Here is a 121,833-nt window from a genome sequence, read left to right as displayed (position 1 = left end):
AGTTACAGCCTATTTTCCAGAAAGGTACTGAGACTTGATCTGACAACATCAAATTCATGGTTTCCCTGAGTATTTTGTTCCCGTGGTTAATCATCCTCTTAATTTAGAGCTTGCATCTTAATTTTTTCATACTACAATGCCTTTAGATTAACAATACATTTTTAGATTAACAATAGATTTTTCTCTTACAGATAAAGAATCACATAATACTCTATCTCTGATAAGGGCTGTATACCTCAGGTTACCTCTCAAGTGCCTGTTCTGCATGTATTCAGGATACATAAGTGCTTTTTAGTTGTGTAAGCATCTATTAGAAAGACAAAGTGACAGTATGTGGTAGTCACACATATATCCATCTCTCTCCCTGGATACATTTTGTAGACTAAGCACAACTACAGACTTATATTCAACACAGATTTTCTTAAACTCTATGCTTACATAAAGGAAACTCTCCTTTTTAATAGCTTTAAAACAGGTTTTGATGCTTAGCAATAATTTTCATTTACTTTTGAAGATGAAAACTTAAAATGTCACTGTGTAGGAGTTTCTGTTGCAGAAGTCTTCTTTTGAGCTAGCCAAAATGAAGAAATAATTTCTTCTCTTAAAAGCACAGTGACACTTAAAGGCTAATTGTAGCAGTCCTGCCTGGCTGTATTCCAGTCAATAGTGAACTGCAAGTCATGCAGGTGTGCTTTAACTACCTTTTAAACGGTGGCTTAAATACTGCTAGCAGAATATCTGTGGTGATACCAAGCTAAGCATAGGTAGCAAATTCTGCTTAAAACCTGGGGTAAATACTCTAGTACTTAACCCATGTGGATCTCTCTAGTTTTATAACTATACTGCTAAATGTTTCATTTAAAGTGGCTCTGTATGCAGTATACAAACCCCAGTTATTTTATGTCAACTTCCCTGGACTGTTTTTTGCAGCTTAACTATATTCATCCTTGCTTTCTGCCTTCTTGCCTCAAAGGCTTATGCAACTATGGCAAATGTGTAGGTGTATGTCTGCCTTTACTGCCTCACAGCTCAGGGCTTATTAGCCTATTTCAGGCAGTTTTGGTAGGGTGAAGATACAAATTTTATGTGAATAAATAGCTAGAGGAAAGAGCCTATAGTGCTTTCTAGATGCTTCCTGATTTAAAGAATTTTGTAATGTGAGCTCAGCCATTTTTAATACAGCACAGAATTCAGGCTAGGCACATCCCATACAAACCCAGAGTTAATAACTCTTGAAAAAGTTTTGGCTTGAGCTTAACATCTATAAGACACTGGTCTATGAAAAAAACACTTCATTAGTTCCATCCATCCCAAGATGTCATGATTTTCAAAGAGATTTCTAATTACTGTAAAATCAGCATTAGAGGAAAAGTGTCAAGAAATACTTTTCTATGAGACAAAATATTTTGCAGCACATTTGTTTGCCAACAAATCTACAATATCTCTTCTTTCCCATGCCATACATTAGTTGATTTAATAATTTTAAGAATTTTACTATAGTGCAAAGACTTGAATAATTACAATGACCTTCATAAAACTATTACCATTAAACTGAATGGATTCAGCTGGTGAGTATCCATTTGTGGGAACTACAAAAAGGGAGTATTTTTTCCTCTTTGTTGCTTCTGTCAGATTTATCTCTTACTCCATCAATTATTCCTTTCTTCTGATTCTCATGGTCATTCAAACCATTACTAGAAGCAAAAAGAGCTAAGGAGAAAACAGAATTGGTGGCTTCTCCTCATGTATACTCAACTTACTTATGCCTTTTTGAGCTGGTCATATATGCACAGAATTAAAGCAAGAGGCATTGTCAGTAATAATCAAAATCAGTAACTGCTAGAGTATGAGAAAACACAAACAGAAAACTGATCAGTATTTTATGTAAAATATTCACCTTCAAAGCTCAGGACCTTTTCCTTTGTGGGGGAGAAAAAAAGTTAGGAAGCATGAGATATAATTCCAGGAAATTTAATGTAAAGAAACTACCAATTAGTTACATAGGTAAGTATAAGGTAACCTTCCAGTTCAGCTTCTGGAGGGTCACACCAAGCTGTTGGGAAGCATGCTGCCAGGGTATGCTAGACTTACCACTACATCACAAAGTAACACATCTCTTTTTATCAAGCATTTTGACACGGTGTTTGGTCCCTGCAACCAGCCCATGAAGTAACAGGGTTACATCAAGACTTCAGCTGCATTAAAAATACTAGTAGCATAGTAATGTTGCTTGTGAAAACACCAAATATAGAAGGTCAAAATGGAACAAAAATATCAATTTAAACTTTTATCTTACAGCCTGTTAGCTGCCCTCTGGGACTTGACCTCTCCTTTCTGCACGCCCGGGCTCAGCAGTCTTGCTTGCTGATGCTCTGCAGCCTCGCCTGTGACTATCATTTTGTGTCCGGGCCAGCACATGTATTTTAGCCCAAACTCCCTCCTTACCTACGCTATTTGCCACAGCTTAGAATAAACCCAGAGGGTCTCCCAGGGAATTTACGGTTAGATCGTGACTATCATTTGTTTTCTTCGAGTATCGCTGCGCAGCACCGCGAAGCGCACCCGCTGACAGCCCCCAGCCGGGCTCTCTTCACCTGGGGCTCGGCCGGGGCGAGCAGCTGCTCCTGCGCCTCTGCCCCGCCCCGCCGAGCCGAGCCAGCACCACGCAGCGGCCACACCCTCAAGCCCACACCCACCAGCACACTCTCGCCGCCATGTTGGCGCAAGCGGCTCTCAGCTACCACCCAGCGCCCTCCCCCGCTGCCGCGGCGGGGCGGTGCCGGCCGCCTCTACTTCCGAAGTGGCGGCGGGCGGTAGGTGGTGGCAGCAGCAGCGGGCTGGCGCTGTCTGTGGGGAGGGAAGGGGGCGGGCAGGCAGGCGGGCGGTGAAACTGCGCGCTGGCGGTGCAGTGATGGCCTTCGGGCCTGGGCTGCAGCCGGGGTCAGACGGCAATAGAGAGCAGCCCCACGGGGTGCTGTCGCGGCGGCAGGGGCTTGGTCCGAGGGAGCCTGGTGGCTTGGCAGGCCTGCAGGCTGCTGGGGAGTTTGAGGTCTGCGTGGAGAGCTTTGGTATCTAGAGAGTTAGGCGAGCAGGGAAAGCAATTCTTCTAGTACAGCACCTTACAAGAGGGCAGGGAGTAATTACACAGGTTAGGAGCGGATTTATTTTCACTCTTCGCTCATGAATCCAGCTTTTTTTTTCTTCCTATCTAAAAGCACGAGCAGTATGCTTCCTGGGCTTCCTTTACTCAATGATGCAGGCCTCCTCTGCAGCAGGAGTTATAATCTTGTTTCATCTTTAGAAATAAGAGATGTTAACTCTGATTTACAAATATTTACCTCAACGAATACTTAGTTTCTTTAGTTGCTTCTTTTGGATAGCCTAAATCTGTGTCATTTTTCTTCTCATTTGAAAATAGAAGATGCACTTCAAGTAGCTGACTGGAAGTATGCTCCCTTGTGGAGACTCAGGTTAAGTGCCATTTGTTATCTGTCGTAGAGAAAACCTGTGCTTCAGATTGATGTGTTTCAAGAGGTTTTAAGCTTTAAGTTGTCCACAGTATCAGTTTAACAAGGACACAAACAGTTAATTTGCAGTTTTACTTGCATTTTGCAGTAATACAGTAAACAAGCACCAAGTTCATCTAGTTGTCCTCAGTTAGTTTGAGGATAATTTAAAAGTTACAAAGAAATATTTGTAGAAGAAAAAAAGTTTATGGGGACCTTGTTTTGCAAAGCTTGCAAAAAATCATGCTTATGTTCCGTAAAGAACACTTAAAGTTTGACTAATTCATCCTCATCTAGTAGCATGTTGTCTACTTAATTTTCACTAAACTGGTCTTGTTAAAGCACAAATTATTAAAATAGAGTTCCAACCAAGAGTCAATATTGGACTATCACTGGTAGAAACCATTTTGCTGCAGGCTCAGGGCTTCCTATAGATCTAGGAGTGGATGTTGACTTAATAATTGGCAGATTGATATAAGCATGTCAAGGAAACGAGCATATTTTCATGTCTATTTAGAGCTCAGTGATAGCTTTTTAAACTTCTGTGCTTTAACTGTTAAACATTAACTTCTCTTCTGAGAAGTGAATGCTGTTGGTAATTGTTTCTGAAAGTGAAATCAAATATCTCCAAATCAATACATACCAGCTTCTGAAAGAATTGATATCCTGTCCAAGTAGTTAAGACTTGTATTGACTATTCAGACTCTCAGTTGTTCCTCTCTGCAGTAATTTATAGATCCTGACAAACTAGGTGGAATAGAGGAGATGCTATTGAGCGTAACATGGTTGGCCTGATTTTTTTAGGATATGGAAAGCAAGGGGGCTACCAGTGACCTCAAAGTCAAGTTGGAAGCGTAACACCTTAATTACTGAAATATGAAATGGTATAGAAATTTAGCTTGCATCCCACTCTCTGGATCTGAGAAGTATTAGAAGGCTTTCTAGGACTTTCCCATCCTAGGGAGCCTGCTTAGGCAGGGGGGTTGGACCCGATGACCTCTCGAGGTCCCTTCCAAGCCCTACAGTTCTAAGATTCTATGATTCTGCTTTTATTTTGCAGTCTTTATATTGAGGCTTTTGAAGTTCTATGCTCTTTGGTGGTAGTAATGTTTTTCAAGCCCTTTGCTGCCGTCATCCTTCTACTTTGTTCCGTAATCACATACTCCTCTCTGTTTTCCTGCAAAATCCTCAACTCCTGCAGTAAGTATCCTTGGTTTTTAAAGCCTCAGAGCCAGCCTCTTTCAAGTGTACTTAGTATTACCAGTTTGTTGATCTCATCTATATGTTACTATTACTGGCCTCAAATAGCTGCTGATTCATTGAGTACATGGTCCTTTAACCTTTAAGGTTCCTTTTACTACCATATTACTGACAGAGTACTCCATCAAAGTGGTCGGACTGCTGTTGTGGGATCCCTCAACTGATGCTTTGTACAAAAGCCAAATACTTTGATGAGTATTTCTTACCAGTTCCAACACAACAACTGGTCTTCTAAATATGACTTGAGGAAATGGGCTTTAAAGTCTCCAGAATGGTGTAAGTGTTAGCTCTTCAGAGTAATACAGGAAACAGCAGAATTAGTTCTGTTTGACAAAGCTTAATAAAATCATGTGGAAAGTTCCATTAAGATCTCATGGTTATGAGAAGCAGCCTCACATGTATGTAGAGCCACCTGTTTACTAGAGATGAAAGGTAGCTCCAGTCTGATAGTTAAGACTCTGTGGTGGTTCAGCCCCAAGCACTATGCTACTCATTCACTCCCTGAGGAGAAACAAGACAAGAGCCTCTGTAGATTAGACCAAGGACTGTGAAAGGAGAACACAAACAGCCCTTGGCAGCTTTCACTTACACCCAGTGATAACACAGAGTACTGCACTAAGGTGAGGACTGTCCTGGAGGATCCCAGGATTACCTCTCCTCAACCAGCCAGTTTTATAGGGAAGTGATGTCAGGTGACGTGGAAACAGCCTGGGCTAACTCAGCTCACCTGGGCTGGCTGCTTTGGGAGGTAAATTCTAGCCTGTCTGGAATCAGGACAGACTTCCAGAATTAGTATTAGGTTGCTTTTCTTCATTCTGGTGTTTTATCTTGGTTTGCCTAATGCTAAGTATTATTTCTCTGATTTCTTAACCACTTCTGGGAACTAGGCTGGAAAACTAATGCAACTTATGAGTAGGTAGAGTTTGAAAAACAAGCTCTGGCTGTAGTAGAAACTTGATTTTTTGTAAAGTCTTTCCTCTGACGGAGATAATGTGTGATAGAAAGATAAAAAGCACTGAACAGAACTGTTGTCCCTTAATTCTTTTATTAGAAGCTAGGTCAAGCTGTCAAAGTCATTCTTTTAGACCACAAAAAGACCCCCCCTTTTGTTTTTTTCCTATTCTGTGTGTGTCATGGGCTTGGCAAGGAATTGAAAGCAAAGTTCTCACCTGTGCTTATGTAAAGGCACATAGCTATAAGCATATAGCTATAATTGTTTATCTTAATTTTTAACTGGCTGGCTGGGTTAGGCAGGAGCAGAAACAAATGGTATGTCTTACTTGCTATAGAAAAAGTAAGCTGGTACTGTAATTGCTTCGGGCAGCAGGCAGTTACCTCAATTTCAGCTGTAAACTGTTGTATTTCTTTAGGGATTCTTTAAAAGGGAACTTGCAACTCTCCAACATGCTTTCCCTGTGATACACCTACTAAAACAAGAGGGAAAAAATCTTCAAGCCTAAAAGTCTCTTACAATACTCTGTTGTTTTGCTGTCAGGGCAAAAGTACTTTGAAAACAGTACTGCCGTAAGTTTGATTCTAAAGGGCAGAAGATAAGACAATTGCTTGTCTTTTCTCAAACAAGAAAAATGAATTAGCCTGTTGCATTCTTTTGTTCACAGAGATTTGAAGCCCTGTGTTGTCAGGGCAGGAAAATCTTGACGTGGGGAAAAACACCATGAGGCTTTTCTATACTTCGCTTTCTCTTACGATGATTTGCTGGCTAGCTGAAGCTACTCTTTCAAAAACAGATGCAAAGAAAGGTGCCACAAAAAAGCTGGAAGAGAAGGTAAGAGAAAGAACTGAAATGCTTATCTAATGTGCAGTGAACTAATTGAACTTTGGTAAAGGTATTCTTGTTCTGTCAGAGCAGTTATAAACAACCATGTATTTCTGTTAAAGCTTATTCTCACAAGGCTACCTTAAACTGACCTTTCCTTCAGCTTTTATGAGTGTCGGAAATGGTTCAGTCCTTAAACAAATATGATGTATGCTTCTAGCACTTTATTGTCCATGCAAGCTGCAGAAGCAGGAAGTTTTTGTCCCTTGCATAACCAAAGGAGACATACTTCCTTCCATCCCTTTGGACACAGGGGGGTGAGGAGCAGTGGTCTGGGCCAAGACCACCAAGTCCATTACAGATGGAAGGGAAGGTGTTCTCAGTCTTGTCAGTGTGAAAGCTGTATCCCAGTGAAAGAGTCTGAAGAGTCTTCTGACCATCAGTTTCTTTGCAGGCAGAAATAGTTGAGAGTCCTGTAGCAATCTGAACAAACAGAGGAAACGTACTGGAGTCTGTCTTGATTTGCTGAACATATGCTTGTTTCCTGCCTGTTTTCTTTCAAACTGCAGGAAAGTACAACTGTGCAAGAGAAAGGGTGGGTAGGGAGAGGAAGTGTGTTTGCCAATGCACATACCAAGTATATGTATTTAGTATTGCTAAGCATGTTGGGTAAAAAAGTAGACGTGTTTGAAGTACTCTCCTTAAACTAGAAGAACCGTTAATCCTTCATTATGCAGCTACATCTCATTGTTAGTATTGCTTGCTTGCTCAGTGTCTATCAGGAAGAAAATCTAGTCTGTGAGTAGTGAGGATGGTACAATGTTAAGACAGGCCTTATCCCCCAAGTCCTTAAGCTGAATCAGTACATGGTTTCTTTGCGCTCACCATGCGCACTTAGGATTTCTTATTCTGTTTCTGTCTGCTAAAACTATTTCTGCTGTTCTAGTTGAAGCAGATCTTCCTTAAAGAAGGGTGTTCAGAACCTCCAGTAACCACAGTGCAACATACCAGAGAGCATTGACTGACTAGAGGGCACAGCACCATCAGCTGTAGTGAATTAAGTTCTGTAATCTTGTTGCTTTTTGTTTATATGCTTTTTGCCTTGCAAACAAAGTAAGTTTATTGATGATGACAATTTCTGAGTGTTTTACTGTTTCAATTTTAAATCAAACTGCTCTGTATCATTTAGGAGTGCTCAGAGTTTGATGATGTCATTTTTATTTATTTTTTCCCCTTCTTTTGAATATGTTGCTGTTGAAAGTGGCTGCCTCATACAGCTGGTTCTGAAAACTCTTCTCTCTCCCCAGACACTGCATTCTGATAAAAGTGTGCAGGACCGGGGTCTGGTAGTTGTGGATCCAAAAGCAAAGGATATTATCCTGGAACACAGAAGTTATTGCTCCAAGAAGACAAAGGAAAGACACTTCTTGGGAGATGTTCTGGGATATATTACTCCAGTAAGTTAATAAAATTGAACGAATATGCAGCAGACTGTACTAATCTAATATCTTGAATTTCTGATTTAAAAGTATTTTTATAATAAAGGGAACCTCTAGTCAAATACCCAGAGGTTTGAAAGCTGGCCTGGGATTCAGGTGGTCTCAAGCCATTGTTCTCTCCTCCATCTCTTGAGGATGTCTAGGTGACAATGTTTTTTCTTCTCACTGCTAAAACAGAGGTGATAGTATTCTCTTGTCCTTGATGAGATGTGAAATTGTAATAGAATTGGACCAGGAGGGCTACTAAGCGTTCTCATACCGTGCAGCTATCCATCTGACCCTTCTAAATAAACAGTAACAATTTTATATTGCTGTCAAACTGATCTCTTTTGCTATCTAGTCTTACTACTACTCAGAGCATCCTTTCTTGACTAATAAATATTTCTTTGTTTTGCTTGAGGATGATTTTTATTTGTTTCAGTCATATGCTGCTCAGAAGGGAAGTAGGTATCCTGCAAATTTTCATGTTCTTCAAGTTCTCTTGAACATAAATGCAATCTGTAAATTCAAAACTGTGGTGGAGTTTGCATGCAAATTCCTGTAGTTAGGTGAACCTGCACAGTCTGAAGATGGCCTTTCATGTAACTGTCAGTTTCCTGAGTACTTTTTTGTTAAATAAAAATAAGGTCAGAGAAAGTTTCCCCAAACTAACAAATGGGAATGAGGAAATTATTGTGTTTGTGTTAAAGAATTCGTATTGATCAAAAGTAAAGTAAACTCTGTCTTCCTTTTAAGCCTCTCACTCTTTTTTTCCTCCTTTTGCAAGTGGAACAACCATGGGTACGACATTGCTAAAATATTTGGGAACAAATTTACACTAATCTCACCAGTCTGGCTACAAGTGAAAAGGAGAGCAAAGGAAAGGTTCCAGTTCACTGGGCTCCATGATGCTGATAAAGGTGTTACTTTCTTTTGCTTGATTACTAGTCTTCTTGTAGATTGGGTAGATTTGGCAATACACATGTGTGTTTTTCTGCTCTGCCTCATGGTAAAGTATTTTCGTCTGTTACATTTCTTTTGGGAGTTTTTCTTCAGAGCGAACTCCTTTCTGTCCCCACCTGCTTCCACACCTGTACATAGTTTATATGTCCAAAGAGTAAGTAGAAAGATTAGCTCTTCCACCTGCCTGCCTACAAAGTCCCTGTTCAAAAGAGGAAGGGACAAAGAATCTGTACAGGCGGAAATAGTGTTCAGTGTTTGCACTGTGCAGTTGCTTACCTGTTGTGGGGTTCCACACCCCCCCCCCTCCCCGCCCCCTCCAAAAGAAAAACAACCCACTTGGGTGAAGTTATTTTGGGAATGGAAGATGAAATTTATCAGGAGGATTTTTTCCTGCACTGTCAAGAAACTGGCAAGCTCAGATTTGAGCTAGTATGTTATTAAATAACAGCTAAGTAGTTTATGGGTTTGAACTTGACTGAAATACTTGTTTGTGGAATCTCATTTGAAATGGCTATAACTCTTACTGTGTTGGTTCCTACTAACAAATTCATCCTAGTGCAGTGAATCCTAAGAGGAGTGGATGGGACACATGAAAATACCATCTTAGTGGGGGAGGAAATCCTCCCAGGTGATGCTTGATGACTGCAGAAATACTGTCCTGAGTAGGCAGTAACATAGCTTCCATTATGAGGCAGAACTGTAAGCAGAGAGTGGTTGGGTAGGGACTATTGTAAGATTGTAGTTAATGCTGTGGTGGAGGTGAATAGCTTCAAATTTGTGCATCAGAGCATGTTTTGTCTGTGTTGGTTATGAATTAGCAGTCTGTGGCAGGAGGACCAATATAATGAAAGTATGCTATGTTATTAGAAGAATGCTTGAAAATGTTGTCACTGTCAACATAATCTATATTTTAACAATTGTTATCTTATTTGATACTGTTTGACAGGCTGGATGAAAGATGTCAGAAAAACTTCCAAAAACATCAAAATTGGTGAGCCTGTTTTGTGTGTGTTTGTTGTTTTTTTTTTTTCTCTGCTACAAGTTAAAGAAAATGATAAGGCTTTGTTCCAGGTGTATATGGGAGGAAGGGAGACTTTCTTAGCATAGTTGTATGAAGGAAGAAACTTGAGAAGAAAAATAAAATCAGTCACCATACATAGCTAAGTAACTGAAGTGTTGATCCCTTTGGTGCCCTAATATTTGGCTTTGATTTATTATCTCTGGTTAAGCCCTGGGTCACAGGGCCATCTCTGGAGGGGGTACTTTGCATATAGCACTACATGCTTATGTGAGTGAGCAATTTTCAAACTTGTTGCTCAGTGGTCCTGCTGAGTTAAAAAGAAAAAATCTAAATCTGAGTCAGTCACAATTTTCTGCATGATAGTATAAAAGTCATCCTTTGGCTATTCTCCCCTTGAAGCGCAACTTGGAACTGTAAGATATACCACAGTTTTAGTCTTTAGGGAAAATGGCAAATACTGCTATAGAGATGATAACTGTGCTAGACTTCTTAAACTTGTCTATAGCAAGAGTTCTGTGGAATTGTGAAACACTTCTTGATTCAGAAGCTAGTATTAAACTTCAAATGCATCAGAAAAATGGAATGTTCAGATGTTTTAAATTGATTCAGCTGCAAGACGATAAACCTTTGAAATCTCTAGATTTTTCTAAAATACTCTTTTACATCCTTGCTAGTCAGAAAGGACTTACATATAGCTCTGTATGAGGAGTTGGCTTTTCCAGTGTGCATGATTGTTTTCCTGATGCTTGTCTGACTATGTTTTTAATTTTTTAAATATGTTGTTAGAAAAAGTTACGTTGGCTTAAGTGACTGTGATTTCCAAAATAAAAATCTGTCACAGGGTCTTGAGTAGAAGAGTGAAGTAATACAGGGCTATGTACAAAAGAGTAAATTAGAATTTGAGGTGAACTTTTCTATCACGTTCTTGTGGTACAAGAGGTGCACAGCTATCAGAAAGATTGCTATTTCATGTTGGTGGTCTTTTAAGGCTCTACTTGGTCCTAAGTAGTAGTTAAATTAAGATAGTTAATCAAGTGAAGGTATATTTTCTTAAAGCTTGCATTAGTGCTGACCTTTAAATGAGATGAATAATCTTCTATAGTGTTAATTTATCTGTGCTGCTAAAGTTGTTCAGAGGAAAAGAGCAATGATCTCAGTCATGGGGTGTGTTGTTTAGTGGTATCTCTGCTTGTATCTGCTGTATTCTGTTTATGCAGAAAAATTCCAGTATGGATAATAAATTTTCACTACTGATTGACGACTTTGCTTGATAGTGCCTCGAATTTTGTTTGATGGCTGGAGTTACCAGGACTTTGAGAGTGTTTTTGGCAGTGAGGATGAGATAGAGGAGCTTTCCAAGAACATGGTTCTGCTAGCCAAGGTAAAAAGCTTTCGTTAATGCTTATGAAATAGTCTGAGGTGATATTTGATTTCTTTTGTAATGGGTATTTTTTTCATTTCCAATGTTTTTATAGTCTACAAAATGACATTCTGATCAAAACAATAGAGTTGGGATTCATAAGTGTGTCATGTGTTCAATTCCAGTCAGTACGAAGTATAACAATACTTGAGTGCAGTTAGACCGAAGTTAGTCTGATCAACATAGCCTTGTTAAGTTACCATTGCTGCTGACTCTTGCCTGCTATAAGTTATGATTGATAAAACCTGTGCCAAACAGCTGACAGACTGTTACTGAGGATGTAGTGAATACCTGAAACTTTTCATGCAGGTTGCCTAGTAAGCAGATGCTTTCTCTTTAACTTCTATTAAAAAAGGGTCAGAGGTGTGAGTGCTGCTTTTCTGTGCACACAGGCTCAGTGTGCTAGAGCTAATGAGCCACCTCTAATACCAAGAGTAACTCACTGGTTATCTGTTACTGTGCAGTTTTGCTCAGGTCTGATAAACTACTGTCCTTAAAATGGTAAGAGGCTAGGGAGAGGAGAAGACTTCCTGTAAGGTATAGCTGTTTGCAAACGTTTTCTGGGCAGCCCTTTAACCAATGGCTTTATAGCTATGTATGTATAGGACTAGACAAACTGCACCCAAAAGACATTCACCTTTAGTGGTTATTTCAGAATTTTTTCTCACTTGTGATGTGTTGAAAAGAAATCTTAATGTGCTCAAAAAGATAATAGGTAAACGGAAAAGTTTCTTAGAATTTGTAACTGATACATCGATTTAGGGCCTCAGTAACAGTTTACCTCTTAAGGAAAGTGTATTCAAGTACAACAGTATCCTTGATCATACTGTATATAACTTATCACAAATTATATGAATTGCAGATGTTTAGAGTGGTGTCCTTGCCAAATAAGCATTTATATCTTTAGACATGAGTTCACAAGATTTTTCCCCAATATACACATTAATGTTTGTCAAATGGTTTGCTTAACAACTGTCTTTCATTAATGGTTGAATTTTCCCAATCTGATACTGGTTTATTGTGTAAGAGCAGATAGTCACGGATAACTAATTTTGTTAAATAATTTGTGCTTCGTCATGAAATGCTGCCTTACAGATGAAGCTGGTAGACAAATACAAAGCATGTTCGATCTGTAGCAATACAAGAAAATCTACAGTAATTGTGTGCTTTGAAACTGTACCATCATCTCTGATGTAAGCCTAATGAATAAGCATGATGATTAACTGTATATTGTTGATTCCATTTTTATTTAGAATGAAAATTTTGATGGTTTTGTAATTGAGGTTTGGAGTCAGCTGGGAAATCAAAAGCGAAAGTGAGTATAAGTCTGTGATGCAATTCCTAAAAATTGGCTTCTTTGAAGCATCTTGTTACTTTATCCATGTTGATCTGAATTTGTCATTGTAAATAAATGCACTTCATTCTATGACAACTAAATATTGTTCCACTTATCTTAGAATCAAGTAAAAGAGTCTACTCTCCATGAGATTAAAGATTATTACATAATCTTCCTAGTAGGTCTAGTGGACCACATTAACCTTTCATACTTGAGTTCTGCAAGATGTTACCATTGTGCAAGGGTGACAGGGGTATCTCATATGCATGCTTACTCAGATGCTGGCCCTGGCCTTGACTATAACATTGACTTGGGTTACTAGGTGAAGCTTGGACTCGTTGATGCTTTCAGGACCACCAAATTTGAGTTAAGAGACCTTCCAAACATTTGTGTAGAGATCTTCTAGACATGCTGAAACTAAAACCAAAATCCCCAACCTGAAGCAAATCTAGGAAGAAACTAGCTTCTTGTTCTTGCAAGTGCAGTGCATTTTAAACTTCGGAGTAGTAGCTCCACTATGCAGTTTCATTGTGTTGGAATTTGTTGTAGTTGCTAAAACTAAAAGGTTTATCCCTATTAAGCTGTTTCCTGGTGTGTTCTAATCCATTTTCCTGGAGCTAAACTGCAACGGCTGTCAACATCTTGTACGCAGTCAAGGTAATGCAAGCTCCAAACTGCTGCTTCAGGAGGAAAAGGCAGAATGTGTGGTTAAGTGAATGATTCAGTGAAGTAATCTGAAGATTAGGTGTTAGTGCCCTCAGGAAATTTGGGAATCCATTCCCTAAAGCACTATATTCCTACTAGCTATCTGTTGTCTAAGATGTCTGGAGGGAAAACAGCTTAAAAGAAGTCTCCACAGAATGCAGACTTCATTATGGAAGATTTTCACCTTTCCAAAATGGTTACTTCAGGTTATTCTGCTTAGGGCAAACGTTACTGGCTTAAAGTATGCAATAGTTATTTCTGGAACTGAGAGTGCTATTAAGAGTCCTACCTTTTCCCTATAAAATCAACACCTAAACAAAGAATTGAAACTGCACAATCTCTGCAGCCTTGTCAGTGGCTTCACCACTTGCCCTGAAACAAATAATCCTTAAGATAGATGCTTTTGGTCATAATTAGGTAATTTTTCTGGTTGTTTCTAAAAGCCAATTTCTATACTGAGCTCTGAACCCATTGCAATGTCTTAAGACAGCCAGCAAGGTGATGTGAGCAATTGGTATCTGCCATCCAGAAGTCAGGTGTAGTGATCGGTTTATCTACTGTGCTTACTATATTTCAGTGAAGTTGATCTTTTTCCTGTTATACCACACTTACTGAAGACCAATTTAAGCACACTAGCACTGAAGTGCTGTATTGCAAATGACATGCATGAAGAAAGCATACTTTTTCTTGTTAGCTCCAGGATGACTTGTGGCATGGTAACTTTTAGGCTGGAGAACACTGCAAGAAGATCTGATCAATGCTTATAAATATCTAAAGGGTGGACGTCTAGAGGAAGGGGCTAGACTCTTCTGAGTTGTGCCCAGTGACAGAAAAAGGGACAGTGGGCGCAAACTGGAACACAGGAAGTTATCTCAACATGAGAATGTGTTTTCTCTGAGGGTGACAAAGCACTGGAACAGGCTGCTCTGAGCTTGTGGCATTTCCTTCTCTGGAAACAGTCAAGACCCACCTGCACACAATCCTGTGCAATATGCTCTAGGTGAACCTGCAGGGGAGTTGGACTAGATCTCCAGAGATCCCTTCCAACCCCTACCATCCTGTGAATCTGTGTAAAAAACCAACCAATCAAAAAAAACACAAAACAAACTTCATGCTTTGCCAGGAGTAGTGCTGGTTCAAAACAGGGTCACTTATCTCACAAGGTGGAACAAGGACTGTCTGTACTACAGGAGGTATCTAGCTTTCGTACCTGAATGTTATTTAGGTGAAATAGAGAATCACCACTTCTATATTCATTATCTTTTATTGATAGACAGAAGTAGAAAGTATTTTTCCATAACCAGAGAAGGAAAGGGTTGTTCCCAGAAGTAGCATGGTAACTGCCTCCTTTGCTCCAAGTCAGTCATGTTTGATTGTACATGGCCACCAGAGAACAAGACTCCAGAATTATTCTAACTAAATATGTGAAAGACGATACTTGGCAGAATAACATGAATAGAAACAAACTTTATAAAGTGCATTATTTTCCTCCTCTTCTAGATCACTTTAACTGCTTCATTGTAAACTCATCTGTGGTGGATTTTTCCTCCCTTTATTGTGACTCCCCTAGAAATGGTTGGGGTCCTTAAGTTGCAAAATATCTTGTGTTGGGCTTGCCTACTCAGACAGACATTCTGAATAGAACTAATCTAGGTAGCAAGCTGAAGTTAGAATTGTGTGTGAAATAAACAGTGTTTTGTGAAAGGAGAACACATAATTACACTAAAATTTTTGAGATTAAGTCTCACTTGGTCTAAAACCTGATGGCTTGGGTATCTAATCACAGAGTCACAGAATTGTAGGGGTTGGAAGGAACCTCAAGAGATCATCGGATCCAACCCCTCTGCCAGAGCAGGCTCCCTAGCACATATTGCCCCAGGAGTTTTCCCCATCAATGTTTCCTGGTGTGAACAGGTACTGTGAACAGATCTTAAGGAGTAGAATTGAGTGAACTTACCACCTTGGCAAGCCGGTATGTTTTTTTGCACAGTTAGTGCTGTTGCTTTGGGATCTGTTAATTTCCTTTTGAATAGCAGGGCAGAGTTATTTCTGATAAATGGGTAAGAATGAATGGTCTTTGCTTCTCTGCTGGGAAGGAATTGGCGCGGCCCATGACCTCTTTTGCCCACGTAGTGGCAGCATTGTAACAGGATTCATACCTGGTCTTCTTTGCCAGTTTACGTCTTTCGAAGTGACAGACACCAGTAGTAAAGTATGTCCTTAACCTTGAAAAGGTGGGGGTTACTTGTCACGGACGTGTCAATACAGGGATGACCCCTAATCCTTTGGAGATGTGAAATGTTCGTAGAACAGCAATTGTGTATGCTCCATCTAAAATATCTCTTAAGTTAGGTACATAGTGTAGGCTTTCTGATTCAGATCCTTCAAGGTCAGGTTTTTTCTCAAAAATAGTTTAACCTACTTCTAGGTACAGGAACAAAAGATCATAATTATTCTCCTAAGAACAGATAGTCTGCCTTCAAATTACTTTCAAGGTTGCCTGATTAATACAAGGATATCTCTCTAGCTGATACAATTTATTCCTGTTTAGTGAGTGTTTTGGTTTAAAAACAATTTAATAATCAGAGGTGGTGGTTTCTGTTTATTTGTTTCTGAAATACAAGGAATAGTCACACATAAGGAGTTAGCAACAGGTTATTGAGGCAAAACACAGGTGCATGAAAATATCTGCAGATGCCAGCATGCTTTATGAAATGACAGAGCGGTGGTGTGCATCTAAATAAAAAAGATTTTACTCAGAATCGTTATGATCTTTGTTTTTCAAAACCTAAAGTAAAGGGATATCTAGCTAGTAAATTAAGAGATTGAGTGCCTTTTTATTTTCTAGTGCATTCTTTTGTGTATCTGTGCTGAGGGGAAAGCTGTGGAAATGATTCCTCTTGTTTTTTAGATAATGTTCTGGAAAAGACCCCTGATCCTATCCAGTGCATTACCGGAGTGGTGTAAGAACAGTTAATGCAGCACACATTTCTTTACCTGACTTAAAATGGTTAGAGAGTGGGAATTGCTTGTGGAACAGAGTTTTAGCTACAAAATCAACATCCACTCTCTAAAGACAATGTGAAGCAATAATTTTTAGCAGAGTGCACCAGTATTTCTTTGAGGTAGGTGAGTCTGAAGAAGACTCTGAAAACTACAAATTAATGTTCTTACACCCTAATAAAGTGGGTTATGATTTATATACCATTAGATGTAAAAAAATGGCATTAGGGTCTTATTGAGATGCCAAAATACCACCTGTCCTGTGTAAAGAACCTGAATTTTCTTAATATGTGTGGGTGGAACTAAGTTTTAAGGGATTTATACTCACCTCACATGTTCAGGCTCCTGTACATCTCTTATATAGAAACTTCATAGTACTCTATAGTACTGGTACCTACTTCTTTCTGGAGTAGAACTATTGATTTACAAATCACAGAAAGGTCAGATTTAAAAGGAGATGGAAGATCTGACTGATGCTCTGCTGACATCTTCCTCTCGTGCTGACAACCACTGCACAGTGAAAAACTATTCAGCTTCCAATCTTTTATTCTAATGAATAGGAAATTAATGTCCTAACAAAAGCCTAAATCAGCCAAGATACCTTGTGCAGGTTTGGTGGTTCTTACAGGTTAAATCTGCTTCTTAATTATACGTATCTAAAACTTTTTTACTGATTTGGCAATACAATATTCCAAGTTACTCATCCTGTAGTATTTGTGCTTAGAAATCTACGTGGTAGAAGAGAACTGAGCAAGCAAAGGTTCTTTAGTTAACAGCTTGACAGGACAATGTATCTATTGCTCATTTCGCTTGTGGGTTTGGGTATTGACTTTTTTTTTCCAAGAGACCCGGGTTATGTTGTGAAAAAGGCATTAATGTAGCCATCAGAATCACAGCATACATAAAAATGCACACATTATTCTGATCAGAGTGGCATTAGCTGACAGATGGCACTGCCATCACACAGAATCAATCTGAAAAATTTTTTTTTGTCATCACATGCTGCAGGCACTTGGTATCATACAGAAGATGACCTTCAGACATCTTATTAATGTTACTAGGAGTATAGGAGCAAAAAGCCAGTCTGGCAGTTCTAGCCTTCATGTTAGCACCTGAAAAATTAATCTATTAATCAAAGATTTACCATAATTCACTTGAGTTTCTTGGTATTAACTGGGCAGTGAAATGGCACAAAAGGGCAATTTCTTCTCAGTGTAGACAGCTTTATTCTGTCCAATTTTCTTGATAAGGCATAAATTTTAGAGATTACTGACTACCAACTTGTGCAAAAAAAAATGGCTGACGTTAGGAAGTTGCAGAGGGTCATGTAACTGGAGAAAAGGATGTAGCAGCCTTAAGTGCCTTCTGCAGTGTCTTTCAAATACACCTGCAGCTCTCTCTTGTGCACTGAAGTGAACTGTATTACAGAGTGTCCCAAACACAATAGGCCAACAAAGCTGGAAAAAGAGAGTTCTGAAAAAATAAACTTCCCTCAAAGTCTAGGTAATAAACATATGCAGCCCTCCACATTTATAGGGGTCAAGAGGCGTTGGAATCATGAACACTTGGAAAATTGACCTACCAAGTGGTAGTGATAATAGAAGGCCCAAAATAGCAGGAATTAAGTAGACCTTAATTAGCTCAAGATAGTCTTAAAGCTGCCAATGTTTTAGTAGCTACTCTGAAGTTAAATTTGACAATGGTGAAGTGTCTGATAAATATTTAATGAAGCCTTTTCAGGAAGACTATTTCTATTCCTACTTTCCTATACCTCATTATAATGTTTAAAATGTCAGTAGCTTTTCTTTCAAAATTACCAGTGGTAATTTTGGAGAATAGCATGTTTAAAAACACTGGAAAGCGCTGTTGGGATAAAGCAAAGTTTTAATTTATAGCACACAGTAAATGAGGATTTTTGCTATTGCTTTTCGGGAGACAGAGGAAGAGTGCATGTTTGATTTACATAATCTGCCTTGTCTGACAAGTGGAAGTGAGCCTAAGTTAAACCTTCATGAATTAATCCTGTCTGATTTGCTAGAAAGTTTTCAGCACCCAGAGACCTAGCTTGACAGGTTAGTGAGTAGATACTAACCTGGGTTTCTTGAGAAAAAAATCTGCTGTTGTCCAGTTACCCCTTTTTTTCAACTATTAGCTGAAGTTAATTGGTTTTTAGCCAAGATTATATTGCTTGAATTTGGTGGCAGGAGGAGAGGAAGTGCCTGTTTTGCTGGAGTCTGTTTTCAGTCAATCTTGTCTGCTAGCTACAAAATCAGCAAGCCAAACTACTCCTGCCCATTTATCAGGCCACAAATCTTTGTCCTTTGTTTACAGTTGTAGGTTGTGGTTCTATGCTATATGCCTTTTTAGTCTTAAAATATTACTGTGTTTGTACAGCCACTGTTTCTGTGGGTAAGTCAGTGCTTTTTTGTCTATGTTTTTCCCTCTGCTGGTTAACTCCTAGTGTCTGACATTGTTGAGGAAGGGGAAAACCTTGAATTTAATATTGTCCTGATTTTTTTTCCCTCTGCATCTGGTTCCAAGTAATCACAGCTGCTTTTCTTATGCTTCAAAACATTGCTATCTGGATAGCAAAATTTTAGGAGTTGAGGCAGGTACCTGAAGATGCAGAGTGTGAGTGAGGGTGTTAGCCTTGTTTCTAAATTAAAAAGACGCTATCTTGGTCTGCAGCTGTTAGGTTCTTCTGTCCTATTATGGCCCTCTTCTATCTCCTCACCTTCTGAATAATTGAATTCAAAGTCAGAAAATGTTTTGCATGGTCTCAAAGTTCCTACAGCTAACAAAGGCAGCCAGGCAGAGAGATCTGTGATGATGAACATTATAGAATACTCTCAACATCAGAGGAATTGATTCTTTGGTCAAATTTATCTTGCGTATAGTATCTCTGACATCTGGTAAAGGGTGTACTTATACTGCAGTTAAGGCATAATTAGTTGAAAAGGTCACTTAGCTGGAAGACAAATCAGTGGGAAAGAAGGCTTAACTAGTTTTAATATGGTTTTTGATAAAATTGTGATGTGGGAGCCATGATATGTATGTTGGAGTCAATACATGTCTACTTAGTTTAGTATTTTAATTTTTAACACATTCATGTGGACAAGGATTCTCCTTTGCTATAATTGATTTGTCTGAATAGTGACATTCGAAATGTGGAATGTGTATGATAAGAAAACAGGAGGGATAGCTGTTACTTTCCCAAAGCAGGAGTGGTAGCAGTATGTGTGGCAGACAGACAAGAAGCTGATTCCTGTAATCTCATGTCTTCCCTTGGGAAGAGAAATACAGGTGGCAGTTTGACGGTTCATTGTCAAGAGCTGTTCAGCACAGCCAGCTCTCAAGCTGTAAGCATAAAATACTGATGGTATTGGGAAAGTGATAAAACTGGCTTGCTTTGTTTGCTAGGATTTTTAGAGTAATGGCTTTTGTAGCATCCTTAGGAAGTTTTCACCAGGCATCAAAGCATCTCAGGGAAAATGAAAATATTTGGTTAATTTTGGCTAGTGACTACATTGCAAGTCAAACATCATTACTGTGATGGATAATTATATTGGAAGATCAGTGATTTCTCTAGGATGATACTGCCTTGAAGGGCATGACAGTATGAAAAGTTCTTTCTAAGAGTTCAGGTCTAATCCAGTTTAAGTGGAGCAAACAGTTTGGATCATCACTTTTGTATATCCTGCCTTGCCTTCTTTAGCTCTTTCAGCCTACTGGAATGGGTCATGAAGTTGCTTTCTACTCAGTTCAGGTTTAAGCATAGTTCTGAACAGATCTAGAATTCTGTCTTTGTCATCCAACTGCCTTTGTGGATCCACCAAGTCAGTGGGTAAATATGAAAGTGGAATGTGTTCTGAAAAAATCAATGGTTTGAGGCACACAGAAGGGCCAGATTTATAGAGCAAATTGAAGGTAATATTGGACTCCTGTTAAGATAACTATCTATTATGCTTTTTTGTATCTGCAGTCTCTCTGAAGGATTTTCTATTAACGTCATCCTTCAAATCAGCAAGACTAAAAGCAGTTTGTGAGAATTTGGGAGTTCATTTGTACTATTGAAATGCTTTGAGTAGGGATATAAGAATCAGCTTTTTGTGAAAATCTTTAAGTGATTCATATGGAAGGTGATGCTTAAAGGTACAACATAGGCAAGCAACTCTGTAGCTATACAGTAATGTATTCAGAAACAAAAGGATTATTTATGCAGAAAAAACCCAGAAATATTTTTAAATACACACCTCTGAAATATCCCTTGAAGATTTCATGTCTTGCTGTGAAAGCATCTTTACACTCAGACCTCAGGTGTAGTATTACAGTGGTAACTTGAATCTGTTCAACAGCTAATTCTTCCAGAGCAGTGTTTGGTGGTTCTATTGATTTTAATTATTTTTATTGAATGTGACCTCAAGAAGTGACCTGCTCTGATAAGATGCAGTGGCTTTACATGCTAACAATACACAGCTAGATTAAAATAGAACTAGGAAACATTTTAGCCCAAAGGTGATGACCAGTTCCAATAAAATTAAGGCTGTCTCCAGCTATTCAGTGCTCTTAGTCTCGGAAGAGGGCTAACCAGTTTTCCTAATAATGTTTTTTTTTTTTTTCTGCTGTGGTCTCTTACTGTAAACTGTATTTGGCTATCTTGCCAGCTGTATCTTTTCAATTATTTCTACTGTTACTTGTTAACTTGCTCTTGACAGTATATAGCACCAGTTTTACTGCCTTTTCCTTTAACAATATATTTATATTTCAGGGATTTGATTCACTTGCTTGTTCATCTTTCTGAAGCTCTGCACGAAGCACAACTTAAGCTCATATTGGTTATCCCTCCTGCAGTTGCAGCAGGGTGAGTATTACTATTTAGTTGGCAGGTTCCAGATGAGAAATATGTTCTTGTCTGATACACAATCAAGTCAAAGCTTTGTTTATAGCTATGCAGCTGAAATGTGTAAGAAATTATTTGAATTCAGTTAGTAGTCTTGTCTTTGTGTATGTTGCACAGAATGGGCTCAATAACTATGTACATTCATATACCGCGTAACTTCTGATGTCAGAATAACTTGCAGAGGGATGTCCCGTTGTGGTTTTAACCCAAAATGTCTGGGAAGAACTTCCAGGAGAACAAAAGCAGAAACAGTTGTGGAGCTTAATGATTTGTTACTAAGGAGTAAAAAAGGTGTCATAAAGGTAGCATATAAAAGAACTTTCTGAGCCTCTGGGAACAGTTTCAGCTATGATAGATAGTAGTTATTCTTCAAGTAACAAAGCCAAAGCTACAGGAAGGAATTTTTTCTATAATAAGGCTGTGTGGGTTTTTAAAATTATTTTGACTTCATAGTTCATATGTACAGGAAATGAATTTAGTATAAGGGTAATATTTAGAATTGTTAATGATTTGGTTTGTTTGTGCAATGACTTGAATCTACCAGAAGTACCAGTTTATATGCTCTTTTGGCTCAACAGCAGTAAGCAGTTCTTATGTTTTGGTGTTTATAATGAAAAGATACTTACTTCCTAAGATTGTATTTTCTTAAAATGTGTAAAATGAGAATGTAATTTCACTACCTGCAGAGTGAATTTGAATCCTCTTTTAAGTTTTTACATTTTTAGGAAAAGATTCTACACTGTTTTTATGTGATAGATAGTAAAAGTGAAAAATCACTGGTTTACTATATTTGTAGTCTCTTTTTTTCTGGAAAGAAAATGGCACTTCAGTATTTTGGTATTTCAGGGAGATTGTGCCTACTCCTTTAGGGTTTTGTGTGATCAAATAGTGATTAGATCCATGTGAGAGTGAGCAGATAGAACTGAAGACAAGGCTAGAAGATGATTCAGAATACCATTGGAGTGATGCAACTACATTACTGTAATTTCAAATTGAAATGTGAGCTATGCCAAAAAGACTGAGAAAATGGAGTACTTGAGCAGGTTTGCAAATGTCTCTTCTGTGGCTGGACTTTTCTCTGCAATGGTCTCAAGTTTTTGTTGAGTTTTGTGGAGAGGTCCAATAGCATATGGAGCGGGGGGAAGCATTTCTGCCTACAGATATCTGTGTAGAGCTTAAATGCTGCCTGTTGAAAAGATATAGTGTCTGCACTATAACTGTGATCTCACCTCTTCTGCACATTAGTGATGTGAACCCATTCAAACCAATTCCCAAATAAAGGATATATATTTTCTACCATCTTGAGACTGTAAGCTGAGAATAGTATCTACATGTAACTTTGTTCTTTGATAGCTGCATGAAATCTGATTGCAGCTTATTTTTTATAAAGCTATGTACTTCTCTTGCTTGAAATTTTCCTCTATTGCATAATAGAACTGTTTTATATCCTTAAAATTAAGTATTAGTTTAATGCAAACATTCTTTTGCTTCTGTGTGCGGCTGGATAATCAATTTTGATCAGCAGAGAGGGAGAAGCAATGTGGTGAAGACTATGGCAGAAGCAAACAAAATAAATTCCACCTAAGTTGGTAAAGTAGGTCAGTTGTGTAAAATAATACCTTGTGCAGAGCCCCTTTTCTTTAGGGACTGAAGGGCTCTGACAGCCTAGCTGTGTTTTCAGGAGATTCCTTCCCGTCATTCAAGCCTGTCTATTTCTACCCCTGTTCTGGTGCTTTGTGTCATGCTTTGTGAAACACTTTCTTCATAGAAAAGTCTTACTTGCTAGTGTGTTATGGTATTAGAAGAGGAGATCTGTGTCTTGGGATGACACTAGATTTATGCTGTTGTTTCTTTCCCTAGACATTGTGAAGCTTGTTTCCTTTTCCTCCCTGTGATCTGTATTTTCCATGCTCTTATTAGAATACATACCATATAATCCTGAGTTTGGCCTGCTGCTACACTCTGCAATGCACAAAAAGGAATGCACTGTATAAATGGGGTCAATAATTTATTGTTCATCTGCTTTATGTTTTAATGGTATGATAGTCCAAATTATCTTGGTAATTGTCTTATCTTGAAAGGCCTCATTAATAATACAGCTACAATTGCTATGCAGAGCTTTCCCACTTTCTGCCCATTTTATGTAGAATTATGCTCAGCCTTCCACTGTTCCTGTGGGTCCTGAGGTTGACAATATTCCTTGAGTAGAAGAATAAGTATGGTGAGGGCTTTCTCAAGAGTGATGTGATATCATGCTGGAAGCTTCTTCAGCCTTGGGTTTTGAAAACTGTTTCACTTGTTTTCTTCTCAGTCTCCTTCCTCTTTATTGCCTCTTAGCTGAAACTTAGTTTGTGCAAACTATTTGGGTCCATCAGACCTTTTCTGTATGTGGTGTTACCAGAACTGGAGGCAGTAGGCACTTGACAACCATGCAATTATTTGAAAGCAAGTTCAGGCTATAGGATGGAGAAGACTTTAGAAAGGTGGAAATTTTTAATCAGCACTGTATCTCAGTATGAGGCATCATATCTATTGTAAGTAATCAGAGCTATAGGGCAGGTATGATGTCATGGACATCTTCACGTGTCTGTGGAGAGCCACTTTTGTGTCTGGTAATATTTGAGTCTTAGGAAGCCAGCTTGCTGGCTCAAGACAAATTCAAGTCATCCAGATTTATTTGCTTCAGAATATAATGCTTAGGCACATCTTCTGACACATGGATGGCTTTGCTGGTAAAACTTCCTTCTATAGGGAAGGTTCTAGGAACTGAACCATGCTTTTAGTTATTGCCCTCTGAAATGCTAGCATGGCTCCCAGTAAACCCAAGAGTTACATGTCTTGTATTAACTCATATCACCACAGAGCAAGAGCTACAATCCTTCTTTACAAATAAAGGCACGATAACTAAGTCCTTAAAAATCTATTCCTGGCTTATGAGAACCTCTGCAACATTCACAGACCATTAACGCTCTGAATTTTTTGAGATTTCCAAAATTGTGGGTTGGTATGCTTTGGTGTCACATGGATGTTCAGTGGTGGTAACATTTGAGATTCTGGTGCTTTGGGTGTCCAAAAAGGAGAAATTACTAGGTCTTCTCTCCTGTCTGTTATTTATTCTGATCTTTAGTGCTGGCCTCTTACGATCTACATTTCCTCCCAATTTGATAGTTCCTTTTTAAAGCAATTTCCTGTTGCTATTAATTGTAGTCTGTTACAGATAAACCAAAGAACATCAGTTTAAAGCATTTTAGAAAAATATTTTATCAGTCGCTTAATCACACAGACGCTTTTTAAAATGCAAATGCATGCTCTGCTAGAATTTCAGTAGTTGCTGTAAACACTGTTCATATTAAACTGCATTTCATCCTTCTGGTGGTAGGGAGAAAGAGGAGAATAGTACAAACCTTAAAATTCCAGTTCATCGTGGTGCCTGTTGACATTACCAGATCCAGCCTCAAAGCTGGAGAGACCTAAACCTGGTTTATTTATATACAGTCACATGGGGCTCTGCAGTCTAGTTTTTTTTTAAATCCTGAAATAAGAGTTGAAGCCGCTATAAACCCTCTGGATTCTTAAACACGTTTTGCCTTGATCAGACTTTGCTTTTTTATGGTAACTGTATCTTTCAGGACCGTTTCTTTCTCCACACTGAGGTTCGGACTTTGAATTGTCATTATCTGTCCAATTGCTGTCCTGTGAGTTGAAAGGATAGTGGTTCATCTTTCCAAAACCTTTCTGAGCTGGGATTTAGATACACCCTGGGAAGAACTGTATCTAAACCGCAATTTTTAACCTGAAATATGTATCACATGCCTGTCCCTAAATGGCCTTATCTGTTGAGGCGTAGTGAAGTATTCCTGTTTTCTACAGGTGTAACTTCCCACAGCTAGCTTATCTGAACAAATCTGAAAGTTTCATTCCTTTAAACATAGCGTTTTGTTTCTTTATGCACTCATAAAGTTTCTGGGATTTATTCATTGACCTGTATTGCCCAGGAGAACACATTAGTCTCATTATTTTCAGTCAGTATTGTTTTACAAGCTTGTGCCTTCCATGTGTTTTTTCTGTTAACTAGAAAAAAACATTCTAATTTCTTGAGTATATAGGTAGCTGAAAGTATGCTGAACAGGTTATGGAAACATCCTAAAACGTTCACAATTTCCATGCATGCTTTAGTGTTTTAGAAGCATGTTGGATTAATGGCATCAATAAGCCAAATCCTGAAATTTTCTTTCTGCCTTGCTTGACTTTTTAAACAGTAGCTATTCTTGAATTTTTTTGATTTATAGGATAACAAGGATTCAAGTGCAAAGTGCTTTATATTGTGTGTTAAATATCTTCTGTTATCAAATTCTTTGTATCTTGAAACTCACTTTGGGTTTTAACACTAACACATGGTTGAAAGTGTGTTTTAATGCATCATACAGTCTTTTTTTGTTTGGAATTGCTGTAGACTGTTAATCAAAAATACAGCAAAAGGCATGGAAATAAATGCCATCAAGTATCAAATAATATTTTAGAGTTCAACAGCTGGCAAAAGACTGATAAAGGAGCCATGAGCTGTATGTGGAATACCCTAAACAGCTGGGATTCTAGGAGCTGAAACATTCTTCCTTTTGTGTTATACCCCGATTAAATTTTAAAGAGAGAATATAGTTAAATGTAAGCAGTTGGAAATTGCAACATTGCACATGAGATCAAGTACATGATGTAGGAAGGAAACATATTGGATTATCTGTTTAATTTCTCAAATTCAGCTTTTGTAACCAAAAACTGGGGGAGACCGAATCCTCTAGCTGGAGCTAGTTTTTATAAGTAAAGGATCTGGTAAAGCCTTTGGTTTTTAGTTTGCTTGTAAAATCTTATGAGCTAAAAGAAATATTCACTCAAAAATCAATTTTTCAGACTTTTTAAACTCCAGACATTTTATATAGTCCTCTACAGCATTTTTTAATGTATCTGTATACAACACTGTCTGGAGACAGTTGCACTGGCATAATCAAGGGTAGGAATTGTGTGGAGGCTGATTGGGTGGTAAGAATGTCACTAGCAAGAGAATGCATGTAGATCTGCCATGGCAGCAAACACAGACTGAGATAGTATAGAGTATTTCCATCAACCTGATGTCTAGGAACTGCTTAGTTTTCCTGCAAACAGGAGTGATTTGCAAGAGAGAGGAACAGTAGGAGTGAAAGCTACACTCTAAAAAGAGTGTTATACTGAGGAGACTTGTGGTTGCCCGTGTCTGACGGGAGGTGCTAGGTTTGCAGTGTTAATGTAAATGGTTGCTAGAGCAGATGGCTTCCTGAATGCTTCCAGCCTGTCTTTCAACAGATTGTCTCAAAACGTTAGTGTTGCTGCTTTTAACGTGTATGGATATGGATGTATGTATAAACTACATGGCAATGGCTAGCCAGGTATAATCTGCCCATTGGTGATGGTAGGTAATTGCATTTGTGCTGACTAGCCTGTGCTTGATGGAATTCCTGGCTTAAATATGTGCATTTTAGTGATTATTGTACTCCAGAAGTTATACTGGTGAAAGCTGAGTGGATGTTTTTATGCTGCTATCACAAGCCTTCAGAATAGGATAGCTGTTCTGGAGTGAGCTACCTTTACGCCTAAATATGCTATTGGAGAAAAAAACAGCAAATGGGACTTGAAACTTGCTTGCTCCTGTTCTCTTAAGTCTGTAAATCACAGGGATTGAGTTGGTTATTTTATTTGTTTCTCTATATTTATAGACTTTACAGTGTGTTAAGGGTGCTTTCCAAAGGCGAAGAGAGGCTTTGAATTTGCAAGGTCCTGCATGTGGGTCAGTGCCAGCCCAAGCACTAATTGCTGCAGAGCTGGGTGGAGAATGGATTTAGTGCAGCCCTGAGAAGGGCTTGAGGGTATTGGTAGTTGAAGAGCTGGACACGGGTGGCAGTCTGCACTCACAGCCCAGACAGCCTGCTGTACTGTGGGCTGCATCAAAAGAAGCATGGCCAGCAGGATCAAGGGAGGTGATTCTGCCCCTCTGCTCTGCTCTTGAGACTCCACCTCGAGTACTACATCCAGCTCTGGAGTCCTTGGCACAGGCAAGGCCTGGACCTGTTGGAGCAGGTTCAAAGCAGGGCCACAAATGTGATCGGAGGGAGGGAGCACCTTTCCTTTGAATTCAGGCTGAGACAGTTGAGCTTGTTTATCCTGGAAAAGAGACCTTGTTGCGATCTTTCAATATTGAAGAGGAAGCTGGAGGTGGGACTGTTTACAAGGGAAGGTAGTGATAGCACAAGGGGTAATGGCTTTAAAATGAAAGATGGTAGATTTATAGTAGATATAAGGAGGACATTCTTACCCATGAGGGTGGTGACACACTGGAACCCAAAGAGGTTGTGGATGCCCCTTCTTTGGTGTTATTCCAGGCCAGGTTGGATGGGGCTTTGGGCAGCCTGGGTTAGTGGAGGGTGTCCCTGCCTATGGCAGGGGAGTTGGAACTGGATGATCCTTTAAATCTTTTCCAACATAAACCATTCTATGATTCTTTCTTGTCTGCAAGTAAATTGAATTTAATCTGTCTAGATTATTACATATATTGTCCAGGTTCAGCAGCTACTTTGTCTGTGGTGTTTCCCAGTTACTGTGAATAAAACAATAAGGGGAAATTTTTAGGTTTATTTAGATGAGCTGTCCTTGGAAAGAACATCAGTAATATTCCTGTTTCTTGCTGTCCTCAGAAAGAGCAAAGGAAAAAATCTCTGAGGAGCTGTAGATAGGATGTTACCTTCACAGGGATTCTGCAGCTAGCCATGATTACATAACCATTTCATTTCTGGCATTTGTAGCTTGTTACAGACATTAGTCATATGATGTAACTCAGCTTGGTATATGCTAAGTCAGTAAAAGCCATTAGCTTTGCCAAACATAGTGTTAAATAATGCCATATTTATAGACAGGTTTTTGGCTGTCACTTTTTGTGGACTTTTATTGTCCCCTGGAGTATAATCCTTTGGACAAAGTGGTAAGAAAAATGGCATTGACAGTGTCACTTCATAGTACAACGCTCTGCTCTTTACTTGCATTCTGATAGTTGAAATCTGCACAGAGCAGTTTGTCTGGTATGATGGATGTCCTTCTAAAACACCTGTCTTTAGGTTCTAAGATGGTAGCCATTCCGTCAATAGCAGATGATTCTTTATGTCTTGCAGTTGTGTGGAATCTTTAAGTGAGAAAAAGTAAAATCTCAAGTCAACAAGTGAAATATCTTCACTTATTTGGCATGCCATTGAGAACTTTTTGGAGGTCTTTTTTAAGGACTATTTAAGATAGTAAGAGCTTATTTTGTCATACCTTGAGTATATGATGAAGCCACAAAAAGCACTGATTACTTCCTCAGTGCTAAGAGTTTTAGAATTACAGATGAAAAGCTTGCTGCATTTCTGGAAAAAAAAATCTGCTTAAAGCCTCTAGAACTTTGGTGGTTTGTGAATATCAGTCCCAATTAAAATGCATGGAAGAGAGTTTTAATAATAGATTGTTTAAATTGGTTAAGAAGCCCCAGGTAACACAAGGCAGCTTTATGCTTAGTAGTTTTTTCAAGTCTACCATGATAATACTATATTTACATAAGACCTTTGTCCTTGATTTAAATAATACGATGTACAGCAGCCGCTGTTCTTACCTATGTCGTAATAACATGCTTGACCAGTATGTTTTCATTTAATCTTATGGAACGTGGTGTTTGGGATTATTAGCAAGAATGAAGCACATGGTAAACAAATCATTGGACCTATCACTGTCCTCACTAAGTTATCAAAAATACTAGTACTGGTAAAGTGCATACATTTTAGCTAGAATAAATTGTTGTCATTGGGACAGTTTCTGAATCCATCAATTGAAGTAGTATTGAAATTAAAAACAGGCATGGTTGTCTCCAGTAAAAGGTGCACTTAACCTCAAAGTTTCACATCTGGCAAAAGGACTGGAAAGCATTATGAAGTTTTGTTCCTTGTCTCTTAAAAAAAAAAAATAAATAAAAATGCCCAAAGCTCTTGGTGTGAATCTGATGGAAATTCCAGCTTTCTTAAAAGCCCACTCTGCAGATATGAGGCTCAGTAATCTTTACTTAAGACTAATACTATTTTATTAATACAAAATACTGTTTTAGAAGGGAGAAGTAAAACATAGAAAGGCATGGAAACTTTCTGGACAGACCTGTCTTGGAGGAGGATCAGGCAATTTCAGAAAAGACTGAGGCAACAGTGCTTGGATATGTAGGGAAAGAGACACGTTTCATTCTGAGACAACTGCAAGGACCTTTCAGTGTGACAAAAGGTAGTTATTCTCAGTGCTAGGCAGGTCTCATGGAAAACTGAATCTGGAGTACTATGTCAGAGGATGTAAAAAAATGAGCATGTTTAGAGGAAAGCAAAAAAAATGGCTAGAAGTATAGCTAATGTCTCCTTTGAGGAAAATTTGAACAACTGTATTTAGTATATTGAAAAGAGAACAGCGTCAGGAGACATAGTAAGCCTTCAAGCATGTCAACAGGGGCTGTATAAATGACAGTGATACGTTGGTCTTATCTTTTTCTCCCAAGTTGATGTTAAAAATACTTAGTTCATCATAAAGAATTCTCAGAGTGATCACTAGAAAAAGAATCATGTTGGATAGCAGAACACTGTAGAAACACCTAGGAAAAATTCTTCATGTGCATTTGGAACTTGATGATACGCATTTGGGTAGCAGATGATGCACAGCTGTGGGAGGAGCAGCACCTTTATTTTTTTGGGGTAGCAGAATTAATACTCTTTAAATACCTGATTGTCAGGAAGACTACAAGAAAGCAGAGCTGAGCCAGTGGGAGAAGAAAAGGAGTATGGTCTCTTGTAAAAAAAAAAAAAAAAAAAAACAACTCTTGAGGTAGACCTCAGGAACAAAGCAAGCATTCACAAATACACCTTTCCCTGTTTCTTGAAGAGCTGTGGGCAGGTCCTTTTGTAAGGGGTACACCTAGGACTCAAACTGGTCTTACTCTTTTTTTTTTAATAGATATTTTGAGGGCTTTCTTTGTTAAGCCTTCCTACTAAAATTTGGAATAAGTTAGAAATCAAGACAATTTTTTTTCTTTTAAGCTGTGAATAAAAAAGGTTGGGTGGGGAAGACACAGCAAAGAAATTGAGCTGAAGATGCATGTCTGGTATTGGAATTCTGTTCTTAAACTGAGACTATAGGCTTGCTTTTATCCTCAGTGAATTTAAATGACAGGTAAACATTTCCAAAATAATGTCTAAAACATTGAAGCAGCTCATACAGTTAAATTTATAACCTGATGTGGATTTTCATGGGTGTCCTGGTTTCAGCCTAGAGTTGTTTTTCTTTCTGGCAGCTTCTAGTGGTTTTGGATTTAGTATGAGAATAATGTTGATAACACGCTAATATTTCAGTTGGTGCTAATCAGTAAAGAACTACTCAGCTCCTCATGGTGGACTGACAATGAGAAGGTGGGAGATGCCTGAGAAGCTGGGTTCTGATGCAGCCAGGAGAGCTGACCTAAACTGGCCAATGGGATATTCCATACCATGTGATATCGCTCTCATTATATAACTAGGGTTAGCAGGGATGCTGTTCAGCTCAAGAACTGGCTGGACGTTGGTTCCAGCTGGTGAGCAGTTGTGCTGTACATAATTCGTATGTTCTGCTGTTGTTGTCTTTTTCTGTCCTATTAAATTGGTTTTCCTCTTTTCTTTGCAATTATCTCCCCCATCCCATTGGGAGGGAAGTAAACAGATGATAGTGTGGTTTTGTTAGCTGCCTGAGTTGTCTAAAACTGAGAAATAATGCCTATGACAAAGCATTTTCTGTTTTTTCTTTGCTCTGAAAAGTTTGCTGCATCTGTATGTGAAGCACAGCATCGCAAAGTGTGTTTCTCCTTGCCATCCATTCTTAGCTAAGTGCAGTTACGTCCCAACCATAATTTTTAACTGCTCTCTTAACTGTGGCAGAACTCTTATTTGATTGGAAAAAAGAAAAGTTAAGTTGAAAGTCATAGTACTTCTTACATTTCAAATGGTCTGCAGATTTGGGTTATACTGAGGTTAAGTGTTCTTGACACTACTTTTTTTTTAAAAAGTTGAGAAGTTGCTAGCAGAAGGTATTTTTGGTTTATGTTTGCATTATGAGGCAAGGGACTTTGAGGAAAAACTGAAAATATCTCAAGAGTTATTAGTGCATCACTCCTTTTAGAGTAGGGAGTTTATAAAGCCTTGACAGTGGCTTACTTTGATTCAACAATTTTCCACTTTTACCCTCAAGGTTTGGGTTTTTTTATGCTATTAAAGAGAATGCATTTTCTGTTCAAATGACATTGAGTACTCTTTTGAAAATCTTCATTATAGTGTATTCATTGTGCTTGGAGCTGGATCTGATGACATTTCTGAACAAGGTCAGGAGGAATGTTCCGCACTGGTTTTGCTTTGGTTTTGTAGTAGTGACAGTGGAGGGTAGACAAGACTGATTCTAAATTACTGTAGTTTTGTCATGAAAAGACTAGCTGACTTGTTTGGTAACTTTGAAAAAGCATTCTTCATTCATTGAACAGTAAGGTTTGGTAACATGAGATGTGAATATATGTAGTTAATCTACATTTTTTTTTTTTTTTTTTTAGGAGATTCCAGGAGAGAGGGTTGGGGCTGGGGCAGTGTAGTGTATGCTAATGCTTTCTTTGGGAAGGAAGACAAGATACCTTGTTAAAAACAGTTGTTTTGGTGGAGTAAATGTGAGGAGATTTTTTTTTTCTAGATGAGGTGGGAAGCTTTTTTTTAAGTGTCACTGCTGTGTATGAAGAAATAACTATGTAACAGGTTTTTCTACCTGTAGACCACTAGTTGGCTGTTCAGAATAGGTGGATGTTTCTTTGTAGTTTTCAGTTGCTGTGGGAATCTGCTGTCTCTTAGACTTTGCTCTAAGTTTTATGGATCAAGAACCCCCTTTGTGTTAAGGGAAATCCTATTGTTTTGTATGCTTTCAGCAGGGTATGTAATAATAGATTTGGGTGACAGACACCCAACACCAGTGTTTTAGAAGTGATATTTTTTTAAATGTTCTTACTAAAGTTCAAGTTACTACTACCTTTGTTCTGCTAAGCTTAGTGCAATCTGTGAAGATAAATACAAGAAAATGGTCAAATAATATACATTTCCTCTCTGAACTTTAAACAAACGCCAGCTAACTGAATTAATGGAAGTGACTTGCTAAGCAGATGGAACCAGAGGTAGCTGAAAGGCAGGATTTGCGGTTTGTGCCAAAACATCACCGAATCACAGAACGTTAGGAGTTGGAAGGGACCTTGAAAGATCGTGTAGTCCAACCCCCCTGCCAGAGCAGGATTGCCTAGACTAAATCACACAGGAATGCATCCAGGTGGGTTTTGAATGTCTCCAGAGAAGGAGACTGCACAACCTCTCTGGGCAGTCTGTTCCAGTGCTCTGTCACTCTCACAGTGAAAAACTTTCTCCTTATACTCACATGAAATTTCCTTGCTTCAGCTTGCACCCCTTGCCCTTTGTCCTATCACTGTCCATCACTGAGAAGAGCCTGGCTCCATCCTTCTGACTCACCCATTACATATTTATAAATATTAATAAGGTCACCCCTCAGTCTCCTCTTCTCCCAGCTAAAGAGGCCCAGCTCCCTCAGCCTCTCCTCGTAAGGAAGGTGTTCCACTCCCTTAATCATCTCAGTGGCCCCACACTGGAATTTTTCAAGGAGTTCTATGTCCTTGAACTGAGGGGGCCCAGAACTGGTCACAATATTCCAAGTGTGGTCTCACCAGGACAGAGTAGAGGGGGAGAAGGACCTCTCTTGACCTGCTAACATCCTGCAAAACTGAAGTTTTTGATTCTCAGGTTCTTCAGCTTAATCTGTTGTAAGGCTGTGTTAATACATGTTTTTCAGAGTTTGCAAAATGTTTCTCTTCTATGCAACAGTCTTGTTGGTGACTTGTTACATGCTAGTGAAACACCTGCAGTTAAATCTGTTGTTGAGATTGTCTTTAATTTTTCACTTTTTTAGGTTCTAGTCTTTGAAAAGAGCATATTAAAGCAACTGCAGTCTTTGCAAACAATCCATACCAAATTTGTCTGTCTTTATCGGCTTCTGGAGATACACAGCAGTCCTGTGCAGCTGCTTTCATTTGAAAGCTGCAGGAACCCAAACCGCTTTGCTCTCTTCAAATATTTGAACATAATGTATGCTCTTCATTCAAAATACAGTAAGCACCTCTAACTTCTGGTGCTCGTGTTTGAATGTAAGAGTAAAAGAAAAAATAATTTAAAGCCTCTCTCCCTGTTAAAGCTTCTGTAAGTACATACTGTCAGTATTTTCCACCTTTAAACTTTTCCAAAATTAAGATTTTTAGCTACTCAGTTCTTTACGCTTGCTGCAGAAACATTGCAGACATGTAGGACTGTCTTAATTAGCTTCAGCTTGTTCTTTCCAGAACTGTTGTTCAATGAAAATTACAAGACTATGCAGTCTTCATTACTGCTATCCATTAGCAGTGGATATTAGTTTTGCTACCCTGCCCCTTGGGACAGATTGGCAATTAGGCAGACAACTTGTCCCTCCTTTTACTTTGCACTGGTGTTCTCTTGTCCTCCTTTCCTGCAGATATATATGCATGCTTGCCTGAAAAGTAGAAGTACAGGATGGAAAATTGCTTATTGCTCTCATAGTTGCCCAGCTCAATGGATGCTACAATTGACTGGTGTTTTGCCTATGCAATAACAAGAACAGGTGTTTAGTCTCTTAGAAGTTGAATACAAACAGATACTTGTAATTATTAAGGTACTCTGCTTTTTTGCAGCAGGAGTCTATCATCTTTAGAAGTTACTGCAGATTGGATTGCCTTGCCCATAACTGTTTGTATACAGAATGATATGGTTGTGGGTTCACTATTCCAGTAAACGCACTGTTTTCATTAGATGCTTTTCTAGCAAGTAGTAATTCTGATGCAGAATATGCAAGTAAACAGTGTAATTTTTATGATAATGGATAGTAAACAAATTCAATTAAATTATAAACAGCTTCTAAGATCTGTCTCTTTTGGCGTGAAATAGGAACCGTCACTTTCTTTTAACGTCATTCTCAGGCAGGACTTATGCCAGCCAGAATGTAGAGCCTTGAAATTTTGGTAAGTAAATAATTCTAGGAACCAATAAAGCAGCAGACCAATTGTTTGTTTCAGGTGGAGTTTTAAAGTATCAGACTATGTGAAGTAGCAGCATACTAGAAAAAAAACTTAGTGGAATAGTCTTTATTACCAAAGCCTACACTTAATGTTATGAAAGGCTAAAATGTTTGTGAGAATTCTGGACACAATAATCTTATTTTGTTGGAATCAGTAATATGTTCCTGCACTTTTCTGATCTTTCTTCATGTCAGTTTTGTATTTTTTATTTTTCCTCCCAATTTGACAAATGAGGTAACATAAAGACAAGCAATTCTAAAAATGATCCATGTGTATTTATTATAGAGTTATGTATTATATACACAAAGTATGCTCTCCCATAGTTGCTGTTGCTCATAAAGAAATTTGATGCTGGAAGACAGTCTTTTTGGGCAAGCAGTATACAGAAAATGGGAGTTTGGAAGGAAAATCTGAAAACTATAACTATGCATGGTCCTGTATTTGTTGTGCCTAGTTAACAAAACACATTGCCTTCCATCATTCCTCTAGTCATCCATCTTCCTGTGAGTATCCTAAAAAAAATCCAAAAAAAAACCCCCTCAAAAAACCCACACTGCCAGGAATATGGAGAGTACAGTTACATATAAATAGATTCTGAAATTGGGCTCTGTGCACAAAATTCAGCACTCAAGAAAGCATAGAAATGACTCTTGAATGGGCTGTCTAGGCTAACTGGCACAACAGTTTCATTGCATATTAAGAACCTGTAAAATATGTGTGATTTGGATCACAAGATATAGCTTGATATGTGAGTTTATATTGAGGGGAGGAGAAAACTGGGTAGGAAATTACTATCAACTACTACTAAGTAACAGTTATTGGAGAAAGTTTAATAACCTTTTCAAATTATAGTAATATTTTGAATCATGTTTCGAGCCATGCTGTTGGGCTCATGGGTTTTCTTTTTTCCCTTAAACTATAGGTCTGTCAGTCACATGTATTTTTAAATTGAATTCTGTTAGCTACAGTAAATCTGGATGCTTGTTAACAGCTCTAAAGTACATCTGTTTCCCTCGCTGATGACTTAACTGTTTTTTCCTGCTGTTTGTCGGGCTGCCAGCTCAGAACAGCACGGCTCTGACTGCATCCACAAATGCATTTCGCATAGGTTCAGAAAGGACTTGAGAGGAGGAAATCTGTTCTTAAAAGTGGCACTTCTAAGATTAAGCCGCATTAAGGCAAAGGTACATGTGCTGAAGCAGGTGTACATATCACTTTTTGAAATCCCACTAGTGAGAATTACCAAAATAATCTGTAGGTCAACTAATGAGAGACAAGAAAGTGGAATGTATTCCTCACCATTTCTGGTGTATGTAGCTCTACTAATTCTCTGACAGCTGCTGTAGAGCAATTACTGCATAAGTTTCAGTAGGAAGTTGGAAAAAAAAAGGAACAGGATGACAATTTTAATCTTTGCAAGGAGGTATTAAACCTACATTTGGTGTGGTAGAGTTTTTAAATTAGGCTCATATGCTCCGGGTTACAAGCTTGTTTTGCGTGGCGATGGACTATTGGAGTGTAGCTTGCCTGGGCATTAAGCCCTGGCATGAAAGGCACTAGAATGGTTTGGAAATTAAGAGAACCAAATGGTGAGACAGGGGATGTTCATTTAAGCATAGTGTTGCTTAAATGACTCCTCTGAAGAGGCTGAAGCAACAGAAAAGAACCAGAGGAGAGCGGTTAATCTCCCCAAAAATGGAAATAGGAAATACAATGACAAGTATCAAAAGAAACATTTTTCTTCTTTGGTATTCAGATTATCTGTTTTTGTCAAACAGATGACTTTCCTATGTTGACTTAAGCGTTTCAGATAAAAATTTTAAGTTATTTGTAAAATACAATGCAACTGGTGCAGACTGTTCTGCCAGTATGCCTCAATTCTGAGGACAGCAGTTTTCAGGCTCACTTGTCCCTAGGTGTCAGCTGGGATTTAATGCTTTCTTTTCAGGACATATAATTGCTGGCATGTTTTTCCTTCTTGACTTCTGTTACTCGTTTAAACCAGATGGGCCACAGGTAATTAGTTTGGCTTTATGAAAACTGTATAGGCTACTCCATGACAGGAACAGATACCATGTTTCTGCCTATTTGAAGAGCAAGCAACAGCTGGGATGGGATCTGTATATTAAGGAAGAGTGCCAGCCCTCGATGTTCTGCAAAAATTTCATTTGGTACTTAAATACCACTTTTTTTCCTGATGAAAATACAGCAAGGTTTTACTCGTCAGCCTGTTATTTACAGACCCCTAGTGATATGAAGCACTCATATTGTGTGAAATAGCCACTCCCAGCTCTGTTGTATAGCAAATCTGTAACACTTGGTTACAATTTTCTTGTTTGTCAAGCTGTCTAGGTTTTATAGCTGTTTTTTAAATGTTTATCCTAAGCTAATCAGAGAATTTGTTAAAGACATTCTTGCCATTAACAAAAATTTCATGTGGTAATGCTAATAAAATCAAGAAAAGTCAGGTTTATGTTTTTAGGATGCACTTGGTAATTTTTTACTTTAAAATTGTGATCTCTGTAGATAACTGGCAGATTTCATGCTGTTTGGATGCCTCTGAATTTTACCATCCCTTTAATGAAATAAGTACCACAGCCAAAGATAGCACACAGGTAGGGTTGCAGGTTTTTATTTCTGAGTAGTAGAGTATTAGAAGGTGCATTATCCTATGTGAATTTTGATAGAAGTTTATCTAAAAAGGCTTTACAATATACCAATGAATGAATGTTACTACAGTGTTCCCAGAGTACCTGAACCATTAGAAGGTTCTCTCTAATGTCTAGCCCAGGAATGCGGAAATAATTATCTTGGGATATTCAGGCTGTTCCAACTCATTAGAAATGAACTGCTAAATTGCCATGCTTCCATTAAAACCCCTCTTTTTCCATTTGCTTGCTCTTTTATAACTCGTGTCCCTTGGGGTGAGGTTTCTGTGACTTACTAACAATAAAGGAGTCTTTCCTATTACATGGAAAAAATGTGAAGTGGAGATACTAAGATGATGGGTGTTAGTTGGAAAGAGAAAGAATTCCCTGTTTGTGTCTCGGCCTCCAACCATTCCCAGATTCACACACTAAAAATCTTGAGGTGTTCTAAGAGCCAGATGCAAAGCTGCTACTGTAAGAGTGTATATGACCAGTGGTGACTCCACTGGTTTCATGGAATTAGCTTTCAGTTTGATTTCTATTTTAAAAGGAATGTGATTTTCAGATGGACTGTGGTATAATAAAAAAAAAATTATGCTAGCTTTGGATGTGTGTTGTTTGTTTCTTCCACAACCGACTGACTTCAACACTGGCTCAATGGGCTAACACATTTGGCTTTGCAATGTACAGTCCCTGATTTGCGGTTTGTAGGCTACAAAATCAGATACTGTGTTTAAGCTCTGATTTTACTGAGATTTGGATCATATTGCATGCAACTTGCAACTTTTCGTCCTTAGTAATGAAACAGAGAAGAATGCTGTTTAAAAAAGCTTGTGAACATATTTGAATACTAAACATGTGAATTTTCCAAAATGCTTAGTGAGTAACATATCCCTGTAAAAGCCTTGATACATTCATTGTCTGCACGTATGTGCTCACTGAGGGAGAGAGGTCAGAGATGGAGATCATGCTGTGCTTTTTTAAAATCTGCATTCAACTGTGTGGAATTCAGGCCCCCCACTATGTATTAAATCTGTTTTCATCTGTCTGTGAATCTCTCCTTTTTGGTTAATCATTCAGTATGGTCACGTTCTTTTTTTGACAGCGTGGATTAGATCTGCAATTATTGTTGATGGCTTTGAACAGTGATATGGCATCAAGGTCCTGTTGTTTACTTGACTGCTTCATCTAATACTATTGCAGACAGAGCTTAATTCTATTTTTAGCACATCTGAGGAAACAAGGTGTCTAAGCTCTGTCTCTTCTGATGTCACCTCTCCATGAAGGATTTCTAGCATTTGACCAGTTTCAAACAAAAATTGATGTAGACATAGAGTTTTAATATTCAGGTCCCTGCCACTTCATGAAAATAGGCAGCTGAACAGCCAAGATCACCCATCTCTTTCCCAAGACAAAGAAAAGGGAGGGCGTTGTAAAGTGAACATCTGTAAGACACCAGAGAATCAACTTGCAAAACATCCATGGAATACAGGATCCATATAGAACTGTTTTCTGAATTCTCATAGCAGATAATGACTTCAGGGAGCGATCATCCTTGTGGAGTTGGAGAACCTAAAAGGTGATAGGTTTGTTGCAAAATGCCAAGAGGATTTAACCTGGAAAGAAAATTTTTAAAATAATTTCAGGTTTTAACTTGTTTATGCATTTGACTACTTCATTATCAGTGCCTCTATGATGCACAGGATAGAGCTTTTAGCTCTTGTATTTCTTGTAGAGGAGACCGGATGCAGGAAGAAACATTGAATTTGAGTGATTGTGCATTAACTGAATTCAGTGGTCTGTGTTCATAAAATGCAATAGCATTATACTTTAGTGCAGCTAACTGCAAGGAGCTATGAAAACCAGTAATATCTGATGGTGAAGAAAGATGGGAGAACGGAAGATTTGCAAACCATTGCTTTATAGAGAAAACAGAATTATACACAACAAGAAAATTAAGTCATTACCAAGAAGATGAGTTCTGAAATAGATATATACAGGAAAACAGAAAATCAATCAGTTTTCCATTATGAAGGGCTATTGAAAGACGTGAGGATACAGAAAACCGTTCTTTTAAAAGTGAAGGAGAAGGTGAGGTAACCAAACAAGAATGCAATTTGAACTTGCAGGGAACAGCAGTCAGTTACAAGATCTTTTTTTTCTTATTTCATTTGGAGAGTAATCATAGTGAGACAAGAAGTAATTGAGAATGTAGATTCATTCGAAAGTAAACAAAAGTGGCTTGCACGGTTGAAGTATTTTTTCCAGTCTTTCATATTGAAAGACTACAAAGTCAGAACCCTATAGAAATACTTATCTGTAAAGCACTCGTAGGAATTTTGATAGGTATGACTGTAAGCTATTTGGAAGACTCGGGTAATAGATATTCTAGGGTATGAAACAAGCTCCTCTGCACTTATTTCAGACTTGGAAGGACAGAACATTAAAAATGGACTGTGAAATTCTAAGTTGCATATACAGAAATACCAAGGACACTAGGTGATTTCTTCTTTGAAGTATGTGACATCCCTGTAATAGTTTCTGTATATACATAGAGCAGCATGTCATCAGAAAATACTGACAAATTCTTGGCAATATGCACAGACAAGACATACACTCTTAGGGGAGCGTTTGTTTCTCTCTTGTTCATCTGTGTTTAGCAAAAATTTTGGTCAGGAGCCTACAACTGGCAACAACTTAGCTCTCAAAGTAAAGGAGCTTGGTCAAGTAAAAAAATGACAGAGATAAGAATAGGAAGAAATTAATACTGGGCCATCTAAACAAGGTTTTAAGTGGGAAAGTTATTATTTTGTCCAAGAAAATGCATCTCTTAAAAGCATGTGGTGGAAGCTTCATCACCTCTCAAGGAAAGGGGCTGGTCTAAAGCAAAAGTATTAATGTACCTGAGAGAAAGTAGTTCTCTCTATAAGAAAAGAATCGTGTCACTTAGAAATATTTTTGTGTCTTGGGCATAATGCTCAAAAATTAGAGCGTTTTTTTTGTCTCAGTAACTCAGTGGTTCCCTACAAAGGGACAGGAAAGATTTTCAATTGGAAGGGGCCTACAATGATCATCCTGTGCCACTGCCTGATCAGTTCAGGCCTAACCTGAAAGCATATTATGGGTGTTGTCCAAACATCTTTTAAATGCTGACAGGCATGGGGCATCAGCCACCTCTCTGGGAAGGCAGTTCTACTGTTTGCCCACCCTCTTTGTAAAGAAACACTTCCTAAATGTCCACTCTTAACCTCCCTTGCCACAGCTATGAACCATTCGTGTGTGTCCTACCACTGGATAGCAGCGAGAAGAGCTCAGCACCTCCCTACCCACATCCCTCTGTAGAAAGCCAGGAGGTCACTCTTCAAACTCCATTTCACCAAATAGAGGGAAAGCTGAAGTTTGTAGCTATTCCTCAAAGACACTCCTTCCAAGCTTTGTTGCCCTCCTAGACACATTCAAGGACCTTCACCTCCTTTCTAAATTGTGGGGTCCCTAACTGCACATTTTATTCAAGTAAGGCCACACCGGCACTGAATACAGCAGGATAATTCCCTGTTTTGGCTGGCTGATTATTCTATGTTTGATGCACCCTCAGATGCAGTTCGCCCTCCTGGCTGCCAGGACACACGGCTGACTCATACTGAGCTGCAGTCAACCAGTCCAAGCACCTGGGATAATGTCCGAAAGGTGTTATGATTACATCTAGAACTCAGCTGAAAGGAATGATTTGTTGTATAGCTAGTATCAGAGGTGGTTTCTTACTGCAGTTAAAGCGCCATAAACTTCACCTCAGTAGTGAGTTTCTCCTCATGGAGTAACTTTTACAGACCATATAGATGCAAATTTGGCTGAGATTAGATGGCTGTTTTCAAACCTGAATAGTTGAGGTTTTTGCTAGTGTTTAATAAGTTTCAGAGTTAACTATGTTGATCAGTGATACAAGAATCACATAAAAATACTAGTGTGTTTGACCAGAATGTTAAGGAAACTGAATGACATTTACTTAAGGTATTGAGATAGAAAAATACAAATGTAAATACCATATGAAGTGTCTGGCTCTTAGAACTGCAATAAAAAGGATTTAGTATTAGCTAATATAAAAAATACCCTTTTCTCCTTAAATTTAATTCTTGAATCCAAGTTGTTTCATATTTATACTGCATGTTGCATAATTTCAGTGTATTTTTTGACTATTAGGAACAGGTTTCTTTAAGCAGCAGATTTCTCTTGTATTTGATGTTCAATCTTACTCTCCTAATGAGTACATTTGTTAGATTTCAAACAAGATGTAATTTTTGAACTGTGCCTTATGGCAGTTCAGAGGTCAGGGTTTATTCCATGCAAAGAGACTTTTCACATATATTAAATCACTTGCTTTTCAGTTATTCATGTTTATACACCTGACTTCCATTACTTCACATTTGTGACTTTGATAGCAAGCAGATAAAATCACCAAGGTACTAGTCATCTGACAATGTAAGAACAAGCTGTCTTTAGTATGTATATTGTACAGCACTGAGAAATGAAAATGAAGTTTCTGTCACATCCCTGAATATTTTTGGAAGTGGCTTAAAAGAATGACAGGCTTTTGGCTTAGATGTGGAAACTCTAACGGTCATGGACTTTGTGTATTGTATGCCTTCTCTTGACTTTGTGCTGGTTTTCTCAGCAGTGTGATGAGTGGAACATATGTGCCCTTGAGTTAAGTTTATGATTAATATCAGAATGTTTGGGAAACCTCAAATGGGAAGTATAATAGCTGTTGAAAAATACATAGATTTTATCCTTGAGTGCTGGTTTCCTTGAGTTGGAACAATTCTCGAGGCATGAATTAAATGTCTCATTTTTGCTCCAGTGGACAGTTTTGTGAAGTGCTTGACTAGAGAAGAATTGACTGGTGTTGCACATTGAGCTGGTGTGCAGCACTTTTCTGTTTAACAGCAGTGGTGACTTTATATTATCCATGAATCAGCAGAGTTGCTACTGGGTTTGCTCCGGTTGGAAATCTAGGACCATGCTCCTCAGAGGACATTACTTTGTAGCTGAAGTAGTTTGGTCGCAAGCTTACCTTGGAAAAAATAATGACATTTTAATGTCTTAATTATCCATTTCAACGTGTCTTTTGGAGGGTTAGGTTTTGGGTTGGTTTGTTTTGGTGGTGGGTTTTTTTCCCCTTAATTTTCTTTGACAGTTTGTATGAAAAATGCATGTAAAGGGCAAGTTACATATACAATTTTCATTAAGGTACTACCCAGCTTAATCTGTAAAGCAATCCAGCTTGCCTTAATATTTAATACATGTTATAATTACTTCTTATGCTTTTCCTTCATGAGTAATAAAGATCAATTTACTGAAAATGTGTTTTCCTGGAGTTTGAGTTGGGGAATTGCTTTGCCTGCAGACATCCAAGTTGCCATAACAGTGTTTCAAAGATGGGTTTAATTTTCTTTATTCTTCTAGAGTGACTGTGGTTTGCAATTGCAGCGAGTGACAAGCAACTAACTATGCAGAAAACTGAGGTCCAGCCATAGGTTCCAGAAATGAAGCTTTGTCTTAATTTGTTAAAACCCCAGACAAAAAGAATGGGATTTCTCCTTAATGTGACAAGCATATAGGTGATTTTGGAAACTTACAACTTCCAGAACATTACTGTACTTCATACAAATTACAGCTACATAATCTTCTGTGTGTTTGGTCAAGTTCATTGGCCTGACTTGCAAATATAACTCATGCTTTGCTCCCTTATAAAACGACAGGCATGTTAAATGATACATTCCACCCCACTTGGTAACCTGTACTCTGTTAACCTCTTTCCTAATGTAATGGAACAGAAAGTATCATTCTAAACTGCTAAATGAATGCTGTTATGCTCTGGTGATCCAATCAGCACGTACTGTTGGATGGAGAATTTGCACACTGATCCAAAAGTGATAAGGGTCAAAAAAAGTGATTTCTCAGTTTATTAGTTGCATCTGTCACTGAGCATCTTTTTTGGTTTTTACATTTAGGATGGAACATGAGTGGTTTTAACATGCATCTTGTCTAGTCAGGGGTTGCTTACTATCATCTAGATCGAGTAGTGGTTTCTGATATTACTGAGAAGGTCCGGATTCTTCAGTCTTTCTGTTCTCTAGAGGAATCTTGTACAGTCTTCTGAGTCTACTTCTTGAATGGTGGAGTCGTACCACAGAATCTGTAGCTGTTAAACAACCTTTTTTTTTTTTTCTCCTTTTCTTTTATAACGTTCAGCTATGAACCGTGTTCTCTCAGGCAATTCAGGACAATATGCTATTACTTTATGTGTCTGTCTCATCTTAATGTGCTTCAGAGCCCTCTGGCTGAGAACACAGTTCTCCTGGCAGCAGCTTCTCCTCTTTAGTTCAGTTCCATCTTTGCAATGTGATTAAGGCTTCCTTATGTTCCCTGCTGTGCTATGTTTGCTGCTAGTTTGAAGTTACAAATTCTCTTTGAAATAGATTCAGTGTTTTCAGGAAACTTGTGTGCATTAATTGTTTCTGAATTGAATAATTGGCAGAAGTCAATAATCTCTATGAGCCCCAAACCATCAAGAATATGCTCCATCACCCATGAAACGAAGGTAGATACTTAACCTAGTACTAGATTTTTGTAAATCATAGAATCGTAGGGGTTGGAAGGGACCTCGAGAGATCATCGGGTCCAACCCCCCTGCCAAAGCAGCTCCCTAGGACATATCACTCAGATAGGCGTCCAGACGGGTCTTGAATATCTCCAGAGATGGAGACTCCATCACCTCCCTGGGCAGCCTGTCCCAGTGCTCTGTCGCCCTCACTGTGAAAAAGTTCTTGAAGAATAAGCAAAAAAATGGGGAAGTAACAGTTGTGTATTTCATACAAAGATATGTTGAAGGCATAATTAGACTTTTGTCTAGGGAAGGTCATAGGATGGATTTCTTCTTTCTCTCCAAAAGAAGAAAGGAATGGACATATTTTTGTAAAGAAGAGACTGTATGTTAGTGTACAATCTTATGCTAAAAGCGTGCAGTATTATTTGCCTTCTGCTTTTTAGGATGTTTTGGAAGGGAATGGAAACAATAAAGTTTTTTACCTGTGAGAGTCTTAAGTACAGTACAAGTTGAAATTATAATTTCTTTGGAGATTAATAAAAAAAAATACCCTGGTTTATGTTTTTTATATCAACAGCTGCAGCATTTATTTAAGTATGGCTTAGATAACTTTTTATAAATATCAAAACCAGCCTGATAGGCCAAGCAATTGAAGGTTTTGTAAAAACTTTTAGAGTTCAGTTGATTGCTAGCTCAGGAAATTTGATTAGTTTGTAACCCTTATAATCACTGTTGGAGCCATGCTGGAAATGCTCATTTGGCAGCTATGCTGTGGAAGTCTGATTCTTCTCACTGGCAGTCAATAGCCCTGCCTTTTTTTTCCCCCTCTTAGGCATTTATTTTATGAATGGCACTGAAATATCTTTTTTTGCCACTCAGAATGAACATGTTTCTTACCTGATCAAATGCTATCAAACACAAAGGAGAGAATATGATGGATTATTGTGGTAATTTATCTCTTCCTGTTGTTTTTGTTTTCCTTTGTTTTAAAAGGACTAACCAGCCAGGAATGTTCACAAAGAAAGAATTTGATCAGTTGGCCTCAGCAATAGACAGCTTCAGTCTCATGACATACGACTATTCAACACCCCAACGGTAAGAGTCCATCTGTCATCATAAAAAGATTGCCGAAGGAACTGATTTCCAGATAAGTGACTATTAAATCTGCAGTATTAGCTCATTTTTTTAGCAAAGTGGATAGTGTTTTAACTCTATTATATAATAAAATTTTGGATTAGTAATTAAGCATTTTTTGAACAATAGCAGTAACTCAGGACATTGTTTATCAGCAGTGTAGATTTGGCACCCAGATATTGTGAAAGACTCTGTACTAAAGCTGAAAAATTATCCTTTTACTTGTACTGTCACGCATTTTTTTCCTAGGCTGGGTTCTTTTGCTTTCAGAGATCTAGTATGGTTTTGCAGAATAGGTACACAAGTAATCTAGTACATATGGTGGAAAAAAATCAGCCTTAAAACACAATTGACAGTCGTTTGCTTCATCCTGAGGCAGCAAACCGCCTTTTGGCTGTACTCCTAAGTTTAAACTAAGCAGACATGCTTAAGCATGTTCTTTCCATTCACCCACTAGCCCCTCCCTTGTACTGATACAGCTGCTTGAGCAGCAGCTCATCAGATCAGGGAGCTGATCTGGCTGAAAAAGAACACAAAATCCCACTCTTGTACATGAATATTCATTTCCAGATACTTAATATATTTAACTGTATGAAAGTGGAACACTAATGTAGTTGAGAGGTCCTTAAACTTTACAGACTTTGTTACTGTTTTTCAAAAGCATGGTTCATTTCCCCTCCGAATTGCAGGTAAGTATATGGTTTTGGAATTCCCATGAAATTTCTGTATATCTTGCTTCAAGGTGGCTGTCCAGTGTTAATGTTTGTATAAACTGACAGATTTAGAAATGCCATCACTTTTGTGTTTTACATCACTAAAATCTTTGTCACCTGTAGTGACATCTATAGTCACCTGTATTTTGATAATGTCTAGACAGGTGTAAGAGAAAGGAACCTTTGCCTCTTCTGAAAAGAGTGTATATACATCTTTCCTGTGCTTCTCCAGGCCTGTCTCTACATCTTCAAGTGTAAAGACCTCGGGGAGAACAAACAATGTGTACTGAAGGTAGAACAGGTGTTTGTTACTCTCCTGGAATATGCAGCATAGATGTATCTAATTTAGCTTTCCTCTCGGTAAATCTGAAGTCTCTGAACATGAGGTGCTAAGGGCTTTTGTACAGGCTGTAAAAACCCATCTGGAACCATGAATGGATTTTGAAATACTGTGCTCTAAGTTGTTTCTCTTGTGTGTGTGGAAGCTACACCATGCTTTATGCCATGTTACACGGGTTCTGTTAAGGTAAAGTCATGTCTTTATGCTATTGCTGGCACTTTAAGTTACTTAGATCTGACATGGAGCTGCTAATCTTTTTTACTTGGGAGGAGGAGGGAAGCATTCTTTAGTTAACATACCCATTGTATTTGAGTTTTAATACCTTTAGTCTAAGAAGGGATTTGATAAAAGTAGTTCAAATCTTTTTTCTTGAATTTGCTTTGTTTGGTCTGAGTATATGAGATGCGGTATAGTGCATATATTTTCTCACAATGTTTTTGCCTTTAAATGTGAACACAATTTCCAGCAATATTTCTGTACTGTACTAGTATATTGAGTTTTAATGCACAAGTATCCCAAAGGCTTTGAAGCAGATAATTAGTAGGGAGTAGAAGTTGATATTTGTCAAACTAGAATATGTTTTTCCTTATCCTTGAGATAAAGCCTGTCCTCGTCCCTGATGAGATAGGAATGGAATGAGCATGTTGTCCTCATAATGTATGTATATGACAATTCAGTTACCCTGTATATTAAGGTTCTACTCTTAATGTAGCCTTTTGTTAGAGAATTGCCTTAAGTTTTATCCGTTGTTGAAACCTGAAGTTCTTGCTAGTCAGTAATTTTAATTCCTTCTGTAACTAAATGGTGGATTTTGTCCCAGTATGTTGTGCAAATTTACAGTAAAAACATTGAGGATTCTATTGGAGAAGGCTGAGAATGAATGTGTCCTGTTGCTGACAACCTGTTTGATTTTTGCAAACTTGACAGACCTGGTCCAAATTCCCCTCTTCCCTGGGTACGAGCCTGTGTTCAAGTACTGGATCCTGATTCAAAATGGAGGAATAAAATACTTCTAGGGCTGAATTTCTATGGCATGGACTATTCTGCTTTGGGAGCTGGTGGGGAGCCAATCCTTGGTAGCAGGTAAGACTTCTCTGTATAGTAAGTACTAACATGTGATACATTCATAGGTACAGCAAAAGTAGTACATCTGCACATGAAATAGTAGCTGAACAGTAGGACAGGTAACCTCTCTTCCCTGTAGAGAAGTGCAGGTAGATGGCACAGTTACCTTGTTAGGACTTCTATGGAAAAGCAGTTTGTGTAATTCTCTCTCTCTCCTCTATCCATGGTTTTACACACAGTTTGCGATCTTTACGTTAAAATGCCCTGCAGTATTCTGTTGCACTCTGAATCATTTTGGGGGTTCATGTAGTTGACCTAAAGATTGTTTCCTTGGCTCCTGAAGTTGCTAACCTTTACTTAGAAATTTGGTAATGTTTCTAAACAGCAGTATGCCACCAAGTTTCTTCTGAGTGTGGGGGGGAAACTGCAGTAAACTCACCTGGAGACAAAAATCTTTAACAAGATAAAGGTAAGTATTCCAAAGCCAGTCAGAAATGTTACATTGACTCTCAGAGGAAAATGGTTGTTTTAGTTTTGGATAATAAGCACCTACAATAACAGTGAGCTTTGTAGAAATGCAATCAGGGTATAGTACATCAAGCCAAGAGAAGCAGCAAGAAAACCATGGGTAAATTTGGCAGAAAAATCAGATGCATTCAGAAACTCATTATTAATTTATAAAATAGAACCAAGCTGAGTGGAAACAATCCTAAAGCAATAGAGGTGACTTCTTGCCTTCACAGGTTGCTAAGCTTGTTATATGAGGGTATTTCAATGTAGTAACATTGCTTGTTAGGCACTGAGATGTTATCCGAGGTTGATTGTGTGATGTAAGGGCTTGATTTTTTTTTTTTTATATCCATGCTGTCAGTTGTGCACACACTTTGTCATCATGGCACTTGCTTCTGCTGTCTTCCTGCTTCACCTTGGCTGTTTGCAGGGGTATAATACTGTAGACAGTTTTCTTCCAGTGTTGAGTTGTGCCTGTGTCTGGCTGAATAACAGATAATGACTATGGAGTGGGGAAAATAAAGCCATTGCTTGCAGTGAAGGGCAAATAGTGAGTATATCAGAACAGCTTCTGTAAAGTTAGTTGTTGCTGTTAGACAGGAAAAAACACGAAATGGTTAAAATATGGCTGTTTTACAAGCCTAATTATACAACAACTAATGTAGCTTCACTGTAACATTTACAGTTCCTTTTGCTGGCAGGAGTATTGCACTGTCTAGCAGAATAAAAGGATCTTGTTTGGGTTTTTTTCTGAGCTGCAACTTCTGGAATGAAGTTTCCACTTGAAAACATGCTGCACACAAGAACGGCATCAACTTTAATTTTTCATGGTTTCTTCTGGACCATATTATAGTATTAATTCATATTGCTTTTTAATTAATGATAAAAATATCCTAGCAAGGAGCTGTGTTTGATTAACTGTACTGAAGTAGGCTATGTTTACTTGTATGTAGGGCACTGAAGCTCAGTATGGGAGGATATATTTTATACAGAGAATGGTCCTGTTAACATATTTTTTCATTAGCAGACCATGATACTGTAACTTTTCAGATGTCTACCAGGAACAAGATTCTGGACAAAATTTTTAAGAAACTTTGAGTTTATACATAAACCACCTTAATTTTCACTTTACTGCATTACCTACTGATCATTGGTCAGTGGTCAAGTTTATTTTTCCAGAAATGTAGTTTTGAGCATGCACAGTTACATATTAGTCTTTGCTGTATGGCATGTGTATTTATGTAATAGTAAAATAGATTCAAGTTAAAGCAGCTTCAAAATAGGCCAGTCTTCCGATATTAAAAAAAAAACTTAACAACAAAAAACTCAGGGGAAAAAGAAAAGTTGTTAGTGTAAGATAAGCTTTCTGCCATTTAATTGCTAAGAGGCTGTTTGTAAGGAAGTCCTAGTTTTGTAGTGTCTATGAGTCTTTGAAAACTATCCCTCTCATATCCAATTGAATACCACAGTGGTCATAGCTTGTGCAGAGGTGGTCCTCCCCTCTTCCTCCAAAAATGCTTCCCTCTTATTCCGTCAATACTAGAGGTACATCAGGATTTTTCTTTCACTAGTAACACGGGTTACTAGAGTAGGCTGATCCCATTCCTTCTCATTCTTGTTATGTGCCTCAGGCTGCATTAAAAGGCTGCTCAGAAGCTGTGTCCAGTGTAGAAGTGGCTGGCTTGATTATTTATTTTTCTCAGCTTGGCTCCTTAGTGAATTTGAGCTCCCTGTTTCTGGTGATGGTAATGCATTGTTAGTCAGCTGTACAAAAAAAAAAAAAAAAATTGAAGTTTTGAGTCACCCTCCAAATGTAGTGACGGTGACGTTAAGCGAAAGTACTGGTATTGAAATTAATTCAGTCATCTAAGTGCAGTATGATGGGCATCAACTTTTTTCATTGCAGGCTTCTCTTCAGATTTTTTTACATCTGAAATTTACTGCATGTACAGATTTCCAGTGCTCCCTAGCATGCTGTAAGGTACATGTTTTTATCTTGTAGGACGTTAATCAGCATCTGATCATCTTTAGTAAGAGAGCAGAACAGTAAGCTTCGGTGGCAAACTATATTCTCGAGGTGTTTGATGTAAATGTAGTATGCACTTAAACTGATGGTTAGTATAGTTTATACATAGAATTACACAGAGTGCATAAACCTTTGCTAGTCTCATATTTGTTGTTTTTTGTCATAATGAAAGGAGGCTTTGAATGTGGGCACACTTCATTCATGGAGTATTTTTTCAGACCAAAGGCTCTTAGAATTTCTTTCAATGGAATTCCTATTTGCATAAAATACTATCTGAAAGTGTTTTTTAATTGCAGAATGTAATCTAAAGGTGGAAGTTCTTGGTTGCTATTCTGCTGAAAAGATACAAAACCTTCCCATTTAGCACATTTTTCCTTCATACACACTGTAAGAGGTAATATGTATGTGTGTATGTACTTGGGCATTCATACATATATATCACGAATAAATTAAATAAAAAGAGTTTTTCTTTTACAGCACAATGTAGTTTGTTGGTGTTGTTACAGTAGGAACTACGGTTTATTTACAGCAACAATGTATTCATCTTGCAGGTTGGTCACAAGTATTACTTGTTAATACAATGAGTCAATCTCAAACTTCACAGCACATTGCAGTGCTTTAATCACGGAGTACCGTTGTTCTTTAGCTGTAGGGAATCTTCATTCCTGTGTTTATTTAGTTCTGACATAATTTGTGTGAAACGCTAAGCCTGAAATAAAGGTGGTGTCCCTGTGATTCCCCAAATCACCTATGGTGCTTCTGGCAATGTTTTCTGCCCTCTGGCTATCAAGAACTGGGTGTTTAAGCTGCTCAGATGCAGTCATTAAAACCTACTACTGTATTAAACTCTGTCAGAATATAACCATCTGGTGTTGCTGACTTGCTGCTCTAATGATCACTTTGTTCTAGCATGTCCTTCATTGATACCGCAACCTGATGGTATTTCTTCTTCACCTCAAAAGTCTTTGTCTTTGGGTAAATAATTCTTCAGTATACCCTGGAGCTTAAGAAATTATTTAGTCTTCCTGTAGAATCTTTACATTTGAGTCCTCCTTGAGACCAGCAAGCCCCTCAAATTCATAAGCTTCTTACTTCCAATGTTCCAGTGTTCCAATTTTTTCGCCACTAGCTATCTGCTCTTCAGATTCTCTCTTAATCATTGGGACATTATATTTCAGTTGCAATAATACCCATTGTTTTCTCTTGCCTTCTCATGGGAGTTTGGACAGGAGTGCTGTAGTGTTTTCCATTCCATGCCATCTAAAGGCTGTAGCCTTTATGACCTGGACCAAAACTTTATTTCTAGCTGTGAATTAAAAGTGATATAAATCAAAGGCTATCATGTGGCAATGGTGCCGCTTATATTTAATAAATCAGCCTTCTTTATTGAGCACATTCCTAAGTTTAATGTGTTAAAAGACATTTTGTCTTTCTTTGTGTGATGCTGAAAGAGGTAAGATACATCTCTGATGTTCCTTGTGGCTGTATATAACTTTTGAATATATTCTGCATCCAAGCTGCTTTTGTTGAAATGGCTAAGTGAATAACTCCATTGTTGTGAGACAATGCTGTGTGTGCTTACCTTTTATTTAAAGGAATATGAATAGGGATTTTTATGTTAATTTTTGAACACTTAAAAAGATTGATATAATAAATTGCCAGTTGAAGCAAGAGAGAAACTAATTTGACAATGCATTGTGCTATTCAGAGATAGAAAATAAGATGACTTGCAAGCTATGTGAGGATGTAGATAGAGTTCTACTGAGAATTTTATTGGCTGCTTGCCATTCTGTAAATAGCAGGTAATAAAATGTGGTACTTAGAAGCAGGGGTGAGCTTTTCCCTTGAATTACCAGGGCAGTCTTTATTAGCAGCAGTTTAAGAAGATTTGGGCCAACTGTGTCTCATGATTTTGGCTTGCAGAAGGTAGAAAAAAACTTGTGCAAGGAAGGGTTTTACTTTTCAAGCTTCAAAGCTTTTGAAACATTCCTCTTTGTGCTGTGAGTCTCCTGGGATTTTCGCTGCTTCCCAGAACAGTAGGGTTGGGTCTCCTGACGACTCATGTATGTTACATTAGAGAGATACTAATATTTCAAATAAGCTGATGGACTAATTGAGTGTAGGACTGAACATCCACTTGAACTGTTGTCCACCTCTCCACTTCACTAGGGAAACTGTTAAGCTGCTCTTAAAGTGCCCTGCTGTGTAAGATGGTAAAATCATGGCAGTGGTAGGGGGAAGTTACAATTTGGCCTGAAATTGGAAAGAAGTTCTATCTATAGTATAGATATCTAAATAATTTAAGAATGTTTTTATTCAGTTAAATTCCCTCTGCATATTCTGTTGTGTGTGATTTCCATGGTATCTGTCCCTCCTTTAGGAACTGAAGCTGAGCATGACCCGTTAGATGGAAGTGACAGACCGGTTAGTTCATATAAAGTAGGTATCTTACACAGTAAAATTATTAGCATGTTTCAGCGTGTCCAAATTGTAAATAGGGCATTAAATGCAAAGCTATTATTATTATTAGCTTAATATAAAATACATTTCTTAATTCATTTGAAATGAGGGAAAGGTGGCTTGTGTTCACTAGGCAAGTGATTGGTTCTGAGATTCCATTGTACAATGGCATACAGGCTATAGATGAGTGCATGATATCAGTGCATCTGTTCACAAAAATAGTTGTGACATACATTTAAAATGGCATATTGCTGTGAAATGTACTCTCCTCTGTCCCTCAGGATCTTTATTTTAATAGTAAATTTGCTACAGGCAATATTTAGGCAGCCAAATGTTGACAAAATAATAATGATACAACTATTTACTGTCTCATACTCTAACCATTGGAAGTTAGCATGATGGAATTGGGGGTAAAATACTTCTGTGGTTTAAAACAAAGGGAACAGACAGAAACCTTTACTGTAAATTACATTTACTGGTGTTCATAGACTTGCATGTGGGTGTCTGCACCCAAAGAAACTCACTGGTTTGTAAAACTTATTTGGGTTTGAGATCACTAGGGATGGACCTAAAACTGCTTCTATCCCTGACTGAATGAATATCTTCAAATACATAAGGATTAACAGACAACAGTAGATCTGTATCCAGATTCCTCTGCTGTCAATCCCTTAGGTCCCATTGTCCTATCCTCTCTCATGCTCAATGCTGAAAGGATAATGATTAATTTTTGCCCAGTGGTGCCTGCCCCCTACAAGATACTGTGTTCAGGCCATTGCAAATCAGTTGGGTATGTGTGAAAATGGCTTCCTGAAAAGGCTTAGTGTCATCATATCAGTTAGCCTAGAGCTGGCTAATTGTGCTGTGCTGACTTGTTGGGTTGAGTGCAGCATAAATTCCTGTGTAAGCTTCTGGTTCAGAAGGCATGAAGTCTTCCTCTTTGAGCCAGAAGACAGCACCCTGGATGAAGTTTATCAGTCACCCTGGGACCTAGCCACCACTGACAGGGTTGCATGGGCTGAAGTGTTGGCTCCAAGGAGCTGGATATTTATCTCTTACTTGCAACCTGGGAGAATTTTTTACCTTTTCATGAGAAAATACATCCTAAAGTAGATTTGTTTGTGGTTTGCTTTCATTATTCTGGTGTTCCCTTCTGCCACTTCCCCCTCCCCTGACTCTTTATGTAGTAAGTTGCTTCCCCTATTGGTTTTGATGCGATGGACCACTTTTTTTTGTTTGGTGTGTCCAATGACTGAAAAATTTGGATGGCTTGAAAAATAATGGAATATATATTTCTGAATACAGATACCGTAAGACAGGGCTTGTTTATCTTGCAACTTGAATAGAGCCAGACTCTGATTGTCTATTCTCTTTACTGGAAAATTGACAGTAATGAGATCATTTGTATTTTGTTGAAGGAGGGACATTGTTTGATGTATAGTGTACACTTGGTTTTTTTAGCAGACAGGCTTTCTTTTAAGTCTTAAAAGACAGCAGCTTGGAGTTTTTTCTAATCTTGCAATGATTTTGCAATCCTCATTCCCTAATTTTAACATTAGTCCATTCAATGAATGGAATTGCTGTGATTGTTGGAGAAGCTGTCAGAATTAAAACCAAGATATGCCTTTTTTTACAGGCTTGTTAAAATTAATCTGAATATCAGCAGCACATATTTTAAAGTTGGAATGAACTTCCGTGGTAACACAAATATAATTTCAGTTGGTTGAATTTATAAGAAGACAATTATATACTCCTTTATTTGCTAAAGAGCACCACTTTCAAATCTTATTTAGTAAACTCTGACACTTAGGATAAATCCTGATAAAGCACGGTTTTGTGCACTCTTTTTTTTCTCCCTTTTTTCTGCCTGATCTGCTAAAGCAGTTTCTTTGTTACTTGTCTGTGTGCATGCTGTGAGGCAGCCTGGCACAAAGTGGTGCTGGAGACCCAGTGCTTACTACAATGACTCTTGGGGGCTTTTTTCTTTCCGATGTCTCTAGTCTGGTCCTATGGACTAAAACGCATTAGCAGTTGCAGTGCCTCTTCTGCTCATTTCATCCAAAATTCCTCTCCGTTTCATGCACTCTTGAGGCTGCCTCATGATGCAGACCAAAGTATGGTGTTAGTTTTTCTTGTAAAAGCTCAATCCTGATGTGAACTAGAAGCTTGGTGTAGGCAGACTCATACAATCTAAGTGCCTCCTTTCATTTGGCCACAATGCTTTTAAACAATACAATTGAAAAAAGGTTGCACTACATGATTACTCTTTGCATGATTACTCTTTGCATAAGGCAGCGGAAAACAGTTCTGTAAAAATAAAAAAACTTTTCTCAAGGCTGGTTTTGTGCAAAGTTGTTTGAGAGGGCATAAATAAATGTGTGTATTACAGTTCTATTAAAAACTAGCAATCGCAGCAACGAAGTATGCAGAGGGGTCTTACTCCTCATAGAAGGACTTAATGACCAAGTCAAGAACCAGGAGAGAAATATGTAAGACTTAGAAATAGTCTTGAAGCCTTGAAATTATGCTTAAAGAAAATAGTAATGGAGCGTAGAGCTATAGTCTTTGAAGTAATGGAAGTACAAGTATGTTCCAGAACATTAACAGCTTTTGATTTGTGCAAACAGCTTGTTTACACTTAGAGTTATATGGCAGGTGATTGAATGAGGTTTCTGCTGATAACATTCAGTAAAGCTAAAAGGTCCAGTAAGTTTTTTCTTTACATTTTTATGAGTTATTTCAGTATAATATTAACAGTAGCAAGGGAAGTGGGATGGGGGTGGGGGTGTATTAGTTCATGCCTATTTTAGGAAAATGGATCTAGAAATTTTGAGTAATAAGTTTTAGGTAAAAGTTTTTGGATTTTGTGCTCTAAAAATAGCAGACTTGAATGTTACTGGACTATAGTGCTGTTTATGGCAAAAATGGAAATCAAGGCAGACTCTGATATTTAATCTATGAAATTCTATGAAAAATATATGAAAGCTATTATAAATGAGTCATGAATGGAATATACAACTTTATACCCAAAATATATCTCTGTATCCTCTTCTGACAGTTTTATTTGTGTCATTTCCATGTTGAATTCAATTGTTGTTTTTGTAACCCTATTTTAGAAAGAATCTGTCTTGGAAAAAACCCTAAAAAGCTCTCCAAATAATGCATCTTTGTAAAACTTTTGCAGGTAGCTTCTGCCTTTTATTATTTACCTGCCCTTAACATTGGAGATGGGAAGGAAAATTCCTCTAGAATGATTTCATTAAAAGTTCAAGGTAGCTGTTTTGCCAGGCTTAGAGCAGGTGCACATACTTCCCTGTTTGTGAGTGAGGATGTTGCTCAGCCAAGAGGATTAAAATGGAGTCTGAGTTCTGGGACTCAGTTCTGTGGGGTTGGTGATAGTCCCACTGCCAAACTCAAATATACAGTTGAGATGTAGAGTGCAGATGGTGTTTACAACCTTGAATATAGAATTATATACTACAATAGTTAAAACCCAGAGGAGCTCATCTTATCAGTTTCTGTGTATTTAACAAAATTTAGAGACATCAGTGTTTCAAAAGATATTTTTTCCCTGTTTGAACGACAGCAAAATTTCCCTCAGTCCTGGGCTTTGACTATATATTTTTTTTAATATCTTCTTAAGGTGCTTCTAGCTGAGTAGTTATGGGTTAGAGGTCTGTACTTAATATGCTGATGGCTTGGATCTATAAACCTGGAAAGGTAAAAGTCAATGAAGCTGTCACTTTCCATACTTTGGTACTGCTGTGCATTAGTTTTAATGGATTTAGACAGTTACTTTTCACTGGATTCTACTTTTTATAGTAACAAGGCACTAAAGAGCTTGAGAAAACTCAGTATAGAAGGGGAATATATTTTAATATTGACAGTGCAAATGAAAAATTATGATTGTTTTTGGGAAGAATAACCTATAGAACATTTTAGCATTTGTGGATTATGAGCATATAGAGAGAAATCAATGAGACATTCATCCTTAGTGAGACCGCTGTGTACTAAACCTAGGAAAGTGATATGATCAAGGCAAACTGACATTGGTGAACCCTCATTACCCAGTTAATACATAATGAAAACTTAGAATCACAGAATCATAGAATGGACCTTAAAAATCATATAGTTTCAACCCCCATGCCATGGGCAGGGACACCCTCCACTAGCCCAAAGCCCCACCCAACCTGGCCTTGAATAGTGCCAGGGAGGGAGGATCCACAGCTTCTCTGGGCAACCTGTTCCAGTGCCTCACCATCCTCACAGAGAAGAATTTCTTCCTTATATCTAATTTAAATCTACCTTCTTCTAGTTTAAGCCCATTGCCCCTTGTCCTATCCCTGACAAAGAGTCCCTCTCCATCTTTCCTATAGGCCAACTTGAGGCACTGAAAGGCTGCTTTAAGGTCTTCCCTGGAGCCTTCTCAAGGCTGAACAAGCCCAACTGTCTCAGCCTGTCTTCACAGGAGAGGTGCTTCAGCCCTCTGATCATCTTTGTAGCCCTTCTCTGGACACACCCCAGCAAGTCCATGCCTGTCTTGTCCTGAGAAGCCCAAAGCTGGACGCAGTACTCCAGGTGGGGGTTATCACAAGAGCAGAGTAGCGAGGCAGAATGACCTCCCTTGACCTGTTGGCATTATATGAAGTCCTCCTCCTCAGGGCTGCTCTCAATCCATTCATCCCCCAGCCTTGTTTGACACTGGGTATTGTCCTGAGCCAGGTGCAGGACCTTGCACTTGGCCTTGTTGAAATTCATGCAGTTCTCACAGACCTGTCAGGGTCCCTTCCAGTGGGTTAAACATACCACACGGCCTCGTGTTGTCAGCAAACTTGCTGAGGGTGCTTTAGATGTCACTGTCTGTGTCTCTGACTAAGATGTTAAAGAGTGCCGGTCCCAGTACTGAGCCCTGAGGAATGCCACTGATCTTGATTTGGACTTTGAGCCATTGACTGCAACTCTTTGAATTTTGAGTTATAATTATGATGTTGGTGTTTATCATCTTGATTGCTGCTTATTTAAAAATCTGTTTTCTTCTGTATTGGTATTGTGCAGTCTTTTTATTTTAAGTCATAGCTGCCTCCAGGCATTCTGAATTGTTCAGTTTACCCTGGCTTTGTTTCTGTTCTTAGTTCTGAGTTTGCTTGTTGAAGGCTTTCAGATCAGTTCTCTTTTTGCTGCTGTATGTATTCTGTAGAAAATGAATTAGAACATGGGAATGGGTAGAATAGTTGAATGGTAAATGGTTAGCCATTTTTAAGTGCTCTTATATTTGACCCTGGAAACCAATATTATAAGCATTGGTATGTGTAAAGTACATTTCATTTTGCAAAGGTTTAAAACTTAAGTGTCAGTGTAAGCCTCACTTGAAGATGCCAGTTATAAGATTTTTACAACTGTGAGCTGGTAAGGGCAGCAGATACAGTGCATCCATTTAAAAGCATAGACACATAGATGTGTGTGATACATTTTCTGATTTAGAAACAAGTACACTCAAGAGTATTTTAGGGGTTCTTTTTATTCTTCCATGCAAATGTAAACATTAAAGGAAACTGATCCATCTGGCAATGGAAACTGTCAACCAAAACCAGCTTTGTCTTAAGAAAACCAATTAAAATTTAAGTCAGGAGAAACTAAGGTGGCTGATAAGTGTAAAAATAAATGTAGTTTCTTCCCAGATTAAAAAAAAAAAAAAGTGCCCTACCATTGGTGGTAATGTGGTCAAGCTTAGAGAACCCTACCAGTAAATTTCAATCAGATCTGAAAATCTCTCAAAAAAGTTTTCTTCCTGCTGCTTACCCCTACAGTCTTCCCTTGAGGAAATCCATCAAGGAAACCTTAAGCATATGATATGCCTGGAACCCTATAGTTGACTGGTAGGACTTATTTAGCAACTGTATTAAGAATAAATTAAAATGTGTGTTTTTGAAGGAAAAAATCTAATATTAAATCATGAGCTTGCCTCAACTAAAACACTGATAATTTGCTAAGAAACCATTTGCCATTAGTCTTTTTTGAAATGGTCATTATCAAGCTGCATAATAAAGGGTGATTTCATGTTTTACTGTATACAGTAAGGTATTTCAGGGTAATATTTTGTTAGAATCTGTTTTATAATACTATGTGAGATGTGTAAAAAGGAGTGTGTTAAGAGCATAGACTTAAAATCTTCAAGTGCATTAGTAGAGAGATTTAAGCAGTGGGGAGACTGTGTCAATAGGTGAAACACTTTGCTCTCAAGGACTTCTAAGTAATCTTGTACTTTAATAGGAAAAGAGCTGATCTTTTATCTGCAGTGAGGTAAGTCAGTGTCTTCAAAAATAGTAATAGTTTTGGAGCATAGGAGATAAGTGTTTTCTAGAGCAGACACGGAGCCATTTGTTACAAATTACTTTAATGTGCATATTTTGACATCTGCTATTCAGAATTACATTCTAAATAATTTCAACTCACTTTCTTGAAGTTCATTGCAGTTAGTTACTAGAATTGCCTTCTCTGCTTGCGTGTTCACAGCTCTGTGGTGGTTTGGCCCTGGCTAGAGGCCAAATGCACACCAAGCTGCTCGCTCACTCCCCTTTTCATCCGAAAAAGGGAGAAAATATATATCAGGAGGCTTAGGACTCAAGATAAGGACAGAGGGATCACATTCCAATTAGTGCAATGGGCAAAATGGACTCAACACAGAATAAAGGAAAGTGGTTTATTACACTACAACTACACACCCAGTGAACCAGAGTCGGGTAATGAGAAGCGCGTCCAGGTCTTAAAGCACCTTCACCCCACCCCTCCCTTCTTAGCAGACAACTCACGATTTTACTCCCTTCTTCCCCCCACAACATGGCACAAGGAGGGGCAGGGAATGTGGAGCGGGGTTCCAATGATTCCTCACAAGCTGCTTTCCTTCCCCAGATCTTAACACTTCCACTACCCCCCACCCCTCCCTTCTTTGCAGACTTTAATCAAAAATTCACTCCCTTCTTCCCCCCCATCACAGCATGGGGAGGTCAGGGAATGGGGAATGGGGGTTTTCAGTTCGTTCTTCCTGAGTTGTTTTCCTTATCTGGGGGGGGGGGGCATTCCACACACACCCCCTTCCAGTGCAGCACTGTGGGGCCCCACCCATGAAAGACAGTCCTCCACAGACTTCTCCAGTGTGAGTCCTCTCTATCAGGGAGTCATCTCCTCACCACAGGCCTCAGCCCAGCTCACTTCCATGGGGTGCTGACCTTCGGGCCCAGACTGCTCTGGCCTGGTACCCCACTGAGTCACAAGTCCCGGGGCAAACCTGCTGAGGTGTAGCTCAATCTCTTCACAGGCTGCAGATGGTGTCTGCTCCCTGTCTTTATCCATGGGCTGCAAGGGGACACCTGCTCCACAATTGTCTTCTCCATGTGCTGGGGGGAACTCTGGCACACGGAGTGCCTCATTCTTCCCCCCCGCCTCTCCTTCAGGCCTGGCCTTGGTGTCCGCACAGCTTGTTACATCTCACTCCCGTCTCCGGTGGCAAAAATGCACCTGCCTGCAGTTTTTTTCTCCTATATGTGATTCACAGAGGTGCTGTGACCATCACCAATTGGCTCGGCCTTGGTCAGCAGCAACTCTGGCCTTGAATTGGCCGATGTTTACTGTCTGGGGCCTGCAGAGAGCTTCTGGCTGCTGCTTGCAGAAGCCATCTCGGCAGCACAGCTACACAAAACTGCAACAGCTTCTCATTTGAGATTGCTGAGTTTGATGGAAAGTTATCTTTGGACTCTTAACACTGTTATTTCTATACATTCTATGCAGAAAAAAAAAGCAGCAGCCTACGGTAATTGAATCTAATACCTATAGAGAGCTTAAAATTTTAAGAATGGACCTTTCAAAAAGTCATGATTTTCTTTTCCTACCTCCTTAGCATCCTCTATTCCGAAATGTACTTTCAGACAAGTAGAGTGGTATTAGCTAACCTTGGTTATTTTATCTACTTGGCTGTTTATATTTTGACCGCTCTTCTGAATCTTTCTTGAATTCTGGCACTTATTTATCTCCTGTTTAAATGTCTGTGTTCATCCTTGCATGAATTTGGAAGCATCTGCAATTAAAATATTTTGGCAGCTTTCATTTCTTTGGTATCTGAATTTTAGTAATTCTTGAGCTGAAAATTAAAAAAGCTGCTGATTTATATAATAAAAGTTTGTACACAGAACAATGAAATTATTTTCAGAGCTTATTCGCACATTACATTTTCAGCTTGAAACCTTTGTTTTGATTGTTATTAGGAATGAGAAACACACTTTAGCATTTATCTATTTTAGCATATTTTACACATAAAGCCTGCAGCTCATATAATCCACATCCATTGGAAAACTACTCAGTCATGGAAATGAGTCCTCAGCTGACACAAAATCAGACATAAAGGCAAGAAGAGTAATGGAAGAGATAGGGCTTTTGAAATTAAAGCTTCCCTTATTTATATAAATGCATAATGTGAAAAATGCTGGTATACTTACTTATTCAATGCCATTATGTCAGTTTTAAAGCTGATTTTACCCTCCAGAGTTTAATTGTATTTTTTGTTAGCCAGTAATAGATAAATTTAACTAGCAATATATATAGAAATGTGTGTGTGTGGGGGGGAATCCTGGCAGGAAAAAAGTCTGAGTCATATTTAAAAAAAAAAATCACTATTTCTACACAGGTTCTGGGCCTTGAAGGAAAAGAAATAGAAAAAAAATGGCATAAGTGATAAAATTATGCACTTGTTTACTGAAAATGCACAAATTCTGAATTTAACTGCTTTAATAAAGCTGCTCATTTAAGTATGTGGAGCAGTGATTCTCTGTGTGTAACGTCTTTCATAGCTGTGAAGTTTGGACCATCTTGCCATTTAGTACAATCATCTTTTTAAGGATGCACAAGACCCAAGTAGTTTTATTATTAGGATCTGAAATGTAACATATGTTGTGGATGACAATATTATAATGCCCTAGCGCAATGGTGTGGTGTCCTCAGTGGCCCTTGTTCTCTTGCCTTTAGTTTTTAGTCATTTTAATCATTATGTACTGACTTCTGTAGGGATGTTTCCAAATTTAATACAATATTTAAACTATCATGGAATCTTTATCTGAAATTATTTTTTTAACACTGTTCCACTATTTTTAACAAAAATTAACAGCTTCAAATAGTCCTGAAGTAGCCATCTGATTTAAGGGATGTGTTTGTGATCATTGACCAGAACTTTAGAATCCCACTAGGTGACCTGCACCTTCATTGAGCAATTTTATGTTTAAATGCAGCCTTTGTTATTCTAAATTAAAGCTGGCTTTTAAACAACCTGATGTGACACATGACTTCAAGATATTTGGGGTTTTTGCTGGGACTGTGAGACTGAGGCCCATGTCTTTCACTACTGATTGCTGCCAACATGGTATCTGAGAACAGCACTGTGTAAATGTTTTTATTTCCTTTGTCTGTATTTTTACTAAATCTACATCTTCAATCAATATGCCTGTTTCCCCCCTGCCATGGCCCAGTTAGTTATCAAAGGCCTTCATCTCCTCCAAAGCAAACTGTAATTTTAAAACTAGAGCTGTTGTGGAATTTGGAAAGCAAACAAGAAAGCTTATTCAAAACACTCAGGCATCTGTAGAGAGACCCGCTTGTTCTTTTGGCCACCAAGATAAAAATTCAAGGTTATGTTTCTGAAGGGAAAGGAAAGGAGTTTTATAGTGAAAATGCAGAATTTTTGGTTGAACTAAAGCTATTCTTTTTCATTTACTTTCTCAGTTTTGCTGTTGACTTCTCTGTAAAAGCAGTTTAACTTCTTCCCCTTTATTTGAACTATCAGAGAAACAAGCATGTATGTTTATTAATTCTAGGAGCATTGCTGGTAAGAGATCTGTATTTGAACTGTGGCAAATACTGAAGTTTGTAGTACAGACAAAATAACTCAAAATGCAGTTTGTGCAGAACTATAATATAGTGTTTCTATATGTAAAATTGAAAACATGCCACAACATAGAAAGACAGACAGTGGTACATGGTTCAGAGCAATGGTGAATGAAAATAGGTAATGCAAAATTCAAGGACACAAGGCAGTAATAGTATAGTAAAGATTTGCGTCTCAAATAGAGACCTGAACTGGTCTATGCTTGTGTTTTGTTTCTGATTTTTTGAGATGTTAGAAGGAACTGAATGCAAAGATGTGTTTTGCCTTACCCAATAATAGCTTTTCATATTTCCCAGTGTCTTGAATATGTCTAGTCATAGACACTTAATCTGTTACTTAATGAGTCCGGGGCATTATCTCTTGTTATTCTTGATTCCTGATTCCTCTGATTTTCTTGAAGGCTCTTCCTGTTACCGTCACTTACTGCCTTGTATCCTACACCTTCAGACTTTTGCTTGTTGTTAGTCTTAGCTTACTGCTAAATATAATCTTAATGAATGGAGTCACTTTGCCTTTTCTCTGTAGGCAGTTGGTCTGGAGGATAGATTTTTGACAGGAAGAAAAATTTAGGCAAATGTGGAGTCTATTAAGAAAACCTCCACCAGGACTGGTTTGGGGAAAAAAAATGTAATTCACTCTCATGGAAAATAAACTGACCTTTTGTTTTCCTAAACATATCTCATTCTAACAGTGGTTCAGGTAAGTAGTATTTATCTTGCAAGTGGTAGTACAAGAATCGTCTCAATAAATGAACTGGAGAACTCATCCTTTCTCCAGCCCTCCCGTGGGTAATAATTCTGCCCTCTGCTCCCTTCTCTTTATGGTTTCCAGAGCTACTGGGAGAGAATAAATGAAGAGAAGTCATAGGATATTCTGCCTTATTTGATAGCATGCCAAAGGCGAGCTTCTTTTGGCCGTTTTTTACAGAAAACACAAAAGAAACTCAAAACTTACCTTAAGTGAGTTGCTTTATTGTGGGGGATTTTTTTTCCTTTATTAAGAATAATCCTGGAATATTGCACAACAAAGTATCTTGGTTTGGATTTTGAAAACATATTTTTGAAAATGTTGACTTTTGGTACTTCCTCTTTCTTCACAGTATTAACTATAACAGTGTTTTCCTTCATTATAGCTAAACAAGGAAGGTCATTTTATAGTGCCCCCTGGATAGTAAAAGAAGATTGTCTCAAAACTGTGTGTTCAAGGACAGTCTGGCGATGTTAGAATATTTTTACCTACTTTGAAATTACTTTGAGGAGATTTCAAGTTATTTATATTTCTCCTCTCCCTCCCTCCACGTTAATGTACAGAATAAAAGTTTTGAATGTTGTACATTCACTAAAGAACAATTGTCAGCCAAGGATATGTGACGCTGTCTTATAGCAGTACTTGAGGCCCATTGTAATGTGTTTTTTCTATGCTGGAAACCAGTAACAGTCCAATAACACTACCAGTGCTATAAACCTCATTACACTTGCCATGTTGTTCTATTTAGGCTTGTTATTTGATGTGCAATTCAAAATCTTTTAATACTTCTGCTACATATTTTTAATTCATATGTTCACCTTATGGCAAGTTCACCATACCCATGCATGATCTGTTGTGAGATCACTGTGCTAAAGCATGGTTTTAAAAAGTGTTTGGGTTTATTCAACGTTCTGTGTATTTTACAACCTTTGACATACTGAAATAAAAAGTTCTTAAATAAGACAGCTTCAAGCTGGTACCGAGTGTGATGCTTTCGGGGCAGCTTAAACCTTCTCCCAGTGCTGCAGCCTCCAAAAGGCATAATGCCTGGTGCCCAAGTTGGAGTTTACCTAACCCACATAATGAACCAGAGTTCCCAAAGACAGTGTGTTAGATGAATATCTGAAATGCTGCTCAGGATCTGGTGAGGGTGGCAGAAGAGCATGTTAATCTTAAAACAAATTGGAAATGTAAATCAAGTATTTGAAGTATTACAGGACTTAAGATGACCTTGACCTGCTTGTATTGAGAAAGATCTTTATTTTAGGTAAGGACTAACACGAAAAGAAGCTAAGCAGAGCAGGATGAGGAGGGATGCTTATCATTCACAGTTTCATAGTGGAAAGAAATATAACAATATTTTAAAAGCAGTAAGACTGGCTAAATAACTTGCATAAAATGTATTTGCTTTCCCACATTATGGCACTGTTAAATTGCAGAATTGTGTTTCCAAATGCTAGGTAATGTTAAATGTCTAAAACCAAATTCCAACTATTTATTTGAGTAGTCTACAAAAAAAAATCTGGTTTGAGGATGGAGCTGAAGGAATTACGTATTGAGATACTAAGTGATTTTTTTGAACTAGCAATGAAAAAAATTTTTTTCTTTATGAACTGCTTGAAGTTTTACCAAATTCTGTTTGCTTTTGGGGTGCTTATGCATGTTTCCTATACATGATCATCTAGTGTTCAAATACATTGTTTGTTTTTTCTTTGGGATATTTTACAGTCATCCATATTATTACTATTTTTTCTTAATTTCTTAAAATAAGTTCTGATACTTGCGCCTCTGCTGGTCAGCGTATATCCATGCAGTTGTTCTCTGCAGTGCCTTCTGGACATATGTATTACTTTAAACCAAATTTGCAAAGACAGGGTCTCAAAGATCTGAAGACTTTTCTGAATATAGGAGACTTAGCAGGGCTGTACATTAAAATTTATGGTTGCGAGGAGAGTAAGCCTCCCTGCCATAAGCTCTTTGCTAGTTGCCAGAGAATCATTGTAAAACTCAGGTGTGAAATCTTTGCACTGAATTAGAGAAACCCAGGTAGAGACAGGAAATCTGATTTCATGAGTTCTCCTGTACTTTGAATTGCTTGCTATACTTGCAGCCCTTAATGGGTTAGGGGGAGAAGACTTACAGGAAACATGACAGTTTTCAGTACTTAAGGCCTCCTGCTGCATGCTGTGAACTGCTTACTTCTTTGGGCTAGAGTAGGTTATGTCTGTGCACTTCTCACTTGGATTCCTTGGAAGTGAGTTTCACAGAATATTGCAGTGACTTTTTGATGAGTAAACTTGGCTGATGGGATGCTTTCTGCATGACCATACATACATTTGTGAAAAACAACCTCATTTGCTCCACACTGACATGACTCTCAAAAGCACGATAAAAGTGTATTTGCTGTCAATTTGCACAGCAAGCAATACTTTGATGGAAAAAAGGTATGGAAACTTTTATTTTCTTAATGCTATTTAAACAGACAAGAATGATACCCAAATCGGCAAGCCTGTCTAAATGGTAGCTGGTGCCAGTAGTTATATTTAAGACATATTTATTCATATCATATTTTAATCATATTTATTAGCTGCTGTAACATATAAAGACTTCATCTTTCTGTGGCTATCACTAACTCCTTCTGTCACTTGAGGAAGAGGGTCCATATGTTACTTCTGCCAGCCCTTCCTGATGCACTGAGCAGAATTAGTTTATTGACATGAAGGTTTCAACAGTGAATAAGAACAATTCTGTGCAACACAAGCCAAGTTATTTTACAAAGCTCTTTTTAAATTAGAATTGTTGGTAATGTACTTTAACTCTTAAATTTAAGAACTAGGTCTTTAAAAATGTCTTACTTCATAGATACAGGTGTAATATCAGGTAGATATCTAATAAACTCTATTTCAGAGTACATTTTAAATTTATGCCTGTCTTTTGGGCTTTTTTTCTTGCATTGCCTTTCTTGCTGACTTAAGTGCTTATTGAGAGCAAAATTAAGCAAGTCTTGCTTTTCTTCTATAGTCTTTCATCTTGAAATACCACTGAAAAGTTAAAAACATAATTTGGGAAAGATTTTTTGCCAAACTTCTAGCATATATTATTTACACAGCAGTAGCTCGTAGGAAACCCAGATGTGGGCTCTATAAACATGGTAGAAACTGAAAATACACTGTCGTGTGTTTAGTGATTTCAGTCCTATATAGATGTTTCATTAGCCCCAAGTAATCTTTCAAACATTTTAATGGTTTTCCATACAAGGTCCCTACCTTACATGATGGCAAACTGTTACTGGGTTTTACATTCCTTAAGGAAAGATTTGGAAAAAGCAGAGGGGTTTGGGAAACAAAAAAATAGGAAAAGGAAGACTGAATAAGATATTCTTATCGCATTCAGATGCCAGGTAGTGAACAGAGTTGTCAGTGAAGAATAGTACTTAGCTGGATTACATAATATCTATTTATCAAAGATACTGTTCTGAAAGAGCTAAGGCTATTTGTGTGGTAGGTAGTTTTCTGGGGAAACAGGTAAAAAGTGGTCATTCTTTTTTTCTTGGGCTACTGTATTCACCCTTCTTTTTTCCATCTTCATTTCAAAACTGTTTGACAGATGCTAAGGCTAATGAATTTTAATTTTAATTTAGCCTTTTTCTTGGGTTACTGACAGTTCCTTCTATACTACAGGGACCTTTCTTTTCTGCTCATTTCATGTTCCAATAAGAAGTGGAGCATCGGATGGAAACTTCTTCATAAATAAGTGAACTCAACTGGAGCACTGCCAAACACTACCAGAATTGGCTCCCTGAATCCCAGTCTTGTGTTTTACTGTGGTATGAGAGATTAGATTCATTAACCTCTCATTAGAAACACGTCAATGCAAAAATCCCACAGTATGCTAGATTCAGCCTATTACATATCCCAAAAGGCCAGTTAACGTAAAAGAATTAACATTCCTTATTCCAGAAGTTAATGTTAGATTCCTCATTTGGCTCTGTTCCATTTACTTGATATGGAAACTTTAGGTGCTTTTTGCTTTAGAATTAGCAGAATTCTTACTAATTCATAAAAAAGCTTTTATCGTAGTGGAAGTACAAGCAGTTGCAGTATGAAAATATGAAATAAATATTTTTTTTATATTGCATTACATTTTTACATACATAGAGAATTGCATGTATAGACTATGGTATGTATTTTACCTATAAATATAGTAGCACTTGCAAAATACATCTCTGTACCAGTGGTAACTTAGTGCTATTTATAGAGGGATATTAAAACCTGTTTACGCAGATCCAAATGCATCCAGATATTAAAGCACTGGGTTTAATTGCAGGTAACACTCAGAATGAGGTGGAATGAAACATCTTTTGCATTGCCTTTAGACCTAAGGAGCTTTCTCCTCTAATGAGAATAAGCACTACAAAATAATTTGAGGTAGAATTCATTCTGCATCAGTCATATTACATAGCTTTTGCTCAGTCTTGATGCAAATGCCAGTTAAAACCCATAAAACAAGTAGTAAATGACCCATTACTGGCAAGACATTTTGTTGTGTGTTTTCATCTGCTATAGTGAGCAAAAAGAAAAGAAATTTCCATTTTGTGTGGTTATTATAAGAAGCCTGAAATAATGCTTTTGAATCACTTAATGTTGCTTGAAAAGGAAAACAGTATTTTCAATGACAGTGTGCTTTTATTATGCAGAGCTACGCTAATCAGCCTCCATTATTAGGACATTTGGCTGCTATTTCAAAGTAGGTAAGACTTGAACACAGGGTCATTAGTAGGAAAATGAGAAAGAACCGATGGAACCATGCTGTGTACTCCCTGAGACAGAAACAGGAACAACCAGCAGAAAAAACCACAATATCACAGGGATCCTGTATCCTCCTCCTGCCAGGCAGAAGGCAGTAACTTAAAGGAAAGGAGTGAATGGAGGTAAGTCTGTGTTTGGGATGGCTGACCACCCCCAGAGGGCATTTACCACCATCCATGAGTCTGGATAGAAGTAGAACATTGTCCACCATTCTCTTTCGGCAATGTCTAGAGCTAGCTTGTATAGCTTTCACCTCTCCAAACTGGTTTGATTCACCTTCTTCTTCAGTAGCTTCTGTGACTCATTGTATAGTACCCCATACAGCAGCTTTCCACACTCACTGCTTTCCCACAGTGCAATAGGATTCATCAATTAACAGATCATATTGCTTCTCACATTCTGGCAGTTTATTGTGTGGTGGGGTTTCTTCAGTGGTGAATGGTGAATGGTGGGGCAGTTTATTGTATGGTGTGCCATTGCCTCCTGTGGCAACATTCCAAAATCTTTGCCTTCTGGCCAGTCCAGATAAATTCCAGAATTGGAGTTTCCTGTCCAAGCTTGCTCTATGATCAGTGCAACCCACTTACTCCACATAGACTCAGTTGCATGATGTGTGCAGGGGACCCTCCCTTTGAACATCCACCCCAGCGCAGGCAGTCGGGGTCCCAGTCACTTCTGAAGTGGATCAAACCCCTTCCTATGCTGCCAATATCTCTTTTTCAGTTGGTTGGAGTGTAGTTTTCTACTAGATCATCTTCAGAGAGGTAAGGTCTTCATTACACGCTGTATATTCTGTATATTTTCTTAAGAGGCCAGTTGAAAATAACAGAAGATTGTTCCTAACCTCTCTGTTCAGTCACAGTTCTGCTTTAATTTTCCTGTTCTTTCACCTCAGACACCCTGAACCCCTGGATATAGCATTGATGGCAACATATGCTGATTAAATTTGCCATGACCTTTGAATATCACAGGGCCACATAATTTTGTTTTTCCTTCTAGCACTTCATTCTTTTAGTGGTGCTTTGTTGCAGCTGGGAAGGTTCTTTAACTGATGGTAGTGAAACAATAAGCATTGTAATTTGGTGAAAGGATAGATTGCTGAGCATGCATTGTATCTGCTGTTCCTAATTTCCATGAGAGCTATGTCTGGTTTACATACCTGTGCCCTTATGCAACAATTATTTTGAAAGGTTTGAGGTAGAGCTGTCCTCTGTAAATACATTTTTAGTTTAAGCAGCTAAGATCAATGTTTATCAATGTTTTCTTTACATACATATTCTCATAAGTAATAGACAGGCCTAGAAAACATTGGTATTAGCAGGCATGTCATTTAAGCTAGCTGCACAGAACACTTTATTCACCGTATAACTAATCATTGCTAATGTATCCATGTATGATACTGAAACACTGGAAACTCCTAATGCTAGAGGAAGGAGGTCTTTGAAGGGAAACTGACGGACCCTTGGCATTCTACCTGAAAAAAACAGTAAGCACTTTAGAAAGATGTCTTTGTCGGGACTTGTGTGTAAGCTGCTTTTCTGTTTCCATTTCTGGTCTTACTGAGTGATTCAGCTAAACTTAGTCTTGCTTCCTTCACCTGCAGAACTTGCTTTTAAAGTGAATGCTGGGTAATCTACTTGTCTATAAACAGAGTGCTTAGCAGGCCCCAGCAAATTCTTTTGCCTGGCTGAAAACTCCTTCCTAGTTGATTACTTTGGCAAAATAAGTCTTGCAACTTTAACACATCCAGTACTTTCATCATTGATGCTTACTGAGTGATTCATAACCTGGCAATAGCTACTAATCCAATGGTTCTGTACAGTTTCTGAACAGCTCTTTTAGTAAGCCAAAGTCATATATGCCAACAGTAACTATCTCAGTACCCAGGTCACATGTAGTGTTCATAAATTGATGTGAATCAACTGCATGTCCTTTATAGCCACTAAGCAGCAAATATATTATTGTTTATTTTTAGAGCTAAGGCAAATCTAGCCTTCCAGTGACTGCTTACAATCTCATTTTCAATTACTTTTACATTCAATAATCATTCTTCATAGTAGAAGCTTATGTAAGATTTCTATTTCTGTCTCGTTCTAGCTGTGGCATATGAATAACTTTTAATGCTCTCTAATAGCAGTGAAATTGCAAATAGACACTTCAGGGCATTTTCTTACTGAGATTTGCTAATGTCTGCAATTCATAAAGACCTCAGTGGTCTGAGGAACTGGCTGTCAGCCCCTCCTGTCATTCAGCTTTGCATGGTGAATTGACATTCAGAAGCTTATAGCTAATTAGTCTGGGTAATCAGTATACTTTCTTTAACAGTGGCTATTAGCTGAGAGTATGCTTGGCATTTTATTCTTTCAAGATGATGCAATTCTGGAAGTGGCATCCAGGGAAAGGTGGGTCAGCATTTCTTGAATTATGTTAAGCAGATGCCCTTGAGTGGTGCCAAAGAGCCAGTGCTAGAAGGAAATGCATAATCCTTGTGGTGGGTCAACAGAAGTATAACTGTCTCACATCAAGAATGTATTTCAAGATCCAAGAGATGTTATTAAGGCATAATATTTTAACTTCTGTAAAACAAGAATTAGCTTGCCTTCAGGTGACAGGTAGTATACAGAAGACAGCACATTCTTGTACCTGAATCACTGTCTTAAATAACATTGGCCACAACATTTTATGTAAACTTTGTATTAAGACAATTTGACTTCCATTGTTCATATGTCAGAGATGCTTGTTAGGTGTTCCAAGTGGTCGCAGAGTAGGTTTTGTGAGTCAACCTTTGTAATTAATATGTCCATAAAAATACTGAGAATACAATTACCCTTTGCTTTGCAATCTAAAAGTGATGCTTGCCACCTGCAAAGAATTGGTATACTACATCCCTGTGGTTGTTGTGGGCTAGTGGTATTCTCAGTGCCTTCTTGGCTGCCTTGGCAACAATTGCACAATGCACTGATGCTTGACTACTTTCCACCAGCATGCCCATCTCTTTTGGCCCTTGTTTTCTTTTTAAATCATAGGCTTTAAATGCCTTATTTCCTTTTTTTTTTCTTTTTTCTTTCAAATTTCACAAGGAGGGAGTGTTTCATGAGCAACAATCCACTCATACGGTTAACTCAGTCTGGCTGTTATGAACACTCAGTGATTCACCTTGGGCTCTTTTCCTAAAACCCAGTGTCCTTTAATTGCCTTACCTATTGTATTGCCCTGTAATAGAGTGTATTTGTAACCCACACTGGTGGCAGAGTTTTTTTCTTCTTAATGGAAAGTTGCTTCGTAAAAGGATTGATTTCCTTGGTAAGAGATACTCTTGAATTGCTTATTATGTATGTGTGAGAATAGAACTTTGTGTATATTCTGAAATACTGCATATTATCAGTGCAGAGACAGAATTTGTAGGAAGTTGGATGCTGTTACAGCAAATGTCTATTTCAGGTGTGACTGGGAGGGACATCAGGTGCTGAATACATTTTTATGATAATAGTTTAATTTTGCTAGGCAATACAGTAATTTTTTAACTGTTCTATAATTCAGTGTGCTTATTTTAGGATTTGTGTGTTTTTGCATCACAGAAATATTCAATGAAATGAGCCATCTTGTACCAATTATATACTATTGTATGGAAAAATATGCTTGTATAGCAGTCTGTTAGATTATGTAAAAGAAAAAAAAGGTAAGACATTAACTTGCAAATTTATTTAGGAAAGCATCTTCTGGACTTCAGTGAAGTATAGTGACCTTTTGATTTTAAGCCAGAGAAATAGCAATTCACTGCCCTCATTCTACACACAGAGCCAAAAAATAGGGGAATGGGCATGAATAACTTCACTGTTTGTTTGTCCTTAGTCACCATTGAAAAGGGTGGTATGAAGTTATGGGTAAACTATACTTTATTAATTATTTAAGATTATTATAGATTCCAGTATAAATATGTCCATTATTCGGGGCAGGGTTAATGAAAGTGGTCAAGGTTGCACCTTCCCATATGTTAGACTTCACCTTCGGGAGTCTGTCTTACTGCTTTAAAATAGTTGGCTCACTCATCATTGTGCACTAAGATCATATTCATTGGAATGTTTATCTATTTTGCTGGAAGAGTCGGCTGATCCAGTGGAGCCAGTACCGTCCTTTCAACTGTTCTGCAAATTTTTCCCTGAAGTGCGTGTCCAGCTGGAGATTTTTATTTTTGTGCCAATGGATGGTTGAAAAAAGGAAGGGTTGTCTGTCAAGTAAAGTAATTCCAAGGTAGTAATACTTAAGGGACAAGGGGAAAAGATGCTTGTTAAGAATGCATGCACCAAGTTCATCTACTTTCTGTGATTTAGAAAATAAATTCAATAGAACAATGCATAAAGGGGTGGACTTAACCACTTTAAGTGCAACTTAAAGTGCACTATCTTTGAGTAGAAAATAAAAGAAAGACTCTAGTTTTACAGGTTTTGGTGTCTGTTTTTTCAAGATGCTTAAGGGACTGCAGTCCTGTCACACTGAGTATGTGCATGTATTTATATAGGTTCTGTCAACATAATTTCTGTGCTTATATTAGGAATATGTGTTGCTTGCCCTGACTGTAAGGACCTTACTGATTAGCAGTTTAATGAATTCAGCGAGGATCTGGACTCTGCTCATGATTCTCTTATTGACTTGTGTAGCCTTTGGCAAATTGCCTAAGATTTGCATTTCTAGTATTTGAAAAATGTTGGTACTTATTCTTGTATAATGCTTCGGGGGGAAACTGGCTTTAGAGTGAAAAATCACTGGATGAATTAATGTTTATTTCTATATATTAAACCCATCAGTCTAGGTTTTCTTCCATATTTAGTTCCTCAGGCAGATGCTCAATTCAATAATATCTTTTTTCTGGTACAGTTCCCAAAATTATTTTTTGGGGACCAATTGTGCAATTGAAAGTAGAGAGGAGGTAGAAGGCACAGAATTGCATATTCTTTTTTACTCATACTTGTCCCCCAGTAGAGCAGAATTTAGTTCAAAATACAGAGGTACTTCTGGTTTATAACATACTGTCCAGACAGACATGTGGCAACAGAAGGAAAGGCTGATGTGTTATGACTCCAGAAATACAGAACAATATATTGGCTTGAAAGTAAGAGAAAAATTTTCAAGCAGGGTTTGAAACCAAGTATTAAATTAATGTTCTTTGATTTTTTTTAATTGGAGTGAAATTTGCTCCTCATGCCTAATCTGGAAAGCAACTGACTTCTTTCCTTGAAAAGATTGCAATAATTTTATCTCTCTATGAGAGAAACCATAAATGAAGTGTCTCTGAAACACCCAGTTTTCTCTGCCTTCTGAACACTAAATTACCTATATAAAGGCATGCTGGGTTTTTATATCATGGAAGTTAGTGGGTTGTAGCAGCAATAATTCAGGTTTTTCAGTATTTTCACTATAGTGTTTTGAATTTGGTTTCACTCGCAGTGTACAGAACAGCAAAAGTAGCCTTACTTGAGAGTACTTTCCTTGGCTATTTCATTTTTAAAAAATTACCAATCCAAAAACGTGTAACGTACTTAAATATAGAATGTAAATGAGAGATCAGTGAAGTTCCTAGTACGGCACCATGCCAATTATATTTTAATGTTGTGTACTACTAACATTTGCATATGTGAGATATATATATATAGATACATATGCATAAAACCTATTTAATCAAACACTCCTTTGAGGACTGTCCTTTTCAGATTTCCTGGTGCTTGTCTGTTTACTGTGGCATCAATTTAATTTCCTTTTCACAAATAAATGTGATACTTTTTCTTTGTGTGTGTATGATCTTGTACCAGAAAGTTCTATCTAATATATGATGAAAAGAGTGGACACATTTGAGAGCCCTTAATTAGAATTATGAAAATTTAAGTCTTATGTATAGAAAGTTATTTATACTCAAATAAGGTTACACTTACATAGATTGTACTGTTGAGTAATTATTTAAATGGGTATAGTGAGCATAATGTCCTATAAATTTGAGTCTACAGTGAAAAGTGTGGGATGACACTGCTTTTCTACAAATTCCACACTCCACACGTGTGTTAGCAGTGGCTGTCTGCAGGCTTGCCAGACACTGCATCCTTATGAGAGTTTGAAAGGATGTAACTGTGTATTTCCTTAGATTAAGCAAGATCTGCCCATATTTCATTTAGGTTTCTGTTACTGCGCATTTTGATGACCTTTGAGGGCATTTTTGATCTGTCTTTTCACAAAAATCAGAACTGCACATAGCACGTACAGACAGGAGAGGTCACCTCAATTAGCAGAAAAACAAATTGTCAAATTTCCCTCAATCAGCTGTTTGCATCAAAACCAACAACTATTGCAAAGAAAATATTACACTCTCTGGTTTTCTTTTTTTTTTTTTAGTATACAAATCTCATTGCATTCAGATAATTAAAGTGCCGTAACAGTTTTCACATTTCGTTGGCTAATTAACAGCAATAAAGGCCACACTAAATCAGGATGAATCTGTAATTTCAGCACTAATCACACAAGTGTGAGTGTCAGCATCATAATGAGATGCACAAATCTGGAGGTAATGAGGCTGCGACTGTCTGGGAAATTAGAGCAAGTGCTGGCACAAATTGTACAGCAAGGTTTATTCCCATTTTATTAATTATATGCTTGCACAGGGAGTTGTAACCAATTCAGATTACTTTAATTTGTGAAATTCATGCTTCAGCTATGAACTTGACATCTGAGCGTGAAGTTGGGTTCCCCAACCCCCCCTCAGTGCAAAAATGACAAGAAAACTCCCAGTGTATGTAAGGGTGTTGCAAAGCTGATGGCAGCACTATTGTGCAGTGTTCACTTAGTGGTGATCGTAGTGTCCTCCTGAGGTGGAAGGGGATTTCAGTTATGCTGAAATTAAGATTATGATAACTAAAAACATTTTGAGCACAGGTAACTGGTATAATGTAATTTCATCTCTTACCCAGTGTATTCAGTCACTTTGATGAAGTGAAAAATGCCAGCTTGACTGTTTTGGTTAAATGAAAGTATAGTTTTGCGTTCTACTAAAAGCTCTCGCAGTGCTACAGACTTGAAAAATACTGCTTCAAACGTGATGGTTCATGGGAGTTTGGTTGGTTTTATGAATAGGTCATACAAGTCCATCTGTGTTTAAGATCAGGGTGATTAAATCACTTGTGCTGATTGTATCCCTGAGGCCATATGATAAAATTCTGGGTGATTTGGAGGTTTATACAGTGCCTGAATTATTATTTTTTTTTTAAACATGTGCACATTTTATGTTCATAGCACAAGATGACAGTGATGTTTCTCACACCATAATCTTTTATAATTAGCTAATATTCAGTATTTAAATATCATAACTTAAACTTTTGTTTTAAATGCTACTAGACAGGTACATGGAAAAATTTCTGCAGCATTCTCACAGAATCACTGTTCATTATATCTATATTCAGCTTTTATATTGCATTAATGTTTCTAATCAAATAGCTGTATCAAATCTACTATCATTGCCAAAAGGATTTTTCACAAGGGGTTGAATGAATTGTATTTCCTGAGCTCTGTTTCTCCTGAGGTTGAGAAGTTGTAAAGGTGCCAGTGAGGTTAATGATTATCTTCAGTAGCATGATAAGCTACGGGAAATACACTGACAATCCCTCAGTGGGTAACACTTAATTTATTCTCTTTCTCTACATAAAAGTTGGTACTAGCAAGTAACTTTGTGTATCAGGAGTTAATAGCTGAAAAAGTTATTCCAAACCCCATAGATTCTTCCACTTCTCTATTCATCTTAAATGCAGTGTTACTTTTTGTTCTAGCCAACATGGTTATATTCATTAAAGTTGAGAGAGATACTATATCCAGTTTCAAATATTCACCAGAAAGAGCTGCTGTATATTACCTTATTATGGTTCAAGCACTTGTTAAAAGACTATACGTACAGACATCTTGTTTGTGAAACAGCTAGATACTGGTTTATGTTCCAGTCAATCACAACAAAACCTTGATGCTTTTGATTGCATCTTTGCATCATGCTGGCTCATGTTTTGGCTCATGTTTCCAACCTTGTTAGGCCTTTTAGTTCTTTACCTTAGGGGAAAACAGTAGCCTTTTAAAACCTATGATGGTATGAAAAGTTGCTTCTCTATCTGGGTTTTCTTAATCAGTCCAGCAGGATTTACTTAGTACTCTGCAGATATTCTGTGTCGTTATCTAACATGTGGGGTTTATGAAGGTACAACTGAAAACATATTAATGATTGCCAGCACAAACCCAGCACTTGCATCTTCATCTGGTATTAACAGATGGCATTAGAAAAAGGTTCAGTATGGTCTTTCATAAAGCTTGCTGACTGCTACTTTAGAAGAAAATTCTCTTTCCTTAGTTTCCTATTTGGCAAAATTTGCTCTTAAGAAATATGACTTTAAAGTTGAAGTTTGACAAAACCCATGATTTTGACACATACCATAAGGCTGGCTGTTCTGTCTGAAGAAGCTGTCTGTCAGGATCCTTGTTTTTAGGTTTCCATTTCCTAGTAGAAGATTTTGTAAATCACAAAGCTCTCAGGGTTTTTGTTCCAAAAGGGCAGGCAATAAACTGCAATGTGTAGGCCACACAGTCAGTGGCTGTGTGCTCTGCTCTGAGCTTATCCATAGTCTTTGATGCACAGCAGGTATGTCCTTGTGTGACTGGCTTGGAAGAAAAAATATCAATGGACGTTATGCCTTTCTCGTAATTTTTGTTCTCCTTCAGTTTTTCCCCACAAAGCAATTAGATATTTTCTGAATTCAGCCTTGTCATATAGCTGTACATATTCTGTCACCTTTTCTTTGTCTTTATGAATGCTGTGTTCACCAACATACTGCTTTGGAATTTATTCAGTATTCAGTACTGATGTGCTATAATCAGGAGCTTACTCAGTTTTTATTTTTTAAAGTTCTGTGTATTGGTGAAGATCCATGAGACTGTAGAGGCTTGGAAACAAAGAACATGGAGATAGGAAATTTCAGGATATATTTTATCTTAATATTTATTTTGTATACTGACTTAAATTCTCCTCTGCAACTTCTACCCCCACCCCCACCCCACCCCGAGTTATTTTTGTTGGATAGAAAAGAGTATATTGATTGATTGGAATATCCCCAAAAGTGCCCTGTGGCATTGGTAGCATGCATAGGGTGAATTACACCTAGCCACCATCCCAGCTCCTAGGACCTTCAAAAGTTTCTGTTTATCTCAAATGTGGAACTGATTTCCAGGAACGTGAATTGTCTCAAATCTGAGAGAGGCAGAACTGTAGACAACATTCTCTTCTCCGTTTCTGATATACTGTGCCTGTGCAGAATTGGTGTTGTAAAGGATCTTCATAAACGTGTACACTGTGTGGGATTTTAGGAAACAATCAGAAAACTAGTGACGGTAGAAGAGGGTCTGGAGTAGAAGCAACAGATCAGTACTGATAAACAGATTTATTATCTATGGATCATAGGTGGCAGTGCTAAATCATATATCTAATTATTAACATCTTTTCTTCCTTTACTGTTCTTTGTCAGTAGGCTTAAAAGATGCCTTTTTGAAGAATACGAAATATTCTGAAATACAATTATCTTTTTGAGATGTGGTTAAAATTCTTGGTATATTATTCAGAAGACCGTAAGTATTAATAGTAGCTTAAGATACACATCATGTATTTATAATGCATTATTTCACTTTCAGCATTGATCAATGTTTAATGTATAATTAGCAAGCATATTTAACAATCTACTAGGACGATGTTCTCTGTTGCATAACCATTGTGCTCATACCTCGCAAAATCCAGGGCAGAGGGAGGCCACAAGAGAAAGATTGTCATAACTGCACTGATGTTGTTCAACAAGCAGAGAGAATGTGTTGCTGGATTTCAGAGTGTAATATTTGTGTGTTGTATCAGTATCAAGTCAGTACTGGAAAGCAAATTAAAATGGAATATGCTATGTGGCTTTAGAATCTGAATGTCAGGAGCATATATCTGTGTTGCATAAGGGACATCTGGTTTTAAAATGAAACCCAGATGTTCTATAAAAATAACTGAAAATAGATCCTTGTTTTGTGTGTGTGTGTATTTTGTTGTCTTAAAATACCCTTTGGCAGCAGGTCTGGAAGGTCTAGAGGGATTTGTTGATACACACATGCCCACTCCCTTCATTTAGATTGCATACTTATAAATAAAGAAATTCACAGGCATAACAAGCTGTTCTTAGCTGTTTTGCTACTGCTCTACACCCAGAACCTTTAAGGAGTACTGTATAAATACCTACTAGAGCAGTGCTTGAGGACTTCAGCTACTCAGGTATGTAGTTTTTGAATATCTACAGAAGGAATAGATGAATGATTATAATAGGTAAATAAATGAACGCCATATGCTTTTGTTTCTTAACGAATTCTGAAAGTATAACCCTGTTTCAGAAGAATACTTGGTCTGCTCTCTTCACTAGTGAAAGGCTGGGCACTACTGCCTGGGACACATATTGGTACAACAGCTGTATGGTTAGTGTAGGTTTGAAACCCTGAAATACATACAGTATGCAACAGTTTCAAACAAATAAAATCTTGATGATACTCCTTATGTCATAGTGACTTTCTAGGTTGCTCTGAGAATACTTGAAGAGTTGATAATCTCATACAAACATCTGCAGTATAGCATGGCAGTCAGCTGTTCAAATGCAACAGTTAAGAGCTGTTTTAGTGAGCAAAAATACACTCTTGATGTATTTAAACACAATTTTCATATTACAAGCAATTAGAGTAAGTTGTTTATGGAGAAAATGAAAAGCGTCTGCAAGTCAAACATGATAATTTTATCTCTTGAAATAGAATTCAAATAAAATGACATTGTAGCTAATAATAATTGTGAAATATCATCATTCTTTTAATTCCAGCTGGCCAAATGTTTGGTTGCTGGATGTTTTTCAGTGCAAATACTTGCTTAGCTATGTGAAATTTTGAAACAGCTGCAATAAAGGCTTGAAGATGCTGTAGTAATCCCTCATCAGCCCATCAGAGCACTCACTCTCTGAGGTCACTATTTATCAAACCACAACACTTTAAGGCCTTTTTTATTTTTTTTAAATTTTCCACACATGTTGAAAATAATCTTCTGGCTGCAGTTGTAACCTCTAGTGTTTCTCATAGGAATTGTTAAGAGGTAAAAAGTGCTGTATTGTCACTGAGTACAAATGTGGAGTAAGAGTCTCCTGTAAAAGGAATATCAGAGAGGTGGTGTTCAGAACTAGATACTGCTGTGTGCATAGGAAGAATCACAAGCATCACTGACAGCAGCAGCTGTAGCAATTAGCCAATTAAACAGCTTTTATTGATGATCTGTGATAGCTAATAAACTTTTAACAACCTACAAAACACCCCATGGATCAATCTTATGATCCAGCCTATTAACAGGCTGGATTATAACCAATACTTATTAATTCTAACTAACATTATTGTTTGGAAATGGGAGGAATAATTGGACTGTATGCCAAATGTAAGAGTGGGGACACTGTTCCAAACAAATTCTGGTAGTTTAGGGAGTATTTATAGTTTACTTCAGCAGATAAAGCAGGCTCTTTGAAAAGCAGGGTTTGGGGGCATCTTCTTAGCCTTCCATGTAAATGAGACTTTCAGTTCTGGAGTCACAGCACAGTCACAGAAAAGCTGATAAAGTCAGGCATGTTTAGAGGGGTGTTGTCTATAGTTCCACATGACACAAAGCCATCTTTAGGGGAAACGTCATGCAAACACACAGTAAGCTTAAGTAACTTCAGTAACTACTTGCCTGGTACTATATTTTTATCTGATTGGCTGAATGATACTTTTCTCACCCAAAACGGTTATTTAATGTTGCACAGTGATTTTGGACTTTTTAAGGATAAACAAATAGAAGGCTAATGGGGAGATACTTAAGGATTAATAAGTTGTAGAAAGTAAAATGTGAAAAGTTTTAAAATACCATAAATAGTAAAGAACTCAAAGTATTTAATCAGCCTGTTACAGGCTAAATTGACTGGGATTCCTAGAATTCCAAGTGGGTGACTGATACAAGATGTAACTGTGAATTCTGGTGAGGTTCTTGCCAAATTTCTAGTGTCAACATTAATAGTTTACATTTTTTAATTTCTGATGTCACATTTACTTGTAGTTAGTCCAGCACTGTTATTTCAGTGATGCCGCTACTGAAATGTCAGTTCAGCTTGTTTTTGAGGAAAATTGCTGTGATCCATCTGTGTACATGAATGTAAATCTAATTATGCACTTAAAGATGGAAAATAATTTTGGTTAATTTATGTTGTCTATTTAGCTCTATGTACAAAACCCACCTGCTTAATGTAACATAAATCCTATACATTAAGAGTTCAAACATTAAATTCTTGCATGGAAATGTAGGCTTCATATATAATATGCAATGTCTTTAACACAGAGTTGGGTTTTTGTCCTGGAGGGGTTTTCCTTTATATTCCTCATTGGCACAGCATTCTAATGGAAATTTTCTGCACCAAAAATAACTGATAATCTCAGAGTATTTTTGTAAATATTTGCTTAAACGCTTTGTAAATATTTGTTACAGTCTGCAAATATTTAAAGTTGGCACTAAAAATGTTTATAGGTATAGCTACCAGAGAAAAAACTTCCAGTATGAAGTATGTGGAAGATACTGTTAACACAAAAAGAGAGCTCACCAGGATGAGAGAGTGTGCAAGAAAATAATTGTATCTATAACCATCTTGGCAGCAAAAAATCTTCACTTGGGCTACAGTTGTTGCTAGAAAGTTACCTCTGGTTTCTTGACAGTGAGTTAACTGACAGAATAAATAAATAAATAAATAAATACTAAGAAAAGTTGGCTGTGAGAGCTGTTAGTACATCAGCTTCAGACTGACTTACAGGATGAACCGAACCAATAGAGTTCCCTGTACAGTTTCATTTTGCAGTTCGTCTTACCAGATATTCGTGATACTTACAGGAAAATCAAAGTTTATATTCTCTGGGACTTCCTTGATAATGGAGCCAAGAAAACAAACATGTCACTTCAGCTAGAAAAAGAAATATATAAAGTGCAAAATAATAAATGTCTATGCGTTTCTTATGGTTTTACTTTCTCCACTAAGTATTATTTGACGTTAACATCAGAGCCTTTAAGAAATCATTATTTCTCTCCAGTACATAGTTTTTATTCTGCTTAAAAAAATAATTGTCTTTTTGCTATTTTCTCCCCAAAGAGCTATTGTATGGCCCCTCCTTTTGTAATCCTTTATCTCTTTTGGTGTCTCTTTCCCAGACAGCCTTGCTTGGGAATCAAAATTCTTTCGTATATTTAAAGCCTGTTATAATTTAAACATAAAGTTAGTTTTGTCTTGTGTTGTGAGCCCTCCTCTATTGTGAGGGCTCACTACACAAGCCAGTAGTGAGTCTATTCCTTTTGAATAGCTGGTCAGTAAATTATTCTTTATTGTGGCTGACCTGGGAGAGTAGATGCTACTCTGATAGTGACTTGTGGTGTGTGTACCCTGAGGCAGTAAGTCATACAAAATTTTCATCACCTTAAGCAAAATTCCTTACTTAGTGACATTCTCTGAATTGTCAGAGATAGTTGATGGAAATACATCATGAAGAAATGATATTTAAATGATTTATTGGGGGGGGGAGGGGGAGGCGGAGGGGGGAGTGTTTGTTCTATGACCTGTACTGCAGAAGTAATGAGGAAATGTTCTGAAAAGCTTATTGTGATGTTGCTTTTGGATAAAACATGGATGGAATAGCAATGCCAAGGCTTGTTAACAAAAGTGAGAACAATACACTATTTGCAAGGAGATGGATGTGAAAGAAGCAAATCTTAGAATGGGTTGGGTTGGAAGGGACCTTAGAGATCATCTAGTTCCCACCCCCTGCCATGGGCAGGCACACCCTCCACCAGCCCAGGTTGCCCAAAGCCCATCCAACCTGGCCTTGAACACTGCCAGGGAGGGCACAGCCACAGCTTCCCTGGACAACCTGTGCCCAGTGACTGTTGTTACAGTTTTTGCAACTTTTTTTTTCCTTTGATATTGTTGTTTGGTTTGGAGGTTTTTTGAGGGGGAGGAGGGGCTGTGAGCAGCCATCCTGGTATATCATGAGTAGATGAAGTCCCAGCAGTAGCACTGTCAGCATTCCTGTGATGTGGAAGTTAGGGAGAAGATGCCTGGGAGTGTTGTGTGACCATACTGAGAGAGAGAAGGAGAGTGTGACTGATGTCTTTTTCCTCAGATTTAATGACTTGTTAGTGTTACAGAACCCACATATAAATGACCGATCAGGGCTTATTTGCTTTTAAGGTGTTTGTCAACATAATTTTATGGTGTATTTCTTCTAAAAAGCAACTGTTATACCCAATTTGAAAACCCTTGTTCCTTTTAAGTGTATTATACAATCAAGTTGGCAGATTATATAATTCTATTTCTAAATGTTTTTCTAAATATTTTAAAATTGACATGCTTACTTAGATTTACCTTGAAGTTTGGTATGACTCTTGGCAAGGTTTATGCACAAAATCAGCACTTGTTGGAATACAACTCAGTATTTCATCTTCTCTTTCCTAGTTCCTCCCCAGCCCTCAAACTTTTCTGGTGATTGACAGGTTCTATTAGTGCTTGTTCCCATACAGAGATTAAGCCATGACTAATGGAAGTGTGCCCCAGACATTTTCATTTCGTAGATGTGTTCTTCATCTGCTACAGTGGCACCTAGGTGCCCCATGGGAAAACAAAACTGAAATAGGTGCTCAGACCGAGATGGGTTTTACATTCACCTGGCTTGATTGCAGGAAGTAACAGGCAAAGTAATACAAACGATTTCTGATTTGTTATTTATTTTTTGGTTCAAGGAGATGTGTAGCAGACAATGGCATTTGGTAGAGATGGGTCAGTATCATTAACTGTGACTCTTACCTGAATATTGCTTTAGAGTTTGTTAGAATTTACTTGATTCATATTAAAGGCTTCCAAGCACCAGAATTGGGAGCTGCATCCAGAATACTTCATAAAACAAGTGAAACAGTTTATTGCTTGTAGTTCGTGTTTTTTGTCATCCTTTCTTAGCAATTTCTAATACTCTGGCAGCTTTTGAGTGCTAGACTGATGCTAACAGAGAACTACCTATAGAAACATCAAGGTCATTTTTCTGGGTGATAACAACTTACTCAGAACCAATATTTACTCTTCTCATAGTTATTATTTTGCATTTATTGGCATCAGATTTTGGTTGCCATTTTACTGCCACGTAGTTCATTGCTCTGAACTTCTGTAACTTGTTTCAGTCAAATTTGGTTTTAATTGGCTATGAATATTTTATATCATCAGCAAATTTTGCACCCTTGCTAATTGCTCCTTTTGCAGATTTTCATGAATATAGATTGAACTCCAAAGGTCACAACACAGATTTTTGTGAAATGCTGTAGCTTACTTTGTTCTGTTTTAAAACCAACCACTTACTATTGCCAGATAAAAAGTCCGTATGTCTACTAATTTGAGCCTTGTTCAGTGCAGAAATATGGATTCCTATGGGTATCTTCTTTCCATCTTGACAAGGTTTGAAGTCAGGAAAAGAAACACGCTTCCGAGATCAGAAATACAAAATTATGTCAAAAAGTTAGTGCAACAGCTGTTCTGTCTTTCAGCATCACTATGCCCAATGTTACTGGCAGTCTGTCTTTCCACTGCCCTTAGTGAGATCTATATGCCTTTGTCATTTGGTCACAGATTGGTCTCCTTCTGCTGAAGTAGTTTTTACCTTCCAATTTTGTGATTTTACTTGCTCACAATTAAATCCAAATACCAGGCTTTGCTCCCATTTACCTCCGGACAGAAAATGAATAGCAGAAGACTGTACGGGCTGATGGGCCCACACCTCACAGTTCTCTGTAAACGTGCCTGTTTGGGTGCTGAACCTGGGAGTGCCCAGGTCTTGCAAAATACTTGTGCAGCTCTTCCCTGTGTATTGGAGAGACTCTACCCACCAGTCATAGCTTTGCCATACTTGTTGTTGTTCCATTTTTCCAAGTAAAATGGAATTTGTTGTTCCTTCTGTAGACTGCAGGTTAACCTGTAACTGGAAGTGCCTGGATGATGTGCAGGTACTTCCCAGCATTCTGCTGCCAGCAAAAGCAAGTGACAGACAAGCTTTTGAGTTTGAAACACCTTCACTCCTCCTCAAGCTTGGCATCTGAGAAGGACATAAACGCCATCAATCTTGGAATTAATGAATTCTTTCATGAGTGAATAATGCATAAACCCAGCTCTTACTGCCACCAACAATCCACGTTGTTTTGTAATGAAATATGCATTTCTTTTATATTTGAAAAATGTGAAGTACATTCATTTTATGGGTAGTGCAAAATTTATGATCATCTTAATTATTCATTTCAATGCTGTTTTAAGATTGCAGGTATATTTAAATGATGTGAGAGATGACCAGACTGTCCCTTTACCAACCCTTGAAATAAAATAGCATATAGGTTTGGAACTTCTAGGCCTGAGCTGTCTCTTTTCCCAGTCACTTTACATATGAGCTCTAGAGTCTGCAAGCCAGGTTACATAAAAGCATTTGGGCACTTAGTTCTTACTGAAGTCTTCTGTCACAAAGGATCATAATAAAAATGAAACCTGTAAAAATGTTTGAGGATCTGTGCTTCACCACCTACAGGGCAGTTCTCAGTAGGTTAAGAGGATCAGACCTAGCGTGCAAGTTTGTGTTGCTATGCCAGGTCAAAATCAGAGATAGAAACTTTGTATTTTTATTTCTTGGCCTTGCATATGTACTATTATAGTCAGTATTTTGTTTATGGGTTTTGATGGTGAGAATTTTTTTTAAAAAGAATGTTTATTTTCGTAATTGATATGGAAGAATATAAGTTTAGATATATGAGAAAAAAGTAATAAATCATGATTTATCAGATCTGGATTGTTCCATCCAAATCCTAAACAAGAATAGCCATCTCCTGATTTTGACTCTTATATGAGCTCAGCTCTAGGTCCTATAATTCTGTTTTGTGCAATTTATATGCTTTACAAGTTGTATTTCATGATGACTTACTAAACAGGACACTCTAAAGAATATTTGTACTGACTACCATTTTGAGAAATTGGGATGAAGACATGAATGTTTGTTTTTAATAGGGTTTTGGGAGAAATCCTCAAGTATGTCCTTCAGACAGTGTTTCTAAATGTTTCAATTTAAAATACTTTATTGCTCCCTGGCTTTTGCAAACCTGTACAGTTGTAGATTTCTTTTTTCACTTATTACTTTACATCTGATTTTATTGAACAAAGAAATATAAATCAATAATCTTTCTCCTTTTTTTCTTAAAAATTTTTGTAATGTTCCTTTCACTCAATGTACTGTCACTGTAGGAAGGGAGCTGCCCAGTATTTTGATGAATAGAGTTCAAATGCAGCAACTAATGCTGCCACAGAATGAGTATTTAACAAAGTGTAACCAGTAGATTACAGTGTGCCCTCCCAAGTAGTTTATTATTTCCTCTGAAAACGTGTTTAAATTCACCCATTGTCCTGTCTGACACATCAGTCTTAGCAGACCACATATTTACTTTTACAAGGTCCTCTTCTGCATTTGGCCGGTTCAGCTAGGGTGTGTTCCGTAAATTACTTAACTCTCTTTGCTCACAGGCCTCAGCAGGATGGCCAATACCATAATGCATCAGCATTTTCTTTAATGTATATAATGTTCAGTTAGTGAATTAAAGCTGAGTTTGATATTCAATGCATAATTAATATCTTGGGGGCCACTCTGAGGTTCTGTAACAAGGCTCTTGCTGTCCAATTCTATTTTACATCATCTGGGAGACTTCCTTCCCTCATCTGTGAAAGTGGGCCAAAGCAGACCTCTTTGCTGTTCAACTCCAGCAGTGAAAGGCTTGATCAACAACTGGCAGGTGTTTTGAGAATGCTAATTTTAGAGATTCTCTAGTTGACTGTTGGTTGCCAAAGAAAAACTGAAAAGCTTTGCAATTATCAAGTATCTTACTGTAAAGAATTACCTGGATTGTGAAATAAAAATCCTCCTGTTTCCAGTCCGATGTCCCCAGGAGTAACTTGTATCCATTACCTGTCATGTTTTCCATATGACTCCTTGTCACAAGGAAGTCTCTATCATCTTTGCAGTCCCTCTTTAAATACTACAACATGTTAATAAGGTCTCCATTAATCTTTCTTTTCTCAAGGTTGAACAAACCTAGGTCTCAGCCTTTCCTCAGATGTCACGCTTCCCCATCCTTTGGCTATCTCTGTCCCCCTTCTCTGGACCTTCTCTAGCCTGTCCTCCCCATCTTTCTTGTATAGCAGGAGTCACAACGGAACACAGTATTCCAATTGTGGGAGCACTGAGTGGGATAACGGCTTCTTCATCTCTCCTGGTGATGCCCTTGTTGATGCAATCCAGAATCTTGTTGGCTTTTTTTGCTGCTGAAACACTTCACGTGTATCGTGGATGAAAAATGTTAATTGAGTGGTCAGTTCCTTTATTTTTTAATAATTGTATTAAAATTGTGGATTTAACCTTCAGGAAAGTAATCGTTTCCCCAATACAGACCCACCAATTTTTACAGTGGCAGGCATCTGTTTCTTTGATTTTGAATACATGGTTCTTGCTGGTGACATAAGTCAACATCTCTGCCTTTTCCTCCAGGTGGAAGATGAGATGCTCAGAAGGTTAATTGGATAATGCTAGTGAGGCATTTGGAAGATGCCAGTGCATTATGAAAATAAGAATTATTTCACCTGTCCTTGAAAATAGCTAAGGAAATCTTTGACAAATAATTGTTCACACTTCTCAGTTTTTCCTGATTTTTTAGAAAAGTCTGGAATGGATGAAGTAGTCTTTAGGTACCTGCAAAATGTATTTTATAATATTTTCTTCCTGAACAAAGTTTACTTCTATTTTGCATTATGAAAAAACATCTTCTTAATGACTGTCTAACCAGGTTAGCTTGCATGATAAATCAAAACAGCAAGGTTCATTTAGCCTCCATAATGCTTTGGAACACATAAATTATGGAAGTTATTAGTATGTTTTGCATACAGTGATTGCATAGTTGTATTAAAATACACTATCATTGCAGTTAAAGTTAAGCAGTCAATTAGTCCAGTTTAAGATGTGCTGAAGTTAAATTCTGTCTTAGCTTGCATTAAGGAAAATCCTCACTTCAGCTCTTTTCGGAAAAAGATGTAAGGCCCCAGTTTCAATTTTTCAGTGCTGTCCCATGCATAGAAATTCTTTCATATGTAAAGACTGTATTCTTCATTGTATGTGGGGGTAGAGTGGAATGCCATCAATAGTAGCATCCTGCAGTCTTAACAGATCTCACCTCTGCGATGTGACTTTCCATTCTTGATTACTGAGTGTGTTGTTTTCTTAGTATCTGTGAAGATCAAACTGAGCAGCAGATCACATAGTTTTCTATCCCCCTTTGAAAATACTTGAGACGCCATGGGCAGGGACTCCCTCTGCCAGACTATATCTTTGAGTTTCCTTAAATGTTACTAAAATGTGTTTAGAGTTAGCTAAATGCTTTCGGAAGTATTTGTGGAACCAAATCCAAGTATCTGAGTTCTTCTAACACTGACTAGCAGAGGAGCAGAGGTAGGTTCTGCCTGTTTGTTCCACAGGAAAGAGAGTTGTGGTTGTTCTGATGCTGGCAAAATGGTATATGTGTGTGGTTTACTGAAGCACTTGTGAGTCTTGGTTTGGCTCACAGATTGGTTTGACTTGCTAAAGACGTCATAAGGAAGGAAGGTTTGGTGGTGAAGGTGTGTATCAGATATCAGTCGAGTTGTTTTATTCTGTTATGTTTGAGTTTGTGGTTAATGACAGATAATACAGTTACAAAATTCTAATGATTTCTGTCTATTTTGATTATTGGAGCTGGACATTTTAAAGAACTAGTTTAGCCACTGGGTAAAAACAAACACAAATACCTTGTCTTAACTTTAATTTTGAGTATTCAGTAGCTCAAAGGAAAACTTTTATATGTTACTTTTATTTCATAATAAACAATGTAGATCTATTTGCTAGAATGAAACAATATCCCTGGTTCTCCGAAGCTTGTGTTTTGTTTTCTGTACTCAGAATTATAGAACTAATTCTTTATGGAATTAAGTTTCTATATCTGTAAGAATTGAGCACCTTTCTGAATTCCTTTGGAATTACTCATCCTTTCATTGTGTTAAAAAGAAAATCTGAGTGACTGACCAAATTCAAATAGCAAACAGTTTAATTTGTGTTAGCTGTAAGCTAGAGCAAAGTCCTCCCAAAGTTACACAGTGTTCTAATATAATATACTTCCATAAAACTGCCCTTCTGTTAACTTGGTAACTTTTTGACTTCTACTTTTCCTCTGTGACCCATCATCCTTTTGGGGGACACCCAATGAAGATTATCTGGAATCATGTAAATAAACATAAAGTGTTTATAGAATTTTCTGATAGTTGTCTTATATTGGGTTTTTTGGACAACTGCTAATGCTGTTGCATTATTTCTGAAGAAGTATTTATACATCACAGCATGTTATTTGCTGCCCTTGTAGGGAGAAGACACTGTTCTATTACACAAAATCCCCACAGCTACTGATTATTGGTATTGCTTTCATCTAGCTTAATTTATAACACTATCTCAGACTTCTGTCATACAGAGAACTTGTTGCCAGATAGATTCTTTATTCTAATCCGTAGCCTTCCCACCTCTATCTTAATTGCTTAATGTTTATGCATCGTCCTGAAGTGTGAAATGCTGTGACAATTTGATGGTACTATGAATTCTGTCATCAGTCTTCGATTCAATATGTTCTTATTTTATTGTGGGCACAAAATAGTAAATTACAACAAGGATGATAGGTTTGAAAGTGGGGGTGCAGTTCAAAACTCTTCTGACATGAGAGGAGGATCTGTAATAACTTCCAGTCAAGTTCATTGAATTATGTTGTTATAGCAACTGGTTAGGCTAGTCCATACTTAAAATATCTTATGTCAAATAATTAGTAGTTCTTAATTGTATTTTATTGCAAAAGAGGCAAGTAATTAAAGAGGTTCTTGCAGTGGTTATGGGGCCAGAAAGGGTCAGAAACTACTTGTAATTGGAATATGAATTGTGAATGTGAATTAAGAGGTCTGTTCATTCCCAGGATCCCCAAAAGTATCCAGCATATTTGAATTGCTGTTGCTTGCTCGGAAATATTAATGGATAAAAATTACTTCTTGGCCACACTTGTTTCTTCCGCACCTTGGTTTTGGGTTTTTTTAGTCAGCTTAAGAAACCTATAACATATATAATGTATTTAGACCTTTCCTGATACCCATTTAGACAAATGGCCCAATAAAATCTATTTTGGCTTTTTCAATGTGTTTCCCTGTATTTTGGCTGTCAGTCCTGTGTGCTGCAGGTTCTTTTGTTTTTCCTCCTGGTTTGGTCTTCTCCATGGAAACTCAGCATTTGATCAAAGACACCTATCATCATAATCTACAAATGTGGAGCTTTCAGGGGAAAAAGCATAATATTTGGGACTTCAAGATGGCAAGTGTCAAAATCAGTCAGAACTAGTTCAACTGATCCCAGTTATGGGATCAGAGCTTTTTGAAATGTCAAGAACATTAATTTTTTCCATCATCTGAGGAGGTAATTTTTATTTCTCTTCAGAATTCCTGGATTTGATTCACCAACCACTTTTTGATGCTGAGTATGGAATTTTGTTACCCAGCAGTAATAGTTCTTTGCTTAAAGATAAAAGTGTTCCATCCTGAAGGGGAATATTTACATACAGCAATATTGACCTTTATTGCAATAGCTGCAATGGAAGATGAAAGAGGAACAGATGACAGCTCTCCTCCTTATGTGAAGATAAGCACAATTAAAATAACATCCAGCAAAAGCCTTACCAATCCCAAACATGGGTCAGTGAGACTTTCAGTTGGAAACTTTTTCATGTAATGCAAGAACTGTGTTATTCATGTTCTGGCATTATAGGGCTTTGCGGTTTAACAGTTGACAGTCCCATCTGTTTCTCTTCATTGTCTAGCTTTGTTATCATCCTCTTTTTATGTTTTCTTTACTCAACAAGGTCATTCATACCTCGTTTCTGTGCATATGACTGTAAGAGGAGCTTCTATTATGATGTATGTTCAGTACAGGGCGTCATTCCCAGGTGACAGCTCTGCCTATGCTTTTGAAATGGCTTTTTGCAATGAAAAGCAAGTCTTTACTTCTCCCCTCAGGTATGCCTTAAGGTAGAGAAGTTGACTTATTTGTGGCAATTAATGTATTCAGTATCCTGCCAGACTTAATTCAATGTAATTCATTTTTATAATCAAAACAATAAAATGCTTTTCTTGACCCTTTGGAAAAAGCAATGTTCATTGATGGGATCGGAAGAAGAAAGGAAAATTATTATCTTTTTTCCCCAATGGTTGTTTCTAGACTGTTCTTTAAAAAATATCCCAAAACAAACCCCATGCAAAACAAATACGAAAAAACCCACAAAACCCAAACAAACAAATAAAAAAAGGGACATTGTTTCTTCACAGAATCACAAGGCTGTGAAAGACCTTTAAAGATCATCAAGTCCAAGCAATCCCATCCTAAGCTAAACCATTTCCCTAAGTACCTCGTCTAGCCTTTTTTTAAACACATCCAGGAAAGGTGACACAACCACCTCCCTGGGCAGCATGTTCCATATTGTATCAGTCTCTTTTTCAAGATGCTTTTAGTAATTAGTGCCTTGCAAGATTTTTTTGCCCTTTAATTTTGCTTTGGATTGAACTTCTTTTATGTGACTATCACAGTTTTTGTTAACATTAGTTTATTTACATTTACAGTGAGTATTTAAAGGGCATTCTTTTTCTATTAATTACACAGCTGTACTGGTGATTACTCTGTGCTGGATGAATTGTGTAGGGAATGCAAAGCGATAGTATAGTGAAGTGTTATTGCGATTTAATATATATGCATATGGAACCGCTTTAGATACATAAATGTCTTACTGTTTTACCTTTGACAGTGTACTAGGATAAACTGTGAACACTTACTGTCTGAATTTGTTCAAATAATTGCAAAATTTCTATCATTCAAACATGGCAAAAGGATTTATTTTTCTAACTTCTCCATATGTTAACAAAATTTTAGAATGTACACCAATCTCACATACACTGTGAGTATAATTCCCTTCTAAATCAATGTTTTTGTCAGCAAGGGTCCTCTGTGTACAGGGTGCCATATACGTGATACTAGCTTAATGGGAAAGTGGTGCTGTTTTATTTAAAGATTTAAAGATTTTAAAAAAGTATATATAACTTTTAGAGGTAAAATAGTATTCCATTTTGAAATTTCCAATTCATTTAAAGGGAAAAAAATGTGATGGCCATCATTTTGTCTCTTGATTTGCACTCCCTAGTGTTACCATTTTTTTTAAAGTAACAGTTCTTTGGGAAGTCATTTTAAATAAATATATGTACATTGGTTTTTACTTCAAAATTTAGTCTTAACCTTAACAGATTTTAGCAGCCAACACAGATTTGTTCAGCAGAAACTAAACAGATAAAAATACACAAATGTTTGTCAGAGTTACAGCAAAGATACAGAAGACATTCTGCTGTTTTTCATGATGAAATGTGCCAGGCTTTTCTTTCAAACTGAACACTGCCACATGAATATGAATTAGTTTAACTAAATATCAAGAGATTTAAAATCCTTGTTCTCAAGTATTTACTTAACTGCCATGATGAATATAGTTTCTTACAAGGCTATAAATCTCCACTTTCATTGGATAAAATATAGCTTATTACTTGATAGCTCATCTTCAATTCAAGTCATGTCAAAAATGGAGGATTTATGTGCCATCCAAATTATTCCAAGGTATGTTAAAAATGCACCCTTAGAGATTTGCATTAATTATGAGAGATTAATAGTAATGTACGTTAATTTGTCATCATTCTATCTTTTCAAAAAACAAAGGCTGAATGTTTTCATATTAGTTCTGTTAAAGTAAATCCACAATATAACTTCTCTCAACATGGTCAGTTGAGAGAAGAAAAATCCCTCCCCAAGCATAAAAAAATACTAAAGTCAGTGGAAATATTATTCTTTCTTTGCTTAACTTGGTCCCGAAAGATGGAAAATAGCATATAGTCCTAGGACACTGGAGGTTTATAGAGTTTACTCATCTACCATAGATTTTCCTTCAGTTGCAACCCTCCCAGACGTGGATTGAATTTATGGTTTCTCTATTATGAAGGTAAAACCATCTGCTGTATTGCACTTGATCATTTAATTATATTACTGCACATCTACAACTCCGTCATGACAAAAAAGTATCCCTGAACTGGGATCCTTTTATCTTAAAGAAAGCATTTGATGGTTAGGTCTTCAGAGGTTGAACTTGGGACAGAACAGATGATAATTAAGACACAGAGTAGCTTTGAAACATTCTTCTCCTTTGTGAGAGTTATGTTGAAATACCAAAATTTCATTGACGTACCAGCAAATTAAAGTAAAAATTGGAACAAAAGAATGTTAATTTTTTTCAAAAACTGTGTGTGGTAACCTGGAAGTCCTATTTTAGTCAGATTTATCGGCAATGAGAATTTGGCAGATTAAATTCAGATGTAAGAGCTAAACCTGTTAGGTTTTGGTCTTTGCTACCTCTAAAAGCCAAAGACTACTACAATATTTAGGAACACAACCTGCATTAGGCTTCAAATGCAATAGTTTCAAGAGACTATGGGTAACATTTATCAGCAAACTAGAGCGGCACAGTAAGATACGTTAAACTTTAGCAACTCTCTAATTTCAAAGCCTCTTTTAGATAGTTTATTGCAATTTCTGTTATGGAATTGATTTTTTAAAAGGAACTACTTAAACACTATTTTAATAAATAGTCTTGTGTTTTGAAAGAATTTACTACATATTTTTCAAGTGAAAAGATATATGGACAAGTAAATGATGGATATTTTGTCATTGCCATAGCAGCAATGAAAGTTACAGTCCTAGGGTTCTGATAGCTGGGAGTATGCCAATGTCCTGAATGTGGAAAATAGTACCATGAATTAATTTGTTGGGCTGACATTAAGACCATTCTCAAAGGCTTTTGATTTGGGGTCTCGAGGAACTGTAGCAGAGCTGCACAAGGCAGTGGTGAGAGCTGCCTTCTTGCTTCTTGGACTGTGCTTCCTATAGTTTGAGAATGAAGCATGTCTTAAATGCCCAAGCACAGGGCCACGGTAGCAGAGGCTGCCTTCAAGAGATTTGAAGGATATGGATATTCTCACTGCTTCAGAAGGAGAGGGTTGTTTGCCAACTGGATCATTTTTATGGTTTAGCATTTTGTATCAACTTTACTTTCACAGGTCATGCTTTACTGAAAACCTGTTAATCATGGGGCTAGGGAGAAGCAGGCAGAAATACTGGTAGCGTAACTTCTACGCTTGACGTGATTGTTAGCTAAGGAATCTGAACACTTTTCTGAGGCGACTTGAGGTAGAGATCTATTTCTGTGTCTCATTCTCAGCATCTTGTAAAGCAGATGGAATCCAAATAACACTCAGATTTCTCAGGCTACAATCACCTCCTGTAGTTAGTTTTGTTCATTACCTGGTTTTGGTAATGAGGTTCTGGTTCTTTGCAGACAGTGCTGTTTCTGTCTGTCTGGCCTAAACTATTTCCCTATTTGTGGAGAGAGAACAGAGGCAACATTTCTCTCCTAAGGCTGGTGCTGACCTGGATTAGTTTTACATACCCAAAGTCCTGCAGCCTGCAAGTTTTGTACTCTTCCTGACTACACTGCTAGCAGATTTTCCCTTTCAGTCATCCTTCTCCCATTCTTGGTGCCTTCTGCTTGTGCCCAATGAGTGTGCCCTTTCATTCTCCTTTGCTACCAAGTGCAATGTTTCTGTAACTGTGCCCTGCATGGTGCTTAGACTCTGCTCATCTCTCTCAGCTGGGGCCTTGTAGCAACCCTGTGGACACAGCAGGCTTGAACCTACCTGGCACGGGTCTCCCAACAACCACAAAGGTTATCCTCTGATACTGTGGTCCCAGGTCGAGACAGGGCTAAGCTGTGGGTTTAGAAGGAGAACTGACACAGGGTGAGAAAAAGATGTTCCTTCTGGTTTTTGCAGTTGTTAAATCCAGTGGATGACGTTGCTATTGACCTTGTGTTTGTATAGAGATGGTTTTAATTCAGGAATGGTTGAAGAGAGATACAGGAAGCAACTGAAAAAATTAGTAGTGATGTTCACTGTCATTAAGATCACTTGACTGTTTAGGCAAGGATGAATCAGAAATGTGATTTTTAAATCTACTTTTTTAATGAAGTAGGCATGGAACAATTAACAATATCAAAGTAGGTGACTGTGCACTCAACCTTTCATTTTCATAGCTGGGGTAGATCAAAGTTTATTTCCTACACACTGAATTAAGGTCGTTTAAATCTGACCAGGCTCCAAATCCAGTATAACACAATTTTTATAGCTAATCTTTTTAGCACTGTGTGAATATAGCTGATTTGTGTATTTTGAGTAAGAGGAGAGTCTGGAAAGCTTTTGTGATGTGTTTAAAAAAACCCTAACCCCTGACAAACACCACAACTAACATAGACTTAAGTTTTGTTATTTACAGCTGAAGCTGAACAGCAGATATATTAATATATCTGAACTCTGTTCAGCCTTATGTATAAAGTTATACAGCCTTACATTTTCATACGCATTTCCTATTATGTCAGTTCTTGTAAGAAGGGAGCACAGTATTGTCTCTGAAAACACTTCAACCTCAATTGAGTGTTACTTAAGCATTTTGGAAAATATACACTTCAACTAACTTTTTTATCTTCAGAGATTTATTATTTTTTTAGGATGAAGCTGCTGATTCTTGAAACAAGCCTGTACAGATAAACAAAGCATTAGTTTTCATCATGTTGAGAACTAGTTTTATGCAGAGAGATTGTCTTGTCTCAGACTCTGTAGTAATCCAGATTATTGGGGGAGCTGGAGCAGACTTGAAGTTTTATCTTGTATTATCACATTTATATTGAATAGTCACATTTTATTAAGTGTGTATAAAGGCAATCAAGACCAAATGAAGATATGTTTTTATCAAAGACTTCAAACTGACAAATACACAGAGTTCCTTAAAAAGTATTTTTGAAATATGCTTTGTGAAATGTCTAGCCTCTAGCATACAGTCAAACTAAACTTATTTTAGTACGCCTAAATAGACTAGCTTCTTCAGCTAGTCCATAACCATATGCACTTTTATGTTGTTGTTTGGGTTAGAAGGGACCTTAAAGATCATCTAGTTCCAACTGCCCTGCCATGGCCAGGTTGCCCAAAGCCCCATCTACTCTGGCCTTGAACACTGTCAGGGAGGAGGCATCCATAACCTCTCTGGGCTACCTGTTTGGGTGTGTCACCACACTCACAGAGGAATTTCTTCCTTATAGGTAATCTAAATCTACCCTCTTTTCATTTAAAACCATTACCTTGTCCTCTCACTACACTCCCTTGTAAACAGTCCCTCTCTAGATTCTTGCAGGCCTCCTTGAGGCACCAAAAGGCTTCAATAAGGTCTCCTCAGAGCCTTCTCTTCTCCAGGCTGAACAAGCCCAACTGTCTCAGCCTGTCCTCATAGGAGAGGTGTTCCAGCCCTCTGATCATCTTTGTAGCCCTCCTTTGGACTCACTCTAACAGTGTGCTGGGGACCCCAGAGCTGGATGCAGTACTCCAGATGGGGGCCTCACCAGAGCAGAGGGGCAGAATCAACCTCCCTTGACCTGCAGGTCACATTGTTTTTGATGCAGCCCAGGATATGGTTGAGTTTCTGGGCTGCAAGCACATGTTGATGGCTCATGTTGAGATTTTCCTCCACCAACACTCCCAAGTCCTTCTACTTGGAGCTGCTCTCAATCCATTCACTGCCCAGCCTGTGGTTGGTTTTGGGATTGCCCTAATCCATGTGAAGTGTGTTGTGCTTAGCCTTGTTGAACTTCATGTGCTTCACATGGAACCACCTTCTCACACAGCTTGCTGTCATTGTAAAACTCACTTGATCCCACTGTCCATGCCTCCAGCAAAGATCAATAGCTAACTGAACTTTTTTTTTCTTTTTTTGTGAGGAACCACCACTTTGGTTACATTGAGAAAAGCTAACATGCCCTCAAGTCCAGTCAGCTATGGCTATTTGCTGTTGTTACCGTTGGGTACACCCGGAGGCTGAGCTTTTCTGTATAAAAACTCTGTGAAGTTAAATGAGAATAAGGGCCCTTATTAACATGTAAACCTGTTTGTGCTTTGCTCCTTTATTCCCTGAGATAAGAGCAAGAAGAGAATGTGTTTCTGAAAAGCTTGATTTTGCTATCTGTCTCCAGAGGTCTGTAAAATAGAAATACGTGGCTGCCTCTCTGTAGTTGTGTCCACCAAAGTGTTACTGTTTCTAAATAACTTTAAGAGTGCTAAACAAGGTGCATTTTTGAAGATCCCAGAGAAATGGCAGAAATGTTGCTGAGGTTCTGCTTGTTTTCATTGGAGTGGTATGTGGTGGCATTGGCTTGTGCATCATGGTAAAAGTTAAAAGGTCAAGTGGTGGGAAAGTACAGAGAAGTGTCATCTGTCAAGACAGTGAGAAAATATTGTGGAGAAATCAGTAAGAATTAATTTATAAAACTTACTGAAAGCAACACACCCACAGAGAAACTACTCTGTTGGAAGTCTGTTACTATTAAAGTAGTAAAAATACTGTTATTGCATTTTAGAATTGACAGAGCAAAGGTGCAGGCAACAACAGAGAGATTAATAGGGGAAGATGACGCGTTTATTTCTAGGCTGCTACTTGGATACTTCAGCAATTTTACCAGGGAACTCCCCATAGTAGTGAAAGCAAAGAGTTTGGTTTCTCACTGCAAAATGCATTTGGTTTTAAGTTGGTTTACGTTAAACAACCTAAAGATCTAAACTATTTTTGAATAACATACCCTGCAGACAGAATAATTAAGGCTTCTAGAGTGGGCTTTCCACTTAAATGCATCAATCCTCAGAATTAAACCTCTCTTAGTTCTTTTGACTCTTTATAAGATACATTCTGTCTTTCTTGGACAACTTACCTGTTTTTGGAAGAACTTTTGTGATTTCTGTTAAAATCTGCATTCTTGAATGTGCAAGAAAAGCATATAGCGGTATGCAAATTTACCACCATTTAAAGTTGGAAGTTTGTACTTACATATGGTAAATACAGTGTTATTGAGTATTGAATGCTGAGAGGAGATGGCTAAAAATGGTGCTTAAGTGATTCTGATGGAACCAGCGTGGTGAAAGCCTACTTCATTGTTCAGTCTATTACCAAATTTTATTACTGCACACTATGTAATGCTATATGTACACACAGGCATATATAATATTATGCTGTTAGAGACTCTGCAGCTGTGCTTCTTATAAATTTATGTGTGCTCAGAAAACTGTTTTAAAGGCTTAACATCTAAAGATTTATAAATTGCAAGGCATTACCACCTTTTGCAAGCTGTAATTTTAGGAACTGAGAACTCAGAATCTCTACATACTATATTTTCTTTTTCAAGATTTTGTTCCTTTGTGCTTTCATTTATTACTATTGAAGGTATTCTTGATCAAAACTGTTAGTTTCATGGTTTAGTTATTTAGTATCAGATAGTATATGATTTTACAGCCATTCTTTGGCAGTTATCTTCTAAAAAGCAGAGACGGCCAAAAAAAATCTCAGTTTTAAAACTTTTTCAATTTAAACTTTAAAAATGTCTCCAGGTTGTATTGTTTCTTGACATTTTTTCTCATCAAAAAAGGAAATAATTTAAGAAAAACCAAAACAGCTAAAATATGAAAGAAGTGTGATAGTTTAAATTCAGCACTAAGTAAAAGGGGGGGTTGAGTTACCAGTTTTTTCTGTATGTATACATGTGTGTGTATATATATCCCCTCTGAAAAATCTTGTTTCAGAGGTGGGTATTTGCCCTTTCACATAGTATCCTGATGTACACAGAGCAGTAGGGAGACTGGCCAGTGCTGTTGGAAGGTATGTACCAAGATAGGCAATGGCTGTAGGAGCACTACTGGGAAAACTGTTTTGGAGGTATTTCTGTGTTTTGGTTTGCATCAGAAATCTGAACTCTTGACCTTTAGAATCACAGAATCATAGAATGGTTTGGGTTGGAAAGGAACATAAAGATCATCTAGTTTCCACGTCCCCCCCCTCTCCCCCACCCCCGGCCATGAATAGGGACACTTTCCACCTTCCAGGTTGCCCAAAGCCCCATCCAACATGGCCCTGAATGCTCTCAGGGAGGGCGCAGCCACAACTTCTCCAGGCAACCTGTGCCACAGCCTCATCATCCTCACAGAGAAGAATTTCTTCCATATATCTAATCAAAATCTACTCCCTTTTAGCTTAAAGCCATTACCCCTTGTCCTATCACTACATGCCCTTCTAAAAAGTTCTTTGTGTGATTTCTCTGACTTTTTCCCTGAAGATGGGAAAGATGGACCCTATCTGGTTAAATCTAAGACATCTGTTGCCATGTATAGGCACTGTTGTTTATCACATCATCATGTTATGGAGATGAAATTCCTGGTAGATTCAGGGTTTAATAACTAATTTAAATCTATTGTAATTGAAGCAGACTGAAATGAAACTGTGTGGTATAGATTTTCAATCTGAATAGTACTTTTTATCCTTTGAATCACTCAGGTTTGCTATAATGGAAGATAAGCTTTGTTTGCTGCAGCAGGAGCAAACTATCCTCCCATCTGATTAGACCTGTTGTTTCTAGTATTTTTTTTGTGTGTGAAAATTGAGAAAAACTTTAAAATGTTACAAAGAGCATCAAAATGGGATGTATGCTCAGTAGTTATTTCCTTTTTACTAGAGCTTTTCTGCTCTTTTCAAGACTAGTATAGCAAAGCACCTGAGGATTAAAAAAGTTAATCTTTGTAAATAAATCCTAGTCTAAAAATTATATACAAAGCCATATAGTTTCCTAGAATGTATATTCTTGTTGCATAAGATACAGTAGAGATTGTCCTTTATATTCTTGGTGAAAAGCATTATCCATGAAGACAAATACCTTCTTCATACCATTTTTCATGTTTTGGAAGAAAAGAAAAGGAACACCAGCAATAAATCCTAAGAACCTTTCTACTGGATCCGTTATTTATATTCAGCAAAGTGCAATAGGGTGTAGGTGAAGCCATTTCAGTGTTGTTCATAGATGCTCAACTTTGGCAGGACTGACATTACAGGTACTCCATCATACGCACGTCTTGGCTTCTCATTTACCCTGCAGAATGGAATGCTTGCTTTAGTCCAACCCTGCTCAGTGGGTTTGTAATCAGGAGTATCAAAGTTGTAACAGGCAATGTCTGTAGCCCTAGGAGTATCATTTTTGATGGAGGTATGGCAGTAAATCGCAGTAAAACACTGAAGATTTGAAGTATTGTATGAAAGGTGGCAGGCAGACTTAAAATTGTTTCCAAGTATATTTGCATTCTGTGGCAACGTCTTTACTAGATCATAAGTTCTAAACTTTCAAAGCCCGGTTGTGACAACTGAATTGATACTTTTGCTGCTTAGCTGTTATCAAGAAGGAATGTTTTGTGGAATAGAAATCTTGCCTTGTGGGTAAGTTAAATCAGGACCTTTTTAAATAAATGAGCATGGTAGGTCTCTGCTTGAGAAAAGTATTTGTAAGGTGGACATGCAGCTGACATCTGTGTTTTGTTGCTATTCCTGATAATCCATGAAAATGTATCATTTATACATGCTGCATTGGTGCTTCATTGGGACTAGCATCAACAGTCGAGAGATTTCATCATGCTGACCTCCTTTCAGGTTAGGACCAGAGAAACAATGTGAATTTCTCTGCAAATGTTTGCAAACTTCACAGACTTTTGGGGGTTGGACTCAATGATCTCTTGAGGTCACTTCCAACCCCTACAATTCCATGTTTCATACAATTCTGTGAAAGTTTGTAACCATTAAAATAAATATTTGGGCAGTGAAATTAAGTTTTCAGTATTTATCATTCTCTTAACTGCTGAGGCAGCCTGGTAAAAGAAGAGATCTAGTAAGTCAAGAGCTGATGGATAAAGAAGCAAATAAATTAGTCTGGATGAGTATAAAAACAGGTGCCAAGTAGGATAATGGCAGAAGAAAGAGGGATAAATTAGAAAGAGATGAGAGAAAAGTAGCAGTCAAAAGGAGAATGAGGTGAGAGTTGGAAATAGGAAGGTTTTCTGTGATGAGCACCCTGCCCATCCCTTTCCCTCTTTGAGAACCTGGAAATTAATCTTGATCTCTTGTACCCCAGTCTTAAAAATATCTCCTGCTTGTCTGTTTCAGTGTGATGGAAAATCTCTCTCTCTCTTTCTCTCTTTGTTTTTAAATAACAGTGTATCAAATATTTAAGTCATACTGCCTCAGCTAGGAGATAATGTGTTAAGAATGCCTGGATAAGCATTAGTTTGAGTCAAGCGATACAGATGCTGCTGTTTTACACAGGAACCCTTCAGCTTACAATGCACATAGTAGGATAGCACAGAGATAATAAGAAATATGGCATGTCTGGGAGATGATGCCTGTAAAGCACCTGTGTGTTTTCCTGCACAAAAAAGAATAGTGACTGGGGCAGATGACTACAGATTAGGGCAACAGAAAGCCTATGTGAAGCAGCTCTGGTTTGCCTCTGTACCTCTTCCATACTCTTCAAAGCAACCTTGTTAGCTGAGAGAAAACTATGAAACTTGACTTTCAGAAGTGTTGAGTATGTAATTGCAATGGAAATAAATGGGAGATCATTGTTTTGAACACTGCATGTTGGGTTTTTGTTGTCCTTGGTAAATACAGTGTACAAAACCAAGTTAATATATTTCAAGTAGGTCCCCACAAATTAATGGGTAGTAGTGATAATTTTGAGCCTCATATTTCCTTTTTCCCCAGCTCAAGCTTGGAGCTAGTCTTATCATCATAGATGTGATTTGAAGATGAACATGTTCATTTTCCCTTATACAGGGTGGTGATAAATGTCTAGAGGCAGGAGAAAGGGAAATATATTTTCTTTGCCCAGTCAGGATGGGGTACCATTAAATGTAGTCCTTGCCTGAAGAGCTTTAAAATAATAATATGCCTTATATGTAACAGTCCATAATAATTGCTTCAAATTGCATTTCAAATTTTGATGCTATTTGATATGCATGGTGAAGAGTCTTTAGTTGTTTGGGGAATTTTGGAAAGCAAAACCAGGATTTTCCATCTAAAGTCATAGGTCCAGGAATAAAACTGTGTGCCAGGATGAATTGACTTGATAATTCTTGTCTTCTGGATTGTAACATTTGGTCCCATGTTCTACATGAGTATTGACTTGTCATTACTGGACTTTCTGGAATGGAGCAAATGCTAAAAGCTATGCTCAGATTTTAAATATCCAAAACTAGATCTCTTTGCATATTTTTCTAGTGGGGGAACTTAAAATTTTGTTTCTCGCAAAAAGGGATAGGTGGGTTCCAAGGTTTAGCTTTCATTATTTGGAAAGGGTGCATTGTTCCAGGGCATGTGTGTACTGAGGAAGAGTGCAATAGCTGCTACCATGTGTTTGCTTATGTAGATTTCTAAAATAGTACGCCTGGCTCAGCTTGACTTAAGGACAAAATGAATTTTTTTTCTAAAACTGCTAGCAGTAGGCAACAATTTACCATTATATGAGTGAGCAAGCCACAGCAAAAGGGAGAAGATAGTCCCTGCAATACTGAATATTGCAATTGCATTTAGAATAATACTGAAGGAGGGAATAAATCTTTTTATACTGAGAAATAGCACACTTTTATCTTTTTTTTCTTTTAAGTGTATAATGAGGTGGAATTTCAGCACTGATGGATTCAAGATGGTAGTTGATGGAAGTAATTTGTCGTATCTTGACTATAGGAGATGGATATTTCTTATTTAAAAATAAGATGAAAACCAGGAAAATCCTGTTGTGAGGAGAGAGTTTCTTGCAAAGATAATAATACTTTCTGTGGAAGAGACGGTTTTGAGAGATTTTGCAAAAATAGAAAATAATTTTAATCCTACCTTATGACCACCATGTTTGCCTCTGATAGCTTTATATAATCATGAAAATGAAAAGGGTACTGATAATGGGATTTGAATACAAATTTCCAGTACAATTCCCAAGAAAAAAAGAAAGAAAAAGAAACATGGTGCTTGACCTGTGTTCAGATAACCCCCCTAATGTTTAGTCAGGAAAGTTGTCAGCAGAGTGAAGTTCAGCCTGCTTGCTGGCCAAAGATACAGGTTAAAAAGTTGCTGAAGAGACAGAGGAACGTGATAGAGACTTATTTCTGTGACACCCATGTAGCCTGTATCACTGGCAGTAGCTTGCCATCTTCTGGTCTTCTTACATGTGGCAGCCAGCAGCCTTGTGTCTGGAGTGTGGCCAGAAATACACACACACTGAGTTGATACTGTGAGCTAACCAAGAACATGAATTTACAGTATGCTATCTATTCCACACCAGTTCTGTATGCGGTTTTGAGGTCCAAGTAGTATTCTGTCCTCACTTTCTATCAGGTAGGTATGAGGTAGGTCATCCCATGTTCAAAAAGTCCATATAAGGCAATAATGCTAAGAACCTAGTGGTGGAAAAAATTAATTTGCAGAGCTATTTAGCACTCACTTTTTTCTTGAAAACAAGCTCTTTTTAACTTTCGTTTTTAGGAGATTAACTAAGCCCCTTTTATAGAAGAGCTTTTATGATGACGTCATACAGGCTTATAATTAAGAATTGCATTGATTAGCCTTGGAGGAAACCATTAGGTACAGCCTAGGGATGACTTCAGTCTCTGTGCTTTGGTGTGTAGGATTCAGACTGTAGAAGTATTGAAGTACTGCCTTCATGTGCCTTTATAGATTTATCAATTGATAAATGTTAATTAGGTAATTGCTTTTTTTAAAAAAAATCAGCCTAAAAATGCAAACATGGCAAGTTTTCAAGTGGCTGAGGAAAATATTTGTGAGTAAGAAGATACTTTTGATACAGTGTTGAGCATTTAAATACGGTAAAACTTCTTTTTTCAGAACTTTCTACAATGTGATTTCATGACTGCTTTTCAGAAAAGTTAATTCCATATCTATGTTTTTAATTTGTAGGTACATTAAAACGTTGAAGGAGCACAAACCGAAACTTGTCTGGGATGAACAAATTGCTGAACACTACTTTGAATACAAAAAGTGAGTTACATTTATTAACTTAACGTTCTGCAAATACTTCTCTGCATGGCCCAGTACACAATGAATTACCAGTTAACTACAGCCTGCGACTGAATTCAGCAAGTGGAAATTCTGCTGTTTGTGATTTGTATGTCAACACTGAACTGCAGAATAAAAGAGTGCTTCGGGCGAGAATAATAAATCAGAGAAAGAGTAATGAAATCAAATAAGCTAAAACAATCTTTAGAAGTGAAGTCTGATGAGTCATATCTTTAGAAGTTATCCATCAAAGTTATCTGCTGACTGTCAGTTAATCAGAGGTTCTGAGATTAGTCCTGTGCGCTGTTGTGTGATTACCAATAACTTGGCAAAAATAATACTGAGAAAAATCTCTGATATAAGATCCTGGGTTTTATAAGTGATAAGATTGGTCTAGCAGCAGACTTCCACTAAACAGAACGAACTATAGAGAAGTGTAATGAGAATAATATCAGGTGGCTTCCAGACAAAGTTTTTAAAAGGAGTGAGAGCATGAGGGGAAAGGGTAAATAGCTTTCTTTGTCCTTTCTTCGTAGTGAAAGGACAAGAGGATTCCTGACCAAACCAAAACAAAACCCAACCCCAGCAATATCTTATTAAGCCTCGGTGATAATTTGCTACTTTTGTATGCAAATATAGAAACATATGGTAAAATCATACAAACAAAATCTTAACTACTTCTACAAAACTCTCTTGTATATTACTCAATGCATTCGTAATGTGAAGAAGACACACCACTGAAAACAAGAATAAAACACATATTAGTCTTCTTTAAAAAAAAAAAATCAGAACTATTTTGTTATTTCCAAAATACCATCTTTGTTTAAGTATTTTTGAATGTAAAAACCAAAAACAAAACCCACCCAAAACCAAATTAAAAATGTCTTATATTTTTTGTTTAATTTTCAGGGATTCTCTCAGTCTGTAATTATCTGCTGACTTCTGAACAACATGTATTTCTTACCAGGAAAAAATGAAACCAAAAACCTGTTGGTCAGCGGTGGTTTATTTTCAGTGTTTGTATGAAAGGACTGGGATCTATGTTCATTCTTGTTTAGTTCTTTGATATCTGGTTGCAAAATTACCTTGTGCCAAACAGTTACAAGGTTTTTTGTGTTAACTAAAGAGGAATAAAGCACAGGCTTTGTTATGCTGATCTTTAATGCACAATCCAATTGGAGACATAATGCTGGATAAAAACTTGCTCTCAAAAGAGTAAATCTGAGTACTGGAGGAATTTTTGATGCATAAAGCACACTGGATCTTAAAATCACTCTGAACTTCACTTGCTGTGCTGTACTTGGCAAGCAGCTGTGTGGCTCAGTGTGTCTGCAGTACTGCAGCCAGCTGCAGGGTACAGTTGTTTAAGGAACTCTTTTCAGTTACCACTTGTGTTTGCAAAGGTTCCATTACTTTGGGTAGGGATGACAGCCAGGCCTGAAATATGCTTTGCTGGTCAAGCATCTCTCCTGGAAATCTTGTTTGTCTGCAGTTGCTAAGAAATCTAACTGTGAATCTTTAAGCAAAGCACAGCTAATCATTTTCATGTAGCAGGCAGACACTATTGCAGATAGTTACAGAAATCTGTTATCTCTGTCCCTGTGCACTTTACAGGTAAGTATGCATTTGTCTGAGTTGGGGGATTTCAGGAGCAATGCTTACCTGGTCTGTCCATGCAGTCTGCATTTCCTCCTAGCATAACTGTAAAGTGTTGCTGTGAGACCACTTCTAACTCATCCTTCCCATTATTAGGGGCTTAAAATGCAGCCTTGGTATCTGTGCCCAGTGTATCTTGCCCTGTCTGTATATTTTATACTGCTAGCATTTAATTTAACCTGAAAGATAGCAATTTGGGGAAAATATTTCACAGTCCACATCTGACAACCAAATGGCATCATCTTTTTCAAATGCGCATTTAGTAGGCACACCTGTCTTTTGCTATCTGACAGTTTTATAATCCACTTGCAACAAGATACCTCAGTGTGTTTACTTAGATCTAGTATCAAACCGTCTCTGTTGTGACATCTTTTCTTGGATCCTCTATTTTTGCTGTCAGTCTTTTCACCTCTTTAAGAGTTGTGCTTGTTAAAGGCCACACTTGCATGGGATAAAAAAGTATCTTGTCTGACTCTGTGTTGTATTTTGCTGTAAACAGTTCTTCAACAGTGTTACACCCAAAGAAGGTTGAAACTTTCATCTTCATGTTGAAAGTTACCTGATTTTTCCAATGTTGCTTTCGTTATTAGGAAACACTGTTCCCTAGATGCTTTGAAAGGCCTTATCCTGAAGCCTTTTAAGGTATCCTTTAGATAACCAGGGATTTTTGTTGAGATTTTAATGTGATGCAATTGCAATGCAAAGGCTCCTCTACAAGGTCCTTGACTGTATGATCATATTTTGAACTTTCTAACTTGCCAGCTGTTAGCATTGTCAAAGCACGTTTAAGTTGTATGATTTTGTCAGGAGGACCCTTCTGACAAATATTCTTTTAACTGATACCTGCAGGACAGTGACACGATTGCATACTTGACTGTTATATATGTTGTATACCTTCTTAATAGATTTTCTTTCCTCACCAACTTGGATATGTATGCTGTGATATGTTGGTTTCTACAGTAGGAAAGGGGCAGGAGTAGAAATTCTTACCTGCAGCAGAAAAGGAAGAGAAATAGAGAAGATTTTGGCCTCAGTAGATAGAATGGCCAGAATGCAAGTATGGAGTGAATGGAAGTTGATGGCAGAAGTGGCTGATTTCAGAGCCAGAGTGCCTCAGCTTCCAGGGTGAACTGGACGCTGGGTAAGAAATCTCAAAGGTATGAGCTACTGAATGGCAAGTAGTCTCTGCCTTTGATATGGGCATATTATTGCTCATGTGCTGAACTTAGTAGTGTATTTTTAGTAGCAGTAACTTCCTCAGATGAAAGTTGTTAGTTTTCTTCAGCTCTTTGTTTCCTTTGAGTGGGAAGGAATAAGACTGGGTTTGAATTCTAACTTCAACTAAAATTCCTATAGGAGTCCATCAAAACTGTTAAAACTATTTGGTTTTCCTGTTTTTCAGAAATAAAGGAGGAAAACATGCGGTTTTCTACCCAACACTGAAGGTAGGTGCCACTTTTTTAGGTCAGAGGGGTAGTAAGAGGAAAGAGATGTTTATTTGACTTGTTACATTATTGAAACACTTTAGAAAATGTTGAACTGGGTTTAGGATTTTGTGAGAGAAGTTTACACTCGTAGTTGTGATGATTCAAAGCTTCAGCTGCCTGTACAAGAAGGTTATTGGAAGCTCATGGATAATGGAGTTTGGGAACCTTTGAAGATTAGACTTGTCTAAAGATAAGACTCACCAGGGCAAACCCATGCTCTGAGACAGTCTGTTCAAGTGCACAGTCCTTGTGCTAACAGACATGCTAGTTGACTGAAAAGAAACTGAAGAAACTCTCCTTCTGATCATGTTGACTGGAAGCTTGGGGAACTTTTGCCTTCCTTTGTAACACGGTCCTGATTCTCTCTATTGGTCTGTGTTACCCTGTTTTCCTCAATTCTGTTTTCCTGGAACTTACTTTAGTGTTTTGAAAACTTAAGCATTTGGCCTTACTTTGGCTGGTCTTAGAATTTGTTTACACAATAGCCTGCAATATACCAGAATACAGGATAAAATGGTTACTTGCAGTCTTAGTTCCTAGGAAGCTATCTTTAGATTTTCTCAAATTATGCTAAAGGCAGTATGTTAAGCCTCTGCTGGCTTTTGATATTGGAAGGGAATTGCTTCTGTAGTGAAAATATGTTTACAGAGAACAGAGACATTTTGTGGTTAAACTAGTGTGAAGTGATCCAAGTCTCTGTTTTTCTAAACAGGATTTTTATCTTAAGCTATATTAGACCAGGATATTTCCCTTCATTTTTCTAATGTTTTAATGGAAGTACTGTCACATATGAGATATTAATTACCACATCTACCTATGCTCTTGCTAATAGTACCTGTTTTAGAGTGTTAGAATTTTTCATTGCCAACTTACTAAGATAGATCATGCTGCTCGTTGTTATGCTATCTTCTCTTTGGCTTCATGGAAGGATTTAACTCTGCTATTGTCAGTACTAGTCAGGTTAAGAATACTCATTCCTGTACATTTCTTTTATTACTTATTCTCTAACCAATACTCAACTGTGGTGGTTGATGAATTTGTGGAAATATATTTTCTTTCCAGTTTCAACAAGCTTGTAATGAAATATTTTGAGATTTGTACACAGGGGCAAATCAAATAATTGTTCAAAAATGATCAGGATAGTCAGTGAGCACTTTAATTTTATTACCCAATGACAACTGTGTTTCTTCCCCTTTTTAATGTTATCATCACTGGCAGATTGCTCAAAATTGATTTTTTCATGATTGGTTAAAAGCAGTTATGAATGCCAGGCCCAGTGGATCTGTTAATGATGCTTTGATACCTTGTTCTGTTTTCTATGGAAGTGAATTTTAAACATATCTCCAGTGTGAGCAGTTTAAACATTACAGTGCTGCACTTCAGAGTAAGAGTACCTAAAAATAAAAGATTGAAAAATAATTATTGTCTGAATGAAAGAAGTGCAGAACATGTGTTGTGGTATTGCTTCTCTTGTAAACCAGTGACTAAACTAACTGTAAATCAGTAGCTGGAGCTCAAATAGGGATACTTTAAAAATATCAGTCTTCCAAAATCTCTTTAAAATAGAATTGTGATAATGAAAATTGTGACTCTGTCCTGGGAGAAGGCAAGGATACGTAAGAGATCTTTATGGTATTTGACAAGTTGTTCTAATTGTCTTCAGTGATAAAGTTTTATTTCACCCCTGAGACATTTCTGGGAAGAGTTGGATATTCTGCACACTGTGAAATGATAGCCTAAATTAGAATAGTCCTTTGCATAGTTCATAAACCTGATTTATTTCAGTAGCATTTTGTCTATTTAGCTGGTTGTCTTTTATTAGGTCATTGAATTAACTGGTGCAATTAACTGTGTCTTACTGAATGATTGCTTGCTAACCAGAGAGTATTTGAAATATGGACTAGGTTTTTCAGATTTTGGTTCAAGGATATAGAAGTCTGATAATGGCAAGAAGAGATGGCAGCATAGAATATCTAATGTCTCTGACTGAAATATAATCCCTTTATGTGTCTGTCGTAGTCCATCCACTTGCGCTTAGAGCTTGCAAAGGAATTGGGCACTGGAATATCCATCTGGGAACTGGGACAAGGCCTGGATTATTTTTATGACCTGCTTTAAAATAAGAGATGATCTGAGAAAGACTTCACTGAGACTCTACCTTCCATTAATTTGGGTATCCTGGAGATGTGATTTTTAAAACATTTTTTGTAATTTATATCATATCTGTATTAAACTTGCATTTTCCCCAATAAAGATTGATTTGCCACACAGACATGATTGTTGGTATCTGATAAAATTCAGAGACATCCCACCCCCACAAATGTCTTTTAAAGCTTCTGAATTCAGAGTCATTAAAAATAGACCAACATAGCTGGGATGCCATTAAAGTTGAAAATATCTTCTGAAGTGTTCTGTACAAGAAAGGAAATGGACAAGTTGATGCCATCTGGTCAAAGTTTAAGACAGAGATCTCTCAAACAATTGCTGGTAATAACCAAAGTGAACAAGTAAATCCATCAGATCATGTCCAGCAAATTTAATATCTGCTGGACATTCTACATCTTGCTGTCTTCTGATAAGGTAAGTCAACATAAGACATCGGGGAGGGAGACCAATTAGATATTTTTCCCTCTAGCTGGTAGAAAATCAAGCACTGACAAGCTATGCTGTTAGTTCAGTTTATTTTTTCATGTTAGTAAATTCCTTAAATAGTTCAGAATAACAGTAATTTAAATTTATGACCTGTTTCTAAATGTTTTTTTTTTATTACAAATGATGCTCTGCGACTTCTCTCTAAACTTAGCCTGCTTTGTGTCTGTGTTTACAATATTTAGCAGTCGTGGATGATGCATTAGTGGTTAGTTTGTGGGAACTGTAGTGTTTAGCACCGAAGGCTATAATGGAAATGAGAAGTGTGCCTGTAATGATGGATTACATGGATAGTCCCAACAGGCCGACCCCCAGAGGTGCTCTGTCAGCCCCTTGACTTAAGTAGGTTCTGTGAATGTGATCAGCATCTTTGTGCATAAAGCTAGCATTCTGCAGCTGCACATGTTGGTGCTTTCATCTCCATAATACATAATGTTTATGAACACAAAAGCTATAACTACCCAAAAACAAAGCAAAAAAAAAAGCAAACCCAAAACTCTTGAATTTGTGTCCCTTCTTTTTGGTTTGCAGAATTTCTCTTTGTAGAAACACACAGGCTTCAAGGAACTTTCTTCTAAGGAGCTAAGAGGTGCTGGGAATTTAATGAAGGTGTCATTGGTCACCAGCAGACTCAAGCAATATCTCTGTACTCCCACTGGTGTTCTTCTTGCCACTTACAGTTGTGACAAAGATAACTGCACTCCTCTGTTTGCATCCACCCTTCCCAGTAATTAATCTCGGTGGGGAATTTATCTGCCCCTGCTGTTTTCAGCAGAATAATTCCCACTGTAATCCACCATTGATTAAAGAACTATTGATCTTCAACTCTCTGATTTAGTTCTGGCATCTCTTGACTTCTCACATTGCAAGTATCCAGCAGGGTTTACTAATCAGGCTCCTTTCTTCCATACCATTAGTAGTAAGATAATTTGCAACGTGAATCCTTGTGTTCAATTAACTTGAACTTTCTAGTTCATTCAAAAGCAATTTAAAATCACTCTGGCAATGCAATCTAGAATAGCACAAGAATTAAATTCTGTTATGCTGTTTTTTCTATTTTCAGTAGCACTATTGAATCAGAATGTCTCAGAAAAGGAAGTCTGTAAGAAATGGAATGGGTTGTGATCTGAAATATAATCCATTTTTATATTAGCTAGTAGATGGCTTTCAAAACTGTGTGTGGGGAAGAAAACAGTATTTCATTTTAGCTTATTTCCTCTCTAGAAAAAATGCATGCTTTTTAGAAGATTTTTTCATATTTTTTTATATTCTGTGATGATTTTCTATGAAGTTCAAGATTCATGTTTGTCCGTGAGTACATCTGTGTTAGAAAGAGGTGTCTTTTCCATCCTTAGAGAGAGACTGAATACCTCAGTGGGTCAAAAAGATCAAAGTAACCCTTGCTGTATCATGAAAAATAAATACCAGTAGGTTGTGATTTTGAGACATCCATGGTATATGGGTGCTTGAGGCCAAGGATATTGCCTTTTGTCTCTAAAGCAAAACATTTCTGTTGCTCTAGAAATAATATTCCAAAAGAAACAAAGTTGGCATATTTCTGTCTTCTTGTGAAGTTCTGTTAAAAAAACAAACTGAGAACCAGAAGGCATGTGAGCATGTGAGTTTGGCTTCTGTTAGATTGGTGATGTGCTTCCTTAATTTTCCAGTGTGCAGGGATGTCAGGTTGTCTTTTATTAGATATCGGAGAATCCAGAACGCAGCGTCCCATCAGTGAGCCACCCTGAAAACAGTTGTCCTTTGAAAATGAAACCACATCTGCAAGAAATGACACAGGACAGAGATGCTGGTGTGGAAGTAGGTTCTGCAAAGCATCTACGTGGTTTTGACTTGCCCTTGGACAAGGGGAAAACTGGGTGACTGAGGGAAGGACAGAAGGTGGGTGAGAGTGCTGGACGCCACTGCTGAAAGGAGCGTGGCAGGTGACTTTGGTTCCCTCATTTCAAAACTAACAGAAAGCACTGTTTTACTGTTTTACAATGCACATATCTATTTTTCTGTAAAAAAAAGAAATAAAAGGTATGTGTGTTTCTTCTTCCATAGAAGCAAGTGCGCCTTAAATGAAGTACTTGCAGGGCAAGTCCAAAGATGTTGGACTAAAAGAATCAAGGGTGTGACTGGGAAGAAATATCTAGCATTCTTATTAAAACAGGTTATGTCTAACAGGCAATGAAATGAAAGTGTGTTTATTTCAACTCCATCATTCAGTTTTCTAAGGTACTTAAGAAAGATGTGCTCTATAATCTAGTTCTGTTGCAAGAAAAAATTCTATATATTAGCATAAAATCTCAGGTGCTATGAATGTAAAGTTATCTTTTAGCTCCCTGCTGACAAGCAGAGCTTTCTTCCAGCTGACCTTTGATCTTGTGTTTCCCTGTGTTTTACTTTTTTAGGTTAGACTCGTGCATGGATAAAATAAATACATTTTTCTGCACAATTTATAGCAGAAAAGAAATAGCAGCTGATTCTGTTGCAGCTGGCCTTCAATACGAGGCTAGTATTTTTACTGTCAGTTGTCATCCCACACATAATTTTAATAGCAAAGAGCTTTTTTATATCTGTATACAACTAAGTATCTTATCGAGACAGAAAAGAGGACTGATCTGATTACTTGTAGGATCACATGGACCATATTCCTGGGATAACAGCATCGCATCTTATCTCAAGAAACATGTCTCTTGTGTATCTGTTGTGAAAACCAGAGCTGCCATAGTCTTTGTAATCAGAAAAAGTTTTAACAGAGAATGTGGAAAATAAATTGTTCAGCTACTCTCATTGTGGGATGCTGCTTCTTCAAGAAAAATTGCTTTGACACCTTGTTTTGTAGTTTCTTTTTGTTATCATATGTAGGTGTCAAACTCCATGATTAACTGTAGCTTCCAGGTAAGAAAGTTGGGGGTGAAAGAGAAGAGGTAACATAGACCAAAGGATAACAATAGGAAAAGAGCTTCTTTAGCCACTTCTTAGTTATAAAGAATTGTTGAGCAAGTTGTTAGAATTTCAGGTTGTTTATAAGCTTGGGTGAAAAACATAAAATGCCTTTTCCACTTGCTATTAATGGTGATTATTTTTTTTTAGGAGTGGGAGTGGTATTTTGTGCATCTCTCTTTGGAAGAGACTGCAAAGGGAATAGATGTTCTTAAGAACTGAAATTACAGTCTCTCCTGAGTTTGGGACATGTCTTTTGAAGTTTAGTCTTTTGATTAATACACAATGTGGCTGTTTGACTTCAGTTAAACAAATGGCACCACAAAGCAGATGGATTCTACCTTTGCTGCTTGAAGATGTTATATGTAGCTATTTCCTGAAAATCCCATTTCCTCAGCGATCTCCTTTTTTTTATGTAAGTGCAAATTAACCAAGACTGAATTGGTGTTTTGCAGTCTACCAGGCAGTCACTTTGATACTCTGTGTTGGGGAAAAATGTATCTTCTCTTTAGAAAAAACAATCTTTAACATGAAAAATCACTAGAATAGAATTTGATTAACACCTCTTATTCAAGAAGTTGCAAAGATAAATAAAAGCACTTTTCTTGTTAGCATTTGCTTTTAAATGTATTCTATTGGAGCATTATAACAAAATGTTATTTTGCAAAAATGTGGATGAAAGGAATCTAAGACTCAAAATTCAAAATGAGCAGTTTACGTTCTTACTTATATCTGTTATCTTTTCTGGAGATATTTTAATACTTACTTGGTTACAGTGTAACTTAAAAAATACTATATAAAAAATACTGTAGAACCACCTGTACAATACTTTCATAGAAACAAAGTTTCTTACAAATTCTTAGCGAACTAAGCTCTTACTCTGCCTTGCAAAACATTAGAACCAATTCTCCACACAACTGCTAAGAGCAAAGCAAAGGGGAACTTGGGAGTTGTGGCACATAATTTTATTTTGATCCATCCATTGTATGGAGTTTAAATAAGGGAAAATGTAGTAATTGTGTAGTGTTGCAAGGCAAAATGTAAAATAAACTTAAAAGCTGCCTCTCTGTGTATGAATTCCCAGCTGGCTGCCCGGGCGTGGGGGGCGCAGGATGTAGCCACAAGAACCTTGCTCAACTACTTTTTCAAAGAAGGGTAATGAAGGTCATGCACAAACATCCAGTGTAGGTAAGCAGCATGTTGACTTTCTGGAGACTCCCTAACTCTTGTAATTGCATTCACCAGAAGCCCCTAATCACAGCAGACACACACATGGTGTTAGAAGGGCACAGACTCCTATTTCTGGATTGCGTGCCATGTGTTTTTTGCATAAGTGATTTGCTGAAAGCCTTGCAGGATTGTTTCATTCTTCTGCAAATCCAGCTGCAGGTTCTTGGAGCAAGGCTGTCTAAAGTTCCAGCTCTGTCATCATTTGCTGTGAAGTTCCTGCTGTGTGTATGGCTGCAGAAGGGATTGCCTGAGTGGTCACCTTGCCTTCTGCAAAGGACAGTGCGCATGGAATAGAAGTCAGAAGACAGATGATGTTTCACCAGTTTCCTCTGATATGCAAAGTCGGTACCTTGTGGTTACCTCTGCTGCTCATCCTCCTCAAGAAGGTAAGATTGACTTTTGTTTTCCTTTGTTTATTGTATACATTTGCAGGTTTTAAAACAGCTCCAAAAAACCTTACGTTCATCACCAGTTTCATTAAGCATTAGTTTTTGCTTTGATTCTTCTGTAATGGTCTGCATTTAGGAGTGGTCTGGGTAGGCCTTTTGATGTTATTTCAGTGACTTTTTTCCAGTGGACCAGTGAAAAACATACCCTCTGCTAAATGCTCACTTTGCTTGCAGTTGTGGAGGATGGGATTGTAACCAAAAATAGCCAGGAGGCAGTTACTGCCCAGCGTAGGAAATTGTTTAGGGCTCTCTGTGTCCATTTTTACCCAATCTTTCAAGTTTCTTTTCTGGTATTTCAGGCAAATTCACGTGGGGCAGAAAAGTTAAGTTGCTCTATGCTATCATGGAATCATAGTGTGGTTTGGGTTGGAAGGAACCTTAGAGATCATCTAGTTCCCACCCCCTGCCATGGGCAGGCACACCTTCCACCAGCCCAGGTTGCCCAAAGCCCCATGCAACCTGGCCTTGAACACTTCCAGGGAGGGGGCAGCCACAGCTTCCCTGGGCAGCCTGTACCAGTGACTGTTGTTACAGTTTTTGCAACTTTTCGTGGTTTTCTTTGATGCTGGGGGTTGGTTGTTTTTTGGGGGGTTTTTTTGGGCAGTGGGGGTGGTGAGCAGCTATCCTTATATATCATGAGTAAATGGAGTCCCAGCAGTAGCAGTGTCAGCATTCCTGTGATGTGGAAGTTAGGGAGAAGATGCCTGGGAGTGTTGTGTGACCATACTGAGAGAGAGAAGGAGAGTGTGACTGATGTCTTTTGCACAGCTGGCTCCCTAGTCCCTGTGGTTGCTACTACAGTGATAGTGTGGTAGGGTGCAAAGCTCAGGTCTGCTCATAGCTGCCTCTGGGCTGATGGCCCCATAGTGTGCAAGTGCTGTTTAGTTGCTGTGATGGGTGCTTTTGTGTAAAACAAGTGGTCATGTTATTTTCTGCTTTACTATTTTGTGTCCTTATTTGAAAAACCTCTGTGCTAATCATCTTTTTCATTTGGCTCTCATTACAGCAACTGATAGTCTGGCTAAGTGAAAGCCAAAGTGCCTTTGTTTTGCACTGAAGCTAGTGACAAACCAGGTAGGGGTGTTTGGAATAATTATTGCAAGTAGAAAAATAGTTTTTCTGTAAGTGGCAAATATGTTGTCTTGTGTTGCAACTGTAGATACAACTTAAAATCTGGGTATTTTTGTGATGTTTTTTGTTTTGTGTGTGTCCTGGTAGGTTGCTGGTATCATTAGCTGGAATTAATGTTAGAAAGTGTTTTATTCAATGATTCCTTTAGAATCACAGCACTAAATAGTCTGCTGTGTCAGGCCTTTGCATGCTGTTTCTGCTATTTAACCCAGAACTTTTTATTAAAATTAAATTGCTTTTGCTGTTGACTTGGAATTGTTTTAGATGGATTTTGAGTGTCAAATAGGGGGACAGGATTTTAAATTCCATCTAATTCATTTTTTCTTCATTCACGTCAACACTGCAGTTGTAGGTGAGGTGAAGTTGCACATGGGAGATTGGCTGAGCTCGTGTCTTGAAAGCCTACTTATACTGAGTATAAAGCACTGAGGGTCAAATTATACCTTTAGTATTTGCTTTAGGATTTGGGTTTACAAGAGGGAAGGGGCAATTAGTTTAAAGAGTTTTGTTTTTTACAGAAGAATTTCAGTTGTTTTAATTAGAGTTTAAAAGGTATACGTGAATAAAGTGCCAGGGAGAATATTCATCTCCAGAATGAAGACTTTCTTGTTCTCTCTAATACAGAGTGCTTAAACCTTTGGCACGAGCAAGGTCACAGTGATGTGTTCAGATTCCATCTTCTCCCCTTGGCAGTAGCTACTGAGCTTATCTGGCTGTACTCTTAAGGTGGTGGGCAAGAAAGGGAAACAGGGTGCTCATGGTGCTTAAGAGAGACAAGGGGAAGGGAATGGAGCGAAGCAGATGGTTTCAGGAAAAATATCTCCTTTCTTCCCTGTTGTAGGAGCAGCAGGGAGCTCGATTTAGCAAAACAAAACCCTGTGTTCCCAAGATCATCCCTGTGCATTTTTGTGCCTTGTCTGTCTTGGAACTAAGGAATATGAAATATTTTGGCAGAGTCAATGCTGTATCCTTGTCGTATGTATTTTTAAAAACTAAGGTTACTGCTCTGATGGTTTCTCCCAGTGCTTTTTGGCAGAGAATTGAGCTATCGAGTGAGTTTTGTAGACGACAACATAAATATTGTAAATACTCATTGCCTTCTCAGGTACACATATTGCCATATCATTTGAATTTCAAGCCCATGTAGTATTAAATTCATTTATTTGGTGTATGAGAAGCTTTTTCCCTCTCAGAAGCCCTTGGCTGTTAGTGATAGCAATTGCATTGCAAAAACAGGTAGGCTTCACAGAGAAAGAGTTAGGACAGTGTTCCAAAGAGCACACAGCCTTAAACAGACCTGGCAGACAAAGATGAAGGGGAAACAAAAGAGAAAATTACTTTTTCACTGTCGGGTAGTAAGTCTGCCACAAAGTCAAACAGGAGCCAAGGTTTCTGGCTGTCTCCTGTCACCTGCTGGCTGGAGCCTGCTGCTGAGTCATCATAAACCAGACAGGCCAGAGGAAAGTACAGTCCCTTCCTCACTGACTCTCTGAAGGTCTTTGCAAAGTCATCGGCTGCAGAACGATTTGAGGAGTTGGGGTGGTGACTGTGCTGCTGTTCTGATACTGTGAGAAGTGATGAGTCCCTCCCCTCTCCACCACAGATTAAAGGAAAGTGGCTTTGCTTGTAGATAGAGGGACAAGTAACTCTACAGAGAATAAATGGAAATAGTAATTTGCACAGTATGCAATCAAATGGAGGAATGAACTACTGCAGTAAGTCAGAAAGCCACCGACAGTAGCTTGATCTTTAAAAGGCCTGTATATTTTCCTAGTCATGAAATCACTGATTGTACACTTTAAAAGGAGAATAATGGTGTTTTAGTCCTCCTGCCATTAGCTAAATTGTTTCTCCAGTGAGGCATCTTCTCTCTACCCCACCCCCTCAATATTTGAACATTTTTTCCAGCACCTTGGTACTTGTGGGATTTTCTCCATCTTACCTGGGTAAGATGAAAAAAAAAACCCAAACCAGAGAAGGATCTGTAATGCATCACATTTGCATGGCTAACCTTGGGCTTTCTAATCTTGCGTGCGTATGTACTTCAGGGAATACACTTCTGACCTGGTTTATGCAGGGATTAGAGGTAATTTCCTTTCTAGTAGCAGGCGTAGGGCTGTGTTTTGGATTTAGTATGAGAATAATGTTGGTAACACACTGATGGTTTTAGCAGTTGCTGGGTAGTTGTAGTGCCTGGACAAAGTCAAGGGCTTTTCAGCCTCTCACACCCCGCCAGCTGCACAAGGAGCTGGGAGAGCACAGCCAGGACAGCTGACCCAGGCTGGGCAGGGTGGTTCCTACTACATGACATCAAGCTCTGAATGCAACTGGGGAAGTGAGCTGGGAGGTGGGATCCCTGCCCTGAAAGAGAATGGAAATCAGGTTGGGTTTTTTCTCTTCTGCATGTGGTAAGCAAGTGTATTTGTGCGTCATTTGTTGGTTTTATCTTCCCTTGTTAGCCTCTTAACCATCTTTATCTCATCCCAAGAGGTGTTTTTTTCCATTCTCCTCCCAGGCCCATTGGTGGGGGGAGGGGTGAGCGAGCCGCTTCCTGATGCTCAGTTACTGGTGATGCTCAGTTACTGGCTGGGGTTAAACCGTGCCGGCTTTTCTCCTTTGCCAGTGTGGTCTCTGTGTTTATGTGATGTCTGGCTCAAACTGCTGCTCATCTTTCATTTCCATGCCCTGCTCTTTGCAAGTGAAAGCATTTTTTTACGTGTTTGTTGGCATTCAAGCGCTGCTGCTGTTCAGGCACCATCGTGGCTTAAAGATTCCACAGGCCCCTTTTGCCACTGACTTGCATGTCTGGGAGCCCATTTGTTTTCTAGGATTTTTTGCAGTTGCTTATAATTAAAACAGACTTTAACAGTGCAGCTGCAGCTTGATTGCAGCACTTGTAATGAATCTCAAATGAAAACATAATCCTGCGTCATCTCCCACAGTTGTGTTGACTCAGTGGGAATGGGAGGAATCAAAAGAGGTAATAATTCCTGTCCCCTGTCCTGCTGAAAATTTAAAACCATTATTTGGAAGGACAGAGTAGATGGTGGTTCTGAATGATGAAAAGTAGAATGATTCTGAGAAGAGAGCTGTGCTTTGAAGTTGTATAGCTCAGCCAGTTTTTATAGTTAATGCTACTTCTGTAATAATACCCTTCTGCTTTTTAAGGTATTTCCACTGGCAGCATCAGGTAACTCACTCAGGGCTTTTCTAGAAGTATATGGTTGCATCTGAAAGAATTTGCCCCTAATTTCAGAGCAAACCCAAGACAGTGAAGGCTTTGCTTATTGAGAAGCCTTCTACAGCGCAGGTGTCAGGCACTTAAATTTGGGCAGTTTCTTCCTGGTGATGGGGAGGTGTCACCCTGACTGATTGCATCAGAGTGGCCTGGGAACAGGGTGCTGAGCATGAGCAGCACCTGGTGAGCCCTCTGAGCTCTCTAACAGCATCTCTCCAGGGCTGTTCTTTCACTCTACAGCTTTGCTTTCTGTCAGGCTGTAAAGCCTGCGATGGGCAGCTGAAAGGCAGGACTTTGCAAGTAGCCCTTTAATGTGCATCACCCTGAGGAAGCACATGGGGTTTAGTTTCACATTATCTGTGTTCTGATAAAAGTCTCATCCTTTTGCTGTTACTGTTGTTACAGAATAGTTTCAGTTGGAAGGGGCCTGCAGTGATCACCTAGTCCCACTGCCTGACCACTGCTGAAAATGTGCGCGGCAGGTTATTCAGGGCAGTGAAGCTGAGGTTAATCCTTGGCACAGAATTCAAGGCCCATACAGCGCTGTGCTACATCCCCTTTAAAAGGACCCCTGGCTTTGATTCTCCATCCAGGGCTGTCCCCTGTGTGTAGTCTGGCTCAAAATGTAAATTAGGTGCCAATAGATCCGTCTGCAGGGTCTTGGTCTGAGGACTGGTAATGCTTTGGAGAATAGATCCCTTTTTTATTTCATGCTGGAAACTGGCTGGTAAAATGTGCATTCATAGTAGTGGCAGTTCTCCACCTAAATTGAACTATTCCAGCTCATTTCTGTCGATGTCAAATTAAACTTTAAGAATTAAGAAGGATAAGGAAAGAAATTAAATTATGATGAGATGGGTCTGCCAAACTTTATACTAGGGCACATAGAATTTATGGCATAGCAAACTTGGCTTACCCATCAAAAGAGGAGATTATAAAAGAATTTATTTAGAAAGAAGCTGAAACACTTATTTAATTTTTCGTTGATTGTTCTGCACATTATCAGATTAATTCATTCCTGTGCTTACATAAGTAACACATTGTTTTTCTCCAAATTATTTTGTGCCTCAAGTGTTTTGTCTATTGAATTATTCTGTGTTTTGGTTTTGTTACTTCTGTATAAAGCAGCATTTGTCAGCCTGTATAGTGAGTGTTTCTAAAGAATGTTCTTGTAAAATAGAAGTGTTCAAGTCTGGAATAAAGCATGACCAAGCTAAGCTAGTGCACACACAAAAGGAATTGTTAAGTGGAAAATCATTTTATTACCAAATCTGCAGTTGTTTCAAGGACTGGCTGCAGGTTTTGCTACAGAATTCACATATTGTTTATTTGTTTTAAAGTCATCTCTTTTCACACCTTACCATTTCCCTGGGTTGGTCGTATTGGCCACTAGTAGAAGAAGGTGAAAGATTCATTCCGAGTTCTGGGTGCATGAAGAAGGTGCATTCCTCTGGGATCTTGTGAAGGGCAGTGCTCTGCACGACTCCAGGACAGCTTTAGAGATTCAAATCTGAGGTGCTGACATTTATAGGTGAAAAGCTTGGAGGGAAGGAGGGAGGGAGGGAGGGAGGGAGGGAGGGAGAGAGGGAGGGAGGGAGGGAGGGAGGGAGGGAGGGAGGGAGGGAGGGAGGGAGGGAGGGAGGGAGGGAGGGAGGGAGGGAGGGAGGGAGGGAGGGAGGGAGGGTGGGTGGGTGCAGTGGGGGAGCGTATCACTGAATTGGGTTTTGTTTATATAGGAGTTAATACACGGGTTATGTGTGCATGAATGATACTAAATGCTGGGATTGTTGTAATCCCTTGTTAATAAAGGGATTGAGTTGCACTACAAAAAAACTTGCATAATTCTGCATGCTGTATTATCCCTTCCAAGGGTTTCGAAGCCTTGTGTGTTTTCTAGCCCTCCTACCTCCTTACTTTACTGCAGTACCTGCAGAACTTGTTTTATGAATGTTAAACACGGTCCTCAGACGTGAATAATGAAGTGCTGCCTCCCACCCTGCTGGGCCTATCCATGGCAGGGGTCAGGGAGACACCAATCTGAGCCTCAGCTGAGCCAAACATGACCAAATGGTAACTTTGCATTTTGAGACCTGACAAAATCATGGAAAATTCTTGTGAGTATATTGGGTTTGCAACTACTCTGTTGGGTCTACGTGTGAACAGTGGAACAGGAATGGCAGTGCCCACGTGCTGTCTCTGTCAAAGTGGGGTCCCCTAGCACAGAGCAGAGCAGTGTCCCCACCAGGCTGTGCTGAGGTCCCTGGCATGTGCTGGAAGAACCTCAGGCAGCGGTTTGGTGTTTTTCCTTCATCATGTTTTGCCTCAGCATTAAATCCTGTATTCTGGTTTCAATTTGTCTCCAGGGCTGCACATATACACACCAACTAGAAGCTCCTTATTTTGGGGGGGTTTTGGTAACATAGGAGCTTTGTCCCCATGACTGTAATTCCTGTCTGACCGTCGTTTGATATCTGAGCCTGTCTAGAGTCTAGAAAGGGAAATTAAATTTTATATTGCTGTTTGCAGGGAAGCTGCTTTGTCTCTAGTTCCTGGAAGAGGGGTTTCAGTGTGTTGGCCCACAGGGAAATGGTGATGCTGTGCAGAGAGGAGTGGATCTGGCTGCAGTGGAAAACTGGGCCTGGGGAGAAGGGCACAGAGGAAGAAAAGAATTACCTAATCTGAGAAGATCTTAGTTCCTGAGACAGTCTAACAAGCCACAGTCCCCATGAGGTCATAGGGCTGCTTCAGGGAGCAAGAGGGCTGCTTTGCACTACAGGCAAGTGAGGGTTTAGCATCCTTGTGGGTACTCCCCAACCCCTTTCCACTGGAGAGGTCCCAATTAGGACCCTCATTTGCTGCTGTTTTCCTGGGGACCATCTATCTTGCTGTCAGATCCAGTGGAACACCTTAACAGTATGAAAAGCTAAAAATCTCTAATAAAAGCTTTCCTGGTTTTCCCCACTTCACCACAAGTTGTGCCAGATCTAAAGTGAACCAGCTGAAATACAAGAGGAAAGTAATCCAACTCGCTGGATGCCCCCCCTTCACTCTCAGAGAAGTATTTTTCATATCTTGTATTGGATGCATGTCCAGTTTATGCTTTTTAGCCTAATTTTTCAGCAAAAGCAGTCTTGTCTGAATGGGTTTTTTTAAATACCATGATGAAAAGTAGCAGAGATTAAATATCATGTGTGCTGCTGGTCCTGCTACCTTCAACCAAGCGTTTATCTGTGTGTCTGTGTCCGTGGTGTTTCCCAGCAGCACTGTCACAGCACTGTGAGTCCTGCCGTGACCCTCTTTCTAATCGCTGAGCTGGTGTTTCAGGGCAGGGGAGAAGTGATCTTTTGTCCTTCAGAGGAAAGAAAGCCTCTGAACTCGGGGTCTGGGCAAGGGGGGTCAGCCCTGACTGTGGGGGGACACAGGCTGTTTGGCAGCAAAGGGATTCATTACACAGTTCTCCTTGTGTGGGGACACTTGCCTTTCTCTAATATTGCTGTGATTATACAGATACGTAATTTTAGTGGGAAATGTTTATCTCCTGTGCACTGTTGAGGATTTCTCAGTCATACAGAAAAGTACTTAAGATTAAGACCTTAATATTTAATAAGCTCTCTATTGTTAGAGGGCGAGTGAGCCTGCCAATGTGAGATTGGGCTGGCAGCTCAGTGGATTAATGGAAACACAGAGCTGGATTTAAAAGCCCTGAATGATAATCTTTAAATATGCTTAGGCGCTGTGGCTGTGCAGCTTCCCTGGGGAATCGTCATACTCTCTGCTTCAGAAATTGCAGTGAAGACATAACTGAAACTACAGCACAGCCTTGCCTCCTGGCAAATCTGCTCATTCCTGGGGCTTAAATTCCCTCTGTGTACATCTGTACACCCAGTGTCATTCCTTGTGGGCTTTCACTTCTTATTATATTGTTACCGCAGGAACAATTTTGCACAGACCTGAAAAACAAGAGTTGCAGGGCCGAGCGACTTTCCTACCTGAACAGAGATCTGAATGGGCTCTTGAGTAAGCAAAGGTTGCTACTTGAAAACACTGAAGCAAAAATTGTGTGGAGGCTTGAGCTGTGTGCTCTCAATCAGGCAGCCTGAGGAAATTTGAAAAAGACTGACTTGAACAGCTGCCTGACTGCCCAGTTTTAAATTTTGTCT

At 38.2% G+C, this 121,833-nt stretch overlaps 1 protein-coding gene across 1 annotated transcript; it reads left to right on the top strand.

The window, feature by feature from the left end:
- Positions 1 to 6,441: 6,441 nt before the first annotated feature.
- CHID1 (chitinase domain containing 1) lies at positions 6,442 to 108,302 on the top strand (the record flags this gene model as incomplete). The annotated part of the gene is made up of 12 exons (XM_084263727.1): positions 6,442 to 6,552; positions 7,851 to 8,000; positions 8,809 to 8,941; positions 9,931 to 9,975; positions 11,280 to 11,386; positions 12,679 to 12,740; positions 21,238 to 21,330; positions 44,846 to 44,947; positions 46,967 to 47,122; positions 102,789 to 102,869; positions 105,946 to 105,988; positions 108,050 to 108,302. 12 exons carry the CDS (start codon positions 6,442 to 6,444, stop codon positions 108,146 to 108,148), a joined length of 1,182 nt encoding a protein of 393 aa, XP_084119853.1. The 3' UTR covers positions 108,149 to 108,302.
- Between the last annotated feature and the right edge of the window lie 13,531 nt (positions 108,303 to 121,833).

The sequence above is a fragment of the Gallinula chloropus genome (assembly GCF_964237585.1).
Source record: "Gallinula chloropus genome assembly, chromosome: 4".
Taxonomy (NCBI): domain Eukaryota; kingdom Metazoa; phylum Chordata; class Aves; order Gruiformes; family Rallidae; genus Gallinula; species Gallinula chloropus.
This window is presented reverse-complemented; position numbering and strand designations above follow the sequence as displayed.